The following is a 137,387-nucleotide window of genomic DNA, read 5'->3' on the forward strand; positions in this document are numbered from 1 at the left end:
CAGAGGAAGACAATGCTGGGCACAGCTGTCAGCCGAGGAGGCCGCCGCTTCCCATTCAGACCCCCGCACACGTGTCCGGCCTGCTGGCGGGAGCCCCTCCACCAGCCACGAGGCACGGCGGCTCCAGGGACCCAGGACTGCGGGCCCCAGGGAGAGGGAGCATCCGCAGAGCAGGGGCCCGGGGACCATCCCTGGGGCCCAAGGCTCACTCGGCTTCTCCAACCTAGAATCCCCTCAGGACCCGCTGGGTTGCCCTGAGGGGTGCAGGGGCCAGCCTGTTCCTGGTGACCGTCTCCTGCTCAGCCCCGCGGCTTCCCTGTCCAGCTGAGTCAACGACCAGGGGCGCTGGAGGCACTGGGCAACTGCCCGCCACCCCTGGTGCTGGACGCCTGCCCGGGGCCTCCTGTGCCCCAGCTCCAGGGCAGAGTCCCCTCCTCCAGGATGCAGACCCTGATGGGCAGGGACTCGACGTCCATCTTGGCTTCAATCTCTTGGCCTGGCCCCCCACAGTCCCTCTCCATGTCAGGGCCACTGCTGGGACCCCTGCTGCGTCTCCTCTGACCTGGACCCCAGGGAGGAGACACGTGGTGGAGGATTTGACAGGCACGGCCCCATCTGGGTTCCGCATGGAGGAGGGAGAATGGGAGCGTGAGGGACTGCCCACGGAGGGAGGCCGTGCTGCAGGTGGCAGAGGGTCAGGACATGTCCGGAGCGGCTCTCAGGGCCAGCGGAACGGCTACCAGGTGCTCAGCAGAGCGCTGCGTGGCTGGCCTGGGGTCACGTTCTGGGAGGTTTCCCAGCTGTGTGGACACCCCCAGGTGGTGCAGGTGGGTCACTCCACAGGGCCTGCTGACGCCATCCAAGGACAGGTGACACACACACTGTTTCACAGGCGGAGAGCCCGGCAATGACCAGAGGAAGGGCTGGGTGGGTACCTGAGGTCACCAGCCAGGACACGCCTGTCATCAATGTCGCGTGTCACGTGGGACACGCCGCAGGTGCTGTGCTGGCCCACGACACACAGCATGCAGGTCTGTGACCCAGCCTCCCCACAGACACGCAGCCACGTCCTGTACTGTGACACAGTGGTGGCTGCGTGTGGCCAGGTGACAGGGATCTCCCAGCTCCATGGCCGCAGCACTGCCGCGTGTGCTGAATGACATTCTGGGGCTGGGGCTGCAGGTGCCAAGAGCAGGGCCCCCCCGGGGCGAGGCCGGGGACAGGAGGCAGGAAGACAGGGCTCTCTGCGGCTGGGGGCTGTCCGTGGCGGGAGACAGAATGAGCCACCTGGCCCGTCCACAGGCAAATCGCTTCACAGAGCACGTGGTCGGGACGCTCCTGAAGAGGGGGCCTGGTTGCTGAGGCCTGAGTAATAAGCAGGACCAGCCGGGAGGGATTTGAGGTGGGAGAGTTCTGAAGGAAGGAGCCTGGTGCATTTGAAGGACCAGAGAGCGCCTGGCGGATGGAGGGAAATGAAAGCAGGTGCAGGGTGGAGTCGGAGAGGCCCCGACCTGGAGAGCCCGGAGGCCAGGGAGTGGCAGGTGGGGAAGGAAGACTTGGGCTTCAGAGTAGCACCCTGGATCCACCCTCCACTTCCCACAAGGATAAAACTGAAGCCAGCACCTGGCAGCACCTGGCAGGCCCCAGGCAGCAGGCAGCCCGGGGCCTGTGGTCCTTCAGAGCAGCCAGGGTGGGCGGGCGAAAGAACCAAAGGAGACCCGCACGGTGGCCTCTCCTGTAGTCTCAGCGACTCGGGAGGCTGAGGCAGGAGGATCATGAGCTCAAAGCCAACTGCAGCAACCTTAGCAAGGCCCTAAGCAACTCAGCGAAACCCTGTTTCTAAATAAAAAATAAGAAAGGCTCAGTGGTCATGATAGACCCAACCTTTCTTAAAATTGGGCATCTCGCCATAAAACCATGAAAAGATAATTTCGGCTTTACTATAAATTACTGCAAATTCTGAATCTACTTGGAATGCCTGCCCGTGCCCTGAACTCACCCAGGTCCGTTTTTCCCTGACCAGATAACAACCCTTTCCTAAACCTTAGTGACGCCTCATAAATTCTGGCCTTCCCTGGCCGGACAATGACCCTCTCTGAGTCTCTAAGATCTCCATAAATTCTGATGCCGGGGCCAGCAAAAATGTAAACTTGTGTTATGCTCCTCAGAGTGTTGTTATCTGTAACCCCCCCTTTGTGTAACTTTTTGGGCTATAAAACTGGGCCACAAAGAAGCCTCGGGGCTGTCTTGTTCCCACTGTTTTGGGAGGGAAAGGCAGCCCGGCCGGTCGAAATAATAAGCTTGCTTTAATTTGAATTTAATTGGAGTCAGTGGTCTTTTCTTGCGTCCTGGTCTAACAGTCAAGCACCCCTGAGTTCAATGCCTGGTGCCAGGGGGGGGTGGGGGAGGGAGTTAAGGGTCTTGCACGGATGAGTGAACAAGGAGGAGATCCCAGAAGCAAAATGAAAACTGCATAAAACAAATGCAGATCTGAGAACTAAGACGTACCAGGACTTCAGTAGAAATCCACTGGGTTGAGATCACAGCACATGGGAAGTGACAAGGCATAAAAAGACCAGGATCTTAAAACCAAATCAATAGCAATTACTCAAATTTGAGAACAGAGAGTAAAAACGAACCAGGAGGAGACAAAAATAGTCTTTCCAACATGGGCCCACAACATGGGCAGCTACATCTGCATCCTGACCCTATGAAAAAGAGGACTTGGGCACGGACCTTAGGCTTCATCTAATGATTAACTCAATGTGTACCATGGACCCAAACAGAAAACAGAAAAATGGAAGACTTCTTGGAGAAAACAGAAGAAAATCATGCTCCTGGGCACGATGGGGGCGGGGGGGTTAAACACAGCACCTTGCTCGGGCGGAGATGCCAAACCTGGGGCGTCTGCATTCGTGAGGCTGCGTTGGAAGGCGGCCTGGCGGGTCCTTAAAGCCAGACACAGGCTCAGGACCCCCTCAGCGACTGCCCCCCCAGGGCCAGCCAATCAACCTGAAAACCCAGCCTCTACCGGAGCCTGCGAGCCAGCCCTCACCGCGTCCTGACCCGCAGCTGTCCATCGCAGCAGGCAGCAGGTGACCAGGGAGCTGTGGGGTCAGGAAAAGGCACACTGCCAGGCACAAGAGCCACCGGGAAGGCCCCCACTCCATGGCGCCAGTCGCGGCCCCCCGGGTCGGGCGAACCTGCAGACACTCTCGGACTGCGGTTCACGGGGGCTGGGGCTGGGGTGGGGGTGCAGAGGGAAGCGCAGGGCTCCGTGGGCGCGGCACACACAGGCTCTCCTTGCCGTGCCCCCCAGGACCCGCTGCAGGGCTCAGTGCTCTGAGCGCCTGAATCTGAGTGTCTAACACAAGTCTCGGGGCTCCTTGGAGAGACCTGATCCCCGGATGGGGCAGGAAATGCACAGGATCAGCCCAGTATCTCCCAGTGCAGGGAGATAAGAGAGGGTTCAGGGGACACTGAAGCCAGCTGCCAGGGCTGGCCCAGGTGAACCACAAAATAAAGTGCCTTGAGATTTGATCATCACCCAAGAATAAATACCCACGAGTCCCTACTGGAACAAAAAACTGATTGGATAAACAAAAACATGGACAGAAAACCCCAAATTCAAGATTTCTTGGATGTATCTTGCAACGTGGAGAACACCGACCAGACCACCGTGGTCACCCTGTCAAGGCCAGTGTCCACCGGGAGGAGTCACGGTGACAGCAGGTGCCCTGGGCGGGTGTAATGAGGCGCTTCTCCTCCGCACCCTCCTCCTCTGGCCCAGCCCAGCCCAACCGGGGAACACCCTTGAAACAATCCCGAGTAAGAGCACTCGCAAAGCAGGGGGCAGCAATCCTAAAACTCTCCAAGCCCCAAAGTCAGGGACATCTAGAAACATCCACAGCCGGGAGGACCGAAGAGAGCAGGAGAAGTATGAGGACGTGGGATCCGGGAGGGGCCTGGGACCGAAAGGGACCCAGGAAACCTGCATGAAGCCAGGTCCGGCTCACACGTGGCGGTGTGTTAATGTGCCCGTGTCGCACATGAAGGGAGATGGCGGGACAGGGACAGCGGGTGTCAGGTGATGGAACACGACACTGCCTCAGGGGGGATTCTGTGAACCTCCAACTATCAAAAATGTTAGGACACTATTTTTAACAACAAGCAGAACCCTGCAGGACGATGCCCCAGATTATGGCGAGTCCTTAACCAGAGTCGTGCCGACCCAGCCCGGGGAAGAAGTAAGCGAGGGCTGGCGTTAACGTGGTGGAAACACGCGGAGCCCTGAGACAGGGCTGGGGGACACAGGGGCACACGCCTAGAACACGGAGCCCAGGCCACTGGACAGAGATCCACAAACTCTACAGCCAGGGAGAGCAGTCTTCGAAATCAGGAGCCAAAGAAAGAGCGAGTGGAAGACAGACTTGATCCCCGGGATCCGCATTTTAAAAAGTGCCTCCACTCCTGCAGGTCATCAATTTGATGGAATCGAAAATTACTTCTGTTGGGCCCTAAGTCTTGTCCTCATGGCAAATAAAGTGCTTCTCTCCTCCCCCCCAAAAAAATAAAAAATAAAAATAAATTAAAAAAAAACAAAACAGTGCCACGGGATGTCCTCCGAGGCCCGACCAGCCAGAGGAACGGGACCCTCTCCACTGCGGCCAGGACTGGAAATACCCCTGGTGTCCGCTGGCGGATGAGTGGGTGAGGAACGCGGGGCGCCCGTGAGTTCACACCACATCTGACAGCTGTTCCCACTGCAGGGGAACGAGGCCGTCCGCTGTCCCAACCCTGGGCCACCCTGAGGACACGCTAGGTGGAGTCGGCCAGCAAGACCTACCTCGGAATGGCACTCAGGTGTGGGACGAGAGGGGACAACCTGCAGCAGAGCAGGGGGGCTGGGGGAGCGGGGGTGGGAACCCCCAGGAGGGCTTGGGTCAAAGGACACGGAGTCTCAGTCACAAGATGACCGTCCTGGAGGTTCCTGCCCAGGCTGTTGTGAGCGTGGTATTTCCCCCTTGGCATCGAGGACAGTCTGAATGTCCCCTCCTCAAAGAACAACCCAGGAAGCTCTGTAAGGCTGGGTCCACCAAGGTAGCTGCTGACCACTCACGGGCCTGGGAGCAGCAGTGTCCACCTCAGGTAGATACTGAGAACAGCCATCACGGACAGGGAGAGCAGGAGGCCTGCAGGAAGTAGGTGGTCAGCAAGGTCAAGGGCTTGCAACCTGTTTTAGGAGGGTTGGGAGGTGTCCAGTGGAGAGGAGGGTGGGGATGGACCAGGGAGAAGGCTCCAGTGTGCAGGACACGGGCAGGGAGCAGGGAGAGGCCACGGGAGCCCTAGGTTGGCCCCGGGCTCACTGGGCAGGGACCTGTGGGAGGGCAGCGAGGGCAGGAGCTTCAGGGGACAGCACTGGACCTGGAAGGAGGCCTTGAGCCTGCCCAGGAAGAGCCTGGCCACCACCCACCACCCACTAGGTGCCCGGGACGTCCCCGAGCCAAGGCACAGGGGTCGTGTGTTCTCCTGGCCCAGGGCCCTGGGGTCAGTGGGAGCCAACGGTCGGCTGACCTACTGAGGAGGGGCTGGGCAGGGGCCTGGCAGCTCCAGAGGGAGGTGAAGAGGGCAGGGCTCCCACCAGGCCTTGCTGCAGGACTGGCCCAACGGGCCGCCAGCTGGCCTGCGGGGGGGCCATCCTGTGGAGGAGTAAGGGCTGGTGGGCTCCCCTGCTTCCAGGCCGCACCCAGAGGCCAGAGGAGACCCAGTGGAGGGGAGGAGCTGACCCCACAAGGCACCACAAGATCCAGGCAGCTGCCTGCTCCCGAGGAGGGAGGGGGCGAGTCCCCGAGCCCAGCCCCCTGGGACAGCCTGTGACCCCCACCCCCCTGGCCCCTGCAGAGGAGGGCCTTGGCCTGGAGGTTCCCCAGGGTCTTGCCAGACAGAGGAGGGAGGACGGTGGCCTCCCAGGCTCTGGGGCGAGCATCTGTCCAGAGGGGCAGTGGACGGGGGAGAGTCCACCCCAGGCTCGGGTTCAGTTTCCGACAGGGGCAGCCTGGCCCACAGCTTCCACACTGAGACAGCCTGGGGCCCGGCCACCCTGCCCCCAGGCTCCGTCAGCGCCTTCCCTGAGGCTGGGTCCAAGCGACCACGAGGCCTGCCGCGCACCGGGCCTCCTCTGGTCATTCAGCAGGCCCTGGGCTGGCAGTGGGAGGGGGGTCGCTACTGGGTGTCCCGCGGGGTCAGCAACACCCAGAGGCTTGAGAGAAATGCAGGCCCCCAGGCAGGGTGGCCTGAGCCAGGGTGAACCCCTGGTGCACCAGAGAACACCCTGGGAGGCAGAGGGTGTGCGGAGGGCCTGGCCCAGGGAGGACCAGGGGACCAGGGGGGATGAGTGGGAGGCAGAGGGTGTGCAGAGGGCCTGGCCCAGGGAGGACCAGGGGACCAGGGGGATGAGTGGGAGGCAGAGGGTGTGCAGAGGGCCTGGCCCAGGGAGGACCAGGGGACCAGGGGGATGAGTGGGAGGCAGAGGGTGTGCAGAGGGCCTGGCCCAGAGAAGGCAGCCCATGGGGACCAGGGGGGATGCGCGGGGCAGGCGCAGCTGCGTGTCAGGGGCCTGTGAGCAATGCCGGGGCGGAGGAGAGGACCCGTCTGCCCAGGCAGGGTGTGGGGGTGAGAGGAGCACCGGGGGTGGGTGTCCCCTGGGAGCCCTGCACTGTCCTGACTCCCCCGGGGTCCCGGCAATCCCCTCACCCTTCCAGACCTCGGACTCCCCGCCCGTCCATGGTGGGTTCCCCTGGCCTCGCGGGTTATTAGGAGACTAAAGCTAGTGCATCTGAGGGGACAGCACTTGTCCCCTGTCTAGCTGAGCATTTGTCAAGAGCCTTCTGTGGGTGACCATGGAGCGAGGACCAGGCTCCGGGCCGCGGGGAACACAGTGGACAGCGGCCCCTCCTCCTCCAGCCCTGCTGGGGTCCCAGCCCTGCTCTGGCCCTTCTGTCCTTCCAGATGAGGAGACCGAGCAAGCCAAGGAGGGGCTCACCTGGCCCCCGCCTGTCCAGGGCCCGGCTGCTGCAGGAGGGCTGGGGTCTTGGGGACCCCGCCAGGCCCCACACTTCCCAGGTAGCTCCGAGGACCACGTCCTTGCAGGGCCTGGTTCTCCCTCTCCCAGAACATTCCCAGTGAGGACGGCTCGCCCGGGAACGGGCCAGTTTGAGCCACTGGAAATCTCAGCTGGGATCCTGGCGTCTGGGGAAGGGCCGGCTCTAAAAATAAACCGCTCGCCTCAGCCTGAGAGCCGCCGGCAGGAGCCTGAGAGCCCGGGCTGCGCCGACACTCCTGCAGATGCCTGCGGCCCGGCCGGCCACCGCGCCCCCCTCCCAGGCAGCTGGCCCCTGGGATGGGCTGGTGGCAGGTGGCAGCCAGGAATATTTGACCCCGGCTCTGGGCGGCCCCCATCCCCACAGGCTCACGCACAGAGGAGCTCCAGCCTGGGACGAGCGGCCGGGGGCTGCTCCCCAGCACAGCTCCCCCAGGCCAGCCTCACCCTGCTGCTGGACAGTGACCAGCTCCCCACAGGTAAGGGACTGCTCCCTGGGGGACGAGGCCGGCTGTGGCCTGGGGGTGGGGAAGGGGCTCCCGGGAGGCAGGAGCAACTTTCTGTGGTGGCTTGCGTCCTCCCTGGACCCTGAGGGTCCCGGTTCAGGCCTCAGCTGCTCTGGAAGGGGGTCCCGGCGCCACTTACTGCCTCTCTCCGTGCCCCCGTCGGTGGGGACAGCTTGCCCTTTCTGTCTCTCCATAACCTCAGCTACCACCCAGATGTCAGCGTCCGGCGGCTCCCTGTGTGCCGGCCCGTTAGGGGTCTGAGGAGCCAGGTGGAAAGTCTCAGAGGAGGCGTCCGGGTGTGAGAGGAGCCTGGGGCCTTGGGCACGAGAAGGTGTCCCCTCCCTGCTCTGGGGACGCGGAGGGGAAAGGAGAGACACCCAGAGCAGTCCTGCCTGCTGGTGGTGGGCAGGGCCGTCCCAGGGACAGGCTGAGGGGGGTGGACTCGGCCCCCCGTGGGTCTCCAGGTCCCGAATCAGACGCCGAGGTTTATAAAGGGGCTGGTTTCTACTGGGGTGGCTTGGGCCCGCGGAGCCGAGCTGGCACGAGGGAACTTGGAGCTGGGCCCACCTGGCCCCTCGTGCTCACGGGGGCCAGCAAGTGTGGCTTTCTGCCTCGGGGCTTTCTGTGCCGGGTGCCTGGGCTCACCCTCACCTGAGGGTCAAGCCATCAGAGATGAGAGCTGGTGGACCAAGGAGTGTCCCCTCATCAGAGGGTCAGGTGCTGTGGGCCGGAGGGGTTTGATCAGCCTTGCCCGGCTCCCGGGAGAGGAGTCACGAGGGACGTGGGACAAGGAGTCACGAGGGGCGTGGGGCTGAGCTGGCACGAGGCTCCGCCAGCTCCTGCAGTGGGGCTGGCCAGGTCAGAGCCAGGTCAGAGCAGAAGGTGAGAAGGGCTACTGGGGAGTTTGGCCCAGAGGTGTGGCTCCAACGGGGAGCACAGACCCAGGAGGAAAGCACTCCCAGTGGCCAGTGGAAGGATCCTGGGCAGCCACATGGGGCCTGGGACTGCCAAGGCCCCTGAGCAGGGCCACACCTGACCCCTGCTGTCCACTCCAAGTCACATCCCACCCCAGGGCTGGTTCCCTCTCCCTGCTCCCTCCCCCATGTGTCCTTAGAACCCCCCAAGTGTCCTAAGCAACACCCAGTATTTCTCCCACCTTTGCATGTGACCTGAGGTCGGCATGGAATTCCAGCTGGGCACGCTCCCGCAGCCAGCACCCAGACCTGAGCACAGCTCTCAGGCCTCTGCACTTTGGTCTTCTGTCTATAAAATGGGGTGAGCTCCCTCCCTCGCCACTGGCTGCCAGCACAGGGTGGCGTCTGGGGCAGGGGACACTGTCCATCAAGGTCTGGTCTTCTCCTGATCACACTGGGAGTCTCCAGGTCCATTACCTCCCAGCCTGGAGCCTGGTGCCCGGAGGCCCACAGCAATGCTGCTGGACACACACGCGGGGTCACACAACCTGCGGCGATCCTTACAAGGGCACCACGAGCCCATCCGCGTCAGATGGTGGGGACAATGCCCATGGAAGCAGCCTCTGCTCCCGGCTGAAGCCAAGGCAGACAGATTTGGGTCCACAGCCCTGGGGTCACCTCTCACAATGGGGACAGCCTGCTGAGGGCAGAGCCAGGTGGCCATAGCCATCGGTCACTGGGTGCTGGCTTCACCTGGGGACGCCTGCTCGGCTCTGGCTGGTTTGGTTCCCACTCGGTGTGGCCGTGGTGTGGACACCGCCTCATCCCTGGGTGCCTTGGACGTGTGCTCCCGAGAGGCCCCCCAGACCCTCAGAGCCCCCAGTCCGGCACAGCGGCTGCAGCCACCAGGAAAGCGGAGGGAGAGGGAGGTGGTGGCTGCTTCCCCACCCCGTGGAGAGGCCACGGGACCCAGAGGCCTGGAAACCGAGGCGTGTGCCTGAAATAGCAGTAGATTTATCAAGCGCTGCTCAGAGCCGGGCTCGGCGCTCGAGGCTGTGCACATCCCACCAGTCTGCAAACACTCGACCTTGAGCAAAAGCACCAATACCCTAGTGCCAACGAGTGGCCACCATGGAGTCCCCGGCCTGTCCCCAAATCCCTGCTGCGTGTGCAGCCCCTGCAGAGGTGGCTGGATTCCCAGGGCCGCAGAGGCCCCTCTGGAGGGTGCTGGGTCCCGCCAGCTCGCTGGCCCAGCTGTGGGGCTGAGGGTGAGTCTGCCCCAGGAAAGCCCTGTCGGGGGTCACCGTTCAGCCAGGTCACCAGGCCCATGCCCGTTGAGGAGGAGGGGGCCTCCTCGTGGCCCTGCGTGGCCCTGCCCTGGCCAGCTCCTGCTCTAACTGCCGCATGATGAGCGTGTCCTAAGCTCCGCGGCTCACAGCAGCCGATGTGTGTGTTTCCTGCTCCTCCTTGGGTTTGGCGGGGGGTTGGCTGAGCCCAGCTGCTCTGACCGCCCTGGGCTCCAGGCTGTGGACAGGTGTGGGGCCTGCAGATACAGCAGGAGAGAAAAGGCCATGTCCTGTGAGCTGGGGGTCTGTCTGCTCACGTCCCTTGGCTATTGTCACCTGACCCCACAGCCTGCAGGGCGCAGTCCCAGGCCCACAGGCGGAGCCCACTGCCTGGGGGGAGGGGCGCTGCAGTCCCAGGGTGGACTCTGATTTAGTCACCTGCCCGTCCCCCTGCAGGCCAGGTGAGGACAGCCCTGGGCCAGCTTCCCCTGGGGGCGGGGGAGGGGAGTAGAGGTCTCTTCAGCAAGGAGCCACCCCTGGGGTCACAGATGGGTGTCAGGGAAACAGTCAGGTGGAGCCCAGAGTCCCTGCCGGCCTCCCAGCGTAGAGGTCCAAGAAGAGGAAGGAGAGTGGGAGCCCGGCGAGGGGGCAGCAGCGTCTTCTCCAGGAGGAGCTGCTGAGCATGCGGCAGAGGAGCGGGCAGGGGCACGAAGGGCACTGCCCAGGCTCAGGCCGCAGGCAGAAGGTCTGTGCCCCAGGTAGCTGGCTGCCCTGCTGCCACCTGCTAAGCCCCTGCCGTCCCTCTCTGGGCCTGGACAAGGCGGTGGGTGGCTTGGGACCCTGTCGGGCGGCTCCCTCAGGCTCCAACGCACTCGCCTGGCACTAGCTCCAAATGAAGTGGTTCGGGAGCCTCTGATCTCATTAGTGAGTCACAGCGTCCTGCTCTTCAATAATTCATAGCTGGAGCCTCTGGCCACAGCAGCTCTGGAGAATTACCCAGCCGGCAGCCGGCAGAGAGGCCGCCACTCGAAAGGTCACTCACAAATACTCCCCTTCTTGTCCATTCGCAAAGCGAGGAATCTGCGGCCCTGCGCCCTGGGCGAGGAAGTGTTTAAATACCAGCTGCCGCAAACCCCGCAGGGGACCGGTTGGCTTTTCCTGGTTAAATGTTCCCGTCTCCAGAGAACTCGACACCGGGCAGAGCGCACACCACAGGGAAGGGACCCGCGTGCAGATGGGCGCCTGCGTCCTGCAGCTGGGCCCCGGGTGCCCGCTTCAGCCTCGGCCTATGCACCTGTGAAACAGGTGGATGAGGCCTGCCTGGGCCATGCGGAGGGAGAGGACGGGTCGGCCAGTGTCAGGACAGGCGCTGGGGTCCCGAGCCAGGAGGAGACAGCAAGGGAGGGCCCCGGGCCCAGAGAGGGGAGGGAGCAAGGAGAGGGAGGGTGGCCCCCACAGGCCACACACACATGGTCTAGAGAGACCCGGTGACCTCAGGGGTCCCCCTGCAGGCTGTGCACACAGAAGGCCCAGCACACTTGGCCAGGAGGTCCCCGGGGACACGTGGGAGCTGCTGTGGTGGCCGCCCAGGGTGCCAGGCCCCAGCTGCCCCTGCTGCAGTCACTCAGAGGTCCAGGCCCCCCAACATCATCTCTGGCTCAGAAAGGAAGCCGGCTGGGCAGGAGCCATCTTAGCGATTGTCTTGCCACCCCGGGGTGAGGGGCCTGGCCTCTTCCTGCCGCTGTCCCTGCCTCTGCAGAGGGGCCACACTAAGCTCCACTCTGCCCACAAGGAGCCGGGCCTGGAACCAGGTGGCCTGCAAGTAGACGCCTGCCCTGCCTCCCGTCAGTCAGAGGTCCCCGCGGTCACGCGCCCCTGTGTGCCTCAGTTCCCCAGTCCTGACTTGGGGTGACGGCAGCACCTGTCACTGGGTCACTGCGAAGACAGCAGGTTCTCGGAGCAGCGCTGGGCGGGGCTCGGGGGGCCTCAGCGGAGTCCCAGCCCTGGGCACTGGCTCCCCACTTCACGGCAGCCCAGGGGAGGCCCGACCTGGGCCTGTGCTCAGAATGACTCAGACAAAGCCCTTACCTTGGGCCTCGAGGAGTGGACTCCGGGCCTCGTGGGCCTCGAGCTTCCTTTGGCAGTTTGAAGTGACCCCTCTCCTGCGGGCTGTTCTGGGGGAGGGGGAGGACCTCTGGAACTCCTGCTGGGGGCTGGGCAGACCCTGGCCGAGCCCGTCTCTTCCAGGAGAACCACCTGACCCAGGGGCCATCAGACCTGCCACCAAACCCCGGCCCCCAGCTGGAGAAGAGCAGGGGCCGGGGCTGCCTTCCCAACTCCCGTTCCCTGAGCTCGGCCCTGGCCCGCCACACCAGGGACATGGGACACATGACAGGTGCCACCAGCCAGGGGCTGGACGGGTCTCCTGGGGAACTCCCTGGGTCCTCCCTGGGCGTCTCCCTGGAGCGTCCCAGCACCCCCCGCCGCCTGTCCTCCCTCCTCACCTTCCTGCCCGCAGCCTGGGTGGCGGGGACGGAAGCTGGCGTCTCCTGACAGTTGAGAAGTGTTGGCTGTTTTCTCTTAAACTCCCGTGAGTGGAGTGTCTCCTCTTCCTCTCTCCACAATGTGCACGAGAGCCCTTCCCCGCTGCCCGGCGGCAGAGGCCCGCTCCTGCGTCGCCTCCTCTGATCCCCTCCACTGGTGGCAGGAAGGACCTCTTGACCCCACACGCCTGGTGTCCCCGAGGCTCGGGGCTCGGCCGCTGCCCTCCCTGTGTTGCCTCCAGAGGCCTCGGGGCTCGGCCTGGGGGCCCAGCAGCAGGACCTGGCCCTCATTCTCGAGAGGACCCTGAGGTTCAGGGAGCCAGGGCCACGCACCCAGCCACCTGTGATGGTGGCAATGCTGGGCCTGGACGTCTACTGGCCTGGCCACCAACCCGGCCCTTGTCTGTGACCACACAGGCAGGACTCAGGGCCACAGCTGGACTCCCCGGGGCCGTGACCGTGCAGGGCCCGCCCCCCACTGGCCCTCGGGTCCTTGAAGAGTGGGACTCCGGGCTTATGGCCTTCCGTCCCTGGCAGCGCCAGCTGTCCCTGCTCCCCACAGACCAGCAGGGGCTCTAGTTGACCAGAGTCCAGGCCTGTGGTGAGCAGATGACCAGTGGGGCCCTGGACACAGGGGTCCCTTCTCCAGCTGTGGCAGCCCTGGCAGGCCACTTCCTCCTGGGCTGCTGCGTGTGGCCATCCCCTCTCTGCATGAGGCCTGAGGGAGGAAGGGCCTTGCTGGCCACTCGGCTGGTGGCTGAGGACCCCCACACGGGCTCTGCCCCGAGTGCCCGAGGAGCAGCCTCTCGTGGGCACTGGGCCCCTGTGTGACCAGGGCTGGGTGAGCCTGTGTGGTGGCCTGGACGGGTGGACAGACCCTCGGAGCCCAGGACTCTCCAGGGGTCGGTATCAGAGGCTTCCCGCAGCCAGGCAGGCCCAGGTGTGGACACTGCTGGCCAGGTCACTTGGTCCTCAGACCAGGTCTGCCCCACTCTGAGGTCTTCGCATTTGCTGTTCCCTGTGCCGAGACCCCTTCCCTCCTGCCCCTAAGTGTCCCTTCAGCATCTCTGTCCCTCCCTCTCCCTCTCCCCCCAGCCTCGTCCTGTGCCTTGGAGAAGAGCAGCGCTGGGCTCCTTCCCCGTCCTGTGGTAAAGTCAGCGGGAGGACATGACCACAGTGGCCCCACTTGTCACTGGCCTGGCCTCCTGGACCCAACCTCTTGTGAGAGGAGACGGGACGCGGGGGGAGGGGCTGTGGTCCTTGTGGTTCCGCGACGTCGTGTTTAGGCAGGGCCTGCTGGACTAGCCACCGCACCCTCAGGGCCCAGCTCCCGTCCCCTCCCGGGGAGGAGCACAGGCGTCAGGGACTCCTTCCCGCCCCCACAGCCCGCGGTGGGCACGCAGAACTCCAGAGCCGAGCTCCGCTCCAGCCTCTGATCTCTCCAAGATCAGTCACCGCAGGCCGCGGGCTCCTCGCCAGCTCCACGCCGCCCGCCAATTAGCTTCCCCGGCGTGCGGAGGCGGCTTCGCCAGCCAGGAGGACTGGAGGACAATTAGGGTCCTCGTGCCTCCCGCTGCCTCCCGCCACCGCTGCTCCTGGGAGCGGAGCACGGAGCATGGAGCCACCTCAGTGGGGTCCCTCTGCAGCTTCCCGACTCTCCATGTTGCGAGGTCACCACCCCGAAGCAAGGATCCCAGGGCCGGGCTGAGGCCAGCGGAGCTGAGGCACCAAGGAGGGGCCCGTCCAGCGGGATGCAGAGGGCAGGGGCTGCAGGACAGCGCTGGGCAACCAGGGGGCCCAGGAAGGACCAGGCTCCAGGGCCTCGAGGGCCCTTCTGTAAGCAGCTCCGCACGCCCACGCCAAGAGGTGATGGGGTGGGCAGCAGGCGAGAGGGAGAGGCCGGGAACAGGCTCAGGGGACAGCTGCCAAACTGGGCAGGTGGGGCAGCCGACCCGGCCAGCTGTCCCGGAGGCTGGTGGCCCCTGCTCGCTGTATGAGCTGGGCAGTCCCTGGGCCTCCCGGAAGACAGGCCTCGTAGTTCTCTCTGATGAGAGTCCACGGGTCGTCGGGTTCAGCAAGGTGCTTTGCAAACTGAAATTCTGGGCTGTGTCCTAGGTAGTTGCTAGAAGCCATAGAATAGCCAATAGGTGCCGCCCGCCTGGCACTGGGGGAAGATGAGCTGCGTTGGTCCGGTGGCCCCCAGGCTGTCCCAGAAGATGCAGCCCAGGGGCTGCGAGGGCGCTGTGGATGTGCACAGCCTGGCTGTGTGACTTGTGTGGGCTACTTCACCTCTCTGTGCCCAGAACTGGCACATCTGTCACACCGTGAGGTGATCGCCCTGGAGCACAGCTGTGCAGACCGTCACCTCACCGTCCACGGGGGCCAATAAATGTGCGGAGCGGCCGTGACCCGGCGGTGGCACCTATGACTCCACCCCCTGAGGTTGGCCTCCCCTTTGCTGCCTGAGTCTCTATTGTGAGGTTGAAGACTCCAGTGCGCGCCCACACGGTGCCACCCGCGGTCCCTGCACCCGAGGTCCCTGCCCAGCTGCCTAGTCTCCCATGCCCCGCCCCATGCAGCCCTAACCCACTTCTGGCCCTTTCCTGTCCCCGTGGCCCACCTCGGCCCTCCCAGGGCCCCCACCTGGGCTCAGTCACACTCACCACCTCCTTGGGCAGCCCCAGCTGGGGACGTCATGAGACCCGCCTTCTGCACCCGGAAACCGGAGCTGTGGGGAGGGGGCTTCCCAAGACCATGGGTATAGGGGTGGGGGGCCGGGGTGGGGGGCCGGGAGCCAAGCCAACCTGGACCCTGCCAGCATCACAAGCCTGGGGCGGGCCAGTCCCAGGCCGGCCGTCGCTGGGTGAGCTGACCACCTGCCGTCTGGGAGCTGGGGTGCTGGGGCGGGCCTGCCGGCTGCTCTCCACCTGTCCCTGCCTGTCACCCCCTAGGTGACCAGGACCCGTCACGCAGCATCCCTTCTGGGCACTTTAGAAGCTGGCCCACTGCCCCCTCCCCTAGACGGTCAGGTCTAGCCGTCTTTCCCGGCGTTCAGAGCGCCGAGCGCTGCCCACAGGAGACTGTCCTCCCCGGGTTCCCTGTGCGGTGTGCACCTCTCGGCTGGGCCTGGGCTCTGTCTCCCGTGCCTTCCTGCTGACCTCTGACTGCCCTCCAGGCACCGGACAGGAGGGGTTGGCCTCGAGACCCCGCACCTGGCTGGACTCCTAGGTCAAGGCCTCTGCCCTCTGTCCGCAGGCTGCTGGCTCCCCTGGGGCAGGGCCTGGGTCTCATTCACTGTGGTTCCTACGGCCAGCACAGGGCCTGGCCAGAGGAGGTGGACGTCCAGGAGTAGAGGACACTGCCAGAAAGAACCATCTCATAAGGAAGGCTGGGGAGCAAGGAAGGGCCTAGCTCTGGGGGTGACGTCCAGGCCGAGACCTTGTGACACTGGCCAGGGCCGTTGGGGGACCAGCGTTCCAGGGAGAGGGGACAGCAGGAGCCAGATGGGTGGGAGGACCTGAGACTGAAGTGAGACCCTGAGGCCCTGGACGGCAGGGTGTGGCCCAGGGTGAGGTGTCAGAGCGCCCCCAGGGCCCCCAAGTGCTGGGTCTCCTGGCATCTCTGTGAAGCACCCCCCTTTCAGGGGGGCGGGGGGACTGTGGAGCCTCAGGAACCCAACTGGGTCTCAGTGGAGGAGCTGCTTAGGAGGCGCCAGGTGGTACCTAAAGAGACTGTTTCAGTTCTTCCCGGGCTCCACCTCCCGACCGCCCTGCTTCTGCCCACCTCCTGGTCGCAGCCCTGAGCCCTGGCACTGCCAGCCAGCCGCTGACTCCACCCCCTGAGGTTGGCGGCTCCTTCTGGAGGGGTGACGCCCAGCGGGGGCCTCAGCTCCTCCCCGCCCCCCAGGACGCCCCACTGGCCCTGGAGTTTAACACGCATGCAAATCTGTGAGCAGGGGACACCAGGCGCCCTGGCTCTCCCACCCATGGCTGCGCTCCCCTTGCCCTTGACCTTGAGCTCTCCTTGTAACTCCAGATACTACGCGGGCACCTCTGTCCTGCGCCTCTGCGCCATCTGGGGCTCGGCTCTGAGATTCCAGGCTGGGCTCCCCCACACCCCCTACTCCCCCACCCCCTTACTGGCCCTAACTGACTCCATGATTTCTAACAGGCCACGGCCACTCTCCCGGCCCAGCCGTCCAGCCTCTGCCCCTCTGCTGTGTCTTCCCCCAGGCCAACAGCCCTCCTGGACAGCTCTGAACAGGCCTGCTGGCCCCCTGAGCACCGTCGGCCTGGGCCTGGGTGTCCACCCGCACCACCTCCCTCCCCAAGCCCCACCTGGCCCTGTGTCCTCCCGGCCTCTTTCAATCCCTCAGGCCAGCCGCTGCCCCACCCCCACCAGGTGCAGGCCCTTCCCTGGTCAGGAGGGTCGGCTGCTTCACCTGGAGCTTCAAAGTCACCGTCCGCAGCCGGGCCCGCCCTGTGGTTCTGACACCACCCTCCCAGACGCAGTCCTGCTTTCTCTCCCCGTTCCTGCCCGCAGCTCTGACCACAGTGCCCGGGCAGGGCCTGGCCCTCGGGGGGTGGGCTGCAGCCCCTGTCCATCCACCTCTTCTCCTGGCCCCTGACTACAGGAGCGCTGTGAGCGTGCAGCCTGGGCTCAGGTGTGTGTGTAGCCAGGGCTCAGGTGTGCGTTCACCTGGGCTCAGGTGTGCACACAGCTAGGCTCAGGTGGTCACGCAGGCTGGGCCCAGATGTGCATGTAACCTGGGCTCAGGTGTGCGTTCACCTGGACCGAGGTGCACACGTAGCCCGGGCTCAGGTGGGCACTCGGCTGGGCTGGGTTGGGCATGCACCTGGGCCCAGTGTTTGGCTGGGGCAGGGCACACCCGCGCCTCCCCTTGTCTGGAGCGGCCCTGTTTGGCCCTCATGCTGTGGACCGTCCACTGGTGCAGAACCTCCTCCCCTGAGCTTGGCTGCCCCAGGCCTTGGGAGCGTGGACTCTCCTGAGTCTCGTCCCTTGTCCCCGCCGTCCTTGCCCCTCCGAGAGCTCTCAGGGTCAGCAGGCGTGGGGCCTCCCTCACCGCCCGCTCCCCGGGCCTTGACCTGGGCACATGCCGCTTGCTCAGCTAGGGTTCCTCAGGTCATTATTTTCTATCCACGGCCGCCCTTCCGCATGGCCTCTGCGCTCTCCAGCCGGCCACTCCCCGATGGCGGCATCTGTCCTGGCTCCCGGACCCTTGGCCCACCTCTGACCGCAGGGCGTTCTGCTCTGCGCCCCAGGGTCCCCCGTCTCCACAGTATCACTCCATCTTGCAGTGCCTCTGTGGTCACTCACTGTCCCTCCACCCGCGTCGTTAACCCCGCATCTTCCGCATCTTACTGTCCACTACTCGCTCCGCTTCCTGGGCTCTCGCCTGTCGCCAGCCCCTGGAGGACCCACCAGAGTCCAGAGAGGAAGCCAGTGACATGGTGCATGGAGAGGGCAGGGCCAGCACCTGAGACTCCTGCACGGCCAGACCTGGGGCTGGACGTCCCCTACTGGGGCAGAGGTGTCCGAGGGACATGCCTGCCACTTCCTCCTGCCCCCTTTTCTGGCCTTTCCTTCCTTCCCGCACCCACTCTCACCTACCCTGCTCCCCTGAGAACAATCAGTGCCCAGAGGAAGGAGAAGTAGGCCAAAGGTCACCAAAACTCAGCTTGACAGCTGACTCCCAATGTGCTGTGTGACCTTCAGGAAGCCACACAACCTCTCTGAGCCATAGCTCCTACTCACCTAAAAATGTAAATAATTTTCCTGCCACCAGGAGCTGTGGTGTGGGTCGTGAGGTGACCCTGTGACTGGGAGGCAGCTGCAGGGAGGGCTGAGCAGGGCTGCGCTGGAATTCCTGCATCCTTCATCCATATGGAGGTCCGTCCCCAGAGAGAGGGCGCCTGGCCTCCCCTCTGGCCTCTCCCATTGGCTGGGGCTCCGAGGTCAGGCCCTCAGCACTCAGATGTGAGGGTTGATTTGATTAAGGTCCTTGCCGCCCGCCTCTGCGGCGAGGGAGGGCGCTGGAGGGAGGCGCAGGCCTGGGGGAGGCGGCATTAACGGAGATCATGGAGCTCCTGGCCGCTAATCCCCGAGGGAGGGATCGGCTGCTTAATTCCACCTTAATGCTCCGCCTCAACCCAGAGCCTTTCCCAAGACGACGTGGGCAGAGCAGCCGGACACGGCCGTGTCCACAGGGCGGCCTGGCCCTGGGGGCTGCAGCAGCAGAGGGAGGGGCGCGGCTGGACTCCCTGCCCTCTGGCCTCCCTCTCCCTTCCCCTGGGCTGGGCAGGCTCCTCAGGCCAACACCCGTCCCCCTCGCTGCCCCCTCCTCGGCTCACCGTCCAGGACTGAGACCCCAACGCCCCGGGTCCTGTCTGGGCTGCTCCTGCCCAGCCTCCCGCCAGCCCCTGCGGGTTCCAGCCCTGGCCGGCCCTTGCCACCTGCACCCGAGCACCCAGTGGCACCTCAGGGAGCTGCTCGTCATGGTCACAGGCCTCCATGCTGGGGCGCCACCCACCCGCAGGCTGCTCCGGTGGAGGAAGCCCTGTCCACTGGAAGTCCCCAGCTCAGGGCAGCCAAGGCCCACGCGGTCACCCCACCCCGTCCTCCTGCACAGCTGGGCTCCCACTCCAGGGACGTCCAGGGCCAGCGGGCACCAGGACAGCCCGATCCCTGCAGCAGGCCCCTGGGGGTGCACGAGAGGAGGCTGAGGCTGTGGGGGGGGCGGAGGCGTGCAAACCCAACGCCAGAACTACCTCGCCCAGCTCTGCCCACAGGCCAGCCTGAGGCCAGGACCCGCCACGGTCAACCCTGGAAACCAGGGCCTCGGGGCGCCTCTCCCTCCAGGCCCTGCACACCAGCTGGAGGGGCTGCGGGGGTCAGGGCCGGGAAGGGCCTGGGCAGGGAGCCTTCAGGGCTGGACTGAGACAGCTCCCCATCCTGGCTCCCCAGCTCGGGGCGACCCGGGAACCTCCAGCTGCCCCTGGTCACCTAGGAGAGCCCAGTGTGGCTCTCACCTGCTCCTGTCCCCAGGGCTGTGTGGCCGCTGGCCACTCTCAGATCCGGGTGCTCAAGTTGGCGGCTGAAGCCGTCAGAGGCCAGGGTTCGAGGTGACAGGGGAGGGGACTCCTGGAGGAGGAGGAATTGAAAGGCTCTCCAAGCCCAGGAGGCATGTGGACGGGCAAGAGGGCCGGCCGGGCAGAGGGCAGGCGGAGGGGCAGGTGAGGCCCCAGGGAGCCGAGGCCGGGCAGAGATTCCCAGCCGGGCCCTGGCCGGGGGCCAGCAAGGGCTCAAGGACGTGCCCACGGCTGGGCTGGAGCGTGTGGACCACCCCTGAGCAGTAGCCCTCAGGACAGCCCTCCTGCTGGGCGCTGTGTCGGACGCCGGGGGCCAGACACGGTTCTGCCCTGGCCAGCGCCTGCGGCTGAGGCAGGAAGTCAGTGTCGCGGGCAGCCTCGCGGGCCCAGGCCGCCATGGAGAAGCTCCGGGGAGCTGGGGCCTCCCCGAAAGGCGCCCTGGACAGGCCCGATGCTCAGCCAGACGGGGACGGGGAAGCCCCCTGCCAGGGCCCCAGGCATGACCAGGACGGGCCAGGGTGGGCCGGGGGAAGCCGGGGGAGGCCAAGAGTGGCCTCAGGGGTGGCACTTCTGCCCCCACCCTGCCATCGTCACAGCCTTTGGTGGCAGCCTGCAGGCGAGACACTAGGCTCAGGGGCCAGGGACCTGCTGGGAGGGAGGGACAGAGCTGGCTTCCTGCCCCAGGTTCCCCCAGGTTCCCCCTGGTTCCCCCACCAGGGCTGGGGTCAGGCCCAGAGCCCTCGGGGAGCCGGCAGAAGACTGACCACGTTGGGATGGACCTTGAAAGTCACCGACCCCAGGGGCGAGGGGTGTGGATGAGCCAGGAGAGGCCAGATCAATGTGGGGCAGAAAGTTCCAGAAGGGGCTTCCGTGAAGGCACGAGAGCTGCTGGGATGGCCATGGCCCTGGGCTGGCAGGGCCCCGCTGGCCTCACTGCAGAGGCCGCCCCACCGGAGCCGCCGTGGAGCCTGACAAGGAGCCGATTGTGTCCTGAGCTTTGATTTAAACCCTTAATGGATTTTCTCCACTCCATCAGGAGGCCCCGGGGCCAGGATGATAATGCAGATCCCAGCCCGATGCGGCTGAGCCGGGCGACGCCGGGGGAGCTCGGGAGCCTGAGGCCTGTCCATCCCGGGCCCCCCAGCGGGTGACAGTCATCCCGGCCGCTGTCCCACGTGCCCCACCGCCAGGCCCTGCAGATGTGAGCACCTGGCCACTGTCGCCCCGGGCGGGGAGAAAGCCCAGCTCCGGTGCCCGGTTCCCGCCCGAGGCCTGTGCCCTGGCCAGGGCGTGCCCCATCCTCCAGGGCCCTGTGGTCAGCCGCTCTGCACAGCCTCCCCCCGGGCCTCTCCCAGCCCTGGCCCTTCCACACCAGTCCCCAGCCCCCCAGGAGGGCCGGGGGTGACATGCTGAGGCCCCAGCGGCACTCCCCGCCCCAGGGCCCTGTCTCGTCCTGGTCCTGGCCCCCGTTCCTCGGCTGCTCCTCCCTGATGGTAACACGCAGTGACAATAGCAGCTGACACATCTGTGGTCTCTGCAGGTGCCCAGCACAGCGTCCAGCGACCCCCACAGGTGAACCCCCGGAGTCCTCTCGGCCCTTCTGCACGGAACACACCGTTTGCTGCCGTTTTCCTGCTGAGGTCACTGAGGCCCAGAGAGGCTGAGGCCTTGCCCAGGGCTGCACAGCTCCCAGGGGGAGCACCAGGGGGAAGCATGGGGCCCTTCTGGCCCTGAGGGGGGACTTCTGATGGAGGAGAGCAGCGGCTCCTGCTGCCAGCATCTGGGGACAGCAGCTCCAGATGTGCGGCCCCTCTGCAGAGCCAGGCCCCTCCCCCTTCCCTGCTGTGGCCACTTCTCCAGGATGAAGGGCCCAGGGGCCCCGCAGCCCTCTGCCCCACACCCCCTGCATCCTGTGGCCCTTGGTTCCCCAAGGATTTCCAGTGTCCACAGGGTCCTTGCCCTGCTCCCCTGGGGTCCACAGCAAATGGGGCTGGGAGGCGGTCCCCACCCTGGGCCCCACCCCACTCTGGGCCCCGTCCACACCCTGGGCCCCACCCCACCCTGGTGGTGCACGCTCTGTCCACACGCAGTGCCCGCAGCATGGCTTCTGGGGCTCAGGGCTGGCACCCCCTTGGGGTTCGATGGCCAGCGCTTCAGGGTGCTGTGCCTTCTCTGCCTCCCACAGCTGGCCCCCGCCCCTTCCCTCCCAGACCACCCCAGAAACCGTGAGCCGCGGAGCCCGAGTCACCTGGGCTGTGTGTGGCGCAGCATGGGATGCCGGGAGGGCCGCAGCTGGGCTGCACAGCTGGGCGCGTCCTGCTTTGGGAGGGTGCAGACCTGGTGCCTGGCCTGTCCCCTGTGCATTCCTGGGTCTCTTCTCCGGTCTGGGATGGTCTGCCGTTGGGCGCGCAGGTCATGGGGTTGGCTCTTTGGGTGAGTGGCTCATCTCTGACCTTCAGTTGACCTACTTGTAAAACAGGGGGTAACGCACCCCGTCAGGGCTGCCGAGGACTCGGTATTTACCCAGTGTTTGGTTGGTGCCTGCAAAGAGCAGGTGCCTTACCACCCGCTCTGCACCTAGCCACACCTGCTGCTCTCCGAGCCCCTGTCCTCCATGAGGCTGCTGTGTCTCCCGCCCTCACACCCACCTGCCTCCCACTCCAGGAGTGTTGTGCCTGACCAGGGAGAAAGTCTTTCCAACTTGCAGTCCTGGGGATGGAAACCAGGGCCTCCTGTGTGCAGGGCAAGTGCTTTACCACTAAGCCACAAAGGCCCCTGCCCCTTTTTAAATTCTCTTTTGAGACAAGGACTCACTAAGTTGCACAGACGGGCCTCGAACTTGTGATCCTCATGCTCCTCGTTTTCCTGCTTCTGCTGTTGGCTGAGACCTTCCGTGAACAGGTGCGGTGGTGTGGGTGTCCCTGGCTGGCTCCTGAGCTGGGGGGAGCGACTCCAGTCTTTTGTTGTGATTATATCTGCTGGAGGCTCATAAAAATCTTTTATCATGTTACGAAATCTCCTCTATTCCTAGTCTGCTAAGCGTCTTTAGAATCCTGCCTGTGTTGAATATCATTAAATGCTATTATTAAATCGACTGAGATCTGCATATGATTAGTTATTATAGACTAATGGGGTGAATTACATTAATTGTCAGGGCCTCATCGATCCTGCCTTCCGAGAGCAAATCCAGCTTAATGAAGACGAATTGTTCTTTGCATACATCGCTCCGTTCTGTTGGCTAGTATTTTATTTAGGATTTCTGTATTTCAGTTTCGGTCTCTAATTGGTCTTCAATCTCCCTTTTATATTTACTGCTACATTGAAAATGGCTCGGAAGCCTGCTGGCTTAAGGCACGCTAATCTCATCTCGAGTGGCTCTGGGTCAGGGATCCAGGCTGGGCAGGGTGGGCCAGCCCTGAGCTCCCGGCGGCCTCGGCTGGGAGACCTCGTGTCTGCAGCTCGAGTCACGGGAGGCCATTGGGTTATGGGGCTGGCGGTCGCTGCTGACAGTGGACTAGGGCCCTGGAGGGCTCTCAGGTGACACCCACAGGGAGCCCCCCATGCAGCTTCGGCTTCTGCACCCAGGGGGAAGGAGAGCAGGGGAGAGGAGGAGGGCCAGGGGCACTCCCCGCACCCTTTAACCCTTCTGAGGTCTAGCACGCAGCTCACACGCCATCTCGTGCAAGCCCTGTGCTGGTTCCGGAGGTCATCGGACTCCTCCTGGCCTCCAGCCAGGGAGAAGAGGGTCAGTCCTCCCTGAGATGAGCATGTGGACGGGGCAGCTGTGTCTGGGAACCAACCTGGAAATGCAGTCTGTCCTCTTCTCTTGCAGGTCCTCATCAGCTCTATGTATGAGGCTGCGTCCTGCCTCTAAAACAAATAGGAAAGTACTCCCACTGGCCCACTCTGTGCATAAACCGTCTGCACCGTCTCATTGCTTCCCTAGTGTTTGGCAGAGTCCATCCCCGAGGCCACCAGGGCCCTGAGAGCTTGTGGAAGGTTCTGGATTATACATCAAATGCTTTGTTAGATAGAGGACTAGTCTAGCTTGTTGTCTTCTAGGTCGGTTTCCCCTGCTCCACCCTGGCCACCTGTCCTCTGCTCATCCAACTAAATCTGATTTTGTGGACATGAGAATACCCACTCTCCTCCCCAACACGGTGAGGTCTGCAGACACGTCTCTTTTCCATTCTTGCTATGGCTTCCTATCTTCTCCACCAATCACACGAGGTATTTATCAATTCTTTTGCATTTGAAAAAACAACCACAATATCATATACACTTTTCTGATTTTTTTTTACTATTCTATATTTCTTTTCCAATTTTATTCTTTTTAGATCTTTCTACTTTAGGGGGTTCACTCTGTTGTTTCGGGGATACAGGGGGTTGGCCTCTTGAGATAGATGCTGAGGTGACTTCTTTTCCCACCTAAAACACGGGCTTTTAGGCTATTTTTTAAAGAGCTGTCTTCGCTGCCTCCTGCAGATTTTGATGATTTATTTTTATTATTGCTCAGTCCAAAATATTTTCTGATTTCCAATGTGACATCTGGTCCAACTCACTCGTTATTTAGTTCATAAATTTAGAAACAGTGAGAATGTTCTGATCGCCTTGTAGTTACTGGTTTCTAGTTTAATTCCACTGAGGTCAAAGAAGATATGATTTTCATTACTGAAAATTTGTCAAGATTTGCTTTAGGGTCTACGTATAATCTATGACGGTGTTCTGTTTCATAAGAATACAGATGCACTTGTTATTTTATAACGTTCTGTATACACCTGCTAGGTTAGGGGGTTTGGGTTTGTTTGGGTTTTTTGGTATCAGGGATTGAACCCAGGGACACTTAACCACTGAGCCACATTGACAGCCCTTTTTATATTTTATTTAGAGACAGGCTCTCACTGAGTTGCTTAGGGCCTCACTAAGTTGCCGAGGCTGGTCTCAAACTTGCAATCCTCCTGCCTCAGCCTCCCGAGCCCCTTGGATCAGGGGCGTGCACCACACTGGGGTTAGGTTTCTTAACCATGTCTGCTCTCCCCTGACCACCTGTCCTCTGCTCATTCAATGGTCGCTAAGTCAGAGAAGCATTTATCTCCCAGGATGATTGCTGCTGTCTCTTTTGAGTTCTGTTTTTTGCTTTATTTGAGATGTTGCTGCTGGTTCCCTCTGAATTTAGAGTGGGTTTGCCTTCTTGCTAATGGAAAATCGGTCATGACAAAGAGTCCCTCTATAACTCTCTTTACGATTCTGCCTTAAAGTCCCCTGGGCCTGGGGGGATGCAGCGAAGCCTCCTCTCTCTTGGTGGACTTTGTGATTTTCATCTCTCAAGTGGGTTCGGGTCAGATGTCTCCCTAAGCCCCGTGCAGCTGGGGTTTAAAAGCCAATTAAGCTTGAGCAAGGTGCTTTCTGGCTTCCAATACGAGTGTTGCTTTTCTGTTTGTCCCTCCTGGTCTGTGACTATTTTTAGAACGTTAGACATTTCTTACTTTACCGTTTCTGCGTCTGCCGGCTCGTTGGCTCCACAACCCTTTATTTCCTGTTAGTGGTTGCCCTGGAGATTACAGCCTGCGGTTCCCACTGTTTGAATGGACACTTTCACCACTTCATAGAAAATGCCGACATCAGTGGAGCCTCAGTCTCTATGCCCTGGAGCGTCCTTTGTCCCAGGCTGCTCTTTGTCCCCTTTGTCCCCTCCTCTGGCTCTGCATCCCCCACGCTGACCAGTCTTGGAAGTCCCTTCCACCTGCGCCATTTCTTCTACAGCAGGATCTTCTACAAGTTCCACGAGCAGTGAATTACCCGGCCTCCCTCCCCCCCCTTTTTTTGTCTGAAAATATTTGTGTTTCCTTTGATTTTGGAGGATTTTTTCATAAGGTACATGATTCTAGGTGGAGATTATTTTACTTTCTGGTTTTATTTTCAAAGTTTTTAATTGACAAATCCTTGTGCGTCTTGGGGGGTCTACTGGGACGCGTTGCTATGCGTGGTCAGAGGGGAATGGTCAAGTGGGCCAGCGGCCACCCTGAGCTGCCGCTCGGCAGGTGTCTGGGTCCTGGGCAGGTCCTTCTCTGGCTGGGTGAGCCTCTCTCTGTCTTTGGTTTGGGGCAGTCTCCCGGACGCACCTGTGTGCCGTCGGAGCTCCTCATGTTCTTGGATCTCGACCTGGTGCCTTCATCAAATCTGAAAAATTCTTGGAGAGTCTTTTCAGATGTTGCTTCTGCCTGATGCCATGCTCTTCCCCGTTCGGGGCTGTTTTTGGCCATCTTTTCCGGAACATTCCTTTTCTCCTCCCTGCTGCTCTGACCCTCTGCTCCCTGGCTGACAGTCCGCTGACCCTCCACCTGCTGAGGTCAGTCCCTTTGTGTTTCAGATCCCATTTCCTACCTGCCCCTGTGTCTGCACAGTGCAGCGTCCTCCGTTCTGCAGAGTAGCCGCGGCTCCAGGGTGGACCTTCTTTGGCCTCCCCCTCGGGCTCCTGCTCTCTGTGCCCGATGATTCTTAAATGAGGTGAAGGTTGAATCAAAGCTCACGGAGCCTCTTTAGGGCACCACCGTCCTCCCGAGGACTCTAACCCGGGGGCGTTCACTTAGGAGGGACAGCGTGGCCCGCCCAGGCCTGGACGGGGTCTCAGCTCCAAGGGAGGGGCCCAGCTCGGAGACATCCAGGTCACGGGAATCCGTGGAGCTCTGGGCTGTCCTGGGCACCTGGGACCCACTGGGCTACACCCTGGCTGACTGGAGTGGTGAGGCTGAGTGTCCCCAGGCCCCAGCCCATCTGTCCCTGGGCAGCTGGCAGGTCCAGACCCAGCTTTAACTGGGCCACTGACGGAGCCCCAGGCCCCCCCTGAGCAGGCCCACCGGCCGGCCCGTCCTCACAGCCCCACCCCCTGGCTCAGGGGGACGGTGGGTGCAGAGGGGGACACTGGCGGCCTGTGTTCCCGCGGCCTGGAGAGTGGACCCTGCTTCGTCCTGTTACGGGGGGAGGCAGCCAGAGGCCCCCCACGCCCCAGTTCCTGCGGTCAGGTGAGGAGGGTTCAGACACGCCCAGAGCAAGAGGCAGGAGCTGACGGGGGGCAGGAAAAGGGACAGAGGGGTCCTCTCAGAGAGGGGAGGGACAAGGTGCGCCTCCTGCACCCCAGTTTATTGGGGATCCCAGAGAAGGTTCCCGAGAGTCCCACCCAGGCCCACCTCTTGGCTTCTGACTGACAGCAGGTGACATCCGACCCTGAGGTCCCCACTGCCATGGCCACTCTGGATCCCCTGGCCCCTGCCCACTGGTCACAGGTTTTGTGGTCGGGAGGGACCCTCCTTACCTGCCTGGTCCCAGAAGTCTCCCCCTCGGCGTCACTCGGGGTCCTCGACCCAGGGCTCCCGCTGCCCGCGTTTCCCTGTGGATGACCAGTAGTTTGCCGAGGACCGTGACGTCCCCGTCCACTTAGGCCAGCAGGGCTGCAGGGAATTGCTCTTGGGGGTCAGCACAGTGGCCCGTTGACTGAGTCATTCCCTTGACCTTGGTCCCGTCTTCGCCTGCCTGTCCCCAGCCCTCCTAAAGCTCCAGAAGATTCTCCCCACGTCGAGCCCCACGTCGAGCCCCTAACGGCTCCCCCCACCCAGGCCCTGCTCCTGTCCACCCCCCAGAACCCTGTCACACACCGTGGCCCTGGGTCTCCCCTCCCGGCCAGGCGTGAGCCTCTTGGGACAGCCTGACCTACCTGTCCCCAGGCCCCCAGACCCTAACCCTGGTCGTGGGGCCAGCTCAGAGCTGCCACCCCCCAGAGGTGACGGAGGAGGGGACAGAGGTGGGAGGCCGCAAGGAGAAGGGAGGCTCGCCCTCGGGGACGGCCTGGTCCCAGCCAGCAGCTCTGGGGGCCAACCCCCCCCACTAGCCTCCTCTTCCCGCTGTGGCGCTGTCGGGTCCCCTCACTTCTCTGAGGCCCGTCCTCCCCCTAAGATGGGCGATGACCTGCCCCCTGAGGGCTGCTGTGGGATCCCAGTAGGTCACATCGAGTGACCTGGTGGCCCTGAAGCAGCAAACCCCATGTCTGGGCTCCTGTCACAGGATTCGAGGTCTCCCCCGGGTCAGGAGCCGGGCGGGAGCTGGAGTCCTTTCCAGGTGGCCGTGACGCCGGCCACCAGCCACCTCCCCCTGCTGGAGGACAGAGTCCAGGCGAGGGCTGGGCTGGCCCCCAGGGCTCCGGGCAGCGTCCTTCCCGCCGGCGGCCCTGTGGGATGGGCAGCTGTGTCACCAGTCCCCCCACCGCCCCCCCGCCTGCGTCTCTGTGCCTCCCATGACCTCGTATCCGGACCCCGTCCCTGGATTCAAGGCCGATCCTAATCCTCGTCTTAAGGAATGACGTCTGCCAAGACTCCATTTCAAAATGAGGCCACGTTGGACTTTCAGGGTGGACGTGGACTTGGGGGAGGACATCGACGCCCTGCGGGAGCTCAGGCGGTGTCTGCGGTGGGATGGAGGAGGCGCCGCGCGTCAGACCCTCCGGGGGAGGCCATGCCCTCCTCACAGGGTCCTTCACGGGGCGCCCAGCCCGTGGCTCATCCCTGGGAACCAAGCTGTGTCCCAGACCCGCTCTTCCCCGAGGCCACCCTGTGAGCCCTGCGGTGCCGCTGCCCTCACCGGGGTGTCTGCAGCCAGTTCCCAGCCAGAGCCACCGGAGACGGACTCCCAGCGTTCCAGGCTCCGACGGGCCGTGACGCAGCCTCGGCATCTGGTCTGGGTGTTGGAGGAGAAGTGCCCAAGGGCTTCCATGACCCACAGCCTGCCAGGAGGACAGGAATGGCCAGCGGGAGGCTGGGGGACCTGGGGACAGCACTCCACACAGACCTCTCAAGGGCCTGTCCCTCGAGCCTCCCGGTGTGGTCCATAGACCCACAGAGTTTGCTCTGGGCTGGACCAGCCCTCCCTCTCGGGGACCCAGCCACTCTGAGAATCCTCCACTGCCTCAGAGGCACCCTGAGGGCTGGCCTCAGGGCCTTTGCACAAGCTGCCTGCAGCCCACCCTCAGCTGGTTGGTTCCAGCTTCTGGGTTCAGCCTGAATGTCCTTGCTCAGCCTGGGCCCCGGGGCCCCATGTTCTGGTTTCCAGTCACATTGTTCACGGTGACATCTGCCCTTCCCCTGAGGGACCGAAGACTCCTGGGAGAGCTGGCTCCTCTCCATGCCCTCTGCCCAGTGCAGCACCTGCTGCAGAGCCCAGGCCCTGGACATCTGGTGAGCCCTGGCCAGGGGTCCCTGGTGGCGGCGGCTTGATCTGTGACGGCAGACAAATGACATTTTTTGAGCGTCATTTTCTCCTATTGGCAAAATGGGGCGATGGACCCTGGCCTGTCCACCCACCTGACCAGATGGTCCTGCGGCTCAAGATCATCTATGGGGGCTCACCTAGGTGCTCCTCTAGGGAGTGGACCCGGGGGCAGAGTCCCTGTCCTCCTGGAGGCCCCATCTGTGGGCGATAGACAGCCGACAGCAGGGACGGCGAGTGCAGGGAGAGTGGGCGCCCCGGACTGCTGCCCCGGGCGGCGGGGGGAGGCTGCCCAGAAAGACCCAGAAACACGTGGCCCAGCTGCAGCCCCATCTCCAGGCCCCTCCAAGGAGCGGGGGACTTAATCAGGCGGGAAGCTGTTGCCAGCTGTGTCCACGGTGGCACCACACCAGTCCCCTGCCCGCGCAGATGAGCCTGGAGGACAGGGACGCGCCCCTCCCAGGAGGGCACCCGTCCAGCGGCTGATTATCTCTCTGCACTCAGCCAGGGGCCTATCGAGGTCAGGCGCTGGGCGGCCCTCTGCCGCGGGCTCGGCGGAGCAGACTCCGGCCCCTCTCCTGCTGCTGACTGGGGTCCTGGCACCAGCTCCCCGGGAGAAGTGGACAGAAGAGCAGGTAGGGCCAGTGGCACCCCATGGGGTGTGTGGCACTGGGAAGGCGCTGGGCGGGGGTCAGAGGCGCTGGCCTGGCAGGAGTCCTGACCCTGCCACACACCAGCCGCCCGTCTCGTCCCCCCCAGCCTGGCCGGGTGGCCTGGGAGTCAAATGAGGCTGAACCTCCACCTTTGGTGTGGACGCCCACCCTCCCCACCCCTCGGAAATCTGGCTTCGGGGGTGGTGGGCTCCGTGCTGAGCGGTCTGGCCCGCGTAGGGACCTCCTCAGGACTTCCAGAAAAAGACAAAAAGTGGGTTGCAGGGTCTGCTGAGCGTCAGACTCGCTGCGTGGTTTATCAGAGGTCAACTGAAATGTCTGTGTCAACCTGTCACTGCGCAGCAGCAGGGAGACCAAACTGGGTCAAATCGGGGGCCGTACTGGTCCCTGCTGGACCCCCGCCTCCTGTCAGGACTGGCTTATTCCTCTGGAGCAGGTCCTGGCTCTCGGTCGGGTTTGGCTGCGGGCAGCCCTCACCAAACACATTTACCGGAGACGCCACGTCCCTGATGGTCCTCCTGTTCAATGCTGGGCTGTAACAGTTAGCTTGTGCTATGTAACAAAGAAGCCCAGATCTTGGGGGCGTCGAGTCACGATGGTGTCTTTAGCTGGCCATTCTGGGGCTGCCTGGGACGTCCAGGGTCTGGCTGAGCGTGGCCCCTGTGTGCAGGGCTTTCTCACGCCCCGTGGCTAGCTGGCAGGTTGGCTGGTGGTGGCACGACCTAGGATGGCCTTGCTCGTGTGTCTGCTGAGAGGAACACTTGGTGTCCCTCTCCAACTGGCTGGCTGGGGCTCATTTACTTGGTGGCCTCCGTGTCCCACATGCAGTCTGAGTGCGAACCCAGGTACTCAGGGCTTTCTCAGCCCCTGCTGGCCTCACACTGAGCAGGTCACATGGCTGAGCTCCGTCAGCGTGGGAGGGAAAGGTCCAGACCAGGGGAAGAGGAAGGGGAAGACGATGGGGCCGTTTTTAGTCTGTGATTATCTTAGTCTGTTTTCTGTTGCTATAATAGAATCCCCGAGACGGGGTAATTTGTGCAGGAAAAAGGTTTACTTGGACGCCTGGCTCTGGAGGCTGGAAGCCCGTCCAAGACAGGGCAGCTGTGTCTGCTGAGCGCCTTGTGCTGCTTCCACTGGCGGCAGAAGGCGGAGCCAGAGCCGAGGGAGAGAAGCTCAGCGTGGGGGCGGCCTCGCCAGAGCCACCCGATCCCACAGGCACTCATCCAGTCTGCGGGAGGGAAGCCCCACTCACCAGGAGGGACGGCCCTCCACCAGGCACCACCACCCACACCAGACCCGGCCCCAGCGAGACTCGGCCACACGGGGACAGGCCTCAGCTCCGGGGCTGCCTGGGACGCCTGGGTCAGGCTGGGCGAGGTGGAGACCTGTGCGCAGAGAGGAGGGCGTGGTGCTCTGTCGAGGACACGGTGGCAGGGAGGGGAAGCAGGTGAGGTGCCGTCAGGGACAGCGTGGTGACACAGGGACACGGGCTAGCACCAGCCATGGTGCCATTAAGAGCCAGTTCCACTGGGTGTGGGTGCCCCGTGCTGGGTGACAGGTGGCCGTCACCGTGGGTGGTGCAGGTGCCGAGGGTGAAGGAGAACAAGGAGGAGGGCCGGGGACGACTCCAGAGGCCTTGGGAGTCGCTGATGTGACCCCTGGGCCCTGGAAACGTGGACACTGAGTCCCGGGGGCCCCCGGGGTACAGGTGGCAGGCTCTGCCCCAGCCCAGGGCCGCCCCCTTCTCTGACCCAGGTGGGATGGTCGTCCTCGGGTGTGCCCTGTCTGCAGGGGCGTCCATGCGCCGTCCTCCCTCCTGGGGGGATTAAATGAGATGGCCACTGCTGACCTGCTGCCTGTCTCCTCCACCTCCCGCCCCGTGGACAGCCTTCTCGGGGAGCGTCCCGGGTGGGCAGTGGGCTGCTCCTTAAAGGGCTCCCTCACGGGGCCTTGGGTGGGACTCCCACTGTCAGAGACGGGTGCCCCAGACCCCAGGTCCCTCCATCTGCAGGTGGGGAGCCCCAAGATCAGCACCCATGACTCCAGCATCCGTCAGGGCCACAGGGGTGCGTCCCGGCCATGCCCGGGCTCCCACCTGCCCCTCCCACCCCAGCTCTGTGGTGCTGGGTGACCTCAGGGAGCCCTATAACCTCTCTGGGCCTGGGTGGCTGCCTCTGGCATGTGGACGTGATGATGGCCTCAGAGAGGCCTGTGAGGATGAGGGGCTCCCGTGAGGCTCCTGGGGAAAGCCGTGCGGCCCTGCGGGGGCCAGGAGGCTCCATCCCCTCCCCTGCTCTCCGCGGTGCCCCAGCCCCCTCCTCCAGCGCAGGTGAGCCCCGGGTCACAGGGTCTCAGAGCCGACGCCGACGGGCATGGCCCCACAGACCCTGTCACTCCCCTGGGTCCCCTGGGAGCTGGGACCTCGGCGGCTGCTCCCTGGGAGGCAGCAGGAGCCTCTGAAGCACAGAGTGGCCCCTGCGGAGCCCGAGAGGGTGCTGGCCCCGCGCCTCTCCCCGGGCCGTTTCCCCGCTGTGCCGCAGGGTGGGCCGGCATGGCCTTCTTCACACCTGGCACAGGACACTCAGGGACAGGAATCAGACACGACCCTGCCCACCCACGCACCGTCCCCAGGGCCAATGGGTGATGGGACCCTCCGCAGGGGCTCTGGAGGCCAGGGCCAGGGCTGGGGTCGGGTGGGGCCCAGGCTCCCTTCCTGCAGAGCTGTGACCCTCAGGCCCACGCGCCCAGGGGACTGTGGGGACGCTGGCCTCCGGGCCCGCAGGGGAGGCTGCTGCCACTGGCTGCCAGCCCGAAGGCTCCAGGCGGCTGCTCCAACGTCCAGCTGAGACCTGCCCCAGGCCGCCCGGCTGCGGGCGGAGTTTGGGGTGCCCCAGGGCAGCCCCTCCAGCGCCGAGGACGAGCCGAGGGTCTGGGGGCCTGTGAGTGAGTGGGTGTGAGTGTGTGTGAGCGGGTGTGCATGGCTGTGCTTGCACACGGGAGTGCCCACGTGCGAGTGTGCATGGCTGCTGTGCCCTGGGCACGTCCTGCACTAGGGAGCCACGGCCGGCTTCCCTGTGAGTCTTTGGTGTCCTCGTCCCAGGAACAGCTTCTGAGGACCAAGGAGCCCTTTCCAGCTTGGGCTGCCCCGGCTGGAGGGGCAAGGCCTGGCCAGGGGTCTGCGGCCTGGGTGGCCCTGGCCGGGCCTGTGCTGGGAGCCTGCCGGAAGCCCATCTGCTCGGCGTCCGCTGGAGGAGGGTCCTGCTCTTCCGTCCCATCTTCCCCTGTCTGTCCCAAGGCCCCCGCCTGGCCCTGGGGACAGCCCCACACCTTCCTGAGGGCTGGATGGGCGCTTCCTGCTCCCACACCCAGAGCCTGTGGCTTTGGTCTGCTCAGGGGCTGTCGGAAGACGCCAGGGCCACCGCGGGCAGGGGCCAGGGGCCACCGGAGGCAGGGGCCAGGGGTCACCAGAGGCAGGGGCCAGGGGCCACCGGAGGCAGGGGCCAGGGGCCACCGGAGGCAGGGGCCAGGGGTCACCGGAGGCAGGGGCCAGGGCTTACACAGTGGACATTTCTTTGCAGCCTGGGGCTGAGGTCTGCCCTGAGGTGCGGCTGCTCACACCTGGCTCACGCTCCTGCCATGTCCTCACAGCGGGTGACAGACCTGCTTCTTCTTCTAGGACACTAGTCCCCTAAGGAGGGCCCGACCCCTTGAGCTCACCACCTCTCAAAGCCCCACCTCCTAGTGCCCGCCCACCGTGGTCAGGACGTCCAGACCCTCCGCTGGTCAGTGCTGTCCACCCCTCGGTGAACACCTCCTGGTGGCACCAGGGCCCGCCCCCAACCTCCCCGGCACCCCCTCCCCCACCCCCTCCCCCATCCCCCCACCAACCCCCTCCCGCCCTGGCGTGTGCCCCCAGGCTTCCTCCAGGCTCCGCTGGACAACTCAGAGTCCAGGCGAGTCTCACCTTAACCTTCAGACGCTCTGAACCCAGAGCCTCGCCTCCCCCCGTCCAGTGAGGCGTGGCCCAGGGCCAGGGACTGGTCAGTTCCCCTGGCCTCCTCCCTCACGCCCTCCCCAGACCCCCCGGGGCCTGGGCTGGGGCCCGATGCGGCTGTGAGCATCTCTGAGACCCCTCTGTGGGCCCTGGTGGGCAGCGCCTCCCTCTGCCCTAGTTTCTGGGTCTGACTTGACTGTGTGAATGAGGCCCTTACCCTGTCCCAGGCCAGACCTAGGGCAGGAGCCCAGGAGGTCCCCGGGACCCTGTCAAGGTTGGGGTTCGCTGCCCCACCGGAGGCCCCCGCACAGAACTGTGGCTCTGACGGGCAGCATCCAGGGAGGCCCAGCAGGGCCCTGCACCTCTGGCCTGGCTGGAGGGACGCCAAGGCCAACCATCACAGTGGCCAGGCCTTCGCTGGCCACCCAGGTGCCTCCACCTGCCTGGACCCCAGAGGAGGAGGCGTGTGAGAGCCAGTCCCCCTGGCCAGCGCTGGCCTCTCGGGCTGGCCTTGCTGCCCAACTCAGCCCCGGCTTGCTCAGCATACCACGCTGTGCCCAGCCCCACGTCCAGCATGCTGCCTGGAGACCTCCCTCCACCAAGGCCTGGAGGGAGAAACGGGCCCAGGCAGGGACAGACATAACCCGGCCCAGGCAGCGGGGGCCAGCCAGAGCCCGGGAACCCCAGGACGGGACCTCCAGGGGCCAGTGCCTCCCCAGGGACGGCTCCTGTGACCGGTCCCCCACACCTCTGCCTCCCTCCCTGTGCTGACCAGGAGGGGGTCAGGGGTGGCCCATTCCTCCTCCAGGGCTGGGGTCCCTCCTCAGGAGGTGGGCGCCCTGATCCTCATGTGGGTGTGGCCCAGGCTGTTCCCCCGGCCTCCCTGTCCTCAGCCAGGGCTCCGGGCTCCTCCCACGCTGCGCCCCTCTGGTGACCAGGACCGCTCGCCTCTCGGCCAGCCCAGAGCGGGCAGCTGGCTCCAGCCCTGGCTCAAGCGGCGCCTGACGGACGGGATTCCCGGGAGTCCCTGGAGGTGCTGGGTGCCGTCCAGCGGCTGTGGCCAGCGGGAGGAGAGGCTCCCGTCCCGCAGGGAACCCTCTCGCCCTCCGGCAGCGTCCCATGTCCAGCTGGGCCCAGCCCTTCTGGGAGGCTGGGACTGTCCCAGCAGAGAGACACTGGGCGGTCAGCATGACCTCACGTCCTGGACGGGAGCCTGGACGCGGCTCGGAGCACTTTCCCGCGAATGTGCAGCCTGCTGAGCGGGAGCTGCTGGCCAGCTGCTGGGGACGGGGACGGGGACGGGGACGGGGGCGGAGGGAGACGAGACCTCCCATCTGACCTGGCGCAGACGGCCACCACGGTGTCCCTGCCCCACAGCCAGGTCTCCTCGGTTACCCCTCAGCAGCTCTCCAACCACAGGGCCCAGGGCCTGGTGGGAGGGGAGCCCGTCCACCGTGAGGAGCTGGGCTGGGGACAGTGGCCTGCTGGATCCCGGGGTGGGGTGGCCCACTGGGTCAGGGCGCTTGCCCCGGGTACTTGCCTTCCTCGGGCTCTGGGCCCCTCTGGCCCTTGGTCTCTGGATCTGTAAAATGGCCCTGAGCAGCGTCTGCCGTGAGTGGCCGGCGAGTGGCCCGAGATAGGACGCGTCCAGGGCTGGGGAGGGGCTGGCACAGATGCCACGCGGAGCCTGGGGCAGGGTGCTGGGATGGGGACGTGGGGACACAGGACCTGGAGAAGCTGGCCCGGGGACCTGACCCGTGGTCGTCCTTCAGCGCAGGACAAGGGACGTCGTACTGGGCGCCACTGGGGTCGGGAAACAGAGGTTTCGTCCCCTCTGTGTGCCGAGTGTGGGGGACGTGGCGCAGGGCTTGAGGGACCCCACTTGCCCTGCGCCTTGACTGCGTCTGCCCTGCCCTCCCCGCAGTGACCCCAGCTCCCGGCTAAGTGGCTGCCTGACCCGGCCGTCCCCCAGCCTGTGTGGGAAGCAGGGATGACAAGGTCCACTTTCCCAGGACGATAAGAGAAACGAGCGAGTTAATGGCTCCAAGTCACTTTTCAGGGCCAGCATCCTGCCACAGCCACCCCACACCGGTCCCCTCCGCGCCCGCCTGGGGGCAGGGTTCAGGTCACCGGGTATGGCTGCCTGGGACGGGTTGCAGGGACCCACTCGGTGCACTTACAGGGTCCTCAACGGCTCTGCGCCAGGACAAAGCCACCAGGAGCCTCGCCTGCCCAGGTCTTTCTTGGGGTGGCCGATGCCAGCTGGTGGTGATGAAGCCCACTTCGCTCCCCAGGTGACGGCAGGAAGTGATGACCTCTGAGAAAAATGTGTGGGCACCTCTGGGTGGAGGCCGGTTTTTACAAATGTCCAGTGCGATGTTGGTCCTTAATGCACACCCCGAGCCTGCCACCCACATTCCCTGGTGTCCCAGAAATCTTAGTCCTGACTAGGATTAGAGAAAGCTATACACGACCGTGCCACCTCCTGGCTCCCTGTATCAGTCTGTTTTCTGCTACTACAATGAACTACCTGAGGCAGGCTAACCTGGTAAAGACAGGAGGTTTATTCAGCTCAGAATTGCGGAGATTGAAAGTCCAGAGAAGATGGTGTGGCTCAGGCAGGAACCCATGGCAAAGACAGAGGGGGGTCCCCACAAAACCCAGGAAGCCCGAGAGGCGGGCACCAGCCTCCTTCTTACAACAAGTCACAAGAACTCAGGGGTCCCAAAGCCCCCTGACCCCTTCAAGGTCTTGCCCCATGACCTGAGGACCTCCCACTGGGCCCCACCTCTCAGAGACCCCAGTGTCCCCAGACTGCCACCCTGGGGACCAAGCTCCCTGCCGGTGGCCCTTTGGGGACACAGTCAAGCCACAGCAGTCCTCTCCCAGAGTGGCAGAGGGTGGGTCAGTGTCAGCCCCCAGCTGGCCCCGAGCCGCTGGCCAGGCCTGTGCCCCGTCTCCTTCCTTGGTGCCTGTTCACAGGGGCCCTGCCCGACGGCCAGGGAGGCCCGCGGTGGCCAGAGCGGCCGCCTCCCCGGGGAGGACCACGTCCTGGGGGTGAGCGGCGGCTCTCAGCGCCTGAGACACGTCCCCATTTGTCCCCGCTCAGTGCTCAAAGGACAGGCAGGAGGCCGAGTGGCCGAGCAGGGCGGCCAGGAATGGTGGACGCGGGGGGCTCTGGATGGTGCCCGCACTGCAGGGCTTCCTCCCGCTGGACGGCGGGGGCAGGGCCCAGGTGTCCCTCTGGCCCCTTTTCCTAGCTCTGGGAGCACAGCCCGGTCCTGCCCAGCCCCTCCCCGTGTCCTCACCTTGGCTGACTTGGAGAGCGGGGCCAGGGTCACTGAAGGCCATCAGCGGGACAACCGTGAGCCTCTCCTCGAGGATGGGCCTCTGCAGCTGGGAACTCCTGTTCCTTGTTTTTTGGGTGAGGAAGCTCAGAGAAGGCAAGGGGCACCCCAGGGTCACACAGCAGGAGTGTGCAGGAGCTGACGTGAGAATCCCCTGCTGCACCAGCAAGCCTCTGGCCCTGCTGTGCCGCCTTAGGCTAGACCAGCTGTCCTCTGAGCTAGACCAGGTGTCCTCTGAGCTAGACCAGGTGTCCTCCTGGCCCCTGAAGCCCTCGGGGTCGGATCAGCAGGGCCCTAATGTGCTGCACGTGGCGGGCTTTCGACAAGCTCTGTCGGGGACAGGCGGCTCTGAGCGGACACGGAGGTGGCATCGTCAAGACACAGATGATGAACTTGCAGAGACTGAAGGTCACCCTGATGGCAAGTGGCTGGGCCAGGGTCACCCTCGCCGTCCTCCAGGGACCTCGGGGGCAGCAGAGCTGGCGCGGCCATCTGGGCTGGCGCTGTCCGGCTCCTGCTCCCTCCCGCCAGCCGCGGGCACAGGGCAGCGGTACTTACAGGGCGCAGGGCGCGGGCGGCAGGACGCTCAGCTTCTCAGGCTGTTCTTAGGTCCTCGGGGGCCAGGCAAGGAGGAGCAAGGTCACCTGCTTGTCCCAGAGAGGGAAGTAACGGCCTCAGCCGTGCCCACAGGACCTGGCTGCAGTCCGAGGGCCAGCAAGGGGTCGGGGTGAGAGGACGGTGCTGTCCCCAAGGCCCTGTGGCCTGTCCTGTTGGCTGTCATTTAGACAGATACGCGACATTTGGTCACTGTCCTCTGGTAGGTGTCAAGGTCCTGGGGCAGGCCCTGGTGGAGCCCTGTCCCTGGTGCGCCCTGGCTCCTGGCGGCTGCCTGGCGCAGGGTGGGACCCACGTAAACCTGTGGAATAAACCGTTCATCCGCGAAGAGCTCCTGTACCTGGGGGTCGCACTGCCCGGCGGGAAGGTGGGCACAGCAGGACACACACAAACACCCCGCAGGCCTCCTGAGCCTGTGGGGTGGCCCCGGGCGAGGACCCGTCCCTCGGAGCCTCGTTACAGGAGTGAGGCTGGCCGGGCGGGGGAGGGGCGGCCCTGACATGACCTCGGGGGCTTTGGTGGCAGCTCTGGGAAGGCCTCAGGGGGGCGGGTGCTGGGCAGGGGGGCGGGCTAGCTCTGGGAGCTGGGGAGGAGCTGCCAGGAGGGACCCCGAGGACGTGGCCTGACGTGGCCTCCGGATGTGTGACACCGAGAGACCAGAGTTGGTGTCCCTGGGCTGTGCAGCCAGAGAAGGACTCAGGCCGGGAGGGGACAGGTGACGACTGTGGGCACCAGGTGGTGGGCATGTGAGGGGTCAGGGGAGTGAAGGGGGTTGGGGACGAAACCCAGCAAGAGGCGGTGGAGACTCAGGGGGCCGAGGCCACCAGGGGCCAGCCCTGCTTCCCAAGGGGGTGTCTGATGGGTAGGGAGGCCCTTCCCGCGGGGGGGACAGAGAAGCAGGTGACCAGGCTCCTCCCGCCCTCCGTGCCCACCACCTGCCCCTTCCTCTCCCCTCCCGTCTGCCTGGCCACCCGTCTGCCTGGCCACCTGCCCACAGACCCAGTCCCCACCGCCCAGCCCAGTTCCCAGCACAAAACGGGCTGATCAAGGTGTAAGACGCCGGGACAGCGTCCAGCAGCTCGGTGGGCGCTGGCTCTCCGTGTCCATGCCGTGTCCATGCCAGTGGGCTCCACACCTGGGGGCGCAGCCAAGTGCAGCTGGTGACATTTGGAGTAAAAGCTTGAGTGTGCGGGACACTCGGCGTGTTTGGTCACCATTCCTTAAACCACAGGGAGCTGCCCTCATAGGAGCCGAGGCGGGCACTTCAGGAGGCCCAGAGGCCCGGGGCCGAGGGCTCCACAGAGGCTGCGCCCTTCATGCCAGGGCCTGAGCACCGTGGCTCCGTGGCGGACTCTCCTGGTCACGGGCTGTGGGAGGACCTGGCGCCTCCAGGCACAGCAGCCACAGCGATGGTCATGCTACCTGAGCCCTGCACTGACCACTCACCCGTAACCCGTCCAGCCACAGCCACAGCCGCTCCAGTGTCTACCGCCCCCTCCTGAGCCCTCCACCCACGGCTCCTGGCCGCTGTCCATGCCCCCTGCCCGCCCCTCCCCCTGCCCGCCCACAGCACCTCCGGACGCCCGGCCTCCCGTCACCTCCACATGTGCGCAGGGTGTGGCCGCGAGGCCCAGCCACGGGAGCCACGGCCTGTCAACACGGGCCTCTGCTCCAACAGCCAGAGGGCAGGGGAGGGACAGGCCATCAGAGGGGGGCGGCAGGCCGGCTTGGGGGGCAGCTTTGTCCCCACTGCAGTTCTCTGCCCACAGGAACCAGGCTGCGGGGCTGTCCCCACACCTCCGCTCTGCCAGATGCTCTGCTCCTCTGCAAAGCCACCTTGCCATCGTCCCCAGGGACAGGGCCGTGTGGCTGGGGCAGTGGGCTGTGACTGGTTCTGGGACCCTGATGTACAGTGCTCCAGGCTGAAGCCTCCGGCCCACCTATGGGCGCAGGGGAGGCCGGCAGAGCAGGAGGCCGGCAGAGAGGAGGCCGGCAGAGGGGAGGCCGGCAGGCGACGGCCCTCCTCACTGCTGCAGTGACCCTCCTGGCTGGACCAGGCGACTTCGCACATCATTATCTGCCGTGGGAAGAGCGGCCGCACTTGGGGTACGGGGAGAATTAATTAAAGCTGGGGACGCTCTCCAGGCCAGGCAAGTGACAAATGTGCTGGTTAATCACGCATCGGGGCCAGCTGCTGACGTGGCCAGGCTGCACTGCGCCTGGAGAGCCTGCAGGGGCGGCCAGTGGTCCCTGACCCCAGGGTGGCCGGCCCAGGACCACCCGGGCAGCTCCACACACGGTGCAGCTCTGGGCTGGGCCGCGTGGGGGGAAACTGGGGTGACCTGGCCAAGCTGGGAACAGCCTGGTCCCCTGGCCGTGAAGGCCAGGGCCGAGTGGGCAGGATTCTAGAGGAGCAGAGAGCCGGTGGGCGCTCAGGCTGCTCCCAGAAGAGGACAGGATGGAGCTGGGTGGCCAAGGACAGCAGGCCAGAGCTGCAGAGCCGTCCAGGCCTTGGGCACACGGCGCTGGGGCGCGGGCCTGTGAGCGGCCTCTTCAGAGCAGCCGCGAGGGTGAGCTGCCCCCAGGGCAGGAGGTGGACCAGGGGCCCTGAAGGCAGAGGGAGCCCAGCAGGGCCTTGGGCAGGAGGGTGACACGGTCAGACGGGGGTTCGCTCAGCCCTGGGTCCCACTGAGGATGGCCCAGAGGGCCAGGGGTGCAGTCCAGGCGGGAGACGGCCAGGTGTGGGGCAGGGGCACCCGTGGGGAAGGTCCTGGCACGCAGCACCCCGGGGAGGGGTTCACGACACCCAGGCAGGGGTGGGGGCCCGTCCGACCCCCCTGCTCCCTCTTCTGGCCCCAGAGCCCAGGGAGGCCCCAGTGGCCACCAGTGAGGGTCCCCCCCTGCCTGCCTTCCCAGGTGCTGCCCCAGGTCCCCACACTGGTTGGGGTCCCCACTTTGGAGAGAGGTTGGGGTCCCCAATTTACTGACACGGGAGCCAATGCGGGCCCCACGAGCTGCTCCCAGCAGCGTTTTCTGACAAGTGGGTGTGCTGGGGACCACGGTCCCATCACGGTCAAGGCGTGTCCAGCGCCCGGGACAGCCACTGCCATTAGACGTGGGCTCCACAGGGACACTGCGCCACCACGAGGCCAGTCCAGGCCACTGTGAGGGAGTGGGGACTCCAACCTTCGAACGTCACTGCCAGTGCACCCCAGGGGCCTGGCAAGCCACAGTGCTGCCCGCGCAGGGCTGGGCTCACGCTGGACAGCGACAGCAGGCCGCATCCGGTGCTCAGCCACGGGAGCTGCCCCGGAGCAGCCCTGAGACGGGCGCAGTCTCACCCAGCCTGAGTCCCGCTGACACCCTCTCCTGTGCCTGACCGAGGGTCTCCAGGTCTTCCTGGTGTGGCCCTTGGAGCCACGGGCTGCAGCGCGAGCCCCCCTGGCCTGGGCGTGACGAGAGGGCCTGGAGCCCCGCAGGTCCACCGTGATGTCTGCCTGCAACGTGGCTGCCCAGCACAGCCCTCTCAGCACCTCTCCACGCAGGCCCTGTCCCTAGGCAGCAGGTGATCAGTCATCCCAGGGCCCTGAAAGGAGGGACCCGGCCTCTTTCTGACATGAGGGGATCGAGGCTCGGGCGGGAGGCAGAGCCAGGAGTCTGGCTGCTGTACCTGTCACTTAAAGGGGGACAGGAAGTTGGCAAGGTGGCCTTGCCGTGCTGGGGGACACTGGGCGAGTCCTGCCCTTTCTGTCCCTGTTTCCTGGCCTGCAGCAGGGGCCACGTGGGTCTTGGAAAGTCACCGGCGGGTCCAGGTTCTGGGCTGCAACTCAGCAGGGGGCCCAGGCCATCCCAGGTGCTCTGGGGCAGGGGTCTGGAGAGACCGGGGCACACGGTGACTCTGCCTACTGACTCTGCCCAGGTCCACTCGCACCCAGGGAGGAAGCTAAGGCATGCAATCTCCAGCTGCCCGCTGTGTGGCCTTGGCAAGCCGCTTCACCACTCTGATCCTCCCTGTCCTTAGCTGAAATGGTACAAAAATAATGCCTGGCTCATGGCCGGCTGTGGGCAGGTCCCTGAGCCTGGAAACCAGACTCCTCTCCTCTGCCCTCTGCCAAGGGAAGCGGGGCGTGGCTGGCCCTGGTCATCCAGGAGAGCCCAGACGGGGTGTGCGGCTGTCCTAGGCCACAGGCACGCTCTGCCTCAGCCCTCTGACCCTGGCCACGCCCGTCGGGCTCTGGGCAGCTGCCAGAGGGTCTCACTCACCACAGAGGTGCCCGGTGGCCTGGCGGCAGCTGGCACACACCACACAGGCAGGGGCCATCCGGCCAGGGCTGCGGCTCCGCCCTCTGCCCAGTCTGGCCGTCCTCCCCATGGGAGCCCCCCAGGATGGACTTCCACAGGCTGAGCCTCCGCCAGGGGGTCTCCTGTCCCTGGGCTTCGGGAAACACAGGGTTTTGCCATAGCAGAGGCCGCTCCGCGAGGCCAAGCCCATCAGTCCACACCAGCAGGAAAGGACGCCCAGCAAGACCCAAGAGGCCGCCTGGGCCTCAGGGACCGGAGCTGCTGGCCCCTGGACAACCCGCGGCCGCCAACCAGCTGGAGCTCGGGGCCGAGCCCCAGATCACACAGCGTCCCGCCGAGGGGCGGAGCAAGAGCGGGCACAGAGAGGGGGAAACTGAGGCCGGGGGCAGAGCCAGGCGGCCTTGCTCCAGGCTGAAGTCGGGCCAGGTGGGGGGACAGACCCAGGTCAATCCCAGCTCGACCTCTGACCCCGGGCCGATTTGGTTATGAGTAAAGGAGAATGCGTAGCAGTGACTTCTGGGGTGACTGAGGACTCCGGAGGCCGTCTGGGTGGCACCACAGGGCACAAGGCACCCCCTGAGCAGAAGCCCTAACAAGCGTTTATTGAGCCAATACTCTGTGCCCGGCCGGGAGAGAAGAGAAAAGGCGCATTCGTGCCCCAGACCAACCTAAGCAGAAAAGGCGGAGCGCACCCTTGGGGCAGTTAGTGACCTGCCTCGGGTCAGCGCTTCGATCCTGATCTGGGCTGCAGTCCCTATCTTAGTCTCCTGAGAGGCTTCTGAGGAGACGCTGTGGTGGCCATGGGAGAAGTCTGGGCAGAGATGCCCCAGTCCAGCCTCTCAGGAGCTGTGTGGCCTTTGGCCCATTACACAACCTCTCTGGGCCCCCTTGCTGCAGCTGGGAGAGGAAGGCGTGGCCTTGCCTCCACTCGGGGCATTTCTGTGAGGCGTCATGGTCCTGGGGGCACTTGGTAATGCAGAGGCTCCTACAGGAGCGGGTGACCACCATCGCTGTTGTCATGGCTGTTCCCCGAGGCCTGTCCAGGAAGAGCCGGGCTCTGTGGGGATGGCCTGATGCCCGCACTTGGCTCAAGCATCAATTTGCATCAACTAATTCTCCTCTCTGCTCAGGGTCTGAGGCCCCTCATGTAAGAGGTCAGCCGTGACCGGCCGTGACCGGCTGTGACCGTGAGAGCCGCCAGCCCGGGAACACGGCTTAGACAGGAGGGCGGGCGGGGCTGAGAGGATCCTGCCGTCCACCCTCAAGCTGGGGGCTCCCGAGGTGCGGGTGGACACTCACGTCCAGCAGGACGGGTGCTCCCTGCCCACTGCGCTTGACAGATGAGGTGGCAAGGCTGTGTGGCAAGTCGCCAGGGGACACTGCCCATGTCACCAGCTGCTCCGCGGCTGGGGTGGCCTGGAAGCCAGGCTGCCACCTCAGGTGTCACCTCTCTCCACAGTTCCTCATGGTGACATAAGGACAGGATGTGACACCCTTGGGCTCTCTGTGACTTAGCTCAGGTCACCAGGAGCAGAGCCTGGTGTCACCGTGTGCATGTGAGGAAACGGAGTCTGGGGAGGCCAAGCCAGGGTCCAGTCCTGGGGTCTCCCGGTGGCTGTCCCCTGCAGCCCCCGCACCCTGCGGTGCTGGTGGCGGCACCTGGGGGCCAGGGGCCAGCAGGCCAGCGGGCAGCCTGGGGTCGGGCTCGTCTCCGGGGCTCTGCTGCCCGCTCCTCCTGGCTGCTGGGGCTGGCCCCTTCTTCCCTGCAGTGGTGGCCTGGCGGGACCCCAGGCTCCATCCTGTGGGCGTCGGTGAGCAGAGGGTGGCCAGATCAGCACTGTGCTGGCCGGAATGTTGTCCCTGCTGCAGCCAGAAGGCCAGGGGACGCAGCAGCCCCGCCACTTGGGTCTCCCCGGCTGGCGGCAGGGTGCTATCAGGTGGGCCCCTTCCTGGGGTCTGGGGAAGAAACTGTCCCCCAGTTCACTCTGGTGTGGACAGAATCCAGGTCTGACGGGGACCGTGTCAGACGGCAGCCCCCTCTTGACCTGCCCCAGACACCTGGAGTCCGGCCCCTCTCACCGGGGTCTCTTGGGGCTGCTACCCACCCCCCCACCCCCGACACACACACACTCTGCTTTTAAAGAGCTCTTGTGAGGTGGCCCGTGCGCCCAGTCACCTCCTGGTCCCAAGGTCAGCTGCTCAGTGCCCTTGACTAACCCACAGGCTCCCTTTCACCCTGCAGCAGCGTCTCAAGGTAGCACTGGGCAAGGCTGGCGGGGCTCAAGGCAGCCCTGCCTGGGCATCTGCCAGGGCCAGAGGAGGGAACTTGGGCGACACACGTGGCCAGGAGGGAGCCCGGCTCTGGAGCAGGAAGGAGGGGCCTGAGGCTGAGTGGCACCTCGTGCAGAGAGCTGTCTCTGGCTCCGCCTCTGTGTGCATCTGGCCCGGGGAGGCCCCTGGACCCATGCCCAGCTCCCTGCACCTGCATGCCCAGGTCTCTGGGACAGTTGCCATCTGCACAGGGAGCCCTGTCTGCACCTGAGGACCACCCACATCCTGCAGATGAGCTCGGAGGGCAGGGGCTCAGGCTCAGCATCTGTCACTACAGCCGTCCTGACCCTGGCCACCCTACCTCCAGACACCGGGGCGGGGGTGGGGGGCGAAGTTCCTCCACCATTTGGGAGAAGGGCAGCTGGCCCCACTGCAGACAAAGGCACAAGAATGGAGGGGCCAAGCAGGCCCGTCCTTGGCTTCCATCTCCTCCGGGGCCTCCTTCCTCCCTCCAGCCAGGTCCTTCCTCGGCCTTGGGTCAGTCAGGAACCGGCTGCACCCCTCCCCCACTCCGTCCAAGGTCCAGGGCGAGCCGGCAGCGTCCCCTGACCCTGAGCAGGGGGCAGGCCTCACTCCACTCCAGCAGAGCCCTGGGGTCCCTGCCTTAGGTCCTGAATTCGGGTCAGGGGCCTGGAGGTGACATCCCAAGACCATGAACAGGAGGGAAGGCCTGGAGGCCTGGGAGGTGGGTGGCCGCTGCCCCAGAGGGAGCGCAGGTGGGGAGGCGCGTCCCCTGCCCCCCAACCCGGTCATAGCCCCCAAGCCCCGCCCCCGGAGGCGGGGCTTGGCGACCGAGGTGGAACGCCTGGGGCCCAACTTGTAATTAAATGGCAGCGATTTTGACGTGGCAGGTGATCTTCTCGGGAAGCCTGGCTTTAAATTTAGCTTCCTCCCCAGCCAGCCCTTTGAAAAGGCTGCGCTCCTGGGAGACGGCATGAGTCATCGGCCGCCCGCCGCCCGGTGAGCAGCGGAGTCTGCGGGGGAGCGGGCCTCCGAAGGCAGGGGAATAGTAAATAAGGCCGGGCGGCCGGCGGCAGGTGCTCAGAAGTGGGGCAGGGGACTGTGGGGGAAAGCCAGCCGGGTGGCTGTGCCACTCCCTCCGGCCTCCAGGCCCAGCCCCCTGGACCCAGCACCGCCCTGCTGAAGGGTATGTGCGCGCCCTGGGCCGTGCGCCCTACTCCCGTGCGCCCCAGTCCCGCGGGTGCAGGGGGAGCTGGGAAGTGCTCCCCCAGCCCACAGAGAGCCTGGAGTCCCTGGGTGCCGTCTTATATGGCAAGAAGGGAAAATGCCCTTTGTCATAGGAACTGGGTTGAGGACGCAGAGGTGGGAGCTCAGCTGGGGTCCCTGGGTGGCCCAGGTGGTCACATGGACCCTCCTGAGGGAGGCAGAGGACTTGGACCCCAGGAAGCCCACAAAGAGGAGCAGAGGGCATGTGGAGACGCAGGCCTGGAAGACTACAGTGATGCCGCCACCAGCCAAGGACACTGGGGCCACCCACAGGAGCTGGAGGGCCAGGGGGGGCCTCCCTAGACTCCCCGAGGAGCTGGCCCTGCAGAGAACTGGGCCGGGGGACTGGCGGTGGCCTCCTGCCTCCAGAACCGTGAGGGGTAAACTCCCGTCTGTTTAGGCTCCAAGTTCACCTGGTCACCTGGTCACGTTCACCCAGCCCTGGGGCACCAGTGTACAGAGGCTGGGAAAAGGGAACCCAGCCCACGGTCACCTGCCCACAGTCACCTGGTGAGTGGCCAGGGGAAGATTCACACCCAAACTCACCAGGTCCAAAGTCCCTGGCCTCCAGGAAGAGCAGGAGCCCCTGGGGGGGCTGGGACCGTGCGAGCTGCAGCGTCCCCCCCCCCATTAGGGCCAGTCACAAATCTGCGGCCTGATGTGGTGACACCCTACTGGGGAGAAGCAAGGTGGGGCCCAGGGGCACCGTGGAAGGAGGGACATGGGGTGTGAGGAGGCCACAGGGCCACCTCTGGGTGATGCACAGGAGGCCACCACAGGTAGGGAGGGATGTGCGTGTCCCCTGTAGAAGGGGCAGGCAGAGGCCACCCTTCCTGCTGTCACCAGCGGCCTCGGCACCTCCCCTCCGTGGCTCAGGCCATGGGGGCCCACTGGGTGACACAGCTTTAGGGGTCCCCTGAATGCACCGCACACACAGCTCTCTCACAGAGAGACACACGACCACCACACGCATGGAGAACACACACACACACACACACACACACACATATGCCTGGGCGCCCCCCCCCACCGGCCCCGCATGCCAGCGCCTCCATCACACCCCCACAGCTCACCCTGGCGAGGCTCACCACACACACTCCATACACACAATCGTGCACAAACAACCACGCACACTGTCCACAGCCCACTACCTCCGGCCCCTCCCCTCCCTTTCACTGTCCCCTGGGGCCCTGACGTGCCAACATCCCAGGCTCTACCTGCAGGGAGGGAGGGGACTGGCCCTCTTAGCACAGCCTGAGAATTGAGTTCCGGGATCTGGCTGCACCTCCCAGCCCCAATCCTGCTCCCCTGGGACCCCCACCTGCTTCTTCACCTCTCTGGTCCTTGTCCTAGGCAGATGGTCACGGTCCCCTCTGGGGATGGCCTGCCAGGGGCTGGGTGAAGTCTTCTTCGCCCGTTCTGTCTCAATCCTTGGACTTGGGGGACAGAGCTCTGCTCTGTGCTGTGCCAGGCCGTGAGAGACTCTGCTCCAACCCTGTGCCCTGGCTGCCGCCTCCCTGCCCTCCCGGTGGCCCTAACCTCACTAGCTGGGGTGTCTCTGGTGCCCTCTGGCCATTGGTCAGGACCCTCGCCTGGTCCTTGAGCTAAGTTCAGCAGCTCAGACCATGTCCCCTGCAGGGGGGAGGGCACAGATGCCTGTGTGACAGATGGGGAGACCCAGGCACCCCACTGCTGCAGGCTTGGAGGATGTGCCCTGGCACCACTCTGCCCGCCAGCTGGGTACCCTGGCACACAGCCAAGCCTCCCTGAGCCCCGTTATCCCTGAAAGGAGCACTGAATGCAGCTCGAGAAGTGCCAGACGGACCCCCAGCTGCTCCGGATCAGCACTGGGGTCTGCCTGCACTTGCTGAAACTGGTTCACACAAAACTAGGGGGCAGCCCTTCCAGGCGCGCCCTTCCCCAGTGCTGCTGAGGGCACCTGGGAGCCAGGGAAAGTGAAGGGCCGGAGCTCAGAGGTCAGGCATACCCAGGCGGGAGTCCAATTCTACCCCCTGCCAGCTGTGTGGCTCAGAGTAGGAGCCTAACTTCTCTGAGCTCAGGTTGCCTTGTCTAAGAAGTGGGAAGGACACCACCCAGTGCTGTAGTTCGGAATAAATACAATATCCTGTATGAAGGGATGAGCTTCTCCGGAGGTTTGACCCCTGTCCATGAAAACAGAATCAGACCCAGCTATGCGGGCAACTCGTGCAGTCAACACTAGGTAGGACTCTCCAAGGCCTGCCCTCCAGATGCTTAAACTTATTCTCTTTCCAAAAATGGTTAGGCCATTCCCCCTGCAGAAGGATGGGGCAGCTAGGTCCTCCCCACAAGTCCTTTGTGACCAGAGGCCACAGGGAGGTGGGGAGGTCGAGGGGCACTGGCTTGAGGCCAGACAGTGAAGCACTGCCTTTTCCTGCTGGTGACAGATGAAATGGGGGTCAGACAAGAAGTGGGGGCATGCTGGGGTGGAGTCAGGACAGGACCCCAGTCTGGCCCAGGAGGGTCAGGACAGCCTGGACGAGGGTGTTATTTGATGTGGAGAGTTCTTGGCCTGTGCCAGCTAACCCTGGCATTGACCATCTGGCTCAGGGTCTGGCTGGTGGACAAACCAGCAGGGAGGTGATGGGGAGGGGCCTTCCTGGAGCAGAGGGCAAGAGGGCAGCGCGCGGGGGTCTGTCCACCTGGCAAAGGGGCAGAGGTGGAGGGTCCGGCAGAGGTGGAGGGGGGAGCAGCTGGGAAGGAAGCAGGTGAGTGTGTGGGGACGGGAGGGCCAGAGTCAGAGGCGGCTGGGAGAAGACAGGGAAGACGGGAGGAAGAAGGGAGGAAGGGGAAGGCGGAAAAGAGGGAGGAGGAACAAAGGAGCGAGGAAGGAGCCAAGGAAGGACGGGGAGGAACAAAGACGGAGTAAGAGGCAGGGAGGGAGGGAAAGTGAGAGGACGAGCCGCGGAAGGAAGGGGACAGTCGCAAAAGAAACATTAGGAGAAAAACCAGGGTGGCGAGGGGAAGAGCGGGGGGCGCCGCGAGGGAAGGGAGGACCGCGAGCAGCGGCGAGGGCGACGGCCGGCGGCGGCGAGGGCGCGGCGGCGCGAGGGCAGCCGGCAGCGCTCGGCGAGGGGGCAGCAGAGGGCGCGGAGCGCGCGGCGCGGTGGGAGCGCAGCGGGCAGCAGCGGCGGCGGCGGGCGCGGGCCGGCGGCATGAGCGCGGCGGCGGCGGCGGCGGGCGCGGCGCGGGGCTCGGGGCTGCCGGGCGGCGGGGCGGCGCGGGCCGCGGAGTAGGCGCGTGGGGCGGGCGCGCGGGGATGCGGCGAGCGGCCGGACCCCCAGCCCGAGCCCCGGCTCCCGCCCGAGCCCCGGTGCCGCGCTGCGCCGGGCGCGCCTAGAAGCGGGCGCCGTGCCTTCAGCGACCCGGAGCCGCGGAGCCCGGAGTCCCCGCGGCCCCCGGAGCCGGGACAACTGTTGCGGCGGCGGCAGCGGCGGCGGCAGCGGCGGCGGCGGGGGCGGGGGCACGGCCGGGCGTGGGCAGCCCCCGCGCCCCAGCAGGCGGCTCCCGCGGGCGCCGGCTCCGGCTGCGGAGCCAGGAGCGAGCCGGCGACGAGCACGAGGTGAGCGGGGGCGGCGCGGGGGAGGGGGCGCCGGGCGGGGGTCGCGACGGGGGGCGGGGCGGCGGGGGCGGGTCCGCGCGGGGGGCGGGGTCTGCGGCCGGGGCGGGGAGCCGGGTGCGCGAGCCGCGCGGGCCAGGGCGGGCGCTCCGGGCGAGGCGCGTCAGGTGCACTGGGTCCAGGGCTCTGGAGAGGGGCCGGGGACCACCAGCCGGAGTAGAGCAGGAGCCTGCGGGGCAGCCGGTGCCCAGGCGTTGGGGTCCGCTCCGGGGCTGGCCAAGGTGGGGATCGCTGAACCCGCGCGAGAGAGGAAGGGGCCTAGGTTGGAGGAACAGTCCGGGACGCACGGTGCAGGGACGCGGCAGCCGGGACCGGAATCCGCGTCCGAGGTGGGGACCAGCGTCCAAGGACCGAGTCCGGGAGCGCAGCCAGCCGAGCCCGGTGCGCGCCGGGCAGGGACCAGGCAGGTTCACGCTGCGGACCTGGCAGGTTCCAGGAGTCCCGGCTGGGCGGCGTGGGGGACGGGAAAAGCCCCCCAAGTGCGTGCCCCTCAGTCCCAGTCCGCCGCGTGGTCCCTGCGGAGCCACCGCCGCTTCCTGGTGCCGAATCAATATTGATCCCGCGCTCGGGGCTGGGTGGCCCGGCAGCCGCCTCGGAAGCTCATTAGCTCCAGCGGTTGCTATAGAAACGAGACCCCAAGCGTCTTCAGGTTATATTTATTCTAATTATTATTATCATTATTAGTATTAGTATTTGTTACTCAGCCGGAGAAAAAAGAAGGGAGGAGAAAAACCCAGGGCACCCAGCTGCCTCCAACTGTTTGCCTTGGGAGAGAGCGAAGCAGCTCGTGGGCCAGGCCGCTCCCTTCCCGGTGGCCCCAGGCATCCAGGCTGCCCCCCAACCAGGGGTCAGTGGGTGGGAAGGGGTTATGTAACCCGTGGGGAGAGCTGTGTGTGCCTGTGTGTCTTCCCTACCTCTCTGGGCCTTGTGGTCCGTGGGCTGAGTGACAGCTCCTGTCCAGACGAGGTTGGGAAGAGCCAAAAGTGACGGCAGGATGGCAGGAGTGCCCCTGCCCTGGCCCTGGCAGTGCTGGCCTTGTGACCTTGAACCAGGGTCTCGACTGCTCTGAGCCTCGGTTTCCTCATCTGAAAGAGAGCTTGATCCGGGCCATGCCCTCGGCCAAAGGTTGCTATGAGGTCACAGCAGGAAGTTCCCAGCCAGCCCTCATGGCTGTGTGACCCCGACACCCCGCCTCCTCTGGACCTGTTCCTGGCCCCAGGCATGGGCTCAGAGGCCTTCAGTCCCCGAGGGCTTGTGACTTGACTGTGGAGGCTGAACTGTCAGCCGTTCAGACCCAGACTGACGGCCAGGTCCTCCTCTGTCACCTGGTTCCGACTGTCTCCAGCGCCCAGGAATGGGAGGGTCCAGGGGCCTTTGGGAAGGGCAGTCTCTGGGTAGGTCACGGGGGTAGCTGGAAATGTCACTCCGAACCTGGATCTGAACAACTCTAAATGGGTGTCAACCCAGGACCATCCCCTGCCTGTGGGACTTGCCCAGAATGGGGACCTGTCCCTGTCCCTCCTCCTCCCAGCATCGCGCCTCCCCAGAGAGGCTCCTCTCCTGGCTGGAGGGGGTGTCGAGCAAGAGGTGAACAGAAAGTCCTGCTGCCCGGCCGCTCTGGCCCCGTGGGGCTGCAGCTGAGAGCATCGGGCAGGGGCTTTGGCCAGTGTCTTTGATGTCACTGTCTCCCTGGTTCGGGCTCTGTCCCAGGCATGTGAGAGGCCCTGCACTGACAGGGCAGGTGAGGGAGGTGATTCGGGGGCGCGAGTGTGTATGAGTGTCCCTCTCCTGGGCCACCCAGCCTGGAGCTCACTGGGGCAGCTGGACTGAGCTGGAGGTGGAGGGGCTGGGGCTGCTCCAACCTTTGTGGGTGGCCCTGGGAGGGAGAGCCGCCTGGAGCCCCGTCCTTCCCCGCCCCTGCCTCGCTGCCTGCTTCAGCAGGGCCCTGGGCCTGCCCGGGGCGGGACGTTCTTGAGGAAGTGGGTGAGGAAGGGCGGGTGGCATGCCTGGGGCCGGCCACGTGGCATGGGGCACCCTTGGGGGCACCTTTCCTGTGGAGGGTGGGTGGAACCGGCAGGAGGGGCAGCTTCAGCCAGGGGACAGGAGGGGTGCGGCCTAGAGCTCCGTGCACAGTGATACGCAGAGGCCATGCCCTCCTGGCCCTGCAGGCCCGAGAGCCAGGGGAGGGCGCGCAGCTGGGGCAGCCTGGAGCAGGGACCCCCAGGCTGGGTGAGGGGTGGCTGGAGAGCAGGTGGGCAGGGAGGGGCCAGGGGCTGGCAGCGGCAGAGGGCATCTGGTCCCCGCTCTCTAGGGAGTCCTCAATCCTCAGCCACCCCCCCCACCCCTTGGAGCACATCATCGGGGAGGGGAGAGGGCTGCCCAGGCTTGGGCTTCCAGGGGCGGGGCCGGGGACCCCAGGTCTGGCTGCTCAGCCATCCTGGCCACAGAGGACTTTGTTTATACGGCACAGCTGCGCCCCGCTGCCATGGGCTGCCCTGGGCAGGGAAGCCCAAAGGCCACCCAGCCAAGGGCTGTGGGGAGTAGAGGCAGAGACCCCGCGCCTCACCTGACCCCCGCGCCACTGATTGTGTTGCACAGAGAAGCCGAAGCCGGGAAGCTGGCTCAGGAGGTGGGTGTGAACACCAGGCAGGATCTCATGGCCCCACCGCCACCGTATTGCTGGGAGCCAGGGCCGGCACCCATGGTAAGGTGGAGGCTCTGCGGACACTCACCACTAGTCATAGTCCTGTTTGTCTTCCTCTGAACTGACCCAGAGTCTTACCCTTAGAGGAAAGATTTCACCTCCTTGCTTAGAGAGGCACTGTCTCTGTTAATTCAGCCTCTGTGGCTTTCATTTCTGTCCAGTTGATTCACACAACAGATTTACACTGGTCTTAGAATGGACTCTGTGGCTCTCCCCAGCTGTTCTCTGTGGAAGTAACTGAAACTGATCTATCACCAATTCCTAAAACAGTGGGGCTCCTTTTCTGACCATCCTCTGTAGGGCGCGGTCCTGGACACCTGCAGCCTGAGGGTGAGGAGAGGCGCGTGCTCCTGGGGAGAGGGGGGTGTCCCAGCTCTGTAGGTGCTGCTGACCCTGCCTGGGGCCTGGCAGGAGGGCCGCTCTTCCTGCCTCCCTCCCCCGCCCTCCTTCCTGCAGCAGGGACCCCTGGGAGGCCGAGGGGACCCCGTGACTGCCTGTCGGCCCCCGGGCAGCTTCCTGCCTAGATGCAGCCAGAGGAGGGCACCCGGGGCACCCGCTGGAGGACGTGTGAAGGGACCCTGCTCCTCGGCAGCTCTGGAGGCCCCTCCCAGCCCTGCGCCACCCCCACCTGCTGTGAGGAGCCCCTCCCTCCTTTGCTCTGGGTCCTGGCCAGGTTGGGAGTGTGCGGGGACCTTCCTGGGTCCCTCACTGGGAGCCCTTCACCACAGCCCAGGGCCAGTAACTTGGGGACATGGGGCCCCGGAAAGTACCAGGAAAGCACGGCAGGGTCGGGGTCCTCAGCCTGGGAGCCCTGCCCCCTGGCCAGTCTGGGGGCAGGACAGAGGGAGACAGGACACAGCCTCCCGGGCCTTCTGCGGCCTCTGGGAGGCGGCCTGCAGCTCCTGCTCAGTTCCACGTGCAGATGGGGACACCGAGGCCCAGAGCAGGCTGGGGATGCGTCAAGGTCACACAGCAAACTGGGCGCCCTTGAGGGCAGAGGACGCCCCACCAGACAGGGTGGGTGCTGTCCAGGGGCCTCAGGCCTGGGGTTGGAGGGGCAGACACTCCTGGTGGCCGGGGAAAGCAGCCGGCGCTCAGCCCAGAGCCCCCAGGGCTCCCTCCCTCAAGTCCTGCACGTGCCGCCGGTTCCGGGGCTGGTGAAAGGAGCACCTAGCGGGGCGGGCGCCCATCTGTCGCCGGTGCTCCCCCAGCAGATGCACGCACGCGCCCCGGAGAAATCAAGAAATAATGCATGAGTTTCCCAAATCACACCGTTTAACCCGGAATTAAGCTCTGCACGCTCCTAGCAGAGCCCTGGGAGGGAAAGAATTTTTCTCTGCTCACACTTCCCTGGAAAACGAGAGAAACCCCGATCTTCCAAACCCAGCTCCATCGTCGGATCATCCCCCCCGGGCGCAGTGCCCCGGCAGCCTGGGGACGGCCGCGGAGTCGGTCTCCTGCGCCAGGTTCTGCGGCTGCCTGGCCGCGGGCGGGCGCCCCGGGTTTGCTTTCCCTTTGGGCTCCTTCCCCGGCGGAGGACCTGGTGTATAGACCACAGGAAACGTGGGCAGCTTCTCTTCCTGGCCTGTTCCCCGCACCTGTCGCCTGGGGTCGGGGCCAGGCCCAGGGGACAGGAGGGACCATTTGGATGGAACAGTCTGGCAGTGGAGAGGGGCAGGGGGACCCAGGAGAGGGGCGGGCGGGCTTCCTGGAGGAGGTGGCTCCAGCTGGGGCCTGGCGGGGTGGGTAGGGCGCGGTCTCCCAGGAGCAGCTGCAGGAAGGGTGCGTCTAGCAGGGGCGTGGCCTCCAGGGCGCTTCAGATTTCAGGTGGTGGCTCCCGGTGGCTTCTCAGGCTCTCCTTAGCTGGCCACCTGGGTCAGGCTGCCCGATTCCCTGAGGAGAGCCGAGCGGGACAGCAGGGAGGGGCCGGAGTCAGCCGGGGTGGGGGCGGAGGCCTCTGGCCCAGGAGCCCCCAAGTGGGGGCCTTCCGCGGAAGAGAGACCAGAGCCCTGGACTCCGACTCCAGCGTCCAGGGAGCCCCCCTCGCCCCCCAGCCTCACTCCTCAGCTGCCGTAGGCCTGGGCTCTGGGACGTGGGTCCTGCTGATGCCCAGCCCGGGCTGGGCACCGAGCCTGCCCTCTGCAGCCACAGAGGGGTGGCCAGGGCTCTCTGCACCTCAGGGGCTGCGTCCTCAGGAGCCCCCAGGCCTGGCCTCAGCCCCACCGAGACCAGGGCCTCCGACGGCCGCGTCTGTGCTGTTGAGGGTTCGGGCTTCTGGAAGCGTTGGGGACGGTGGGACGTGCCATCCCTGTGTCGCTGCCGGTGTCTGCCCCGGGGAGGAGAGGCCTTCGGGGAATGAGCCGAGCCACTGAGCTGGGCCCACCGCCAGGGCAACCGCCGAGGGAGGCCGGGGCTCATCTCCCACGGGGTGCGGGGCTCCGCCTGCACAAGTCCCCCCTCCGCCTGCCCCTTACTCTGGGACTTGGGCAAACTGTGTGACCCTGGAGCCTCCGTGTTCTCACCTGGGAAATGGGTGACCCAGGTGGTTCCCCAAGCCTCAGTGAGCTCAGCACCTGCCAGCCGCCCAGGGTCACTGCAGACGTCACCGTGGATACCACTGCGTCAGTGACCTTCCACTGGGGCAGCTGGGCAGGAGCCACGCCACCCCGGGCCCCTGGGATAGGGACCTCCAGGGCAGGGACAGGATGCAGCCGGCAGTGAGGTTGCCCGCCCAGCGCCATGGCAACTGCGGGGCGGGAGGGGAGGCCAGCCCAGGCCTGGGCGCCAGTCCAGCTCCTCTGCTGATGAGCAGCCTCGGCTTCAGTGCTGCCCTTTTCAAAACCCCGCGGATAAGAGCGTCATAATAGTTGGCACCGGTGGTCGTGGGGATTGGAGGTGGGAACTGAGAGGTTTCAGGTACCCAGATCAGTGACAGTGGGAACCCTCCAGTTACCCCCTGGCTCTGGAGGGAGAGAGCTTGAATCCTGTTCTGCACTCCAACTAGCTGTGTGACGTTGGGCTGGTTACGTGCCCTCTCTGAGCCTCGGTTTCCTGGTCTACAGATGGGCACAGTCTCCACCTCAGGGTTCTTACAAGAATTAGGTGAGTCGATCCAAGGAGCCTGCTTGGTGTGAGTTTTGGACATAGCCAGGGATAGTAAATCTTCCTGTCCTTGTTGTTATCGAGCCTCTGTGTCTAGTAATGGAAACAGGAGGAGGAGGTTGGAGCTCCTCTCTACTGAAGGGTGGAGGCCTGTGTTGCTGAGGGCTCGGCGGCCAGCGCCCTGCCCAGGTCAGCTGTGCCCAGGGGAGGGAGGGAGGGAGGGCCGGCAGGAGCCAGGGAGCCTCAGCTCGGGCGAAGCCTGAGGCCTGCGCAGAAGCTGCCCCGTGGGGCGGGGCTGAGGGCCACCCTGTGCTGTGCACAAGTGACCTCATCCCTAGCAGTTCAGTCCTGGGCAGAGCCGGGTCCAGCCCAGGGCTTCCTGTCCTTCCACCCAGAGGTCCCTGTGCTGAAGGAAACCCGTCCTGTCCCCCACCCCAGGAGGACATGCCTGCCCTGGGAGCCGTCAAGCCTTTGGATGTCACTTGGGAGGTGTGAAGGAGAACTGGGACCCGGAGGAAGGGCCCGGCCGTCCCTCCTGGGCAGTAGGGAGCACGGGCAGCTTCAGAGCGGGGAGTTGGGTGGCGGGGCCGAGTGGGTGGCAGGCCTCCTGAGGGGTCCAGCCACAGGGCCAGGGCAGGGTGTGAACCAGGCCACTGCAGCCACAGAACAGCCCCAGGGACCGGGCTGCTCCAGAAGTGGCCCTGCAGGTGTCCCAGACAGTGTCCAGGCCTGGCTGGCCTGGGGCATGCAGAGTGCCCCGGGAGGACTCTGCCGCTCCTTCCTCTGGTCCCCTGGGTGGGATCAGGGAGAGCAGCCCCGGGAAGGGCTGGCCTGGCCCCGCCGGGGGGCCTGTAGTCAGAGCTGCTGGCCTCCTCGGGTCCTCCTTGGGGCCTCCCGGGGCCTCCTCTGGCCTCCTCTGGCCTCCTCTGGTCCTCCTCGGGGCCTCCCCGGGCCTCCTCTGGCCTCCTCTGGTCCTCCTCGGGGCCTCCCCGGGCCTCCCCGGGCCTCCTCTGGCCTCCTCTGGCCTCCTCTGGTCCTCCTCTGGCCCAGAGTTCCCGGGAGGTGGATTCTGAAGACTGAACTTTGTTTCCCGCCACCTGTGGCTTCCCGCACGGGGGACAGGTGTCAGGCGGGAGTGGGAGCCATCTGCCCAGCGCATGTGGAGAGTGTGTTCCCTCCCAGATCACACTGGGCTTGCCGGTGGGCTGCCTGTCTCTGGGGACGCGTGGACAGTCACCTGTCCTGTCCTGAGGCCTGATTCCTGCTAAGAGGAGCCAGGTGTGGGGTACGATGCAGGAGGAAAGGGAAGGGGCGTCCACAGAGAGGCGTGGTGGCCCTGAGCACGGGTGGAGGGCTGCCAGCGGAGCCCCGGGGGATGGTTCTGGAAACTTCCAGCACCTCAGCATGGCCGTCCTGGCCTCTGTGGGAAGCTGAGCAGGAACCCAGCTGCGGAGGGCCCACCCCTGAGCGCTCAGGCCACCCCAGGTGACACTTATGTGGCTGGAATGCCACCCCCGCCCCACCTGTGCCCAGGCAGACGTGGCCAGTCACCCACCTGGCAGGACCCAGGTGCCACCCGCCCACACCAGAGGTGACAGCTGACTGCCGTCCTGGCTTCTGTGTGACTCAGAGCCCTCCTGGTGGGGGACAGGGAGAAGGCAGGCCATCCCAGGCCCCGGTGTGGCCCTGCTCCCCACGGTGCCCAGCTGGTTCCGTCCTTCCCTCCCAGGGACAGCACCGTCCCAGTGGGTCCCTGGGCGGGAGCACCACCCTCCCACCGAGGGCACCCCTGGACCTCCAGCTGGACCCTGGCACCAGGAGGCCAGCGGGCGAGGGCCTGGCAGAGTCCGCTCCGACTGGCGAGAGATCAGGAGACTTCGCTCCCGAGACTCAAACAACTGGACAATCTGTTCCGGATCGATTTAGCAGCACAGAGTGAAAAGAATCAGAAAAGACAGTGTGAAAGCTATTTTCTCCCGGCTCAGTGGGGAGGAGGCTGAGCCGGCCTCGATTTGCAGAAGTCCAAGGCTGACCCAGGCCCGTCACCTCCTCCTGCCCCTCCTCCCCTCTGGCCCGCCCCTGCCCGCGGCCGCCTCCCCCGCAGCCTGGTTGGGCAGCCAGGGGGTCTCAGCGGGGCACTGCCCAGGTGCCAGCCTCGGGAGCCCACGTGGACCTCGGGCAGATCTCAGTCATGTCAGGGCCTCTGTGTGGCCATGGACGCTGGGCAGAGAACCTCCTTCCTGCCCCCGGTCAGTGAGGCCCCGCTGCACCCCGGGCCCAGAACAGGCTGGCACCGTGGGTCCCTGAGAGTTTCCCGACTCAGGCTGGGGGGGAGGAGGACGGGGAGGGAGGACGCAGGACAGGACCCCGAGGCCTAACTGGGGTGACCTGTTGGTGGGGAGGTGGGGTCAGAGCCCATCTGCCATCTGCGTCCACGCCTGGCCTCCGGGTGCGCCGCCTCCTCCTCTGGCCGAGTGCTGATTGCGAAGTCCAGCAACACCGTGTGGTGGACCTGCCCCCAGGGGGACAGGCCCCCGGGCTGCAGGGAGCAGGGGTCTGCAGGTGTTCGTCCCTGGGGGGCGGGAGCAGCAGAGTCCCCAGAGGGCCTGTTCCCGACCCTGGGAGGGAGAGGAAGCCCAGCAGCGGGGAAGGGCTGGGTTTCACAGTGGCCTCTTCCCCCGGCCCCCACCTCCGCCCCACAACACTGAGGCCAAGAATCTGAGCCTGAAAGAACCTTGACTATGAAGTCAGACCCGCTTAGAACCAAATCCCAGGAGCTCAGCTGCTGTGTGACCTTGAGCAGGCGACTGAGCCTCTCTGAGGCCTAGTTTTCTCGTCTGCAAACCCAGGGCGGGAGCCCCCCTTTTACTTTTGAAAACTACAGGAGACGGGGCTGGACGGAGCAGGTACTCGGGAGTCTTCCTCCCGGCCCACCTGGTGAGGGGCAGCCACCTACAGATCTCGTCTGGGTTCTGCCTCCAGGGCGGCAGTCCCCACAGGTCCCCACAGCCGACAGAGGAGGTGGAAGCCACAGCACCAGGGCCTTCGGAGCCAGGGTATCTGAGCACCTGTCCCGAGGCACCCTGAGATGCGTGGATGGCCGGGTGGCCGCCTGGTGTCCTGGGGGGAGCCAGAGCCTGGTTGTCCTCCCAGATCTGCCACAGACGAGCTGCGGGACCCCCTGGCTCGATCCTCCTGCCACCCATGTGTGGCCAGATGGCACCCCACTACGGGAGAGGAGGTCACAGAGGCCCAGTCACCTGTCCAGGGCCAGGTGCACCTGTGCTTCCTGGCCACCCGCTGCCCGTCCAGGCCCGCTGCCGCCTCCCCCCAGGGGCCCGCCCCCGCCGTCCCAGTTCTCACTGGGATTTCTGCCGACAAAGCTCTTTCAAGAGCCCTGTTTGATGTTACCTCTCAGTTCCCGGAAAATTTGGAGCCACTGTCCCCCAGAGCGGCGTGCTAATTAGACCTCCGAATGCGTCTGCCCAGATGTCAACGCGGGCTACAGAACTCAGCAGTTTTTCTCCCATTTCTAAGCAACATTTGTTGTTTCTGCCAAGCAGGAAGCCCCCGTGGTGTGGGCAGGGGCGTCTCAGGTGCCAGGCCGAGCCCCTGGAGCCCCGGGCGCTGCCCCGTGCTCCTGGCAGGCCTTGGGCTGTGCTCCCTGGAGCCTGGGGAGGGGAGACACAGGGCCCCGGGCTCAGCGCACCCGGGGACATGGTGTGAGCACAGCTGGACCAGCTCTCCAGTTCCAGGGGGATGGGGAAGGGATTCAAAGTTACACGGAGGGACCAGTGGACCCGTGGTCCGGCTGCAGAGGAGGGTCACCCCCCGGGCAGCCGGGCTGGAGAGGAGCCCCAGCCCCAGGAAGACAGAGGAACACCCCAGGGCTCCGGCCTTGGCCTCCGTGTGGCTGCACCAGTTAGGCCTGACGGCAGGCCGGCCCCCGCCTGCCCCCACGGCCTGGTGACCCTCTCTCCAGGCACACTAAGAGGCCACTAAGGGCCATCTCCACAGACCCCAACAGGGGCCCCTGTGCACCTGCAGGGGCACGTGGGCCTAAGCTGGTGTCTGGTTTGGGGCGTGGGTGAGAAGGGCTCACCCTCTCCCGTGACGTCCCCGCGCCCCACACACTCATCTCCCAGGGTGACCCGCGGGGGAGGGGCCAGCCGACCACGATGGCCAGGGGCTGGTGTCATGGCTGAGGAGCTCAAGTTGGGGCTGTCGGGCCTGGGTGCCGCGGGCCCCGGGAGAGGTGTCCAGAGGAGGCCGTCCCTTCACGTCCGCGCAGTGGGCAGCAGTGGGCAGCGAGGGCTCGGGTGCTCGGGAGGGGGGACGGGAGCCTCTTCCTGCCACCTCTGGAGGTGCCCGTCTACCTCTCTGTCCAGCCAGGGCCTGAATGGGACCCACAAGGGTGAGCGCAGCTGACCAGACCCCGGTCATCAGTGGGCAGCAGCCCTTTTGAGAGGAGCGGCTGGTCCCCGCCTGCCTTGTGGTGGCCTCAGCAGCTTTGGTGCCAGTGACGCAGAGTGTGGGCGGGAGCTCGTCAACACCAGAAGTGGCCCCGGGCACCGGCTGCCACAGACCCGTGAGGGGTGGCCGGCCCCCAGGCCCGGGAGGGGCTCAGAGCACCGCTGGGGGCCTGGCGCTCTGCGCCACCCTGTGGTCTCCCTGGGCTCACGGCGGCCCCATTTGCATGATTTTGGAGTTGATTGGCCTGAAGGCAACTCCCCTTAATCACCGCTGACAAGTCTCTGGTTGGAGCAGCAGCTGCTGCCAATTAGCCGGTTGGTGACTTGGTTTGTTATAGCCGCTCCGCAGCGTCCCCTCCCTGGCTCCCGCCGCTCCCTTCACTACCCGCCACCCACGAACCTGCTGCGTGGTGCCCGGCAGGTGCTGCTGCCCACTTCTCCAACCTGCAGGCCAGCGCCCTGGACCCCCGGGCAGGGCAGATTGAGCTGTGGGTGCAGTGGCTCCCGGGGCGAGGGTCTGAGGCCGTCCTGGGAGGCGGGGCCTGGCCGAGGGTCTCTCCAACCAGGGCTGCCCGTTTGTGTGAATGAGTTCTATTAGATGGCGGCACCGCGGGAAGGTTGTCTGTGGCCACTTCTGGCCTACAATGGCAGGGTGACAGAGGCCTGGTGGCCCGGGACAGGGACTTCTACTGTCTGGCCACGTGTGGCAGGTTCCCTCCTCTGACCTACCAGTGGCTCTTGAATTTGAGCGGGCATCAAAGTCCCCGGAAAGCAGGAGAGATGAAGACCCCCAGCCCCCACACTCCGAGCCAGCAGAGGTGCCTGGGGTCCTGCCCTGGTCACTCGCCCTCCGAGGAGCTCTGTGTCCACGGGGCTGTGCTGGTGTGTGCGCCAGTGTCCGTCACTGTCACAAAACATCGGAGCTAACTGGCCCAAGAAGCGGGAGGGTCGCTGTGCTCACTTTGGGGGTTTCGGTCACGAGTCCCTGCTGCCTCAGGCCTGGCGAGGTGGCACATGGTGGTGGGGTGTGTGGTGGAGGGACACCCGAGGAGGAGGAAGAGAAGGGCTAGGTCCCAGTGGACCCCATGGTGGGAGACTTCCGATTAGTTCCACTCTTAGTGTTTCTACCACGTCCCAGCAGCGCCCAGCCGGCCCCCGTCCTTCAACACGTGCGCCTTTGGGGACATTCCTGATCTCATTCTAGCGTCTGGCCACCACCCCCAAGACAGATGGGGAACCTGAGGCTCCGTCTGGTCCAAGGCCGTGCTGGCGAGCTCTGGCCCTGGCTGGTGCCCATCCGACCTCGTCCAGGAGCGCAGCTGCCCAGCCGGTACCCGCTGGGGTCTCTTCCGAGTCTGGATTCCTCGCGGGGCCTGCTGTCGCCTCCTGGGGTGCAGCAGTGTGGCCGATGGGAGGGGGGCCTGTCTCTCGCGGCCTCTGTAGGCAGGTCGGTGATCCACATCTGTGTAGAGGTCACCCACGGTCACCTCTTGAGGACTGGATAGAGCCCATCCCCAGGTCTCTGAGTCACCCGAGGCCAGGTGACCACGCAGGGTTTAATGCAGGCAGCAACTCGGCATCTGCAGGGCCTCCCCAGCCTCTGCCCCGAGACCTGGGAGGTGTAGGCCCGTGGGGGTGGGACCAGGTGAGAGACGACCTGGGGATCCTGCGTTACCTGAGTCCTCCAGGTCAGATCCCCCTGAATTGCCAGGACATTTTATCATCTGGTGGCCCTCGCTTAGAAATGAGGGCCAGAGAGTTTGTGACCAGAACCCCCCCCCCCCCCGGGCAGTGTCCCCGGGACTTACCAGGAGGCTGGGAATCCAGCAGGGTCCGTCCTTCCTGGATGGGAAAATCCCAGTCCTGGGCGCAGGCAACGCGGCCTTCTGGGGAACGTGGGAACCCCCTCTGGCCTCTTCCAGACTCTGGATTATGTGCAAACTTTGTTTGATACTGGGATGGAACCCGGGGCACTCAACGGCTGAGCCGCCCCCAGCCCTTCTTTGTTTTATTTAGAGACGGGGCCTCCCTGAGTTGCTTAGGGCCTTGGTAAGTTGCTGAGGCTGGCTGTGAACTGGAGATCCTCCTGCCTCAGCCTCCCGAGCGGCTGGATGGCGGTCGCCGCCCGCCCCAGCCTGCACACACTCTTTAAGCCTTGGTGCCAGGTTCACCTGCTGCCCTCCAGGCCCGGGATGGGGTCCGTCCCTCTTCCTGGGCCTTGGTACTGTCCGCTGGTCCAGGCAATGCCCTCTTTGTTTGCTTGTTGTCAATGACAGGTGTCAGGATGGGACACCCTCAACACCCCTTTAGCCTGCAGCAGAGCACCTGCTCCTGGGCGCCCCAGGCCCTTGCTTCTGTGCCCTGTCACAGCTGTGTCCCTAGGGCTGAGGCTGGGCTTCTCTGACAGCTCTGGAGGCCTCGGTTCCTGTGGTGCTGCCCCTGATGGGGTGCGGGCGCCCTCCAGGTCCTCCCCTAGAAACAGGGCTGCTGACGCTCTGGGCAGACCCCTCTGGGCTCTGGGCGCCTTCCTCGAGAGGCGGACTGTCCCCTGCGGATGTCACCAGTGCCTAGTATAGAGGGCTCCTGCAAGGACCCGCCAGCCCCTCCTGACCTCAGGGACTGAGGCCCCAGAGGGGGTTCACAGGCTGAGTAGGAGCAGGTAGGGCTGGGATTGCCCTGTCCAGCCAGAGGCCTCTGTTCACCCCAGCCCTGGACTGTAGCCGGGGTGCAGAAGGCAGCGGGCCCGGAGACAGCTGCGTCAGGACCACAGGACGGTCACTCCAGGGTGCGGCAGCCCTGACCCCAGGCTGCAGCTGGGCCCACCCGGCCCACCCGGGCCCCACCCAGAAGGGCTGGGCTCCCCCCAGACCCACAGTGGCCTGGGCCTGGCGCCCGCTGACCACACAAGGCCCGGCACCTGCTGTCCTTTTGTTGGGGCTTAGGATTGATTGATGGTGACCAAGAGCCAGGAGGGGCCAGTGGCCCCAGGAGGGGAGTGGCCCAGGTCTGTCTGGGGTCTGGCTCCTGCCTCAGAGCCTGGCAGATCAGGACTGTGGACGTTTCCAGGTCTCTCTGGTGCTGGGCACAGGAGTGAGGCCGGGGTCCCTGCCCTGGGCAAGTGCCCAGGCCGAGGGCAGCCAGAAGGGCTGCAAAGCCCCCGCAGACATGCACCTTGTGAGAGGCCACGGTGATGGTGTCTGTCACCAGGGAGGTGGCCTGTGGCGAGGAGCCCTGTGTGGTCCACGCTGGCATGTGACCGCCCGGTCATGACCGTCTCCTCCACTGGCCTCTGTGTGGCCTTGACAAAGTGCCCATGAGCTCCTCTGCCTGGCGCCCTGTGTCCAGGTCCTCTGTGGGGTTGGGGACGGAGCTCAGAGCAGAGCCGGTGTGTCTGGAGAGCTTGGGCTGAGGGGCGAGCTGGACGCGGTGGCCAGCAGTGGGGCTGGGGAGCTCTGGCTCTCCCCCTGGCCCTCCCCTGCTGGCTCCCGGCGGGCCTGGCCTTCTGACCCTCGGTTTGGACACATGCGCTTCCTCGGCTCCCTTCCCACCCTGGGCGGGAGCCGCTTCCTGTTCTCAGCAGGCCAGCCCAGAGCGGCCAGGCAGAGGCCAGGGGACAGACCCCTGGCCCACTCAGGCCCCTGCATGTGTGGGGACCACGCTCCTCCTGAGTCTCCTTCCTGCACACAGTAGGTGCTCATATGGTGCACCTTCTCCACTTGCCCTTCCATGTCCTTTTTCTGGGCTCCCCACCCCTTCCTCACCGGCCCTCTTTCTGGATGGTCCCTGTGGGTTGTGGGGTGACCACCAGCACCCACTGTGCCAGGAGCACCCAAGCCCTGCCCACCTCTGGCACCATCCCTGGTTCCCTTCCTCGACCCCGCATCCATCTCAGCCCACCTCTGGGCCTTTGCACGTGCCAGGCAGTGGTGCGAGCCACCGCAGGCCCAGCCTCTGGTCTGGTGCAGGCCAGCCTACCTGTCCTACCTCAGCTCCCAGCACTGTGCCAACCCAGACCAGGCCAGGCCCTCCCTACGCCCTCAGGAGGCCCCAGGCTGTGGCACAAGGACGTTTGGCTGCTCTGCATCGTAGGAGGGATGGCGGGAGGGAGGATTCCTGAATGGAGAAATGACGCCGCTTCGGTCTCCTCCTGGGTGGGCCCTGCCAACCCCGTCAAAGTGGGGTGCTGCCCGGGCCTGATGGGGGCTGAGACTCGGGGCTTTGGCTCCTCTTCTCCTGGGTGCCTGGCCCCTGGCACCAAGGGAGGCCCCAGGAGAGCGCAGGGCCACCCACCGGCAGCGCTGCCCCTCCCCCGCCTGGCACTTGGAGTGAGTCACTCCTCATGTGATGTTTGTGCTCTCCACCGGGAAGTGCCTGCCGCGGGACTCCAGGCTGCCTTATCTCCTTCGTGCAGCCCAGCAATCCGTGGACATAGGCCCACGGTCGAGTTGCCAAGGGCTACGGCTGTCCCTGCCCACCCCCTGCGTAACCGGGGAGGCCGAGGGGGCCCGGGAGGCCCCAGGAGATCCCAGCAGCCAGGAGCTGCCCTCCCTCCCGGGCTCTGGCGTCCACACCTGCAGAGCAGGGTGACAGCCAGGCCAACACCCCGAGAGCCACAGAGCTCTAATGGGGACACGGTGGCTCAGGGAGAGGGTGTGAAACCGGGGACGGTAGGGACAGGGTTTAGAGCTTGGACCCAGGGCTCAGAAGGCAGGGGCCAGGGAGAGGGCCTTCTGTGGGCATCAGCTGGCCCGTCCTCCTGAGCGGGGCCAGCGGGGGCAGGAGCGGTCTCCAAGCCACCGCCCTGCTCAGCCGCCCACAGCCCCCTGCCGTCTGCGGGGCTCCCCCCACCCCCGCCTGGCCGCCACGTTCCGTCCAGGTGTCCACTCTTGGAGGTGAAGCGAGTGTGTATCCAGCACCTACTGTGCGCCAGGCGTGGTGGGGGATGTGGAGGCACGAAGCCCCCACCTCCGGGAGCTTGTCCCAGCAGGGAAGGAGGCCAAGCTAACGTGGGAGGGGACCTGGAGAACCAGGGCGTGGGGTTCAGACACGGCCGGCGGGGGGCCAGCTCTGCCCTCTAGACACTGGCCTTGGGAGGAGCGGAGTGGGCGACACCAGATACCCACCGTCTGCGGTGCCCCGCCGGCCTCTGCTCCGTTGCGCCCATCTTCTGTCCCCACCAGGGCGGCCATGGTTGCCTGAGCCGGTGAGGAAGCCGAGGCCAGTGCACTCACTCACCTGGTCACCCAGCGGGCAAGTGCTGCCACTCCACAGAGGTTGGGGACTGAGGGCGCTGTCACACAGGGCCACCGCAGCAGACCTGCTCCAAAGTACACCCGCGGCCCTGCAGCTCTGGGCCCATCCCTGCGCCTCTCTGAGCAGTGAAACAGAGACGCTCGTGCCCACGGTCACTCCAGCGGCCCAGCACGTCCACCAAGTGCCCACCTGTGCCCCGCCCCCACTGCTCAGGCAACGGGCAAAAGCAGAGTGGGCTCGGCAGGGCTGGCTCCGTGGTCACGCCAGTGACCCAGGCTGGGGGCCACAGGGCTCGGCTCAGGGTGCTGCGCTAGGCGCGAGGCCCCATCCCGTCCCTCACACCCGACAGCAGGTGGCCAGGTGGCTTTGACCAGTGTCTGTTTCTCAGATGTTGGCCCCAGCCAGCGCTGTGAGGGGACGTGTCCCAGTTCCTCCGGCGGCTGCCTCCTGCCAGCACAGGGGGGTCACAGGGACAAGCTTTGATCTTGCTTCAGGCAGCATCGAGTTGAGCAGTGTTTATTCCTGGACCTCGCATTCCAGGGACGTTTCATAACCTCCTCGCACGTGTCGTCCTGAAAACAGACTGTCACCAGGGGTGTGGGGAGAGGGCGGCCTGGGGGCCGGGGCCTGCTCGTGCCGGCCAGGGCAGTCCACGGTGTGCGAGGCCAAGGGGCCAGTGGGGGAGAGCAGCCGGGTCCCAGTCCCTGCCCGTGTGAGGCTCCTGCACACCCATGGGCACCTGCTGTCCATGCTGAATGCTCGTCCACGTTGACGCCAACATGACTGTCACTGACAGTCCTGCAAGTCTGGCCACTGAGCATCATGTGGCTGGCATGATGACCATCCCCACCCTGCCCAGGCCACAGGTCCCAAGGCTGGGGAGCCTTTCCAGTCCTGTGTGACGTGCCGCTCGGCCCACAGTGGCAGAGCGGCAGGGCCAGCTAGGGAAGGCCCCTGGGAGAGGGCCACTCCCCGCCAGGCCCAGGCTCTGGAGTGCGCCACCAGCTGCTGAGAGCCCAGGTGCCCGGGCAGGACCTTCACCTCCCCTGGCCTCCCGCCCTGCCCTGGGGAGGGGGGCGAGGTGGCTTGGGGCTTCCACAGTGACCAGCCTGTGTCCTTCTCTGTCCCCGGGGCTAGAAAATTCAGGGCCAGGGCCAGTGTGGCTCATGTCTGAAGAGGACCATGCCCCTGGGGCAGTGTCCTGTCCCTGACCCCTGCTCCCATGTGCCCTTCTCAGAGTGGCTCTGGAATGAGGACACAGATCAAGTCGGCCCAGGGGGTGGGGAGGGCCAGCGTTTTGGGAGCCCCCTGCAGGAGCCACGGGGTGCGGAGGAGAGGCCTGGGGTGGGCTCCCCGGTGGAGCCTCAGGCACCGAGCACAGCTGGGAACAGAACGTGCAAAGGCTCAGAGGAGCCACGGGCCTTGGAGGCTGAAGCTGGAGGAGCAGAGAGGGTGAGGCTGTGCTTGGAGGCCTTGGGGTGGGCGAGGCCGGACCTCCTAAGCAGGGTGAGCAGGCAGGCACTTTGGGAAGCCAGCCTGGGACTGCAGAGGTAGAGGCCAGCTGGTAGGACAGGTGGGCTCCATGAGGGCGAGGCTCCGGCACCCCGTCTCAGCTGTCACACAGGCGCCTGTGGATCACGTGCCCCATCAGCCCCTTCCAGCACAGAGGACTCTGGGACTCGGTGGCTCACCCAGGTCACATGGGTTTGGCCTCAGGCAGAGCAGCCCAAGCCCCAGGCCTGGCAGCCCTGGGTGGTCCCCGCCAGAGGAGATGCACTTGGCCAGCCAAGGAGGCAGGGTGGGCTGAGGAGGGGCAGCAGGAGACCCCAAGGCTGCCAGAGCTTCAGGCCAATGGTGTCCCCGTCACCCCCCACCAGGCAGTGGGGCCCTGCCCCAGGGTTCCTCCCCGCGGTCCTGGTGGCCTGGCTGATGTGCCAGGGACCTCCCGTCCCTGAGGGTCTAATTCATCTCCCAGCTCCGCTGCTGTCCACACGCCCTCCCCCGGCTCCCAGCCTTGCCAAATTTGGTGTTTAAAAATAACCCTCCAACCTCAGAACAGCAGTCCCCGGCTGACCCGGGCGGCGGACCACAGAGATGCGGCCGGACTCGTGATTCCAGGTCGAGAGCGCCCAGGGAGCCCGCGAGGCAGAGTGTCCTCCAGCTCTCCAAGGGTGGGCTCGGAGCTGCCATCTCAGGTGGCCCGGGAAGACAGACCTCACTGCGCTTGCTGGGGGCCTGGGGGCCTGGGACGCCTTTGGGGCACTGGGAGGTTGAGTGGTTTTGGAGCCTGCTTGGCCTCCTGCCTGCAGCCAAGGGCTGTGTGAGCTCCAGCACGTCACTCTGCATCTCTGAGCCTCAGTCTCTTCCTTTCTGAGATGATCTGCCTCCTGGGGCTGCGTGGGGTTCGCGGAGGTAACAGTGAGGTACTGGACAGTGTCCAGCTCACCCACCAAACAGCCAGGGGATGGCAGCCTCCAGGGGCAGCCCCCAGGGGCTCTGAGCACCCAGAAGCAGGGCCCAGCAGGCTGGGCAGCAAGTAGATGTGAGGGTCCCGTAGAGCAGACGTCACCTGTGGCAGGTCCTGGGTGGGGGTGCCCGGCTGTGTGACATGTCCTAGTCCCAGTGTTCATGGTCCCCAAACCCAGGTCCTCTGTGGCCCCGCAGAGGGCCCAGGCCATGGCTTTGGTCTTGTGACTGGGCAGGGAATGTGTGGCCCGAGGCAGTGACCGTCTAGGACCAGGCTGGCCCTGGGGGTGTCTGCAGCCACCTTCTGGCTCAGAGGGGACGGGACGTGACTGGCCTCCCCAGGACTCTGCCTGCAGCCCTGGTACTCCAGCCCTCGGGAGCCTGGGCAGTGACCGCTGTCCAGCAGGCGGGTGGTGGCTTTGACGCTCCGACTCAGGCCCGGCATGAGGTGGACAGGGGCCTGTCGGCCTGCAGAGCCGGGGAGCAGTGCCCAGGCTGGATGGCTGCACTCGGATGAGTTAGACGTGGGTGACCTGGCATCAGGCTCTGAGGTGGCTGTGATCTCAGCGCCACAGAAGGAGGCCTGGGGCTGGCTGGGTGCCCTCCAGGCCTGACACTGGGCCGTGCCCTCTGCTCTGGCCAGGGCCTGTGGGGTCATGGGTGGGGCTGGTGAGCACCCTCCACGCACAGCCAGGGGACAAGGACTCTCCTCTTTCATGTCCCTAGAACCCAGTGGGAGCCTGGCTGAGTTGGAGGTGGCAGGTGGCTGCTGAGGGAGGAGGGGCAACTGGAAACCCACAGACAGGCCGGGGGAGGGATGGGCTTCTAGGCAGCAGAGTCAAGGGGGCTTCCTGGAGGAGGTGGCATCTGAGCAGCTTCTGACTGAGCTGCTGCAGAATGGCGCCCCAGGGTGACTGACCCCCCAAAAACAGGCAGTGGACTTTGTAGGGAGTGGCAGCAGCAGGAAGAAGCCCTGCCCTGGTGCAGGTGGACCTGGGTCACTCACCCACTGGCCCAGTAGCTCCTGGACTTGAGCCCCTGATCAGAATGAGGGCAGCCCCACCCTATGGGTCCTGGAGCCTGGGACTTGACTCCGCCCCCAGCCCCAGCTTTCTCCGGTCTGCAGGTGGGGCCCAGGCGGGTGGTCATCTTGGGCCCAGGGCTCCGTTGGCGGCGTATTTCCAGGGTGGATCCTGCGGTTTCCCTGAAAGGAGATCTCTCCTAAGCACTCAGATGCTTTAATCTCCTTCGGCCTCCCAGGAGGCCAGGAAGGCACGGGAGGCAGGGGAGGCCAGGCTCAGAGCAATTAAGCGGCTCTCAGCCTGGGGAGCTGCAGGGCAGGTGGGAGGGGAGGCTCTGCGCTGTGCAGACCTGAGGGGCCCCCTCCCCGTCACCCCATGTCACCACCAGGAGTCTCGATGCCAAGGCTGCCAGCCAGGGGTGTTCTGCGGTCAGGCCCCCCCCCATCCTGGCACACCTCCTGGGGTGGGCACCCCGTGGCTCAGGCCCCTGGTGCCGCTCTGTGGCGGGCCGAGGTCAAGGCTGGGAGCCTGTGTTCCAACCTGTGCTGGTTTCCCACCTCTGGGTGTCAGAGTGGCTCCCCGGTTGCCGGTCCTGCAGGCTGACTGCCCACAGGATGCAGAGCTGCCTCCGCCCCCCTGGTGGCCCTCTGCCCTCCCTGACCGGGCTCCAGGAGCCGAGGGCGGGGTTCTGGGACAGTCTGAGCTGGGCATCGGCTGCCCTTCCCCGCTCCTCTTCCAGAGCCAGTGGTCAGCTGCGTCTCTGCAACTGTTCATCTCAGACTGTCTTCGGGGACACTCAGTGAGGGCCTCCCGAGTGGACCCAGGACTGACCAGAGGGAGTCTTCTCTGTGAGCAACAGGGAGGGGCTGTGCAGTCCTGCCCGCAGGCCAGGGCCCCCACCTGGCAGGGGCAGCCCTGGGGACCCCACTCCCCCAGGGACCCCAGGCGAGTGGGGCCCCCCAGTGCGTGCCCTTTTGTGACCGGCTTGCTTCCCTGAGCACAAGGTCCCCAGGTCCATCTGCCCTGTGACAGGGTCAGAATCCCCTGCTTTCTTAAGGCTGAACTGTGTGTCCCCGCTGTGTCCCATTGTCCCGCCCTCCGGGGAGTCCCGGGAACCTTCCCGCTCAGCTCTAGGAGGAGCTGGTGGCGGGGACCTGCTCCCAGCGCCGGGCGAGCTCCGAGCCTCGTGGCATTTTAAATATTCATTTGTTTGTGTGGCTCGTCGCTGTCCTCGCGGAAGGCACACGGCTCTGCCTGGTGCTGTTTGGCTTCTCTTTAGTCCCCGCCGTGTCCCCAGGGCCTGGGAGCCCCTGCCCGGTGCTCGCCCTCGGACCAGGGGTTAATGGAAGTCCCCGTTAGGGACGCGCGGTCCGCGGGTTATTTCCACCACCTGAGCCGTCGTCCTCCTCTGATTCAGTCTCATTTTGCGGTGAAAAGAAAAGGAGGTGACAGGTGACGGGTGGGAAGGCCGTTCATTCCGGAGAGGAAATTGGATGGCTGGATTCCACCCTCGCCGCCCTGCGCCCGCCGCAGGTCCCCGCCGGCGACAAAGCCGGCCGCCCACACCCAGCCTCCCCCGGGTCTCATTAAACAGGCGGCGGCGCTGCACGGATCGATGCCAGCCAAACGATGACCAGTTGTGGCCCGCGGTCCCGGAACCGGCTCGCCCTGCTCCTGTCCCTGCTGTTCTCCGCAGGTAAACCCTGGAGGCGGGCGGGAGGGGCGTGGTCAGCGGGGCCAGCCGGGCGCCGCCCTGGTGCCCTCCGACCAGCTCACGCCCATGGCGGGCGGTGAGGACCTACTGTGCACAGCACCCTGCTCCCTCGCCCGGGTGCTCCAGGGAGAGTCCGAGGGGCCTTTGCGCACAGCCCTACCCGTCCACCAGCAGCTCAGGTCGCCCGCGGTATAGATAAGGACCCTGAGGCTGGGGCACACTTGCCTGAGCCAATACAGCAGGCTGGGGGCTGGGAACCTGGCCCAGGCAGAGCCCCGGTACTGGGGCCACCCCACGGGTGCCACACCAGCTCCCCACGATGTCCCCTATCAGACTCCCAGTTACAAAGATGGGCATGCACCGCTCCGAGCTGGGGCTGACCAGAGAGGCCTCCCTTGCCCTCAGCAGAAGGGCGGCCCAGCACATCAGCCAGCGCCCGCTCTGAGCAGGGCCAGTGCCGCTCTGCCGGAGGCTTCCTGTCCTTCCTGCTCCTCCTCTGTCCACTGTCTCTGCCTCCGACTCTGTTTCTCTCTGAGCCACTGATGTCCCCTGGTGGTTTCCAGCCCCCACCACGCTGCTGGGCACAGCTTAGAGGGAGGCCAGGAGGGGCTGGGAGTGGGGGTCCCCCGGCAGGGGCTCCCCATGCATGGGCTCCTCTGGTCCTCACTGTCCCCTGGGGCAGAAGAACCTCTGGCCTCCTCCTACAAATGAGGAAAGGACTCTGAGCAGGAAGCAGCTGCCCGTCAACTCCTGCTGTGTGAGGAGGGGAGCAGGGCACTGCCCTGAGCCAGCACAGCCTGCTGCTGGCCCACAGGGGAGCCAACCTGCCTTCCCCAGGGAGGGGAGGGGGCCGAGGGGCCAGGTAGCCCCGGGACGCTCCAGCAGTCCTGGCTCCTAGCCCAGGGCTCCCTCGGCTCAGGGAGCTGCAGGGCTTCCTGGTGGCCGCCAGTGGCCAAAGCTGGTGGCGCTGACTGTCCAGCGGTGCTGACACTGTGAGCTAGGTGCAGGGCAGGACCCTTCTATGTGCTGGGCCAGCCCCCGCCAACCCTGTGTCTACACCCCTGGCTCCTGCCAAGGTGTCCAGGCCCCTCAAGGCCAGCTCCTCCCTGCCGCCCTGCCCACCCCAAGTCCTGTGGCAGCTCTGGGGCCTGTCCCAGAGCCTGGGCCGGTCTTTCTGGCTAGCACATGGCCTCTGGCTAGCTGGTCCCTCCCAGCTGCCCACAAACAGGTGTGAGTAGAGCCACGGCAGGGCTTCCCAATGGACTGGGACCGAGGCAGGATTGATGGCCACGGCCACCCTCAGCTCTGGCCCTGGCCTGTGGCTCCGCCAGGTTGGGGTCCCACCTAGCCCATGGCATCCCTGGTGGGCTTCCTGGACAGACTGAGGGCCGTGCCCCAGAGCTGATCTGGAAGGACTACGAGGGGCCTGAGAATCTGCTTTGGGACAAGTCCCCAGGGGTGCGACAGGCCAGGCCAGGGACCATGCCTTGGGGCCCACTGCCCTGAGCCTCACTTTGCCCTCCCTTCAGTGGAATCCATGATCTCTGTCAGCAGATGCTCCATCTGGGCATGTGCAGTCACCTCTGCGTCCTGGGAGAACGGTTTCCCAAGGTCAAGGGGGTCAAGGGAGCCCAGAGGCCCCTGTGCTCCACCCGAAGAAGAGGGTGCTGTCCTTTAGGGAAGGGGCACAGAATTTGAGTGGGGGCACCCCAGCCAGCCTCTGCACCGGGAGCCTGAGGGGCGCCGCCCACCTGCCAGCCCAGCCCCTCCTGGCCTCCCAGGAGGCACGCCTTCCTGGCCTCCCCGGAGGCACAGCCTGGGGGTGAGTGTGGGTGCAGCCTAGTAACCTCGGCAGACAGCTCCCAGCTCGCTGGCTGGCGGAGGCTTTGCAGAGCCAGTGCCTCGTGGTTGGAGAGGCGCATTCAGCCCGCGAAGCCCCTTTTCAGCGATACAAATTAGATACAGGATCCCTTTTATGAAGATACTAATTAAGCCTGAGGCAGCGGCTCCAGGGCTTCCATTGTTCAGCCTGTACTCCAGTGTGTCACCCGGCCTCCCTCCGGAGCTGGGGGTGGGAGAGCAGAGTGCTGGCTCCCTGCAGTGGGGAGGGAGCCTGGGAGGCCTTGGGCAGGGCAGGGCAGCAGGTGGGCAGGACCGCTGGCTGGAGGGGCTGCTGCTAGAACCCAGTCTCCTCCATGCCCCTCACCCCAGGGGCCAGCCTGTCTGCAGTGGCCCCACCCAGGAACCGGTGGAGTCCAAGCAGGCCTGGGTTCATTCCTGCTCCCCTGCTTCCCAGCGCAGCCGCGTCACTGCAGGCCTCTAAGCCTCAGTTTCCCTGTCTGTAAAGGGGGGTTCCCAAGCCCACCTGCTAGGGTGGCCGCTGGACTAGACGGGATGGGCCTGGGAGGGCAGAGTGGCCGCTCAGTTCCTGTGAGTGCTTCTAGCTGCTGGAGGGGTCCCCGTGAGGGGGCCCTGGCTCTTCCCTGGAGGAGCCCCAAGTCCCTGGCCTCAGAGTCCACAACCAGGGCTTCTGGGAGAAAAGAGCCAGCAGGCTTCCCGGGGGGGAGGGCCAGCAGGACTGGACCGCTGCCCATCCTGCCCCTGGGCACAGTGGCCGGGGTCCCACCAAATCTGGCGACCTGTTTTGCAGTCTCCTCCGCGCATTTCCGGGTCTGCGAGCCGTACACGGACCACAAGGGCCGCTACCACTTTGGCTTCCACTGCCCCCGGCTCTCTGACAACAAAACCTTCATCCTCTGCTGTCACCATAACAACACGGTCTTCAAATACTGCTGCAACGAGTCTGAGTTCCAGGCGGTGATGCAGGCGAACCTCACGGCCAGCTCCGAGGGCTACATGCACAAGTGAGTTCCAGCCAGCCCCAGGGCAGGTGCACCGTGACCCCGGGGAGCGTGACCCCCGGGAGGGGCCCAGGCAGCCCCACGAAGCCTCCGGGGCCTGCCCTCTGAGAAACCCGAGTGCCACGCCCACTCTCAGGCCTGCTAGAGGCTCCCTGGGGTCGTGTGCAGAGTTTCAGGTAGAGCAGGTGCCAGCGCCTGGAGTCCCTGGGCCCAAGTCCCCGCGTTCATTCAGCCTTGTTCAATCATACGGATGGACACCATCGACTCAGAGGTGGACCCTGCAGTCCTCCCCTAAGTGACGAAGACACATTGAGATCAGGCTCCTGAAGGGGGGACCGAGGTATGGGAGCAGAGATGGCAGGGGGGAAGCAGGGGATGGCTAAGTCCAGGCCTGGAAGATCAAAACGGCCTTTTACTGTGGACCTCACTGAGCATCTCCACACGAGAGGGCCGTTTGTGCTTGTCACTGTGAGCTACCTGAACGTGTCCCTTTGCATTTTGGTCTTTTTATTTATTTATAGGAATTCTTTATATATGAGAAGAAAAATTTTCGTGTTGTGCCTTTGATTTGGTGATTTTTTTCTCATACTTAATTTTAATTGTTATGCAATCACATTATTTCCAGTTTTTTTCTTTTACGACTTCTGGGTTTTATATCATAATGAGCAAGGATTTCCCTAATGGGGTTATTAAAAATCCCCCCATGTCATCTCTACTTTTTTTATGTTTTACTTTCTTTTTAAAAAAATCTATCATTTATATCAAAAGACTTATATTGATATAAGTTTTGAGCTAGGAATTCAATTTCATTATTACTGGTGTTGTTTTTTTTTTCCCCAAATGGGGAGGCCACTTGTTCCAACACCATTCACTGAACCGTCCGTCTCCTCTCTGCTGGTGTAAAGTGCAAATATCATGTACCATAATGTGCTAAACTGGAGTGTCAGGCAGATGGTGAGACTCTCCGTGATCCATTGGCTGGTGTCTCAGTGTCTCACTCTACTAACGACGGTGATCTTTAGTATGTTTTCACATCTCGGCTTATTCGCCGGGCTCTTGGTTATATGAACGTTTGAATTAGCTTGTGTAGTTCTGCAAAGAAACAGAAACAAACAAACAAACAAAAAAACCCCACCAACCTAATCATGATTTTGAACTGAGCTCATTTTGAATTCATAGGTGAAGCCAAGAAATGACTTTTCATATGTGGACTGTTTATCTCCAAGGACACAGTACATCTCTATGGGTTCGCATTTTCCCTCATAGCCCTTCACAGTTTTCTTCGTAGAGATGTTGTACAATAAGCTTTGCGTTTACTCCTACTTGTTTCTTTTCATGTTGCTATTATAAATAAGGTGTTTCCTTCTACCCTGTCTTCTGACTGCTCAGATGATAAAGGTGATAAAAGCTAATCATTTCTATTTATGAATTTTGTGAATTTCGTACTCAGCCAGCTTACTAAAATGTCTTATCTTTGTCACACTTTTCCAGTTGATTCTCCTGGGTTTCCCGTTAGGATGATTTTGTCTCCTACTTTCTAACGAGCGTGCCTCCCTTCTTTTTTCTTGTCCAAGTGTGTTGGCGAGTACCTCTAAAACAACGGTGTCGGCTCCTCTTTACGGGTCAGGCATTCTTTCTTACCTTCCTCCTAACTTTCATGAGATGCTTCAGATATTTTCCCAGAAAGCAGGAGGCTGGCTCTCAGGAGACATGGGCTTGAAAGGGGTGGTTGTGGAGCGCTGTGAAGGGATCAGCAGGACCGCTGGGGGCAGTGGGCTGGGAGCTGAGCCTCCATCTCTCCGTCTGTCGCGGGGACTCCCAGGGCTTTGCATCATGCTGTGCTCACTCAGGGGGAAGCTGCGTCCTCCCTTTGGTTGGGCAGGAGATGCCAACTCCCCTCCTCCCCCCAGGCCAGCTCCCCATCCTGCCTTCCTCAAATGCACGGCTTCCCCTGAATATCTTGCCATCTGCTCAGGCCTTAGAATAATTCTGTGTGTGAAGTCGCTGCGCGAGCCCCGTCCGTCACAGCGGGACTGGAACCAGGCCTGCAGTTTGACCCGAGCCTTTTCTAAGAACAGGGGCTAATTCGTGAGGGAGCAGAGCGGCACCAGGACGGGGTCAGGACCCCGAGGGGCTGCGGGGGCCGTGGAAGCCTCTCGGAGGCTTGGCAACAAACCAGACTGTGCAGGGGCTGGCGCCTGGCGCCTGGGATCCTTGTTCCGGAGCCCACAGGTTTCTATAATCTGCACACTTCCCGGGATTGCACGTGGAATACGCCACGGTTCCAACCCCGGGGCCGCTGGCTGCTCGCCAGCAGCTGGACCACAGAGGAAGGCCTTTGTGGAGAGGACGGGACACGTGGGAACTGGAACTTGAACTTGCGCTTTTACTCCTCGACCTTAAGAAGCGCCCAGGGAGCGCCTCGGGCAGGCTCTGCGCCCACACTCCCGCCTGCCTCAGCGGCCACCCGTCCTTAGCCATGTCACACTGGGGGAGATGGGCACAGAGCAGGTGAGCCACCTGCCTGGGGAAGGCGCGTGGTGGAGCCCGGGAGGCCTGGAGTTGCCTGGGAATCCTGGAGCCTCGCGGGTGGAGGCAGACCCACCCCAGCGGGGAGAGGCCCAGACAGGGCTGTGCCGGCCTCCCGGACCTTGGGCAGGTCATTCTTTGTTGCCCTGCATGTCCTGGGCTGTGGGGCAGGCTGGCCTCTCCCACCAGATGCCAGCAGCCCTCCTCCCACCGTCCCGGCCTCGACCCACGGTGCGGGTGGCCCGCGCACCCCTGCTCCTGTGTTCTCCAGCGTCTTCCTGCCCCCTTCCTCCCTGGGGGTGGGAGGCCTGGTGTGGTGAGCCCCCACAGACCTGGACTCCACCCACCCGCACTCTGCGTCCTGGAGGGAGGCCGGGGCGTCCAGTGTGCTGAGAGGCAGGCGGGAGCCCCCGGCCCAGGAGCCTCCACCCGAGATCCCTGCAGGAAGTTCAGGGGTGACTGGGGACCCGGGGTGGCAGGGCCTCCTGGGGTGCGGAGGTGCTGGGACCCTCTCCTGAGGGAACCTGGGGCCAGGAGGGCTCTGAGCTGTCCTTGTGCCTCCAGGACGGTGCACGGGACAAGGGGGCCCTTGAGCACCTGGGGTGACCAGAGGCCCAAGGACAGCTTGGGGCTGTGGCCCCACAAGGGACGACCTGGGGACGGATCAGGGCCTCGGGAGCCCCTGTCCAGCTACCTGGGCTCCAGGACTGTGGGCCAAGCCCAGGTGGGCTGGTGGCAGAGGGGCAGCTGGGGAGTCTCAGGTGGGAGCCAGCATCAGATTGTCACCAGACGGTGGGGACGGGGCCTGCGTGTGCCCCAGGAACAGGCAGAGCCCACCTGGGCTGTGGCCATCCTGCCCTGCAGAGCCCTGGGCACACCTGGTCGCAGGCCCTCTGGGGTGCGCTCTCCCCAGCCTCTAGCAGCCGCTCTGGGAGGAAGAGAGCCCAGTCGGGTGGAGGCTGGTGAGCTCACCTGTCCCAGGTGACAGCTAGAGCCGGGTGGGAGCCCCGTCCTGCTCCTGGCCTTGTCGGGAGAGCCTGGACCTGTCGGGCTCCAGGGCTCGCACCAGGTCTCAGCCAGAGCCCGGAGTCCCAGGGCCCTGGACCTGCACCTGCCAGGGCCTCACCCCGGCCAGCGGTCAGCCCAGAGGGACAGCAGCTGGAACGCGGCCCCCACCGTCCCTGTGGCTGAGTCAGTGGGAAGAGGGTGACCGGGAAGGGGGCACTAGGCCTCCTTTATCTGCGCTTCTCTGGAGGAACAGGGGTTTCTTGGCCCTGGCAGATGCCTCCCATCACCCGCCGCAGCGATGTCACCTTCCGGCCACGCCAGGGGTGCTCAGGCCGTCCTGGGCAGGCAGCTGGACACCCGCCCAGGTCTCGGGCCCCCGACCCTGGGCCTCCACCCAGGGCTCAGGTGGGCAGGCACCAGGGCAGCAGCTGCCCCTCCCCGAGGCAGGGAACAGCTCGGAGGCCTGGGCACTGCTGCTGTGGCATGGGCACAGGGTGCAGGGTGCGGGCACAGGGCGCAGGGCTCTCCCCACCTCCGCGAGACCCACCCGACGGCCTCCTTCCCCATGTCGGGGGCACCCCGATGTCTGGGTCCCAGCCTCCCCCACGCCACCTCGCGTCCCTGGTAACAGGCCTCAAGCTCAGGGTCCAGCCCCAGGGTGGGGTCAGAGGTCACCAGAGTGTCTTGTCCCCCACTCGACCCTGCCAGGCCCTGCTGGGTGTCGAACTTCCGCTCCCCACACGCAGGAAGACTGGAGAGCTTCTAGAACCCTCTTCCTGACCCGAGGGCCCTCCGCCTCCAGGGAAGGGAAGGAGCATCCTGAGGACCTGCCCCGGTTGGGGCCTGACTCGCTGCCGCCGCTGCAGAGAGCTGCCCACGCACGGGAAGGAGGCCCTGCCCGACCCGCTCTCTGGGGCTGAGGCTCAGAGACAGTGAGAAGAGGCCTGGAGCCACACAGCACTAAAGGACACGCAGGGCCGCTCCTCTGTCCCAGGGTCCCGGCTCAGCGAAGGGTGATGAGCACCGAGTCCCGGGGCCTGGGGACAAATGCTGTTTCTGGCTCCTGCTGTGTCCCTGGCTGAGGAAGTGGCCTCCCGGGGACATCCCAGGTGGAGACACCAGGCGCTGGCTCAGGGCTACTGCGGGGCCGTGGCAGCTGCCCTGCTGCATGGACCACCGCCATCCCGCCACCCACCGGCCCGCCCAGCCCTGATGGTGGGCCTGAGTCCTGGACAGGAAGCTGTGAGATCACCTCCCTGGCACCGAGGACTGTGCCCGGCCCAGCTGGTCACATGACCAAGCCTGTTTTCAGAGGGGCATGGGTGCCCCTCTGAGATGCCCCCAGGGAGTGGCGGGGACACTGTGACAGGAACAGCCTGCCTCCCTGGGCTTCCTGGGCCCGAAGCCAGACCCTGCCACGACTGCTGTGTGGCTTTGAGCAAAGCCCTGTGCCTCTCTGGGCCGAGGCCTCTCCAGCCTCCCTCTGGGCCTTCGTTGAAGGAGCCAGCGCTTAGTGGGTTCTCTTTCCAGGCCCTTCCTTGAGGCCCACGGCTTCACCACGGAGCAGGCAGCAGAGTGATCCCTTTCACAGACGAGGGAGCGGCCGCTCAGCTCCCTGAGTTCCACAGGGAGAATCTGCAGAACCAGGGTTTGAACCTGGTATCCTGGCCTCCGCGTCCCCCAGCCAGGCCCAGCAGGACTCTCCTGGACCCTGGAGCGGGGCAGGGCCGGGCGTGCTCGCAGGCTGAGCACAGCTGCTCTGGCCCCAGGAGACGGGGACTCCTCCATGACTCAGTGACCGTGCCCAGCACTCCCAGCTGCCGCTGTCCCTGGCTCTGCGGGCCTCGCGTCTGCCCCGAGCGCAGCCCCTGCTCTTGACCCTGGGCCGCTCCTCACACACGACCAAGACCGGCATCCGGGTGGAGTTAGCTTCCAGCTCACCTACTTTTAATTAGATTTTTAAAATCATACCAGGCCTGACTCCCCCAGCTGGCCGACCTCCAGGGCAGGACAGGGGCAGGAGCTGCTCGGGGACAGGTCTGTGACCTGGTGGCCCAGCCTGCCACCCCCAGGCAGCAGAGGGGACCTGGTGCTGGTGGCACCAGCAGGGAGGGGCCGGGTGGGCAGCGGGTGGACGCCAACACCAGCCACTGGCCACGGAGCGCGATGACGGTGACCCTCGGCCAGGAGCTCTCGGAGGAGGGAGAAGCGGAACAAGCCCTCGGTCTCTGCAGAGGCTGGGCCAGGGCCAGTGGGCACAATGGGCAGAGGCAGGAGACCCCTCGGTGACACTCAACTCCAGCCCTCTGAGCCCCAGGCCTGAGCCCGGGGACGAGCAGCTCCCGCCCCTGGGCCACCTCCGGCAGGCGACTCTGTCTCTCCCGCGTCTTTCCTCGTCGGTCAGCGGGTCGTCCCTCCTGGCACATGGGCACACGGCGCCGTCTAAGGACTCAGAAGCGCAAGGCCCGGGCCTTTCACAGCGGCTAAGGTGGCTGCTCGCGGTCAGCGAGCGCCAGGAGGATGTTGGCATGGAGGCCACTTGGCCACAGCTGGGCACAGAGACCCGCGGGACTCAGCGCTGCCCTCAGGGCCTCCCTGTGTCCAAGGGCGGACAGTTCTGCAGGACAGCGGAGCCCGCAGCGCACTCTGGGAGCATCACAGCAGGCTGCCTGGAGGGGGCGGCCGCTGAGCCGGGCGCACAGGAGGTGGCACAGTGCGGGCAGGCGGGCAGCGAGGCCCAGCCTGGGCAGGAGCCCACGCACCTGCTGCCCTTTGCTCCCGGAACCGGGTGCTGCGCTCCAGGCTGGGTGGTCGGGGCTCAGGCGATGCTCTGTGCGGGGGCTTCCTTCTGCTGGATGCGACTGACCGCGGACAGCTGCCCCCTCCCCGCCCCGCCCCTCGGCCCCGCGGCTGCTGTGGGAACCCTGGGATGCCACTCTGGGCTGCAGGAGAGAGGACGTGGGGGACAGCCAGGCCGCCCCCTGTCTGCGTGGCCACCTGTCTGCCCCACATTCCTGCCCCGATGCTGCTCCGTCCCGCAGGAATTCTGACTAGAGACCTCCGGAAAAATCCAGCGTCCCCTCTGTGGTGGCCATGGTGGGGACCCGGCCACAGCGACTTGCTGCTTCCCCCGCCCCCCAGTGGGCACCAAGCCTGGAGCGTCGGCCCTGGGGGTCCACACACCTGTAGGGACACAGCCGCCTCCCTGTCACCCTGGCACCCAGCGAGTCCTTGGTCCAAGAACTGAGTGGCCAAGTGAGCGGGAGCACTGCTGGCCGGGAGCAGAGGGCGCCTGGCCCTGGCCCTGGCCCAGCCCTGGGAGGCCCAGGGTCCCGGGGAGCAGCCTTCTTCCTGCAGAGGCGCTGAAGCCAGGGCCGCTCCAGGTCTGCAGAGAGCCAGCTCCTGAAAGCTGAGACTGGAGTCTGTGGCCTCTCCTCCAGCCCAGAGACGGGCGGCGGTTCTCTCAGGAAACACAGCAAAGCCGGGCAGGGGAGGAGTGAGAACCAGGGCCCTGGCTACAGCACCATGTGTCCCGCTCAGTGGGGTCTGGGGGGTCCCAGTGCCTAGGGGCCTCGTTTGGGGATTGGGGAGCAACAGCTGGGCCCGACTCTGCTCGTGGGTGTGCGTTAGCCCTCCTCCTTGGCGCTGCTGGCACAGCCACCGAGCAGGTGCCACAGCAGGGAGCAGCTGTGGGTGGCGTTTGAGGGACTGATGATCCGGTTCCTCCAACAGCTGCAGGCCCTTCGAGCACTGCTCATGGCTCCGTGGCACCAGGGCCCAGGACACGGCCGACCCTTGGGGACCAGCCCCCAGCCTCAGGGAGGGGTGGGGGAATGGTGCGGTGACCAGAGGAGGGACGGGCACCTGGAGACTTCCTGGGCTAGCGGCCTCCCAGGGGCTGACGGGAGGAAGGAGAAGGCCTGTGGAGAGCTGAGCAGCAGAAGCGCAGCCTGTGCAAAGGCCCTGTGTGGGCAGCCGGCAGACCGCGCTCCTCAGGGACCGGCGCTGGCCGGGGGGGGGGTGCCTGGGCTGCACCGGGTCACAAGGCCCTCCAGGAGTCCCGTCACCTCTGCCAGAGGAGGGTGCAGGCCTGGTGCGCAGTGGGGGGTGGATGTAGGTGGATGAATAAGGAACAGTGGGGACCCCCACCACACAGCCAGAGTGAAAGGCCCCCAGGAAGGGACAGAAAGGCCGGGGACGGCGGGACGGGGGCACCGTGACTTCAGGCCACCGTGCAGATCCCCGAGCCGAGCCCTGAATGACACGTGGGGGGTGAGGTGTCCCCCCGTGTCCCCAGGCTCCGCAGCTGCCCAGGGGTGAGACAGGAGGTGTGTGCAGGGTGAGGCCGGGGACGGCAATGGCCGCCCAGCCACAGGGAGGCCCGAGGGGGGCGGTGGGGTGGGCGGAGCCTGCGTGGGGGCCTGGGGTCCTCAGGGCAGGCCCAGGACGCGGGAGAAGGCCAAGGGGCGGGGGGCGGGGCCGAGCCTGGTGCCCGCCGGGAGCTCCCGCGCAGCCCTGGCCCGTGCCCCCGGTGCCGGCCGCCTGGGCAGGGCCGGCCGCCTCACGTCCGTCCGTCCGTCTCTCCCCAGCAACTACACGGCCCTGCTGGGGGTGTGGATCTACGGCTTCCTCGTGCTGCTGCTGCTGCTGCTGGACCTGCTCTACTACTCGGCCATGAACTACAATGTCTGCCAGGTCCACCTGGCGCGCTGGGGCCTGCGGGGCCGCTGGATGAAACAGGGCCCCCGGCGCTGGGGGGGCCCTGCCCGCGCCCCCCGCCCAGGGCCGCCGGCCCCGCAGCCCCAGCCTCCCCCGGGCTCCCAGCCGCCGGCCCCCCAGGCTGTGCACACGCTGCGGGAAGATGCCCAGAGCCCACCGCTGATGTCCTTCCAGAGCTCGTCTGCCTGGTGAGTGACCGCGGCCAGTGCTGGCCGACTGAGCACCTTCTCTGGCTCCTCCTGCTGCGCTTGGCTCTCTGGTTGTGGTCCCTGCAGCTCGGGAGGCTGAGGCGGGAGGACCGGGAGCTCAAGGCCAGCCTCAGCCATCTCGTGAGGCCCTGGGCGGCTGAGGGCGACCCCGTCTCTACATAAAACGCAGAACAGGGCTGGGGGGCTCCGTGGTCGGGTGCCCGTGGGCCCCGTCCTGGTACCACAGGTGAGAGGTGGCAGTGCAGCTCGGGAACAAAGCCCACCAGCCGTGGCGCTGGGCGCTGGTGTGGGAGCCGCTGCCGCTGCCCGCGACCTGGGGTTCCTGGCTGCAGAGGCAAAGCAGGAAAGGTGCTGGGTGTCCCTGTCACTGGCCGGTCGGGGGGACAGAGGGGCTTCAGGGCGCGGGAGACTTCCAGCCTGAGGCCAGGAAACAGGGAATCGCTTGGCTCCTGTCCGTGCCTTGAGTCACACGGGGCGGGGGTGACTCGGCAGGCGTCCCGCGGGTCCCTCGGGGGAGAGAGGAAGAGGGGGTGGGAAGGGCCTTGGAGGGTCAGCCCTTCGGGACAGCTGCCCAGCAGAGCCCTGCCCACAGGCCCGTCCACATGAGGCCAGCTCCCGTTCCTGCCTGGTCCCGTGCCGTGGGGCCGGCAGACCTCGGCCTGGCCCTGGGCAGTGCATAGTTGTCCAGGCCCCGGGATCAGGAGCCCACTGCGGGGCTGGCCAGTGCCCAGTCGGGTGCCTGGCTGTGGAGCCCAAGCCAGGGCGGCGGAGCTCAGCCTGGGCACCGGAGCTGGGCACAGCTCCCCCCCACGGCGCCCAGAGCCTCCCGCTGCCCCCCCGCAGCAGCTCCCTCGGGGTGAAGGCCTCGCAGGCAGCCCAGGGCCCAGCGCCACTCCCAGCCCCGTGACCGGGTGGACGCCTGGCCCTTCTTGACCTCCCAATTCTGGGGAAGGGGTCAAGGGTAGAGCCCCAGCCCTCCCCAGGGTCGTCCTGAGGGTTGAGTTAAACACTGGCACATAGTAGGTGTGCAGCTCACCTCTGGGGTGCCTCCCGGGAGGTGCAGCCGAGCTGGTCCATGATCACTGGTCACTCCAGGTAGCCACCGTCCCTAATGAATGACGCAAATAATTAACACGAGGCACCAAGCCGCGGTGCTCAGGGATGGGGCCAGTGCCTCCGTCCCTCCTGGAGGAGGCAGGCGGGGCCCGCTCCGCTCAGTGGACAGCTGACCCCCTGGGTCCTCTGGGCGGGTCTCCTGTGGCGCCAGGTGATGGAGGACAGAGGGCAGGTCCCCACCCCAGGGGAGCAGGGACACAACCGCAGAGCAGGAGGGGGAGCGTCTGCTGGCGACGGGGCGCCCTGCCCGGGGTCTGTGGCCACAGAACCAGGGGGCACCTGGCGCCTCCAGGCCCACAGAGCAGGGCGGTCTGGGGTGAAGCCGCGTTTCCCGCAGCTGGGGCTGGACGTTGGCCAGTGGCCCTCCCCAGCCCCTGGGCACACGTGCGTCAGGACGGCTCCTGCCTCTGGGGTGTGCCAGGGCCAGGTGTGACCGTCGTCGGTGGCATCTGGCGTCAGAGCCGGGCTGCCCGCCCGAGAGGCCTGCAGTGCCCGAGGGGGCACGTCCAGTCTCACCCGAGGAGGCTCCACCCTGCTGGACATGGCGCTGACTGGGCCCTGGCCCCCAGGCAGGACCACCAGCTGCAGCCACAGGGTGGGCACCCTCAGCATCCAGGCCCCAACACTGTCCCCACCCCCCTTCCAGCCTCCACGTCCCCCCAGAGGGCCTCAGCTCCTCGCCTGGCCGCACGGCCCCTGCCCGCCTGCCCTGGCCCTCCCGTTCATTCCCCTCTCAATGCCTGCTCAGCGCCTGGCTTCGAGGCACCCATGAGGTTTCCCTGGTAACTCACCCCAGGAGGGAGCTCAGCGGGGCTTCGACAGATGAGCGAACACGGGCTGTGGGCCCAGAGAGGGTGAGCGGCTTGCTCAGGGACACACAGTAAATCGTGGGCTTGAGCCCAGGTCTCCCAGGGCCACGCCTGGCCCAAGCCCTGTGCCCCGGCTCCTGCCCACTCCCCCAGAGCCTCCTCCCACCTCACGGAAACACCCCCCCTCCAGCCCCAGGTCCCTGCTCTCCATCAGTGCTGGGCCCGTCAGGCCTTCCACATCACCCTGGGGAGCTCCTGTTCACCCTAAAGCCTCCCCGGCACCCGGCACCCAGGAGGGCTGGCTCCAGGGAGGGCTTCCTGGAGGAGGCACCACGGGCGGGGTCCAGGGGCGTCCAGGGCTCTGCAAAGCGGCTCTCACTAGTCACACCACAGGAGTCAGAAACGGCCCTGAGCCACCCAGCCCAAGGACCCTGCCCAGGCCTTGAGTCCCGGTTGGCAGAAGGCCCCAGCAGGATGTTCAGGATTCACTGTCCAGGAGAAGGGACGGGCCATGTCCCCAGGGGCTGGGTCTGTGCCGGGCTTCTCGGCCTTGTGCCAGGAGTAAATGGTGACGCTACGCGGAGGGCCGGGGGGCAGCCGGGAGGGAGGGGCCAGCGCTGGGGTCCCCCACACCAGGGCAGCAGCTGGCACATGGTGGGCACCCAGGAACCAGATGCAGAGTGGGCGAGTGCCTTCTGCCCAGCCTGGCGCGCAGGACAGTGAAGAGTAGCCAGGGCAGCTCTGCGGCTGGACACCCCGAGCTCCGTTTTATGGAGGATAAACTGAGGCCAAGCGGGCGGCTTAGTCACCTGCGGGATCAGCTGCAAGGGGACTGGATTCCCGCCGGGGCTCACTCACCCCTGGGCAGGACCCAAGTGTCCCCAGGGGACGGGAAGTCGGTTCCTAGGCGTTGGCATGTCAGGCCCTCTCTGCTCGGGTCCAGTGGCCACTGAAGCAGCCTGGCACCCCCTGGCCCGGCCATTTGAGGGCCGCCAGCCACCAGTCGGGGGAGGAGGTGCCGGGCCGGCTGCAGGGTGGGCTCTGCTCCTTTGGGGTCTCTCCCTTCCCTGGCCCCACAGGAAAGGTCCTTCCTGGCCCTCAGAGCCTTGGCTGAGGCACCAGCCGATGCCCATCTGTCCACCTACTTCCTTCCTGGGCAAGGCACCTGCCCGAGGACCCCCGGGCATGCAGTTAGCCGTGCCACACCCGGGCTCATTTCACACCAATTTTACTCCTGGCCACCCTCGAACAGAGCGGCCAGCTCCTGCCCCAGGTCCTGGTGCACGGGGACCCTGGCACCCTGTTGAATGTCCCTGGGCCTCAGTGCTCCTGTCTGTAAAACAGGCACTGACAGAGTCACCTGCAGGAGGATCCTGAGCTCAGAGTAGGGCCCAGTGTGCAGCGGCCTGCAGAGGACACGGACCATCCTCATCACGGGGCTCAGAATGACGAGGAGAAGCCCAGCCCCCGAGTCCACCCGTGGCCACAGCCACAGCCACCCAGGGGCCCTGCCCTCCCTGGTCGCTGACCACCGTGCGCCTGCGATTCTGCGCCTCGGTTTTCTCGGCGAGCGTCCGTCCCACCGGCCATTGTCCTGTGGATTCACTTAATCTCTCTAAATATCGCTTCAGCCGCGACGAGGCCCGTGAGCAGCATTAATTGAGCCATTTCCCTGCCGCAGAGCGGGGCTAAGAGGCTCGGTGGAGGTTTGGTTTGACTTCTGTTTTGCTATGACAAGTACCGGTGGCGGGGCTGGGGACAGCAGCCTGGGGGGCGGGAGCCAGCGAGACAGCTTCTCCTGGTCTGTGCCTCTTGAATCGTTTCCTGCCATCAAGTTCCAGCAAGGATGGGGGGGGGGTGGCCGTTTAATGGCCCTGCCCACCCGTGCCCGCCACGTGGAGGTGGCGTGGTGGCAGCTGGTCCCTGCGCCCTCTGGGCCCGCTCCCTGGGACACTGGTGGCTGAGCACCTTCCCTTCCGTGGTTAATTAATTCCGCTCCCTCTCCTGGAGCGTCCCATTTATTTTACGGCGCCCCCAGGACAGTCGCTAATCGCAGTCATTTCCATAAAGCAGCGTTTATTTCCCAAATCCTCGTCCTCGCGCCTGGAGACGCGCCTCCCCGGAACTGTTTACTTAATCCGTTTTTAATTGACTTTAAATCAAGTCGCCTGTTTAGGAAACGCAGACCTGCGCGAGCCGCGTCCCGAGGGCTCGGGGTCCTTCCTACGCAGCCAAGAGCTGACCCTCAGATTCCGGGGGCTTGGGGAGCCGTCGTCAAACGTGGCCGCGATTAAAAGTGATATTATATAAGCGTGTGATTAATTCAGCTCTAATAGACGCCAGGGTGGCCGACACTGGGGACATCGCTTCCTGATTATTCTGCTGGGTTCACGGTCTCGGTGCTCTGGGGACGTGGGCCTCTGTCATGTCTGCAGGGCTGGGTGTCCCTCCCTTCCTGAGCGGCAGCACCGTGGCCGTATCTACCCACGGACACTGGCAGCAGGGGCCTGGGTCGCGGGCCGCTTTGCACCCTGGTTTCCTGGGGCGCGTCGACCCTGAGAGCAGGCTGCGGAGCCTTGGCCAGCCGGCCCCGGCTGCCAGGGTCCCGGGCGGGCACGTGGCTACCCGCACCACCTCACCTGCCCAGCCGTCTGTGGGCCTCACTGTGGGGAGCGAATGTCCCGGTGAACTTGAAAGAGAACCACGGCCTGTTCCTGGGGACACTGTTCTGGGTCCCCCCCTGACTCCTCCCAGCCCCTGGGCCTTCCTGGACAGAGCAGGGGGCGGGAGGCCTCCTTCCCCTCGGTCCCAGGAGCTATCGAGGGCATCTCTTTGCCAGCTCTCTTGCACCGTCCCTTCCGCGTCTCCCACACGGTGCTGGGGGTGGGGGGCACCCAACACGTCGTGGAGGTCACCAGAGAGCCACAGGTGCTGGGAACAGAAAGAAGGACGCAGAGCCCCTGCCCCGGGACCCGGCCCAGGACTCTGCCTGGAAGGATCCGTGCGTGTGGCCAGGGCCGACAGATGGAGGGAGGCTCGGGGACCACGCAGGATGCGTGTCCAGGGTGCACCGAAGGGGCCCTGCGACTGTCCCCTCTGTCCCTGGTTTCCCCAGAACTCCCAGGTCTCTGAGGCCAGCACAGCTCAGTGCAGGGGACCGCAGCTCTGGGCAGTTCAGGCACAAGGACCCTCAGAGACACCGTCCTGGGGTCTCACAGGGACAGGAGCCTTCTGTGGACTCAGCTCCTTCAGTGGCCCCAATTTCCTACTGCCCAAGGCCATCTCTGAGCCTCCGTGTCCCTTTTTATGACCTTGGGGAAGTCCTTGCTTGCCTGTCTTGGGGGACCTCAGGAGAATGGGGACAAGCCCCATCCCTGAGGTCCTGCCCTTGGACAGGCAGGGGACCCTGCCGCCCCCCCTCCGGCTGGCACCTTAATTAAAACGCCCAGGGACTGCGGTGAGCAGGGTGCCCGCAGGTGAGTCGTCAGCAGACCGTGAATGACCAGGGGATCACTGGCCCTCGGGAGCAGAGAGGGCGTCCCCCTGTGTCAGTTTGACAGGAATTCCAGGTCACCGCTCGGGGCTGCGTAAGGTAGAGAACGAGGAATCACCGTAGAGAGGAGCGCGGCCCGGGGAGGGGCGGCTATGACAGTCCCCAAAACCAACTTGGCCCCGGGGCTGGTGATAGGCCCCCGTCCAGATCCGCCTCGGGTAAGGGACACGGGAGCGTCTCCATCAGCGCGGCTCAGGCAGGGCGGTTCCTCCTCCAGGGAGACTCTGGCCCTGGCTGCTAAAATATTTGCTTCCAAGAATAGAGGCTGTTGGCACAGCAGACGTCTCCCAGCCCGGGCCCTCGCTCAGGCAGGGCCAGGAAGCCAGCTCCGCGACCTGAGGGCACCGCCCCTCACCCTGGTCTTCAGGTCCTTTCCAAGGCTCCCTGGAGGGTGCTGGGGGACTCGTCTCCAGGCTGCTTCCAGACCAGGGCTTGGGGGGCGCTGGGTGCTGCAGCCGGGGCTGAGAGGACAAAGCTCGTGGTCTCCTGGTTGTGCAGAGACCTGACACTCCGCCTGCAGGGGCTCCCGAGGAGGGCTCCGAGGATACGGGGAGGACTTGGTGCAGCACCTCTCTAGCAGGACCCCGAGCCCACCCCACTCCCCGTCTGCCTCCACCCCTGGGGAATGGGGCGCCTGCCGGGCACAGCACCACCCCCCTCTCTGTTGGAGGGTACTGGGGGCCTGGTTCCAACCGAGAGAGGGTACCCAGAGTGCTGTTGCATGGTGACTCCGGGACCTTCGTATCCCGGGGGGGCTGGCCTCAGATGTCCAGGATTCAGGACAGAAGCAGCCACCGCTGGGCGCTGGTGGCCACCTGGGCAGAGCCAGGAGAGGCAGCCGCAGGGGTCCCGGGCTTCCCATCTGCCTCCAGCTCTCCTTCCCAACGGCCACCCAGGCCAGGGACCCCGGAGACGCTTCCCTGGGGCCTCGGGGGCAGGGGCTTCCACGGCCTCAGGCCCTTGGGCAGCCTGGCTTCCAGGTCCCCTGTGGGCTGGGCCGTCCTGCTGCCCAGTGCTGCTGCCCAGTGCTGCTGCCTCTGAGCCTCCAGCCCCGTTCTGGACCCGCACTGTCCAGCTGCTCCCACCAACGTGGCCCCGAGTTCCTAGAGCCAGGGCCCTCTCCTCGGGCACCGGAGCAGAGGGACCTCAGGGAGTCTCTGTCCAGCGCCCCCGTCCCAGGAAGGACCCGAGTCCTCCCCCCCCCGACTTCCCCCCAGCACCGACGCTCATCCTAGCTGCTGGGGGCCAACTCCAGGTGTGTCCCAGAAAGTCCCCGTGTGCGCAGAGTGGAGAGCTGTACAGGGCTCGCATCTTCCCCAGCCATCGGTCAATCATGGTGCCTCTCAGCCATGGCACAGGGAGGGGGACATGGGACTCCACTAAGTGATGCTGTCCAGGCTGGTTCAAGGAAAATGTGGAGCAGCAGGGGGTCTGGGGAGAGCCCCAAGCCCATGGGCAGAGCCAACCATGGTGGGTGGAGGCAGGGAGGCTGAGGGAGGCCTGGTGACGAGGCCCTGTTCTGGAGGTGGACAGAGACAGTGGAGGGCCTGGACCTGGGGGCAGGGGAGAGAGCATGCCAAGGACTCCCGGTGTGACTGCAGTGACCAGTGTCACCACTGGCCAGGAAGGACAGCGCTCAGGGCTGAGGTGGTGGGCACAGTGTGGGGGGTGTACAGCACTGACCGTGCTGGGCACAGAGGAGAGGAGCAGGGGCAGCTGTGCATCCCGAGTGGCCAGGACCGGTCACAGGCCAGCAGGGCTGAGAGGTGCCCGGAGGTCAGGTGTGTCCCCAGGAGGCGGGGACACTGGCCCTCCTGGGAGATGGCCTCTCCCTGGCTGTGGTTCCAGGGGAATGAGCAAGTGAGCGGGTGCGTGTGCGCGGGAGGTGGGCGGGGGGGGGTCGTGGGGCCTGGGTGCCTCGGGCTCACTCACGGGCTTGGGTTTGACCTGGTCGCGCCCTGCCCTGCTCGGGTGCCAAGCCACAGGGACAGCGGGGGTGGCCGCCAGCCCCAGGAGCACAGACTGGAGGTGCCAGGGCCGCGCGGCCAGAGCTGAGAGGACAGGACGAGGCGCGGCCAGAGCGGCGGCACCTTCACGCCCAGCTGGGCTCTGGGCCAGGGCAGGGACACACCCAGGTCAGGTCCCATGGCCAGGGCGCTCCCCGCAGGCCCGGCACCCCACCAGTTCGCCCCGCCAGCCCCTCAGAACCAGGGGTACCTCCTCCCCGGGCCTCCCTGCCGCCCACTCTGCCCAGCAGAGCCGGGGGTCTGCCTCGCTGGCCCCGGGGGAACGGGCTGCGTCCTGCAGAGTCCTGGATGGGCCTCCGGGCCCCTCCCTCGGCTGCCTGCCCTGGGCTCGCCGGTCACCTTGGGCCCCCCCCAGCCTCGTTCCCTGTGTGAGATGGCGGAGGCCACTGGCTCTCTGACCCTGCATCTGCTAATGGAGCCCTGACTGGGGACAAGAATGGGCGCAGAATGCTCTGAGCATTTCAGGGCGGGAGGCACAGTCTCTTCCCGGGGAGCGGGGGGGTGGGGTGTGGACAGAGGCTGCCTCCGGAGGAGGCCTCCCGGAGCCATCCGCCCGTGGCATTTAGTGCGGAGTGCAGGCCTCCGGCAGAGCAAGGGCATCAAATATTTACAGACAGCATTAAAAATTAACCTCAGGACGTGGCTGTTCCCAGAAGTCAGGGTGAGGAGACGGAGGAGGCTGCCGGCCGGGCACCAGCAACGGCCACTTCCAGGCCAGCCCAGCTCCTGTGGCCCAGTCCCAGAGCCGGGCAGCCTCCGCCCTGCTCTGCACAGGCCCCTGGCTGTAAGCCCTCGGGGGCTCCCAGTGGCCTGCAGGCAAGGACAGGCCCTCGGCTCAGCATCCCCAGCCTGGCCCTTCCTCTCTGGGTCTCAGATTTGCGGGATGGAAAGGAATGAATCCTGCAGATGGGAGGAGGCCAAGGTGGAAGTGGAGACATTCCAAGAACCAAGGGCAGCAGATGCAAAGGCCCCGGGGCAGAGAGCAGGGCCCTGTGCCTCAGAAGGGAAGTCGAGGTAGCACAAGGGAGGGAGGGAAGGGAGCTGGAGGCCACCAGATAGGCTCCATGTCTGCAGCCTGGGAGGAAGGGGTAGCAGAGGGCAGGAGGTAGGAAGGGGCGCCCCTGGGCCTGACCGGTGGGTTGGTGGGAATGGGCAAGAAGTGGGGCACCCAAGGACTGAGCCAGAGGGCACATGGGGCGGGCTTGGCACTGGGGATCAGCAGAGCGCAGGATCCTGGGTGGGAGGCCCCACGACTGTAGGAGAGAGAGCAGCGCAGGAGGGGCAGGAGGAGCCCCCCAGTGGGAGGCAAAGCAGGAGGGTGGCAGGTCCAGAAGGCTCAAGACAGTGCTCTGGGAGGGGCAGGGGCAGCCGAGGGGCTGCTGACCGCCCTGCTTCTGCCCACTGTCCCCGTGTCCCCACAGCACGGAGCCGGCTCCACGGGCACCTGGGCACCGTCCCAGCCCGCGCCCTCCCCCTCCGCCAGATTCTGCACTTTCTGGGACAGAGTTGGCTTCTGAGGGCAAGAAGGGGAGGCTTCGCGTTAAGTCCTCCCGAGTGCTGTGCGCCCCATAGGACAGCAGGCCACAGCCGCGGCCACAGCCACAGCCCCGGAGACGCACTCTGCGGGAGACCCAGCAGGGGTGGCTGGGGACGGGGGCAGCTGGGGACACTGCACAAGATCTCTCAGGGCAACTGTTCTTCTTGCCTTTTTTTTTTTCTTTTGGTACCAGGGACTGAGCTCAGGGGCACTCGGCCACTGAGCCACACCCCAGCCCTGTTTTGTATTTTATTTAGAGACAGGGTCTCCCTGAGCTGCTTAGCGCCTCACTTGTGCCGAGGCTGACTTTGAACCCGCCATCCTCCTGCCTCAGCCTCCCAGCTGCGGGGATCGCAGGCTGCGCCACCCCGCCCGGTTCTTCTTGCCTTTTTATGGACGTGGAAACTGAGGTTCCGGAAGGTCACGTGACACGCCCAAGTCAAACAGCCAGTGCGCTATCAGGTCCCAAGAGGCCTGTCCACCCAGCACAGTGCCCCACCTCCCTCCCTCTGCCCCTGGCGCTCTAGCCAGCTACATGACCCACCAGCCTGTTGGGCTACAGGCAAAATAAAATTCCCTGGACGGGGCTCTGTACCCCCTTTTGAAATTCCTTCCCCTTTCCCCCAGGGGGTATCAGGGATTGAACCCAGAGGCCCTTGACCACTGAACCACATCTCCAGACCCACCCACCTACCTCCTTTGTATTTTATTCAGAGACAGGGGCTCATTGAGCTACTTAGGGCCTCGCTGAGTTACTGAGGCTGGCTTTGAACTCGCGATCCTCCCGCCTCAGCCTCCCAAGCAGCTGGGACTACCGTCGTGGCCACCAAACAAGGCGCTATTCCATGCACTGTCCTTTGTAACCTCCCCACCGCGCCCCCAGCAGAACAGTCCACTGAGGCTGCGGGAAAAAGGTGACTCCTAGTTAGGTAAGCGCAGAGGCTGAAGAGTGTCAGCTGTGTGCCAAGTTCACAAGGAGCGAAGAGGCCGGGCCACAGTCAGCCTCCACCTATTCCAGGGACAACAGGTATCAGAGCCCCGGTGGGCTCAAACCCAGGCCCAGACATGCCTTGCTGCTCCTGATTGGCTCCCAGGGACCACACCCCCGTCTCTGGGCCATTCACTGTGCCAGGGGGTGGGGCCCAGTAAAGGGCTCCTCCAATCAGGGCTCACCCCTGAGGTGGGTGGAGCCGGGTGGGAGGGGCTCCGGAGCCTGGGCGGCTGGGAAGCCGGCAGCGCCCTGTGGACTTCGGCTTCCCGCCTGGGAAAGGGGCCGTCGCACCTGGTCCCGGCCTGCGGTGCCACTCGGATGAGAGGTGCCCGCGCCCACGACCGTAAACGGGCAGAACTGCGCCGCGGCAACTGGGGCTGCTTTGTGCCTGGGGAGGAGCGCGCACCTGCGCCACAGCAGTGTCCTCCTCCAGAGCTGCCGTCGCCTGCTTCAGAAGGTGCAGAGCAGGGACACCAGGCTGCCTCCCCGAGGCCCTGCACCCCTATCAGCTGGGCGGCTGGAGGTGTTCCGAGATGGCGTCCTGAGGCAGTGTCACCGTGGGCATGGCAGAGGGCACTTGGGCTGTGAAAGGCATTGTTGACCATAGCGGCTTCAAGGGTCATGGCCCCACGGAGTGTCACACTGGCACAACTTGATGAACTTCAGCTACCAAACTTCCCAACACCCAGGCTTCCTGGCACCGTGACACCCCTGACCCCCAGCCCCTGAGTTACTTTGGCCCATTCTTGAGCTTAGCCGAGTGGATCCGGACGGTATGGCCTTAGGGCCTGGCCTGTCACCAGAAGGTCGGTCACCGGTGACCAAAAGGAGGCAGATTGAAAGCTGCTGAACGAGGCTATATTGAGACTGGCTCCGGGCAAGACCCTGCACCCAGGCTCAGCTGGACTTGGACTTTTATCGGGCTTAGGGCAGGGAGGGAGGGCTTGGGACAGGGTCCCTTGTCCTCCTGAGGTTGGCCGGGGATCTTGCTGAGCTCATGTCCTTCCAAGGTTGGTGAGAGACCCCGCTGATTGACAGGTGGTCATCACTGCTTGTCTGTGGGCGCCTGATTGGTTGTTCTTTTGCGCATGCGGGTTGCCTGGTGCTTTGTTCCCTTAGCCACCGCCAACCGACCTGACAGTCACACCACGCTTTGACCTTGTTGACTGCAGTGCGGCCTTCCATTGTGTGGACGCTCCACAGAGTGTGCATCCTGTCCCCTGGCGACTTGCGGGTCCTTTGCTCTCTGGGACCACATGAACAGCTGCTCAGGTTGCCAGCAGACCCCCGAGTGCATGGCTCTTGGGACAGCACAGGTGTGTCCTAACAAGGTGCCACAAACCCAGTGGCCTAAAGCAACACATGGTTAGCTTCCTGCCCTGGGCCAGGGCTTCCTCTGGAGACCCCGGCTGGATCCCTCTGCCCTGCCTTTCTCAGCTCTGGGAGGTGCCAGCCATGCCCCCCTCGGCAGCCGCCCTCTGCCCGGCTGCTGCCACGGCCACCTCTCCTTGACTCTGGCCCTGCCTCCCTCCTGTGGCCCAGCCACATGACCCCAGCAACCCCCATCTGGAGACCCTGAGTGTCACCCCAGCTGCAGAGCCCATTTTGATCTGTAAAGGGACAGGCACAGCTTCTGGGGATTGGGGACAGGGAGAACACTGGGTGTTGTGATGGCGCCTGTGCATGTCCCTAGGGTGACAGGACAGGCCCGGATTCTGCCTCAGGACTTCCTGCCAATCACTTTACAAAGAGGCCCAGGCTGAGTCCCACGGGAGAGCTCCTGCCGCGTCCCCCCCACGCGCTCACTGTGGGCAGCATAGTCTTGGCCTCTTCCATGGGCGCACAGGGGGGCTCTGGGGGCCTCAGGCTCCTCTCTGCCCTTGGGCCACCTCACAGGCAGCACCACCTTCGCAGCCTCCAAGGACAGTCCCACAGGTCGCACCCTTGGGATCGCCGCGCCTCCCGCCAGTTCTCAGCGTCCCAGCACCGGCTGCCTGCTCCCTTTGCAGAACACAGCTGTCCCCACCTGGGAGTCGAATTCCTGGCACATGTGGGGGAGCGCCTGGCCCAATGGCTACTGTCAGGGCTGAGTGCGGGAGCTGCTGTCATCTTGTGTCGGGAGGGACGGTTGTCTGCAGCTCACCTGGCAATCACTCATGCTGGGCGGCATTCCCCTGCCTCAGCGCCCATAGTTGCAGGCTCCCCAGACCCGGAGCTTTCATTATGATTCAAATTGCCAGGTGCTCGGCTTCTCCTCCCAGGGATGCTGCAGACACCAGCCCCCGGCCTGCCAGCTGCGCTGCTCCTCTTCCCGATGCCAGGCTCCGCCTCGCAGGGCTGCCTGCCCGCTGCCCGCTAAGCAGGATGGTCCCCAGCCAGGTGGCCGTGTGGCCCGGTGCTCAGCTGCACAGACTGGATCCTGGCTCTGCCCCTCACTCCAAGTGTGACCCTGGACAAGCTACGCAGCCTCTCTGAGCCCCAGCGTCCCCAAGCTGTGCGGATCATGGTCCCCAGCTCTCAGGGTGGCTGAGGACACTGGGCCAGGCTGTGCCATGGGGACAAGGCTCAGAACAGTGCCCGGCTCAGAAGAAAGGCCCAGCACAGTGGCCCAACTCCCAGCCACTGTGACCCTCCACGTGGCCCTGACCAGGATGCTCCCTCCTCCTGGTGTACTCCTGGCTAACTCTGCTCGGGGTCAGCATCCTGGAGACTGCCCCTGACCTCCTCCCAGGCCAGGACCCTGGGGACCCTCGGGAGCCCAGACCCTGGACACATGCCACTCCTGCTTTGGGGTCCTGGTGTGGCTCCAGCTCAGCTCTCCAGGGCAGGGCGTGACTCGGTTCCAGGACCCCAGCACCCAGCCCAGGCCTGGACGGAGAGGACGTCACAGCAGCCGGTTCTGCAAGCCCAGGGGACCTGTCGGTGGCCAGCGGCTGGTTGACAGTGAGGGGCGTGTGACCAGCAGGGTGTCCGAGAGGACAGGCGGCCCCACAGCAGGGCCGGGGGCGCTCGGGTACAGAAGCCAACAGTCACTCGGGACGCTCCCTGCTCCACGGGTGCTGCACGGCTGGGACAGGTCGCCATGGAAACAGAACCAAAACTGGCCTGGGCCCAGGATTCCCTCTGGAAGGCGGTGTGCTGACCGCGTCCCCAGAGCAGATGGCTAACGCCAGGCCACATCCAGGTGGGCAGCCGCAGCTGTTCCCAGCAGAGGGCCGTCCACAGTGGCACGAGAAGGGGTCCTGCCGGCCTAAAGTCCTATCAGGGGGGTGCCCAAGGCCCCGGGAGGTCAGGCACTTGCCCAGGGTCACCAGCCCGTGAAAGGCAGGACTGGGATCTGAGCAGACCCCGACTTTGAGGCCTGTGGGAGTTGGCCGTGCCCCGGGGCGCTTGGTGAGGGTGTGGGGGAGGTGAAGCGGGGTCGGGTGCCCCGGGCAGCGGGCCGTGGGAGCGGAGGTCCTAATGGAGGTACCTGGGAAGAGGTCCCCAGGTTCCCGCCGAGCGCTAAAACTGCGCCTCGGAGGAAACCTGAGTCCATGAGGTTTTTCTAATGTCGCTGATTTTGAAATATCTCATTTGGTTCAAAACAATATGCATAAAAATGTGGGTAAAAAGCATAGATGATAGGAAAGCAGCCCAGGCCCCCTCGCAGCACGAGAGCCAGGCCAAAGCCACCGAGGCCCGGCTGCCCAGAGCCCCCACCCTCTCCGACTGGCGCTCCGAGGTGCAGAGCGCGTGTCCTCTCGGGCATGACTGACTGCAGCAGCTGGCGCCCTCCAGGGAGGTCCCCGAGGAAGGCTGGGGCCGAGGCCAGCGGCAGGGCGGCCAGGAGGAGGCTCAGAGGAGCGGGGGACGCGGCCTCCCCCAGGAGGAGCCTCTTAGCGGGAGGGAGACGCTCTTGCCGGGCAGGCCAGGAGGCCAGGCTGAGGCCCGTCCCCAGCCCCCAGGGAGGCCAGGCTGAGGCCCGACAGACCTGGCTCCCTGACAGGCCTCTCTCTTCCACCGTCCCTCAGTCCCTGGGGCTCCCTGTCCCTGCCCCTCCCAGGCCAGCGTCACTCTCCAGGGCTGTGGGCACCACCACCCAGGCCTGGGCAGAGAACCCGTCCAGGCCACTTTGTCCCCTTCCCTTTCCCGCCCACGTGCCTGTGAGGCAGAGCTGGGGGTTCTCATGTCGGGCCGAAGCTAGACTCCTGACGCGGAGGCCCACACCAGAGGTCGGCAGAACCCTGACTCATCTCCTCTGTTTTGTCACCTAAGCTTCTTCTGTTCATGCGACCCGTCTCGCCCCCATCCCTCCCTGCCACACACGATGCCATGCGCAGGTCCCCGGAGCAGGACGCCCTGCTGGACCCTGCTGTCCCCGGGCTTCCCTGAGCCTCTCGGGCTGATTCCCGCAGGGTTACCTGATTCCACGTTTCCACCTGAGAACCAGGCCGGGTGGGGGACGGGCCCTGACCTCCTCCTGGCGTCCCCCCCTCCCCCCCCCCCCCGCCCCGCCGCGGGACATCATGCTGTTTTGCGGTGTTGAGAGCCACCGCCGAGTCGCCGAGTCGGAATGGCCCCTTCACTTTGCCAGAAGTCATGGTTGAGCGGCGGCCATGAGGACGCTGCTGGGTTGATGCAACCGTATATAGACCTTTACTGTCCCATAATACGGCGGCTCTGGCTGCCTGGGCCGCCCGCTGCTTTGGGGTTCCCGTTGAGTTCTTGGGGGGTTCCGAGGGTGGGTGCCTGCGCCGCCCGGGTGCAGGGAGTTCCGGTGGGTGTGGTGTGCCCCTGGAGGAGCCGCTGGGTGGTTCGGGAGAGTCCCGGGAGCGTGTGTGGAGTGTGACGTGGGAGTTCGGAGATAAAGTTGGTCCCTGCTGGAGTGGCTCGCGATCTGTGCCCAGCCAGACTGCGGCACCGCGGCCCAGTCCCCAGGCTCGGTGGCTTTTCACACCCCAGATCTACAAGGCTGGGCTGGTCCCACCCTCCTGGTCCAGGGCTCCCGCATCAGTGGCCACCATGGGACATGGCTGTGTCCTGAGCCGCCACACGGGTCACCCCACTCTCCACGCCCACTCCTGCTCCCTCCCTGGCGGGGTCTCGGGGGGTCTCCGCAGCTCCCTGCTGTCACATGGCCGCAGTGACCTCGAGGGCCTGGTTCCAGGGCCCCGCGGACGTGGACATCCCTGGAAGCCCAAGTCCTTGTTGAAAGGGACCCGCGCACGGCCCCGGGTCCTCCTGACCCCCAGCAGCGTCGAGGCTGGATCGTGGTCACGCTGCGCGGCCCGGGTTCGGGGCCCTGGGCACAGCCATGTCCAGCACATCTCCTTTCCAACGCTGGCTGGGCCACCCGGTGCCACACGCTGCCTGTCACCCCGTGTCACGTCTGGGTGGCGGGTCCCCTTCGTCACTTGCGTGCCCACCTTTTGAATCAAGTCCTCCCTGGGGCTGATGTGATGGCTGCTGGGGACAGTGCACCGTCTTGGGAACTGCGTGGTCACTGAGTGACCGACTGCTTTGGGCACAGCTTTAGGTTTTCAGGAAAATGGAGCCGAAAGCGCAGGGTTTCCTGCCCCCCCTCCCCCGCGGTTCCCATGATCACCAGCGTCTCGCATTTCTGTGGCTCCTCGGTGACAAGGTGACAGGGCACGGGTCACACCCCGGCTGGGACCTGAGGGTCTCCTGCCGCAGCGCTCACATCACACAGGACAGGCCAAGTCCAGGCCTGGGGCAGACAGGCTGCCTGCGCTCACGCGTGTGCTGTGTGAGCTAGGGCACCGTGCTGAGCCTCTCTGGGCCTCATTTTCCTCCTCTGTGCAACAGGACTGACCTCGTGAGGCTCTGCTGAGGACTAAATGAGTGATCTCTATGGAGAGCTCAGAGCAGCGTCCAGCACAAAGTGGGTGCTCAGTAAGTGCTTTTGAAAGTGTGAATCTCAGGCTACATTACAGGGTTGGGGGACAGAGGAGGGACATACTTCTCCAGCACCCCCTGCCCCCACTGCGAGTCCTCAAGGCTTGGGTGGCACAGAAAACTCAGCCCCAGAAGCCCTGCCCTGAGGATCCAACTGCACCAAGACCCGAGTGCTGAGAAAGTGAGTCCTGCATGGAGGCCCGGGGGCCATCTAGACAGCAGGCCAGCAGGTGCAAAGGTCCTGTGGCAAGAGCACCGGAGATGCTGGGGACCCCCAAGGTGGCCCGTGTGGCTGCAGAGGTGTGACGAGGGGCGTAACAGGAGACCAGGTCGGAACGCAGCCAGGAGAGGCACCAAGGCCGTTAGAGGATTCTGAGCCAGAGAGACAATAAAGATTTGTTCTGAAGGTTAGGTGGCCGGGATCAAGCTGCCCTACTGTGCTTCCTCCTGCGTTTCTGTGCTGAGGACCAACTGCGGGGAGGTGAGAGCAGTGAGTCTCCGCACAGTCCAGGCAGGGGAGGGCGGTGGCCTGGCCACAGGGGCAGTGGCCAGAGTGGCTCGGTTCTGGTCTGTTTTGAAATAGAGCCGAGGAGATTGGCAAAGGATCGGACCTGGCCGTGAAGGAGGGCGGGGAACAGTGGACAGCGCCCTGGGCCGGGAGACTGGGAGGGTGGGAGGCCGGGAGGCCGGGAGGGTGGGAGGCCAGGAGGCCGGGAGGGGAGGGCAGGAGGCCAGGAGGCCGGGAGGGGAGGGTTCAGGGGAATCGCAGGGGTCCACTGAGGGGACCTCCGGGGGCCATGGGAGAATCAAGATCCAAAGAGATGTCTCAGCGTGTGACAGTGATGCCACGGATCTCCACGGCAAGCCCTGGAAGGGGAGCAGAGGACACGGGTGCCCTGGGCAGGGGACAGAGTGGGTCATGGGCAGCTGCTGGGGCCGTTCGTTCCCTCTGGGTGGGGTGGGACGGGGCGCCATGTGACCAGACCCACAGGCAGCACGGGGCTTTAGATGGGGTGTGGGAGGGGCCAGAGGGGACCCCAGGACCACCAGGTGAGCAGATGGCAGGTAGCCTGGTGCCATCGAGGTCGGGACATCTGTGGGCAGGGCTCGTCCAGGGAGGAAGACGGGGACTTTGACTTGAGGAATACCGAGTTTGAGAGGTCTCTTAAATGTCCAGCTGGTGTCGTCGAGTAGACGATGCGGCTGTGACATGGAGGGTGGGTGGAGTTGGAGGCCACACAGTGTCAACAGATGGCACTCACGGCCATGGGAGGAGGTGCCATCTCAGGATGAGTAGAGATGACCGGGGAAGAGGCTGCTGGGAGGTGGGGCAGGACCAGCAGAGGGACTGGCAGACCAGGCAGGGAGTAGGGGAGGGGCCAGGAGAGAGGCTGAGCCTCCAGGACACGAGATGGACCACTCAAGTCAGTGGTCTGAGAGGACGGGTGGAGTGGACCGAGACCTGACCACTGGCTTTAGCAGCATGGAGGTTGTTGGTGACCTTGACAAGGGCAAATTCTGTGGAGTAGTTGGAGCCTTTTGAAGAGGTTACGGTAGAGTGGGAAGTGGAGCAGGAGAGCGAAGGTACAGACAGTCCTTCCAACATGTGTCTCCCCTCCTAGCCTTCTATCATTGGATTTACCAAGAGTTAACATGATTCATTGTTTGCCAGAGAACCAGCAGCTGGATTTATTAGTTCCCTTTTTTCCTTTTCTGTTTTTAACTCCATTTCAGTTTTAATTTATTTATTGCTCTCTTATATCTATATTGGGTTTATTTTGTCTTCCTTTTCTGGCTTTTTGAAATGGATGATTAATTCATGCATTCTTGTGTATTAATAAAAATCATGTTTTTTTTTAAGGCTATGAATTTTCCTCTGAGCATTGCTTTGGCTGCATCACCAGTTTCTGAAATTTTTTTTTATTCCTAAAAATGGTTTTTGAATTTTTGTTTTGAAAAGTTTAATTGTTATTGTCTAAATATTTTGCAATTTTTATTTATTTATTTATTTTGCTCCCTTTGATTCAACAGTTATTTGAAAGAGTTTACATACTTCTTGATGCTACAGTTTTGGGTGTGTGTGTGTGTGTGTGTGTGTGTGTATGTGTGTGAGTTTGTGGTTAGTATTCTCAAATTCTATTATACGGTAATAGAGAATGTCATTCTGTTTCTACTTTTGAAAATTTAGGCCTGATAGTCCCTTTTTGTGTGTACATTTTCAAAAGCATTTTTATAAATATCACATTGTCTTCTACACCCACCCCCAGACACACACACACACACACACAGTCATTGGCTTCCCATATTCTTACTGGTTTCCGCCCCTTCGTCTGCAGTGGGCTGAGGAGGTGAGTGAAGACACAAGGCTGCAGCACACTCTGCCCTTTCTTCCTCCATCCCCAGCGGTCCTTGCTGTGACTCACAAAGCTCCGTCACTGCGGTCAGCTCTTCCTGGCGACCTTCATCCTGGATCCGCTCACAGAGCCTTCCTGCCTCTCTTTGCTCTTTCTTGCCCACCTTCAGCTTCCCTCATCCTGAAGCCAGAGCCCTGGTTCCCTGGGCTGCATCCGTTTGTTATGTTTCTGCCCGTCCTCCTTTTTAAAATGGGACACGGTTCACATGACATAAGTTTTAGCCTTCAGCCATTTTTAACCACACGGTTCCGTGGCCCTGAGTCCCGACCTCTCTGAGTCGCTCTGTCCCAGGCACCTTGTGTGTCCAGTCTGAGGGTCCTCTCTTGAGCCAGTGTGTGTGGCTCGTTGACGTCCACTGACGGGGCGGACGCGCTGGGTGAAGTGCTTCCTGCTTTGAGGACTCCTGTGGGTGCCCATCTCCCCACGTGTCCTGTTTTCCTGGTTTCACTTTTTGTATATGAGCCTTCTGATAATTTGGAAAGCTGTGTTTTCGAGTCCGTGGCCACCTTCGTTCGTGATCACAACGCGACACCATATACTTAAAACCCGTTTTTCTTAGGCAGGACTCATTTTCTCCCTGTGAGGGAGAAGGTCAGAACCCAGAATTCTCTGCTTCCCTCCCTTTTGCTGGCAGCAGTTTGTTTTAGTTGGTCACTTTCCGTTCACCTTGATGCCTCTGACGTCACCTCGGTTTCTGAGTCACCAGACGATAATTGAATGAGTCGCAGTTGTCGTCGGTATCGCCTCCCCGTCTCACCTCCGTCCGTCCCACGTCAGTTCTTTGCTGTCTTTTTCGTCTCTCTGTAATAACCCCCATTCTGGATTTCTTTCAGACGTGGCCCTAGAGTTAAAGAGACTCTGTGCTAATTGCCAGGGGTTTTCCTCAAGAGTGACCCCATTGCCCCTCGGTCTGCCTGAGTGTCCTCTGTAGGGTATTTAAGCAGGGCCATGGGAATTATAATCTTCAATGTGTTCAACAGGTTTTTTTGTTGATTTCATGATCACGAGATGGTTGATCAGGGCTTTAAACTCTTGGCACATTCACTCATTCAACAAATATGGATTGGGGCTGGGGATGTGGCTCAAGCGGTAGCGCGCTCGCCTGGCATGCGTGCGGCCCGGGTTCGATCCTCAGCACCACATACCAACAAAGATGCTGTGTCTGCTGAAAAAACTGAAAGATAAATATTAAAAAAAAATGTTTAAAAAAATATGGATTAAGTCCCTACTGTGCGCCAGCTAGCCCCTGGCGATATGGCGATAAGCAAAGCCTGCAATCACCGTGGTCCTCTGTAGCCCAGCAGACTTCTGCTACAGGGCGTGGGCTGCCACGTGACCCCCTCATCTGCCAAGGAGAGACTGGTGACTGCGGCTGCTCCTCCGTGGGCAGAGGCAGGATCGTGGCTCCCCACAGGTGGGTGGTCTTCTGCTTCTCGTTGTGTTGCCCGCGACAACTCTCCTGTCAAAGCTGAACGTGTCCCCGCAGGCCGTCTCCACGATCCTGCCCCTGCCCGCTGGTCTCCAGCCATCCAGGCGTTTTGGGGGCCCCTGCGTGTCCTCCCCATGACTTTGTAGGACAGGGGCATGTTCAGTGGAGTGACTCTGAGATACGTAATGGTTTTGTCATCTTGCAAGTGGCATCTGTACGTGTTTCTAATATTTCCAGTTTGTGATGGCGACTGGGACCAGGAAATTTGTCATCCAGCCAGAGCAGTTTTGAGGGCCGCGGGGGAACGGTACTAAAAATCTCATCAGCACAGCCTGTGTTAACTGAGACTGTGCCCAGACAAGACGGCCCTCGGTGGCCTGGCGACTGCGGGGTGGATGACGCTGTTGAGTATTATGTCGACCTGGTGTCTCGCAGATGGGACTCACCCCTTTACATCTGCTCCGTCATTCTGACGGACGTCCTGTTGGTCTGTTAGAGTTTCTAGGTGCTGGTCTTCAGTTCACTGCGATCCTGGTTCTGTTCCAATCCTGAATCTGCATTTTTCTTCTCTTATTGCATGGGCTAGGGCACAAGTGCTATCCAGAGCCACAGGGACAGCACATGTTTTGTCTTGCTCCCAGAATCATAGTCACATGATTCACCAAGTCCAGAGGACACAACCTGGCCTTTTCTGTCCCTGAGACCCCAGACAAATGACCCCAGCAAGTTCCCATGGAAGAGACACTAGGTGATACTTTGTTTCCTTCTGTTTCCTCAGAAAACCTTTTTGCCGTGCCTCAGGATGGGGGAGGTGACACCCGAAGCACCCGGTGCAGCCTCCAAGGACAACTCGGACAGAGACGCCAAGAGGAGCCCAGGCGGAGGCAGCGGCAGAGGAGGAGACGCCGTCGGTGCCCGAAACCCCCCTCCACGGACTTCTAGCATCAGGAGCAAACTCAGGGCTGGGGCCGGGGTGCCGGGGAGGGTCCTGGGCCACCCGTCCGCAAGCAATAGTTCTCCTTTGGGCTGGTGGCTTCCGAGGGTGACTCGTTGTGGACTCGGGTGACCAACACAGGGTGACCCTGGCAGACTTGAGCCAGAAGGGTTCCAGCCGGGGGTCCCACCCGGGGTCCACGCACCGAGGCCTCCCTCACCTCTGCCCCCTCCTGTAGTGGCCCGGGGCCTGTGGTGTCCGAGTATCGGGTGTGAGTGTGAGTGTGTGCGTGTGTGTGATCCAGGGTGTGTGTGTGTTTGTTTGTTGGGTTAGTTCTTACTGCGGTCCCCCTGCAAGTCCTCTGATGGGCACAGGTCACCACGTAGCTGGGGTCCTGCCAGTGTCCTCCTCTAGGGCCCGGGCTTCCTGCTGCAGTCAGCAGCAGGGTCCAGCTGGAGCTGGCCGTGTGTGAGGCCAGCCTCAGTGCCTCAGGGGCCCTGGGGACTGGACAGTGCCAGCAGGTGGTTCTTAGGGACTCGTCCCTACCAGCTGGCCACGTGGAGGCCGCCCACTGCCACACACAGGAGCTGCTGGAGTGGGCAGGCTGCCAGGGCCATGTGGCCAGCAGAAGGTCAGCCCTTGGGCGCAGAGACCCAAAGTGCTCCACAGCCCGGGGCCCGAGCGCCTCCCCCACGGCCGCCCAGGGTCTCAGTGCTCAGCACGTCCAGGTTAAGCGCCTGCCCTGCTGGACCCTGTGCCGGGCAGTGATGAGAGGTGAGTCAGGCCTGGGGTCTGAGAAACTCGTTGATCTTTGCCAGACAGGGTGACGAGGCCAATGGAAAACCAGAGCGGAAGGTTCTAGAAGGTTCTAGAAATCCCTCCACCTGAAGTTGGGACTTCCACGTAAACCTGTAACCTTTGCCCGTAGAGCTCACCCTCACCACCCCCTGCCCTGCTGCTGCCCCGGGCACACAGGGAAGGACAATGGGGGACAGTCCCGTCAGTCCCCAGGGCGGGCTGCAGTGTAGACGTGCTCCCTCCACAGTGTTAGGCCAAACTCTCCCGCCTCTCAGCTCGGTGGCCCTGCTCAATAAACGTGTGTCCCTCCTGCGCCCGCCGCCTCATTTCGTCGGCCCCACTGCGCGCACACCGTCCCACTCAGCAGAGAGCAGCGCCCCCAGGCCCCGAGGCTGGCCATGCCGGGCGAGCAGGCAGGAGGGCGGCCGTGGGGGGGGCCTGCCCAGGAGTCCGTTCGTCCAAGGGACACGGGAGGAGGCTCTGTGGAGCTGGGCAGCTGGGCAGCTGGGCGTCTCAGCCTGGACCTGGTGACAGACCTCGTGGGGGTTCCAGATGACAAAGGGACGCAGGAGCCGAGGCTGGTCCTCCTGGGCAGCGGGCGGCTCCGGCTCCAGCCCAGCCAGACACTCCCCGGGGCCAGCAGGATGGGGTGCGGGTGACCACGCCCTGCCCACACTGGGAGGGCACCTGAGGGCCCCGTGACCGCCCGAAGACCCTCATCCCACCACCCCGGCTGGGCTGAGTCCCCACGCGGGGCCCTGCTGGAGCTCACACCACACGCAGGGACGAGGCGTCCAGAGCGGCAGGCGGAGACGGTTTGGAGGCTCATTTTAATTTTCCAACCTGGCCGACGGGTCCCCACCCAGGAAGAGCCTGTGGGAGCAAATCTGCAGCTCCCAAGCCCCAGGAGGCCGAGCGGCCCTTGGTGGGTGAGAGCTCGTCCTGTCGAAGTGGAGGGACAGCGGCCTCCGCCGGGCACCCCACCCAGGGAGGCCAGGAGAGGAGGGTGGACACACCTGCCCAGTGCCAGGGTCTTCCTGGCCCCCAGGCACCATTGGATGGTCAGGGGCCGAGAGTGGGCGGCCTTCCCTGCAGGAAGCCCACCTGCAGGTCAGGCGCCACCCAGGCCCCGGCCGCCTGCCACCTGGGTGTGTGCAGTGGCACTCGGGTGGACACGCACACCCGGCTGGTGGCCTGAAACTCGAATGCCCACGTCGAGCAGCCAAAAGGACCAGGACCATCCTGGGAAAGCCCAGCTCAGGCGGGCAGTCACCCACCGACTCCACAGACGTCCGCAGTGCGCTGGCCACGTGCCTGGGCCTCTAACCGGTGCCCACCTGGGAACAGTTCAAGGTGGTGGGAGATGTCAAAGACCCACCAGGGCCATCGGGAGGATGGGGCAGAGGCTGAGGGGCCGGTCCTCTCCACACAGCAGGAAACTCCAGGGCACGTGGCTGTGGGAGGGACAGGAAGGTCCTCTCTGTCCTGTGAACGCTGACCTCACGGAGCAGGAGTGGGGTTCCAAGGGCTGAGAGCCCAGAACACCGAAGTCCAGTGGTGTTCCTAGTCACACCAACCCCGTGCCACAAGACCCTGCTGGGCACCGACCACCCCGTGCTTTCCTCTTCCCTGACCGCAGTGCTGCCCGTCGGTTCCAGGACAGCAGAGTCGCGCCGGCTGCACGGAGCTCGACTTTGCTGTGAGGTTTCCAGGTGCCCACTCCTGTGTGGCTGGTCACTCGCCCTCTGTGGGCAGGTCGGAGGACCAGGGCCAGGGCCTCCAACAGACGGAGAGGAATGGGGACCAGTCCCACGAGTCCATCCACCCGCAGACCTCAGGGGTCTCTGGGTCAGGGCAGGTAGAGCGGCCAGTGGGGCCACCTCGGGTCAGGGCAGAACACAGGCCGCAGCAGGCCCAGGCCTCCGGTGGACGGAGCATGCGAGGGCAGGTCAGGGACGATTGCCGTGGATGGCCACGTGGTCAGTGGCCCTGGCTAATCCACATGACCAGCTGGCGCCCTGTGCGGGGACCTCTGCCGAGGTCCGAATGCACAGGCCAAAGTTCACGTCGACACTCCGCCCCAGGTTCACACGGTGACGTCATCTGATGGCAGCTGCTGGTGGGGCCCTGGGAGGCGACAGGAGGACGTGGGGAGGGCAGGCCCTGGGCTGGCATCAGGGACTTCAAAGGAAGAGGAACCCCAGCCGGCCACCTGCTCTGTCACCACAAGTCCCCTGCCAGATGCCGGTGGCACGCTCCCGAGGCCCCAGGCTCCAGAATGGCAGCCCAGCAGACCCCACTCCTTAAGAGTCACCGCTCCGGGGTCTTCACAGGAAACAGGCCCAGCCAGGCCCCGCCTGAGGGTGCAGTTCTGAACCTGACCCAGAAGACGGTTCTGAACCCTCAGCCCTGACCCCAGGCTTGGCACACGAGGCCACCTACGCCTGACTGGGCGCCCCACGGGCTGCGAGCCCTGGGAGCCCCGTGCCTCCCTTAGTGGTGCCCGTGGGTCACTCTGGACCCTCTCTGGCCAGGGCAGGGCCGCTCCCAAGTGCAGGACCAGGTCCTGCCCCCCGACCTCCCTGCCCTCCCCAAGGAACTTGAGTCTGCTCTCCGGGCCCTCGGGCTCCCGCCCCTCAGCAGCCCCCTCCTCCCTGACCCCAGCTTTAGGGCCGGAGCAGGAGGGGGGGGGAGGAGGGCGGGGGGGGGGAGGAGGGCGGGGGGGGGAGGAGGGCGGGGGGGGAGGGCGGGGGGGGCAGGGCGGGGGGGGGAGGGCGGGGGGGGGGCAGGCCGGGGGAGCGCTGGTCTTGCGCGGAGCACTTCCTGGGGCACAGCGAGCTTCCTCCGTGAGCCCAAGGGTCTTCTCATGCCCAGCCCCTGGCAGAGCCCAGACCAGGACACGGCACTCACATGTGCACACTCACACACGCGTGCACACAGGCACACGCACACTCACACACTCACACGGCTCCCCAGCAGAGCCGCCTTCCTCAGTGAACACTGTGCTCCTGAAAGGCCGAGGTCCCTCCCCAGCGGCCCTCATACTGGGGACAGTGTCGATTCTGGCCCCCTGCTGTCAAGAGTGAGGACCTAGTAGGGGGCTTGGCTTTGGGGACCTCAGGCCTGGAGTCCACCTGAGTGACGGAACTTGACCGCGTGGGCAGAGGGCAGGGGGCAGGGAGACATCACGGGATCCGTCTCTGCAGCGCCGGACGCGACCCTGAAAGGGGAACTGGATGAGCTGATGAGCTGAGCTCCTTACAGTAGAAAGTCCCCCGTAAGACCCCGTCACACAACGGCAGCACAACGGCAGACAGGCAGGAGCGGAAGTCACACTGCGGAAACGCACAGCGGAGAGGGGACACTGGCTCAGAACACACAGAACCCCAACTCCACAGAAAGGACCCGAACCACGGGATTCAAAACGGGCCTAGGACCCTCGCAGGCGTCTCAGGGGAGACACGCCGACGGGGACGCAGCCGTCCACCAGCGGCTCCAAGAGACACGGTCCTTAAAAAATACAGAGCAGGTCACACCAGATACAAGGCCAGGACGTCACCCTCGCCCTCTTATCGGGGCAGGGCTGGAAGCGCCGCTAGCCAGTGGGAGCAGGAGGGGCAGGAAAGGCGAGGACCACCCTCTGGGCACAGGGCCACCTGGGAATCCTCTAGATCTGTTCTTTTTCTAGATGGTCTTGGTACCCTGGGCCCCAGGCACGTCTACATGAATTTTAGGATTAACTTGTCGATTTCTGCAAAGAACCAGCGGGGCTTCTGGTAGGGTGGGGATGCTATTGAATCTGCAGACCAACCTGGGGAGGACGTCTTCCCGTCCAGGAACACGGGTGTCCTTCCAGGTACTGGGCCTTGCTTCACGTCTCTCAGCGGTGTCTTTCAGAGCAGATGCCTGACACTTCTTTTGTAAAGACAGACCACAGACAAGCACTTGAAATAATACTTAACATCATGCCCACCGGGCAAGTCCAAATTAAAACCACAGTGTCAGTGCCTACCTAATAGAGCAGCAGAAATTTTAAAATAATGATAATAAATGCTAAGAATATGGAGAAATTGGATTACACATATATTGCTGGTGGGAATGTAAAATGGTCTAGCCACTACAGAAAATGATTTTACATTTTCTTTAGAAACAGAATGTGCAACTACCATTTAACCCAGAAATAACACTCCTAGGCATTTACCACAGACAAATTAAAACTAGTGTCATACAAAAACCTGCATGACTGCTCACAGGAACTTTATTCCAAAGCACTCTAAACTGGAAATAACCCAGATGCCCTTCTACAGGTAAGGGACTAATAAAACTAGGGGGTACATCCACATCAGGGAATAGTATGCAGCAATAAAAAATGAACAATTGGTACATGCAACCATCTGAGGATGTCGCTTAGTGAAAAAGTCAACCCCCAAGATTACACACTGTGATTCATTTATATACCATGCCCGAAACGATGCAATATTACAAACGACTGGCATATTAATGACTGTCAGGGCTGAGGAGGGCTGGAGCAGGAGGAAAGTGGATTTGACTCTGTATTATTCGGGTTCTCTAGAGGAACAGAATCCACAGAAGTATAATTATAAAAGGGATTTGTTAGGTTGGCTCAGGTGACCAGAAGCTGGATAGTCCACCATGGCTGTCCGCAGGTGGAGAGCTGGAAGAACCCAGTAGCTGCACCATGCAAGAGTTTGAAGCCCTAGGATAAGAGGGATCAATGGTACTACCCCAGTCTGAGACCAAAGTCTTCTGGAGAGTCACTGTCACTGTCTGCTTTGGAAGAGTGACAAAGCAAGAATCTGAAATCCTCAGAGGATCACAGCAGCCACCAAGAACCGGCTCAAGAAGAACCCAGCTTGCTTCTGCGCTTCCCGTTCTTCCAGCTTTTATCCCACCCAAGGCATCATCCTATTGGGTGGTGCTGCCCACGCCTGGGGAGGGTCTCCATTCCAGTTGGCTGTCCCACATGCCAATCCTTCCTAGCCACGCCCTCACAGACACACCCCTGATCCTCTTAATCCACACTGTCTCTTAATCCAATCAGGCCCACGATTCAAAGGGAAATGGGTCATTTTTTCAGTAATGAGAAATATTCTGTGTCTTAATTGTAGTGCAGTATAATTTTGCAGGGTGTTTTCACGGGGAAACAGAACAAGGAAATTCCTGTGTTGCTGCTTACAGCTGCATGTGACATTCAATTACCACAAAGGGAAGAGGTGTCACTTTTAAAAGTAGATTAGAAACAGTTGAAGGGAGAATCAATGAACCTGAAGACAGGTCTGAAGAATGTAATTGAAATAAAATCAAACCCCGACTGGTTTGGAATATAAGAAATAGAAATAGCCTCAAGTCCAAGAAGAGATCGTGATCCGAATGCAGAACAGAGAGAGGAAACGGTGGGAAACACCGCAGAGCACCAGGCAGAGGAGAGGCGGACTTGAGGGTGACCCTCGTACCAGGACAGTGGTGAGGGGGACCCGACGTGACCCTGAAGACCTGAAAGGCCTAGAGTTTCCACAACACATGAAAGACAACAAGCCACAGATGCCACAAGTGCCACCAAGCTGAGGCAGAAGCCAAGAGAAAGCAGTAAAGCACCCAGCAAAGGGAAGGGGCTGTGGACGGCCTCCAGGGGAGCACACTGGACGGCCCACCCACTGCCCTCCACATAGCGCACACGGGGAGGATGTGGCGCATCTGTCCTAAACCCTGCAAAGACCTATTCCAAGAGTGAAGGTAAGCGGGGTGGGTGGGCTGATCCCAGTGACTCCGGAGGCCGAGGCAGGAGGATCACAAGTTCAAGGCCAGGCTCAGCAACTCAGTGAGGTCCTTAGCGACTTAGTGAGACCCCGTCTCACAATAGAAAATGAAAAGGGCTGGGGATGTGGCCCCGTGGTGAAGCACCTCTGCGTTCTATCCCTGGTCCTAAAGAAGAAGGAGGTGAAGGAGAAGAATACACATTTTAAGAAGAACTACGAGTCTTTCATAAAAGACCAAACTTGACATTACTGACCATAAGATAGAAATCTACCAAGAATAAAACAGATGCAACAAGAAGATTCCCTCGGGTTTGGAATATAAGAAATATAAATAGCTGAAGTCCAAGAAGAGACCAGAATGGAAATTAGGAAACGTTTGAGCATAAGGAAACCAGGCAGACGTGGCTCCTGTGATGTGGTCCCTAGAGCTAGAGGGGACAGCGGTGACCAGGGACTCCGAGGCCTGGAGAGGGACAGGGCCTGCACCGGGGTGGGCGAGTGTGGGCGCGGACGTGGGTCCTCCCCAGAGTGACACAGTGGAACTGGCTGCGAGCTAATGAGCCAGCCCTGCTTCTCGCAGATTAAAAATAGACGCGGAGCACACGGCACCCGGCGGGCGGGAGAGAACAATGACGAATGCAGACCCAAGCAGAGGAGGTGAGCGGAGGGGAGTGAACACGGCCGGCGGCAGACCCTCCAAAACTCATGAAGATGGAAACAGAGACACAAAGCGCCCGGTCTCCGGCGGCGGCAGAGCGCTCCCGGGTCCGTGTGAGGCTTGTCCTCGGTGCCACATGAAAATAAAAAGCAAAGGTGCTGAGTCCAGCTACAACGAAAAGCCGACTTTAAAAAGTGTCCAGTGTCAGAAGTTAAAAGAAGAGCGTCTCCACCTCCAGCCAACAAGAGAGACCAGGCTCCGGGCTCCCACCTTAGAACCCAGGTCCCAGTCCACAGTGTGCCGAGGGGACACAGGAGGGGACCAGTCATGAGCGAGGAGCCCTCCTGTATGGGATCAGAGACCTCATGAGAGTAGGCGTGAGCCAGCCGGGCCCCTGTCCCTCCCTCTCCTCTGTCACCTGGGGACTCAGCCCTTGTCCTTTGCCCACCTAAACTAACAGCAGACTTTAAAAAGTTCCCTACGTGAACATGGTCACCCTGGAGGACGCGGCACCTCGCGCCACCCTGGAGGCAGAGACAGCCCCCACTGGCCACCGGCCACTGAGCCGGCTGCACCTTGACCTTGGGCCGAAGCCTCGGGACTGGGAGGAGCGGATCCCTGGGGCCTGTGAACTCCGCAGCCCGAGGCGGCGGTCAGCGCAGCCTGAACAGGACTGTGGGGCGCGGGGGGGGGCGGGGGGGGGGACGGGACACTGTATCTAAAACGTGGAAATTGAAAAACGAGATAATTTCCTTAAAACCACAAATTGTCAAAACTGATCCTGGGAAAAGAGGATTTCGAAGATTCTTATGAAAATGAAATAAGTTAAATTTGTAACCAAGTATTTCCCACGAAGACAATCCCGAGCCTTCCAGTCCAGGCGAACACGGAGGGAGAGACGCCGCCACCCGACACGGGCCGTTGGGCAAGGCAGAGGGACACCGAGGAGAGGAAGGGTATTCAAGGGCCTCACTTAGGAGCCCGACTGGACGTCGCTCCCTCCGCTAGAAGCCAGCCGGCCACACCACCTTCACCTGTGCTGGGTCGCACAGGTGAACCCCGGACCGCAGCATCGCCAAGACCCGGAGCCACGCTGCAGGACTGAAAGGCAGAACTGAGCTGTCACCTCCCGGTCTACGCCTGTGTAGGTAGGAACCCAAAATAGTCAGATGCAAATGAAGCCCAGTGGCTAAGAAAAAAACCTGTGTGTGTGTGTGTGTCCTCAAGGAAAAGGGAGGCAAAGGCTTGGGTGCAAACAGGCGAATGTGTATGGCAAAATAAAAAGTGTGGGTGCACGGAGGGCCTGCAGAACTTTCTGGAAACAAATCACAAGCTTATTAAGTTTTCAAGGAAATTGTGTTGCAGAGTCCTACCGTGGGTTGGTGAGAAGCCTATTCCGTGCATCGTGGGGAGCAACACCCACTGGCACATCACCAAGCACCCTCCGTGGTCACCACAGGGGGAGACGGTACAAGGGAAGCCGCTCCTCAGCGCTAGCTGGAAGTCCTGCAGCACATCTGCCCACATGCCATCTGTTAGAACGAATCAGGTGGCCCCACCTAACTCTCAGGAAGAAGGAGACACAGCCTCCCCCCACGCCCCGCTGGTCACCATTCCCACGTCTGCTCCACACTCTCCCCTTGAGAGTCGGCCTGACTCCCAGCAGCAGAGTCCTGGGGTCTCAGAGCCTCTGCAAGTCCCCATCGGGGCTGCCCCTGCCTCCTCTGGGTTTGGAGAGTCCTCAAGGACCAGGGACAGACGGTCTGCCTCCGTCCATGCAGTCTTCAGGAGGAGCCTCGGAGCCAGGAGAACCTTTCTGGGCTCCGGGTTGGGAGGTCACTGGTGGATCTACCCTGGGAGGAGTCCTGGGTCACTGGGCTGCCTGCTCCTGGCTGTCCCCCCATCCTCCCCTGCCACCTCCCTCATGGACACGGCCGTGACCCTCCACGCTGGCCCCAGGGGAAGGGGGACGGAGGCTGTGAGAGGTGCAGAGTCAGAGCCCCACTTCAGCCCACGCTCTGGCTCCTTTGCATTCGCCTTCCAGGGCTCAGGGAGTCTCAGGGCCGGGGCTGGCCTTGGGTGCTCAGTGGCTTCCCGAGGCTGCCAGGTGCTCTGGGGTCCGTGGCTACAGATCCGCGCAGAGGTCCCCTGACACAGGGGGCTGGGTTCAGGCCTCGGTGGCCACCGTCTCTGCACCCCGCCAGCCGCTGAGTCCGCGCCCTGTGGTTCAGCTCCTTGATACAGCAGCAGCGCGGTGAGGGCGCCTTGGCGAGGCCCCGGTGGGAACCGGGGTCAGCTGGGTGCGGTGGCGCGTGCCTGCAGGCCCAGCCCCGGGGAGGCTGAGGCGGGAAGCTCCCTTGAACCCTGGAGTTGTTCATGCAAAGATGATAGAATTGGGCCATGTTCCAAGCAAGGTCCCCTCCACAAGGTGACTCGGGGACCGGCTGCTTCCGTGTTGTGTTCCCGTCTCAACACGGAGCCCCTGTGGGGAGGAGCCTCGGTGACCCGCCCCTCCAGCCAAGCCCACGCCCGCAGCCATCCCCATCGTCCACGCGGTGCCTGGGCACACTGATGGTTAAGGCCCTCGGAACCCAATCACTCCACCTCAAAACTCGCTCACATTGTCCCCTGCAGGAGCTTTTGGGGACCTCAGACCTAAATCATATCTAAATCAGCTTAGCCCAGAAAGGGGGCACATAGCACCTTCCCCAAACACCCCCAATTCAAACACACTAGAAAACAGTATGCTCAGGTCAATAGACGGTTACATAGGAATAGACCGGAATAGAGAGGCGAGTGTGGATATATGTGGGGATCGTATTTTAATACAGTGGGACATATAAATGATGATAACAGTTATTATTATTATCACTGTTGTTGTTGTTATTATTATTCTGGTACCAGGAATTGGACCTAGGAGTGCTTGGCCACTGAGCCACATCCCCAGCCTTTATTCTATTTTATTTTATTTTGAGTCAGGTCTCACTAAGTTCCTTAGGCCTCGCTAGCTGAGGCTGACCTTGAACTCGGATCCTGCTGCTTCACACTCCTGAGCCACTGGCATTACAGGTGTGCGCCACCAACCCAGCTACCGTGGGAAATCACTAATCAACGCACGTTTTTTTAAACCAGACTACAACATTTTTTTAAAAAAGATTTTTCTTAAGTTTTAGGTGGACACAATGTCTTTATTCTACGTTCGCGTGGTGCTGGGGATGGAACCCAGTGCCTCGTGCGTGCCAGGAGAGCGCTCTACCTCCGAGCCCCGGCCCGGCCCCCAGACTACACATTTCAACAGATGGCAAGGGCATATCTGCCTGCCCACCCAGGAGAAAACAAAACTGGCCCCTGTTTTTGCCAAATAGAAGTAATAAGCTTAAAGTATTAAACAATAGAAATCCCGACGAGAAAGGCTAAAGCATCCAGACCTGTGGACACAGGGAAATGTCCCCAGCCCAGGCCTGACACGCTGGAGCCTGGAGGAAATGACAACCCTCGGGCTCTACGAGAACTGATGTCGGTGACACAGAGGACACGAGGAATAGTTCCCGAGAGATGGGAACGCAGGGCCACGTGCAGGGCTTGCATGTTACTATGTGGAGTCACAGGAGGGCAGACAGGGGACAAGCAACCCAGCAGGTGGCAAAGAGGACACAGAGGAGCAGCTCACAGGCCCAAGCCGAAGGCAATGACCTTGTGAGAGGGCAGCAGACCCCCAAGCAGGTGGGGAGGGAGCAAGTGGAAGTGACCGAGCCACCGAGCACCTGTCAGGATGGCCAGAGCGGCTCTGTGGGGCCCCTGTCAGCTGCCACGACCCCGCTGCATGCAACCTGAAAATATCCATTAAAACTAGAGGTCCACGTCCCCTTGGGCCAGCGTGGTGGGACCCCGTGTTGGGAGGGGAGCAAAGTTATAATAATATGTGAGTGGAAGCCACGGGCAGGGGCCAGGCGCCAGGGCGAGTCAGTAGGTAACACACAATTTTCTCCCAAGAAAATAGGGGTGTGTGAGTGTGTGTGTGTGTGTGTGAGTGTGTGTGAGTGTGTGAGTGTGAGTGTGTGTATGAGTGTGAGTGTGTGTGTGAGTGTGTGAGTGTGTGTGAGTGTATGTGTGTGAGTGTGTGTGAATGTGTGAATGTGTGTGTGTGTGAGTGTGAGTGTGAGCGTGTGTGTGAGTGTGTGTGAGTGTGAGTGTGAGTGTGTGAGTGTGAGTGTGTGTTTACTTTTACTGTAACATTTATTAAGGAGTAACTGGCAGTGACTTTATAAATAATAAGACGCAATGCTCTTTGCGGTGACACTCGCGTGGGCCGTCCACTCTCACAAGCGGCTTTGCTTGCTTTTTGCCGAGTCTCAGACCCACAGCCAACCTGCGGCTGTGGCCGTGCGCTAATGTGGAACGCAGGTTCCACCAGGAAATCCACCGACATTTTAGTTTTTGTTGCTAAAATAAAAGTGAAACAAGGAGACGTCGGACACCACTCTTGCTCCCGGCTCAGGAGCGACTCCTTCTGAGTGGGCGAGTTTTCAAATCCTGGTGGGACATTCTGGTGCATCCTCAGTGCCGGTCTCAACGCAGTCGAGGTCTACCAGCGCTCACATTTCCCCCAGCCTCCTCAGGTCCAGAGAATCAGCAGAGCAGCAGGTAGAGGCCTGGCGTGCAGCATTTGCCACGTCCCCTGGCGAGGGCGCTTCACCGTGGCCAACCACAACTACCTGTGCGCCCGCCCCGCGCAGCCTGGGAGGAGACGCATCAGGCACCAGAGCCCAACTCTGCAGTGACGGCCCACCTCCAGCACGATAACACTCAGCGAGGCCAACCCACCATTCTCAATATTCATCACCTTTGTTTTTAATATCATGCATTTAATTGGAAGTTCATATGATTAATCTTCTCACTGCCTGTATTTAACAACTGACTCAAAAAATTACTGAAAGATTAACCATCGACTCACGAGCTGTGCGCTGGCTGCAGCAGGCCCCAGGGAGAGTCAGCGGAATTTCATGCGACTATTTAAAGGAATGAATTGGACTCTGCAGGGATTTAGAGGGATTTTCACAAAGAATTGCCAAATGAGAGATGCAAAATGCTGACGGTCTGCGGATCACGTTTTCTTGACACGGTGGCAGCCCCCAGCGACACCTCTGTGTGTGTCTATGGACTTTAACACACGGTCCTGCAGGGTTCAGGAGAACAGATCAGCTTGGTGGGGGCCACAGGGTGAGCTGAGTGGGAAGGAGAAGAGGGAGCCAAGGAAAACAGGAAAACAGAACCAGAGAGTCTGCCAGGGAGACGAATTGTGCATATGTTAACACATTTGGGCATTTATGTGTGATGTATGTATTTGTTCATGTCATTAAAATGCATTGTAAGCCAAGTTCTCAGTTGGACAGTTGTGTAGGTTGTCGATTGCTGTGTAACACACCACCTAAGACTCAGACAGCTGCTTTGGTGTGAATGCACCCCAGCGTTCACAGGTCGGAAGCTCGGTCCCAGCTTGACACGGAGGGGGTGGAGCCTAGAGGGAGGTGTTTAGGTCACGAGGACAGCACCCTCAGGCACAGATTAAGGCTCCTGGGAGTGAGTTTGCTGTCTGCCCTTGGCTTCCCACCATGTGCTGATGTAGAAAGAAGGCTCTGCCAGATGCTGGTCTGGATATTGGACCTCTAGTCCCCAGAACGGTGAAAAATGAATCTCCATTCATGATAGATTACAGAGTGTGGCGTATTCTGTGGTGGCATAGAGTGCTCTGCTACACCAGCACCAAACAGACGACGGACACAGTTAGTAACACTTACCATGACCATTCTGTGGGGTGAGTGGCTGGTTTTGATGTTTCACGTGGCTTTGCCTGGACGCTGGGATGACTGGGGGTTTGACAGTCCTCCCTCCGAGAGCCCGGCTCCCCTGGGGCTGCCAGGGGGGACTCCACATCGCTGCTTGAGCTTCCTCGCACCATGAAGCCATCCATCCATCCTTCCATCTGTCCTTCTATCCATCCATCCATCCACCCACCCACTGTCTACACATCCATCCGTCCACACTCCAGACACTAGCTGTCCCCCATCCTGTGTCTATTCCAAGAGGCAAAGGCTGGAGCTGGGTCATTTGGCCACATTCTGTTGGTCAGAACCAGCACAGGTCCAGCTTGGATTCAAGGGGAGGGAAATAGCCTTTGGCTTTTGACGAGGAACAGCAAGAGCGTATTGTGACATTGCACTCGGGGCAACATTGTGGCCCAACCTGGCCCCAACACACAGACTCAGGCTCCTTGAGACCCAGAGCTGGGGGGACATCAGTGAGCCTCGAGTGCACCTGTGGGAAGGCCCAGAGGGGAGCGTGAAATGCCCAAACCCTCAGTCACAGGGACCAGGCCCAGACAGTCGGCCTATAACTCACTTCTCCTATAACGCTTGGTCAGCCAAAGCAGTCTGCCTGCCCTTGCCCACACCCCACCTACTCCCTGCCGTCTGTCCATCCACGTCCATCCATCTGTCCAGCCACCCACCCACACATCCACCCACCCATCAAACACCCATCCTTCCATCCTTCCATCTGTCCATCCATCCATCCACCCACCCGTCCACCCACCGTCTACACATCCACCTACCCGTCCACCCACCGTCCACACATCCACCCGTCCACACTCCAGACACTGGCTGTCCTACATCCCATGTCCATTGCCTGGTCCCCCTCATCCCTTGCCTTCAATCTTTACTTCTTCTAGGGTGAGGTCCCAACCAAACCTTCAGGGACACCCCCAGGAGGCCAACCTGTGACCCTGCCCAGGCTGACTGAGCTGTCTGTGGGAAATCGTGTCACAGCCTCAAAGGCTCGATAGACAGGAGTGGGGACCGTCCCCCAGGCAGGGGGGGGCTCACAGCCCACCGAGCCCTTCTGCTCTGCAGCTGATCAACCATTTCCGTGTAGGGTTTCCACCCAGTCAGGGATGTCCAGGCCACAGTAAGGGTGGGTGTGATACACTGTAGCCAGGGCCAGTTCCCCAGCAGGCACCCCTCACACTGACCGCAGGGGTGGACGAGCCCCATCCCCTGCAGCAGGGGCCCATGCTGAGGCTCCGGGAGATTCGCAACCTGCAAGAAGCCTGAAGGCGTCACCTCTCGGTGGCTCCCACGCCCATGGTAACTAGAAGTGCCAAAACTTACCACACGCCACCTGGGCACGGTGCTCTTAACACGCATGCATTCAGTCAACAGTATTTATTGAGCACCCAATATATACCCCTGAAGGAGCTTGCAGCCTAACAGGAGGAGACGCGACAGCAGTACACCTCAGTATACCTCGTGTGTAACTGGACACAGCGGGACGTCGGAAGGCCCTGGGCACTCGGAGAAGACGGGAGAGGGGGCGAGGAGTTGCGTATCCAGTAAGGTGCTAATGAGGGGTCACAAAGTTTAAAGGGAAGGTGTGAGCCAGTGAGTGTGGGAGGAGGGCACCGAGGCAGAGGCTAGTGCAAGGTCCTGGGGCAGGAGTGGGCCTCGCGGGTGGGAGGAATAGAGGAAAGGTCAGCGGCTCAGCAGGGTGGGAGGGCGGGGGCAGCAGGAGGTGATTCTAGAGAAGAACAGGGAGCCGTCTGATGGCCTGGGGCTCTGTAGATCCCTGAAATGATTTGGCCTCGATTTCAGGTGCAGAGCGGGAGCCTCACCAGGTTTAGAGGACAGCAGAGGGGCCTTCCAGCTGCTGTGGGGACAGGCTGCAGGGCACCAGGCGGGGAGCAAGGGGTGGGCAGAGCGGTCAGCTCCAGGGTGGGTTGGGGGTGGGCAGTGTGATTTCCCGACAGGCTGGGTGTGGGGTGAGAAGAAGAGGCGCCCGGGGAACGCGCCCCTCGGCCTGAGCAGCTGGACAGTCGCGGCTGCCCCACAGGACGAGAGGCCGGAGGCGAGGGGGAGGCCGCTGTGACGTGTGGCGGAGACTTGGACACTAGGTGGCCGTCCCAGAGGTGGTTGAAAAGGTGCTGAGGGTGAGGCCTGAGGTCCAGGCTGAGGCCTGCCATGGGCAACCTCTGCACCTCGGTGGCATTTAAAGCCAAGGGTCAGGACAAGATCAGGCGAGGGCCGTGAGTCCTAGGAGACACCCTGGGAACGGAGCTGGGGCTGTCCAGCCTGCTCACGGTCAAGGAGACAGAGGAGCGGCAGGAGGGTGGGGAAGGCCCAGGCGACAGGCAGCGGGAAAACCAGGACGTGCAGGGGCCTGGCAGTCGGGGAGGAGAGGACGGCAAGGAACGGAGGGACCCAAGAGCGGTGGCGGATCCTGATGGCAGGCCGGTGCTGGGTGGGGACCTGCTGGCCCTTGGCGTGCAGTGTCCGGGCATCTGTGTGCTGAGAAGCGGCTGCTTTGCTCTCGCAAGGAGATGGCCATCCAGAGGGGACGCAGGGCAGGGGAGACAGACATGGGCACGAGACCCTAGTGAGGTGGTCAGCACAGCTGGACGCGGGCACAGACCCTCCGGTGGATGGCGAGGAGTCACCAGCCCGGGTCCTGTCCAGACGCCGCTGGCCACGAGAGGAGCACATGGGCAGCCCAGGCCCAGGTGAAGCCCCTGCCTGTGGGGTGTCCTGCGGCTGCTGGCACCTGCCTCCGCCCCCACGGCGCACCCCAGAGCAGGGCTGCTCTTGCAGACGGCCGTCGGCTGAGCGCCTGCTTTTAAAAGAACCCCGGCGGCGGCCAGGGCCAGGCCGCCAGCCTTCGTTAATCGACTCAGAAAATAACCGAGCGCCTGGCAAATACTCAAGCGGTCCCCAGCGCGGGAGGCGGCAAGACGTGACACGCACACGGAATCCGCCGCAGGAGCCCGAGAGGAGGGACAGACGGGCTCCGGTTGGAAGTGTCTATTTGTGGCTCCCCGGTCTAATTTCTGAATATGATGATGAATAAATATTGGTCTTTCCTCCTGCAGCCGCTCCATGTGGGTGGCGCAGACAAATGGATGCGGCCCCCTCCCGTTCTCCAGATCTGTAGCCACGGGGCCCAGGGAGGGGCCAGGGTCACCTGGAGATGGCAGGACAGGGTGGGCTGGACGGTCAGAGTCCCTGGGAAGGGTCTGTGGTTGCCCTGAGCTTCTGCCTGCCCTTGTCCCTCGATGTCCACTGTGAGTGCCCCCAGAGGCCTCTTAAATACCCGCAGTGACAGGACTCGCTGCTGCCAGGCCCTCCCATTGCTGGATGGTTCCAAACGGCGGGAAGTGCTGTCCCTGACCAGCTCCTGACCTGAGCTCCTGCACTGTGCCGGGGGTCGGCTGCACACGGGGCCGTGGCAGGGACCCGGGGGCCTCGCCCCGTGGAGAGAAGGCAGGGGGTGGGGACCAGGAGCCAGGACAGCTGTGTACTGGTGACAAGAGGAGCCGTGCCCACGGAGGTCACGAGCAGCTGAGTCACTGCTCACACTGGGCAGGTGCATCGAGGAGGCTCGGGGGGGCCAGGGAGACCCTCGGAGAAGGGGCAGAGTGGGATGCAGGGCTGGCTGTCCCACCTGTGGCCCCCAAGGTCCCCGGCTCACCAGGCTTGCTTCTCTGGGCACCAGCTCTTCCTGCACCCAGGCCAGACAGTTCCCGGCCCCACCCCGGCCCAGCCTGCCCCCGGCCCCTTGCACCTCCCTGTGCTGCCCCGAGGCAGCCCGTGGAGACCAGCAGAAGTGAACTCCTGGGCTTCCCTGGCCTCTGCCGAGGCTGCCCTGGGCTGCAGTGTCCCCAACTTCCAGGAGCTGGGAACTGTGGGCACCCACTCGGGATGACCCGAGCCTTCCATCCTGAAGCGAGAGGCTTCGACTGGTCACCACGTTTTACAGTGACCTGGACATTGTCCTGGTTCAGGAACTTGAGCGCGTGTCTTCAGATGTAGGCGAGCCACCCTGGGGCTGAGCCACGTCACCTGTTCTGCTGTCATCCCACCCCTGGCCCTGTTGGGGATAGAGTTATCCATGGAAACCCCCTTGTGTGTCCCCTTCTCTTACTGTGCCCGGGGGTGTGGCCTTCCTAGATGTCACTCGACCTGCTGACAGTGGACATCAGGAAGCTAGACTCAGCCCCCGAAACCTGACCCCTGGCCTCGTTTGAACAGCTTCTCCCCAATAAAAGGGGTCAGCAGTGCTCGCTCTCCCCCTCTCGCTCTCCCCCTCTCGCTCTCTCTCGCTCTCTCTCTTCCCACGGACCCCCAAGGTCAGAGCAGCCGTCACAGGACCCAAAGAAGAAGGCACTTCTCTGTCTCCGTGGGGTGACTTTGTGCAGCCCGTTCCCCTGGAGTGGCCCTGAGTGTTGTAGTCGTAAGGAACGTGACATGAATGTGACCTGATTGGGCTACAGGGTCTTCGCAAATGTGACCAAGATGAGGTCCACCCTAAATCCCATGACCACAGGCCTCTTAAGAGAAAGGAGAGGGACAGTACCTCAGTCACTGGCAGCTTCAGCTGGACCAGCCCTGTAAGGCATCCACCTGGGTGTGTGGTCATGCCACCTAGCCCACAGCACTTCAGCAGGAAGGCAAGCCTCCAGGTGACCATCCTCAGCCACCTTGGGCCAGAAAAGAGCTTTAATCTTGCCTGGTGCGGTGGTACACACCTGTAATCCCTGCAGCTTAGGAGGCTGAGGCAGGAGGATCACAAGTTGGAGGCCAGCCTCAGTAGTTTAGGGAACCTTGATTCAATAAAAAGGGGTGGGCATGTAGCTCAGTGACAAAGTGTCCCTGGGCTCAAACCTCAGCACCAAAAAAGAAAGTTGATACTTTAAATCACTCATTTCAGCGATTCAAGGTGGCATGGAGAAAGCTAAGGAATGACTCAAGTTACCACAATATTCGGAACACAAAGAAAACACTTTCTTCCAATTTCCCAAAAGCAAAATAACAAATGCCCACTGATGAGAAATCATCCGCTTTACTCGCTCCCTGCTTCCCGGTGTTTCACTTTGCAGATCCACACAGTCTCATCTGGGCTGCATTTAAAAACCGGACATTTTCTTGCAGCTGGGAACGAGTTTCAAGGTACCACGCAGTCACGGGACTGTGCTTCCACTGCCAATTAAACCCATGAAAGGGTTCGCTCCAAAATCAAGACTCTTCTTTGTGTAAGATGTTGATCAAAATGTACCAGCAGAAAGATGTGCGCGTCTTAGAATAGAACAAAACCGCCTGAGGAGGAACGGCGACCCGAGGCCGGGAGGAGGGGACCCGCGTGTGGGGACGGGCTGCTGAGCGTGGCAGAGGCTGGGGACGGAGGCTGGGGACCGAGGCGTCCCAGGAGGCTGGCGGTCTGCCTGACCTGCAGGGATCCAGCCTGGCCTTTCTGACAGCCTGTGGCACCAGAGACTGCGAAGAAAACGTCACTTTCCTCCTGTCCCTCCGTGATGTCGCATCCCGGGGCTGTGCTGGCTCCGTTTGTTTTTGCTGTTTCAAGTCACAGTGGCCAGGACCCTCTGCAGCAGATTTTTGTTTTGTTTTTTAAGTCAGTAAAACGAGTTGGTTTTGGGGGGAGGGGAAGGCTCCAGGCGCACAGACGTGGAGGAGGCCAGAGGGGACAGCAGAGCCAGAGAACAAGTGACGCAGCCAGCAGCCCCTGTGCCCCGGCTGGCCAGGGACCCCAAGCCCTAGCAGAGGCCTGGAGCCGAGCTGGGGGCCTCCGGAGGAGCCCTGCCTGCCCCACGTTGCTCCCAGGGTGGCCTCCAGAACTGAGAGGTCCCCTTCTGTTGTGCAAAGCCACCGGATCCCTGGTGATGGGTCACAGAAAGTCACCCAAAGATGGACACTGCTCAGGAGGCCGGGTGTGGCCGAGTGGTAGAGCGCTTGCCCAGCATGGGTGAGGCCTGGTTCCGACGCCCAGCCCCACAAGACCAACAGCCAACACAAGCCTGCCCCAGACCAGGGCTCTGTGCGTGGCTAGGAAGGGCGGGGGTCCTGCTCAGGGCCCAGCTCAGGGTCCAGCCCAAGGAAGTGGGCAGGAGGTCAGAGCAGGGAGCCTGGGATGGAGTTAACCCCAGCGCCGGTGGCCTGGGGTTCTGGAGTGGCCACAGGGGCTGCACGTTGGACCTGCCTCACCCAGGAGAGGTGAGAGGTGGGTTGGCCCCAGGAATTTGCCCAACACGTCGGACATGCTGGGTGTCCACTGGGTCTCCCCAGGCAGGGCCTGGGAATGCAGGCGGGCATCACTGACGGGCAGCTTCTCAGTGCCCAGCCCAGTGCTAACAGCCTGCCAGGCCCTGACCTCACGCATCTCCCAGGGAGGGGAGCAGGTTCAGCACAGTTTATATGAGAACAGCGAGGATCACGGTGGCAGTGGTGTTGGTGACACTGGTGTTGGTGACATGGTGATGGTGATGGTGGTGGTGGTGGTAATGGTGATGGTGGTGATGGTGATGGTGGTGATGGTGGTGATGGTGGTGGTGATGGTGGTGATGGTGGTGGTGGTGGTGGTGATAGTGGTGGGGATGGTGGTGATGGTGGTGGTGGTGGTGGTGATGGTGGAGATGTTGGTGGTGATGGTGGAGATGGTGGTGGTGGTGGTGGTGATAGTGGTGGGGATGGTGGTGGTGATGGTGGAGATGTTGGTGGTGATGGTGGTGGTGGTGATGATGGTGATGGTGATGGTGATAGTGGTGGGGATGGTGGCGTTGATGGTGGTGGTGATGATGGTGATGGTGGTGATGGTGGTAATGGTGGTGGTGATGATGGTGATGGTGGTGATGGTGGTAATGGTGGTGGTGATGATGGTGATGGTGGTGATGGTGGTAATGGTGGTGGTAATGGTGGTGATGGTGATGGTGGTGATGATGGTGATGGTGATGGTGATGGTGGTGATGGTGGTGATGATGGTGGTGGTGGTGATGGTGGTGGTAATGGTGGTGATGGTGATGGTGATGGTGGTGGTGGTGGTGATGGTGATGGTGATGATGGTGATGGTGATGGTGATGGTGGTGATGGTGGTGATGATGGTGATGGTGTTAGTGATGATGGTGATGGTGGTGATGGTGATGGTGATGGTGGTGGTGATGGTGATGGTGATGGTGGTGGTGATGGTGATGGTGGTGATGGTGGTGATGGTGGTAATGGTGGTGATGATGGTGGTGGTGGTGATGGTGGTGGTAATGGTGGTGATGGTGATGGTGGTGGTGGTGGTGATGGTGATGGTGATGATGGTGATGGTGATGGTGATGGTGGTGATGATGGTGATGGTGTTAGTGATGATGGTGATGGTGGTGATGGTGATGGTGATGGTGGTGGTGATGGTGACGGTGATGATGGTGATGGTGGTGGTAATGGTGGTGATGGTGGTGGTGGTGGTGATGGTAGCAATGATATCAGAGCATTTTATTGAATCTTATGCCAGAAACACTCCCAGCTCTGTAGATGGACTTTCCTTTTTAACTTTCAACCCTATGAAGAATGGATTCTTACGACTTCCGCTTGACAGACTCGGTACTGAGACTCGGGAGGTAAGTACTTGTGCAGGGCCCAGCACCAGGGAGGCTGCTCCGTCCCAGGACTGAGTCCAGCACTGCTCTCTAACCACCGCGCCACCCTCCACCCTGGGCTTCGACTCCCCTAAAACACGACCTCTGACCTCTTTCTTTGTCCCCAGCGCTGAGCCCTGGGCCTGCACACGTAGGTGAGGGAGATGCAGAAGGGCCTCGGCAGCCAGGGCAGGACGGCGAGGGAGGGGGTGGGGGCGGGGCCAGAACCAAGCAGCGGGCGAGGGTCTTCAGATGCGGCCGGCCGTCCTCCTGGGTGATGAACGTGCTCGTGGGCACAAGCGGGGACCTGAGTAGACACGTCCCTACGCGTGCCCCTAAGTGGGGGATCCAACAGAAAATCTAGACAGATGGTGGACAGAGGGGCACCAATGGACACTAGAGAGGAGATGAGGAAAGGGGGGCCTTCCGGAGACCGTGAGACGGACAGGCAAACCCACCGGCTCCCGGCCCCTCCCCTCAGGGGAGCCGCTCTGGGTGGCTTTTGCCGTGAACCTGCTGCTGCCCTCTCGGTGGCCTGCCCTCCGACTCCTTGCTGAACAGAGACAAGGAGCCCAGCACCCCTGGTGGCACGTAGGTGCGGGGGAAGGTCTGCCGGGTGGTCCGTGCTCCACAGTTGGGACGAAGGCAGAGCCTCCTGGGGGTCTCCGCGCCCCCCTTCCAGGAATCAGGGCCCCTCAACACGTGGACGACAGCGTGGGCTTCCCGGCCGCACATGTCCAGCTGGCCAGATGGTGATCTTCTGTCGTCTGCCTTCCGGCCAGCCGGCCCCTCCAGATCTGCTGCCATCTCAGCCCAGGCCCCATGACGAGGGGCCCCGAGTCCCCTGGGCCACCTGCGCCCGGGGCCAAGAGTGAGGGGGCCTGCAGCCCCCGCCCCCCGCTCCCAGCCTCACCAGGGAAGAAGGCCCAGGGGGCAGGACGGCGGGGTGGCCTTGGCCCGCTGCCAGGAGGGGGACAGGCGCACCTTCTCCAGAGGAGCTGCCGCTCACCAGCCGACTCGGCAGAAGAAAGGAAAATGCTCAGCGCCATCTGTCCCCAGAGCGGGGCTGCGGGCTGGGCTGCCGGCAGCTCGCGGCCAGCCCCACTTTCAGAACCGCCAGCTGCCCCTGGGCTATTTTGGGAAGCGCCTGAGCTCGCGGGCACCGGCCTTCGAGGCATTTCCCGACACTCAGCTGTTGGCACACCAGCCGGGCTGCCAGCTCCTCTGGCCCTGGACGCCTTCCAGCGCAGCCCACTGGAACCACACTGCTCCCGACTCCCCGAGATTTCCAACTGGAGCTGGGCTTCCCGGGCAGTGGGGAGAGCGAGGCGCGTGGACGGGCTTCCTCCCCCTCCTCGAGCTCCTTGGCGGAGCTGCCTCATCTCCCCCCAGGACTGGACCCCCCAGGTGTCCATCTTCCCCTGGCCACCCTCTCCCCACTCCTTCTGTGAATAAGTCCCGGGTGGGTGACGTGGGGGCCCCTTGGGCGCAGATGACAACATCAGGCAACAGGGGGTTTTCGAGGCAACTAAAAGCAGTTTGGAAAGTTTGGGGCCGAGACAGTGACAGCACAGTGGCAGGAAGGCCCCAAGCCAGCAGCAGAGGCTGGGCCTGGAGGCCAGGAGCTAGGAGCCAGGAGGTTTAGAGCAGAGTGGCCGCGAGGTGAGGTCCCCAAGACAGAAGTGCTGTGGCCCCTGGAGCCGCCCTGGAGTCAGCGGGGACAAGGCAGAGGGACCAGCAGCCTGCACTTCCAGGGGCGGGGGGAGGGCGCAGAGCTGCAGAGGTGACTGGGACAGCAAGGACGGGATCAGGTGCCAGGTAGGGAGGAGTGGGGACAGGATCCTGGGGGCAGGGTGACCAGAGGCAGGGGCAGAGCCGCGAGGGGAGGGCCAAGGGGAGCTCAGAGCTGAATGTGAGGGTTGGGGGGCCCGAGGGGAGCTGAGCTCTGGGCAATGGGGGCTTCAGAAGCAGAACGGGGGCTTCCTGGGCTGGGCGGGAGGGAGGGAGGGGGAGGTGGTTCCTCGTGGAGACCAGCTTCAGTGTTGTAGGACGGAAAGCCTGGTGGGGACAGCGCTGGGGACTGCCGCAGGATGATAGGAAGGCGCTTAGTACTGATGAACCAGACAGCAGAGTGGCGTTTGGTGTTGTGTGTATTTTATCATTTTAAAAAAATGGAAGATGAAGAAACATGGGGCTGGAGAGGGGCTGAGATGGGGCTAAGATGGGGCTGGGGATGGGGCTGGGGATGGGGCTGGGGATGGGGCTGGAGATGGGGTGGAGATGGGGCTGGAGACGGGGCTGGGGACGGGGTGGAGATGGGGCTGGGGACGGGGCTGGAGATGGGGTGGAGACGGGGTGGAGAGGGGCTGAGATGGGGCTAAGATGGGGCTGGGGACGGGGCTGGAGATGGGGCTGGAGATGGGGCTGGGGACGGGGTAGAGATGGGGCTGGGGACGGGGAGTGAGCAGCAGGATGAGAGACAGGATTGTAGGCGCAGAGGACGTGAGGAAAGGCAGGTGGCCTGGGAAGGGCCACATACATGCTCCAGGAAGGCAGAGGAAAGGAGCCTAGAGGAAGTCAGGGGAGAAAGTGAGGAGAAGCAAGGGGTCCCGTCCATGGGGCCTGGCGGGGGGCAGCTGGGTGAGCCTGGCCCTGGCGACACCAGGGCTGTCTTCCAGCCAAGATGGAACAGCAGGGCTGGACCCACCTCCCCACTCAGAGTCAGAATGTCCCTAAGCGGGGGTCTCAGGTGCTGGACAATAGGCAGAGCAGGAGAGCCACCCCCAAGAGGTGAAGGAATGAGCTGCCCCGTCCCCTTCTCCCCGTCTCTGCCTGGGAGAAGCCCAGCTGCTGCACGGAGCCGAGCAGCCCAGAGTCGAGGTGAACCGGAGTGTGGGAGCCAAGGAACTTTGTCCAAGGGGCAGAGATTTAGAGACCAGGCTCTGGAGAGAGAAGCCCACGGACCGGCAGAAGTTCCCCTGAGTCTTTGGCCAGGTGCTGGTCTGCACTTGGAAAACTTTCCCAGCATGTGGTACTCACAGGAAAGGAGTAAAATGATCCCCGAGCTCAGGCAGTGCTTACGTGTGATTCCACCACCAGAGGGAAGAGACCTTCTAGCACATGGGACTCAGAAGAGGTGCAGGTAAGTATTGCCTCTGGGACCAAAGAAGTCCTAGACTCAGGTCTGTTCTGCATTCACCCTGACGCAGCGTAAAGGCCAGCCTCAAGAGGATCCGACTGATTCCAGACGACCTAACTGCACCCAGAACACACGGAGAGAAATGTTTAAAAAGAAATCCAGGGCTCGACGTGTAAACTTTCCCAATGTCCAGCATCCAGCTAAAAATCACCAGACCCGCAAAGCATTAGGGAAAGATGAATTGTGGCCAGGAGAAGAATCAATCAAGAGAAAGAAATCCAGAAACAGCACAGATGACAGAATTAGTAGATGAGGATTTTAACCGTGATTATAAATAGACCTCACATGTGCTCAGAGGTAGACGGACTCATGAGACGGATGAGGAGTGGAAGGTGTTTTAAGGACCCCAATCTTATTTCTCAAGAGGACAAAACACAATTTCTGAAATGAAAAATATAATGGATGGAATTAAATCAGAATACGTGCCAAAAAAAGAAAAAAAGAAAAGAAAAAGAAAGAAAGAGAAGAAAACCAAAAACCAAAAAAATAAAAAATAAAAAAAAGGAAACACATCAATAGAGACCACCCAAAATGAAACCCAGAGAGAGAAAAGACGGGAAGTAAAAAGAAGACAGGCCTGGGGTGTGGTGGGGAGCGTGCCTAGCAAGTGTGAGGCTCCAGGGTTGATCCCCAGCACCACAAAGAGGAGGAGGAGGAGGAGGACGAGGAGGAGGAGGAGCAGAAGGAGGCAGCATTCATGATTTGTGGGACAGTATCAAGCTAACAAATCTGTACTTGGGGCCCAAGGAGGAGAAGATAGAGACAGGAGAAGTAGTGGCCAGTCTCTTCTCAAATTTTAGGAAAAACCATAGACTCACTGACTCCAGGGCAAACCCAGAACATCAGGAACACAAACAACCTCGCCCCAGGCACACGACCACACTGCTGAAAACCAGCCACAGAAAGAAAACCACAAAAGCAGCCAGAGAGAAAAGACAAAGAGGAGCGTGACGGCCACCTTCCTCCTGAAAACTCTGCAAGTCGGACGACACAGGAGCAGCGTCCACATTGTCAAGGTGTCAAAAGAAAAAAGTGCCCACCTAGAATTGGGTACCCAGAGAAATTGTCTTTCACAACTGAATCTCCTTCTGCAGGAACCAGAGCTCAGGAACGGCAGCCGCACCACAGGAAGTGGCAAAGGGAGGTGGGGCCCCTAAATTCCTATGAGACACTGTGGGGTGGGGTCCAGGTCACAAGTGCCCCACCCTCATAAGGGATTAACATAAGGGATTTACCCTCTGGATCACCCTCCCAGAGGGTAAAGGGGCTTGAGGCTGCGAGTCCCCTGTCTTTCTCGTACCCGGGTACTTTTCCCTTCTGCCTTTCACCATGTCATGAAGCAACAAAAAGCCCCCTTGCCAGACGGAATCCCCTTCACCTTGGGCTTCCCAGACTCCAGACCGTAAGAAATAGGTCTCTCCTCTTTACCAATCACCCAGTCCCGGGTCTTCTTTAACAGTGACAGAAAATGAACTAAGGCAGAAATCCTCAGGAGGAGGACGATTTTATCAGATGCAGAGAAAAACAAAAGGCCACAGTCAGGGTAACGATGTGGGTAAATGCCAGGCTTCCTTCTCAGTCTTTAAAAATCTCTTTTAAAGACATTGACTTTTTACAGCAAAAATAATATATTATGAAATAGATAACGTATCCACACGGCAGTGTTGTGCTCAGCAAGAGGAGGCGATGCGTTTATTGATCAAAGAAACTTTGCATATAAAACTAGCAGATTTGTGCAAAGGAAAAGAAACCATCCACAAAAGCCTACACCCTCTCTGGTGCATTTATATTTAAATTCTAGAAAAGGTAAATCGATGGGGACAGAAGGCAGATTGGCAGTTCCCAGGGCCAGGACTCGGGGAAGGGGCTGGCTCGAGGGCTCCTGTGGGTGGTGGGACCATTCCCTGCCTCCATCTTCCTGGGGTTTCGAGACTGTACGCTCTCGTGGAGACTCATCAGACTGGGTGCCTCCATTGGGAGATTTTACCAACTGTGGGTCCCTTAGCGAAGCAACAAAGACTCGATTTTCATGTGTGTGTGTGTGTGTGTGTGTGTGGTGCTGGGGATGGAACCCAGGGCTCGGCACGGGCCAGGCCAGCACTCCTCCCTTTGCACCGTGTTCTGAGGCCGGGTCTCACTGCATGGCCACGGCTGGCCTTCAACTTGGGATCCTTCTGCCTCAGCCTCCTCCCAAGGAGCTGGGATTACAGGCGTACATCATCATGCCTGGCTGAAAAAATCGATTTTTAATCATTATCTTAAAAATTTGCTGTCCAGCAGGGCAAGGTGAAGACCTGGAGCGGCCACGTGGAGCCAGCCTGCTGGACATGAGGCCTGGACCCCAGGACGGGGCGTGGATTTGGGGCATTCACCCATGAAGCCTGGTGTGGACAGGGTGAGAGGCATCAGGGGTTCCAGGAGGGGAGCGTCTCACTGGAGGGGACCCAGCCTGGCTCCACAGAGGGGGACACTCCTGGAGTGGGAGGGGGACATGTTCCGGAGGCAGCAGGATGTGGAAAAGTGAAGCGGGGTCATCGGACGGGGCTGTGAGCCCCCGGGCCCCCTCCCCATCCCAGCTCCCACGTCACCTCCTGCAGGACGTCCTCCTGAGCCCCCAGCTGATGGGTGGGGGGCCTGGCCCAGCCAGCCCCCGCTCCACAGCCCTCCCAGAGCAAGGCCGTTCATCTGTGTTCTGGAAGCTTCTCTCTCCACGGGGGCTGGGCCCGGCAGAGCAGCGTGGGGAGGAGCCAGCTGCTCCCGCCCGAGGGCAGCTCCAGGCCTCTCCAGCCGGTCCTGGAGGGGACAGCTGTGCCCAGCTCTCCTCTGAGTTTTTCACCCTTTGAGGAGGATGCTCCCTGGGGACAGACTGGAGATGACCCCAACCCTCTATCAACCATGGAAATGTCTGCGGCATGACTTTGGGGCAAAGCCACACCGTGGCTGTTGGGGTGTCGGGGCCTAGATTCTTGGGCATGCTCCAAGGCAGCTTCCGGAGCAACAGGCTCCTTGTCTTTGGAGTCACAACTCCTGCCTCGGGGGGGTGTCCTGGGCTGTCACCCTGAGTGGGGCAGACGGGCAGCAGAATGTGCAGAGCCTAGGACCTCGGCTGTCAGTCCTGACCCCTGAGAGCCGAGAGCCTGGGAGAAATGGGCACTGCTGGGCTCCTGCCGCCCAGGACCCCCAGGCTCTGAAGCCCCAGGACACTGTAGTTAGAGTCCCTGAGCCAGGCCGGGGTTGGCCTCAAGGGACCCCACCTGGTGGCTCAGGCCGTTCAAGTGGCGCAGACAGCAGTGGGGTGGCTCAGGCAGGAACTTGCTGGGCTAAGGGGGTCCCTCGGTCGGACCCTCCAGCAGAGTCCAGATGGCGGGTTGTCAAGAACCGCGCTGGGGCCATGTGACGGCTAGTGCAGGGTGCCACAGGGGGTGGCCTTGAGCTTGTGCTTGCTGAACAGGCTGTAGAGCACCCGCAGAGTGCTCTTGGGGTCCTTGTTCACAATGTCTGCAGGCCAGAGGGGCAGGCAGCTGGTCAGCCCAGGGGGCAGGGTGACCCCGACCCGGGCTCCTAGGGGCCCAGTCGTCAGCACTGAGGCTGCAGAAACCAGGAGGCCTGAGTGCCAGGTCCCATCCTGTGACATGGGTCCTCCTCCTGCCCAGGCCTCCCTGCTCCCCACGTGTCCCTCCAACACAGCACCCTCGAGATCTGGCTTCTCCAGGACAGCCTGTCCCCAGGGACGGAGGCCCCTGCCCACCTGGGACCCCCTCCACCAGGATGGACAGAAGCGGTGGCCACAGAGCCCTCCTGGGAAACCCTGCAGGAGTCCCTCACCCAGCATGTGCTTGTCCCCGTCCTGTGTCCCCTCTGGGGCTGCTCCCTAAGGTTGGACCCTGGGGAGGGGACACAGCGTGCTCACCTTCAGGGCTGATGGGGTGGCTGAGCAGGCCCGCGTCCCTCAGCAGCTCCAGGGCCAGGGTGACATTGTGCACCTAGGACAAGAAGGCCCCTCAGATGTCAGCAAATGAGGTGGCCTGGGGCCCAGCTGCGAGGAGAAGCTCATCTGCGGTGGGTTTCAGCTGCTGAGTCTCAGGCAAACTTGCTCACAGCCGTCGGTCAGCCAAAACCAAGAGGCTGGAAACCCTGGCCATCTCCCGGCAGCTGCCGTGTCACCAGCGGGACACCAACCGCTGTTCACCCACGAGGCCTGGGTCCGAGCCAGCCTCCTGCAGAAGCTCTGAGAGAGGGCCTGCCTGCTCCCTGCTGCCCCCACGCCCGTGGCTGCTCCCTTTGCTCCCTTCTGGGGCCGTGGTCAGCGGAGTTGCCTGGTCTGGGTGCAGGGGACCTTGCTTCCCTGGGGCGGGGGCGGGGACAGGGCTGGAAATCTAACCATAGAATCTAAGAAAAATCATCCCAAACCAATAAAGTGGAGTGACAGAGGCCAGACCCAGGACGACACACGGCGAGGTCATGATGTTAGCAGAAACGAGGACCAGCTTCCCGTGGTCACTCCTCCCAGACCCGGGGAGAAGGCCTGGGGACAAGACGTGCTGGGCAGCCTCCTACTGGCCTATGGGCTGCAGGCCGGCCAGGTCCAGCCCTCTGGCCACACCTGGGCCCTCAGAGACACGAGGCTCTGCTCAGACCAGCAAGGGACGGTGATTCCCTGGGCAGAATCCATGTCCCAAACCTGGGGGCTGCCCACCAGGAGCAGGGCAGGGCGGCCAGGAGAGCTCAGGCCAGCTCTGGGAGCCACAGCAGGACTGAGGGCCCTGGTGCGAGTGAGAGGGAGCCCCCACAGCAAGGGACCCTCCATGGGGTGGGTCCCCTCCACCCACCAACGCCCATGCTGGCAGCCAGGCCAGCCCCTCCCCCAACCTGCCCCTCCCCCTCACCTGCCTCTCCCCCTCACCTGTACCTCCCCCCTCACCTGCCCACCCCTCACCTGTACCTCCTCTCACCTGCCCACCCCTCACCTGCCCCTCCTCCCTCACCTGCCCACCCCTCACCACCTCCTCCTCCCTCACCTGCCCCTCCCCCTCACCTGCCTCTCCCCCTCACCTGTACCTCCTCTCACCTGCCCACCCCTCACCTGCCCCTCCCCCAACCTGCCTCTCCCCCTCACCTGTACCTCCTCCCTCACCAGCCCCTCCTCCCTCACCACCTCCTCCTCCCTCACCTGCCCCTCCTTCCTCCCCTGCCCCTCCTCCCTCAGTCTGGTTCTGAGGCTGGGGGTCTGGCCAGGTGGCTGCACACGGGAGGCCAGGAGGCTGGACATGGCCCTCCTGGGTAACTGGGGTTTGGGGCCTGCAACACCCTGGCACAGGGCACCTGCCGTCCCCAGAAGCCTCAGCCCCCAGGAGCAGGACAGGAGCCAGTGCTGTCCAGAGTCCCTTCCCGAGGGCTCCTCAGCTGCAGGTGTCCCGCCCTCTCCCCCTCAGCTGTCCCCTCCTTGTCCACTCTTCAATGTCCTGTCTTCCAGACGTGGGATCGGCAACCCCCTGGGCCCTCTGAGTCCCTGTCCCCTTTGCCTGCGGTGGGGCTCCCTGGTCCCCAGGAAAGACCCGGAGCAGCAGCTTGGGCTCTGGAGACGGCAGCCCCGATGGCAGCGCAGCCTCCGTCCCCAAGGGCTGGGTGCCTTGGCCGGGCCACTGCCCCTCCCCGACCCCGGTTTCCTCCCCTGGGGCAGAGGTGGGAATCGTTCCTAGCCAGAGTCCACCATGGACAGGGTGCCCACCGCAGCGAGCCCACCGCGGAGCCTGCGTGGGACACACCTCAGATGGCCTCTTCTTGGCCTGCGCAGAGGAAAGCATGGCCCCTGGCCACCGGGAAGGATGGCGGAGCTTCGGCGCCCACGGGGCCCACAGCTGCCGGCTGCGGAGCACAGGCCCTGGGCTGCCCCCCAACCTGGACTAAGGACTAAGGCAGAGTCCCTCCCGGGCCACCTGGGCCCCGCACACAGCCCTCCCGGGGAACGTCCCCCTCCTGTCACCGCAGCCTGGGCTGCAGCAAGCCGGCCCGGATGAGCTTCCTGCGCCCTGGATCCCGCCTCTCCCGCCCGTCACACCACGCTGACGCCCCTTCAGGCCCTCGCTGCTGCCGGCGCCACCAACCCCACACTCCACGGTGGCCCTGGGACCGTGATCCTGGTGGGCACCCTGGGTGTGGACTGCGTGGGTCCTTGAGGGCCGGGGCCGTGTTGGGCTGTGTCCTTCCACCAGCGCAGGGCCCCGGGGCAGGAGGGGCCGAGTGGGGCCGAGAGGAGAGGCTGCGTGGGTGGGCAGGAGTGGACGGAAGCACAGGGTCGGGGGCTGGGGGTAGGTGAATGGACAGGTGGCAAGACGGGCAGACAGGGGTGGTGGGTGGTGGGTGGACAGAGGGGTAGGTGGGCTGATGGGTGGTGGATGAAACGATGGTGGGAGAGTGGGTGAGTGGACAGGTGGGTGGGTGGGTGAGTGGACAGGTGAGTGGGTGGGTGAGTGGACAGGTGGATGGATGGGTGGGTGGGTGAGTGGACAGTGGGTGGGTGGGTAGATGGGTGGGTGGGTGAGTGGACGGGTGGGTGGCTAGATGGGTGGGGAGTGAGTGGACAGTGGGTGGGTGGCTAGATGGGTGGGTGGGTGAGTGGACAGGTGGGTGGGTGGGTAGATGGATGGTGGGTGGGTGAGTGGACAGTGAGTGGGTGTGTAGATGGGTGGGGGGTGAGTGAGTGGTCAGTGGGTGGCTGTGTAGATGGGTGGGGGGTGGGTGAGTGGACAGGTGGGTGGGTGTGTAGATGGGTGGGGGGTGAGTGAGTGGACAGTGGGTGAGTGGGTAGATGGGTGGGGGGTGAGTGAGTGGTCAGTGGGTGGGTGGGTAGATGGGTGGGGGGTGGGTGAGGTGACAGGTGGGTGGGTGTGTAGATCGGTGGGGGGTGAGTGAGTGGACAGTGGGTGGGTGGGTAGATGGGTGGTGGGTGAGTGGACAGGTGGGTGGGTGGGTAGATGGGTGGTGGGTGGGTGAGTGGACAGGTGGGTGGGTGGGTAGATGGGTGGGTGGGTAGATGAGTGTGGGGTGAGTAGACAGTGGGTGGGTGGGTAGATGGATGGTAGGTGGGTAAGTGGACAGGTGGGTGGGTGGGTAGATGGGTGGGGGCTGAGTGGACAGGTGGGTGGGTGGGTAGATGGGTGAGGGGTGGGTGAGTGGACAGTGAGTGGGTAGGTAGATGGGTGGGGGGTGGCCAGGCTGACCTATGGACAACATTCCCCTTCGCCCTTTGCTTCCCCTGGAGGTGGACAGACACAGGCTGGCGGGCCAGTGCAGCAGACCTGTGCACCCAGAGGCTGACCCTGAAGAACCTCTGGAGGCTCACCATCTCTGCAGGAGAGCTCGGGGTGAGGTAGAACTCCTTCAGGTGTAGGAAGAAGCCTTCCAGTTGTCCAATCAGCAGGAGCAGGATGACTCCGTCTGCAAACTATAAAGGGAAGAGCCGGAGGCCTGTGTGGGACACATGATGTCAGAGGGAAGCCCCTCTGCCTTTTATAGGCTGTGTGGCCCTAAGGAATTTGCCCAACCTCTCTGAGCCTCAAGATCTTCTTGAGAGATGGGGAAGACATTCCCAACTGCGCAGGGTTAAAGCTGGATAAAATCGTTCTGGGCTACTTGGTACCTAGTACCTGCTCAATAAAAGGAGCAACTTTTAAATTGGCATGGAATAGCCTCAGGTCAGTTTTTAAATGACAGATTCGTGAACTTCAGAATCACCAGGGAAGACAGTTGGGGGTAGAATTATTCCAGCAGGAAAGTCAGGAAGGGCACACCGCCCGCTTGCTGACTGCCACAGTGTACCCCTGTCCATTCCGTCTGCGTGTTCAGAGATAAAGCTGTCCTTGCCGCCACCAGCTTGTCATATGCTAATACAACCCACAAATCTCTTCAAAGACACAGAAGGCGAGATCAGATACTGGAGGAAAAACCTCCGCTCTGTCCGTGATGGAATTTCCTCCCACCAGGTCAGTTCTGATGTCCTTAGCTGGGCCTGAATCTTCCCTATGACTGCTCCTGGCTGTGCAGGGGGAATGCCAGGACTTGGCACCCACTGTATGCAGCAGTCTCTCGAGGCCACCTGTACAGGCCGTAACTCTCCAAACACCACTGTTTTACCAAGGGAGAAATAGGGATGGAACAGGTAAAGTATAAACCTAAGAGATGATCCTGCTCATACCCATAGAGATGTGATAAAACCTCACAGGACTCGTTTATCCACAGTGCACCAGGAAACCTGCTAAGCACATGTGGCGTCTATGAGGTCAGTGTCCTGCACCTTTATAAGAAGAGGAGCCTCAGGATCAGAGCGGTCCAGTAACTAACTCAAGGTCACACAGCTAACGTGGAGGTGTCATCGGGTCCCAGCTGAGAGGTCCCGGGGGCTTGCAAGTTAATGCTGAGGGCACTGACTCGGGTGGGCACATGGCGGGTGTCCTGGGCTGGGGCCCCACCCCTCCCTGGCTAATGTCCCCCAGAGTGCACCTGTGACACCAGTGCTCTGGCTACGGTCCTCACAGGGGTGGTGCACCAAAGACCAGACCTCTCTCCACCTGCCCCTGTCACCAGCAGAACCCAGGTGGCCCGAGCCCACACACCGGGGCCCGTTGCCACTGGGGTCCAGCAGGCTCCAAGGCCACCCTGAAGGCCCGGGGCTGGGGACCCGCTTTTCTGCTCTCTGTCCCCTGTGCTCCAGTGAGCTCAGGGCCTGTGGAGCCCGCCGACCCTGGCCTTCCCTGCTCGGGGCTCCGGGTGCCCACCTGGGAACTGAGGCTCTGCACGGCCAGGCCCAGGCTCTGCAGCGAGTGGTTGACGAAGCTCACGATGGCCTGCGAGGAACAGCAAGGGCCACACCCGGGTTGGCCACCTTCCTGCTGGGTGACAGAAAGCCCCCAGCGCCTGGCACCCGGCAGGAACGGAGCCCAGGCCTGCGTCCCCTCTCCGCCCCGAGATTCTGCAGGTGGTGGGCCTCGGTGGCTCCTACCTCCTCCACAGCGCGCACCTTCTCTGGAGGCAGCTTAAGGAGTTCATCAAGGACGTCCTCTGCAGACAGACCACAGACAGCTCGTCACCACGCGGCCATCTTCCAAGAAGCCGTGAATGTTTTCCCAGAAACCAGCCCAGACCGAGCGGCAGAGAGATCTTAGAGTTCTTAAATGCCAGACCGGGGTCTGGGCCACGGCTCCCCGGCTGTTGTCCCCGGAGAGCGGCCCCACCCCTGTGTCTCAGTTTCCCTGTCTGTGGCCTGTGGCTGGCTGCTGAGGCCTACGAGGGGGGTCGATGCAGAAGGGGTGGCAGAAGGTAAAGGGGGTGGCAGGTGTGCACCTGGCCTGGGGACAGGTGCAGGCACAGTGACTGCAACCTGACTGCAACCTGACTGCAACCTGGACCCTGCTCCTGTGTCCCACCCCACAGGTCCCCAAGCAGCCATGGGTGCTGGCACCAGGCACACGAGTCTCCTCCCTGGCAGAGCGAGGCTGTCACCTCCTCCCGAGCGTCTGCGCCTGTGGGGAGACCAGCGCCCTCGGCGGGCCCTGGCTCCAGGTCAGGTGTCCCCTGTCCTCAGACTCGTGTCCTTTGTGCTTGGTGGGTCGTGAGTGGTGGATATGTGGGTGGGTGGGTGCCCTTGGGGATGGGTGAGGGGTGGGTGGGTGGATGGAAGGAGGATAACGATGGGTGGGTGGGTGGGCAGTGACCCAGAGCAACCAACCAAGGGGTGGAGGAGCGAAGGGGGTCCAAGGACCCTCGGTGACCTGTCACAAGGCACAGCCACATGCCGAGCCCTCCCTGCTGAGCGCTTGGAAGCTCATGGCTGCCCTCGGCCTTCACCACTAACTGGACCCTCGTGTGCGGGGAGGAGCTGATTCCCAACAGATGGGAAAGGGCTGCTGTGGGGACCTACTCACCCGGAGGCTGGTCCTCGCCTGGGCTGGGGGGGAATCGTTGCAGGAAAAAAAGCAAAAAAAAAAAAAAAGTTAAAAAGAAAGTCCCAAGACCTGCCCTCTCCCTGTTGGGGGAACTGGGACGGAAGGCCCAGGCCATTTTCCCCTGGCAGCCGGTGGGCGGGGCAGCGGACAGCCAAGGGCAAAACAGGCCAGTGCCCTGCCGCGGGCTTCCGCACCTGGAAACGCTGAGATTTTATTGTTTCGGGGTTCCATTCTGTCATGGGGACACACAGTCACAGAGCAAGGAGCAGAGGGCGAGGCCCCCACGTGTGGGGGTGGGGAGGGAGCACCCCCAGGCCCAGCCCCCAGAGCTAAGGAGGCCCAGCGGGACCCTCTTTTGTGTCTGGCTTCTCTCTCTCCCTTCTGTGGGTTCGGCTTTTCTCTGATCCTGTTGCATTTCCACCCCACCCTGGCCCCAAGAAGGGAGAGTGTCTGTGTCCAGGGCAGGCCAAAGCCCTCTGGCCACATCAAGCCCTGCCACAAGGGTGGGACCGGCAGCCAGGACCCACGGCGGCCAGGAGGGACAGATGCCCAGCTGCTGTTCAAGATTCCAGCTCAGCCAGAGCCTGCCAGCAGCGACGGCAGAGCCCAGGAGCCAGGGCCCCGGCCAGGCCTCCCGAGATCTCAGAGCTGGAGGGAAAGCTCATCTGCGGTGGGTTTCAGCTGCTGAGTCTCAGGCAAACTTGCTCACAGCCGTCGGTCAGCCAAAACCAAGAGGCTGGAAACCCTGGCCATCTCCCGGCAGCTGCCGTGTCACCAGCGGGACACCAACCGCTGCTCACCCACGCCGCCTGGGTCCCAGCCAGCCTCCTGCAGAAGCTCTGAGAGAGGGCCTGCCTGCTCCCTGCTGCCCCCACACCCGTGGCTGCTCCCTTTGCTCCCTTCTGGGGGCCGTGGTCAGCGGAGTTGCCTGGTCTGGGTGCAGGGGACCTTGCTTCCCTGGGGCGGGGGCGAGGACAGGGCTGGAAATCTAACCATAGAATCTAAGAAAAATCATCCCAAACCAATAAAGTGGAGTGACAGAGGCCAGACCCAGGACGACACACGGCGAGGTCATGATGTTAGCAGAAACGAGGACCGGCTTCCCGCGGTCACTCCTCCCAGACCCGGGGAGAAGGCCTGGGGACAAGACGTGCTGGGCAGCCTCCTACTGGCCTATGGGCTGCAGGCCGGCCAGGTCCAGCCCTCTGGCCACACCTGGGCCCTCAGAGACACGAGGCTCTGCTCAGACCAGCAAGGGACGGTGATTCCCTGGGCAGAATCCATGTCCCAAACCTGGGGGCTGCCCACCAGGAGCAGGGCAGGGCGGTCAGGAGAGCTCAGGCCAGCTCTGGGAGCCACAGCAGGACTGAGGGCCCTGGTGCGAGTGAGAGGGAGCCCCCCCAGCAAGGGACCCTCCATGGGGTGGGTCCCCTCCACCCACCAACGCCCATGCTGGCAGCCAGGCCAGCCCCTCCCCCAACCTGCCCCTCCCCCTCACCTGCCTCTCCCCCTCACCTGTACCTCCCCCCTCACTACCTCCTCCTCCCTAACCTGCTCCTCCTCCCTCACCAGCCCCTCCTCCCTCACCAGCCCCTCCTCTCTCATCTGCCCCTCCCCCCTCACCTGTCCCTCCCCCCTCACCTGCCCCCTCCCCCTCACCTGCCCCTCCCCCCTCACCTGCCCCTCCCCCTCACCTGCCCCTCCCCCCCACCTGTCCCTCCCCCCTCACCTGCCCCTCCCCCCTCACCTGCCCCTCCCTCCTCACCACCCCCTCCCCTTTCACCTGCCCCTCCCCCCTCACCAGCTCCTCCCCCCTCACCTGCCCCTCCCCCCACCTGCCCCTCCCCCCTCACCTGCCCCTCCCCCTCACCTGCCCCTCCCCCCTCACCTGTCCCTCCTCCCTCACCTGCCCCTTCCCCCTCACCTGCCCCTCC

At 63.3% G+C, this 137,387-nt stretch overlaps 2 protein-coding genes across 6 annotated transcripts in view; one reads left to right on the forward strand and one right to left on the reverse strand.

The window, feature by feature from the left end:
- Nucleotides 1–7,497: 7,497 nt before the first annotated feature.
- Nucleotides 7,498–102,695, forward strand: Shisal1 (shisa like 1). 5 transcript variants are annotated; one of them, XM_077798996.1, is made up of 5 exons: nt 7,498–7,578; nt 69,471–69,572; nt 72,241–72,454; nt 80,578–80,895; nt 101,469–102,695. In XM_077798996.1, coding segments are annotated over exons 2-5 (600 nt in total). In that variant the 5' UTR covers nt 7,498–7,578; nt 69,471–69,505; the 3' UTR covers nt 101,470–102,695. The 5 variants fall into 5 exon arrangements, with proteins under 5 accessions (XP_077655122.1, XP_077655121.1, XP_077655123.1 ...); XM_077798995.1 differs by lacking the exon at nt 7,498–7,578 and adding an exon at nt 48,736–48,800; XM_077798997.1 differs by lacking the exon at nt 7,498–7,578 and adding an exon at nt 48,995–49,078.
- A 24,581-nt stretch (nt 102,696–127,276) lies between these two features.
- The window catches only part of Parvg (parvin gamma), an 18,216-nt gene continuing 8,105 nt past the window's right edge, over nt 127,277–137,387 (reverse strand). The window contains exons 8-13 of the mRNA XM_077798878.1: nt 135,433–135,455; nt 134,511–134,569; nt 134,287–134,355; nt 132,855–132,956; nt 129,423–129,495; nt 127,277–129,010 (exon numbers count right to left, since the gene is read on the reverse strand). Of these exons, the coding sequence (XP_077655004.1) occupies nt 128,913–129,010; nt 129,423–129,495; nt 132,855–132,956; nt 134,287–134,355; nt 134,511–134,569; nt 135,433–135,455 (424 nt within the window). The 3' untranslated portion in view covers nt 127,277–128,912. The remainder of the gene's footprint in view (nt 129,011–129,422; nt 129,496–132,854; nt 132,957–134,286; nt 134,356–134,510; nt 134,570–135,432; nt 135,456–137,387) is intronic.

This window comes from Urocitellus parryii, chromosome 5 (assembly GCF_045843805.1).
Source record: "Urocitellus parryii isolate mUroPar1 chromosome 5, mUroPar1.hap1, whole genome shotgun sequence".
Taxonomy (NCBI): domain Eukaryota; kingdom Metazoa; phylum Chordata; class Mammalia; order Rodentia; family Sciuridae; genus Urocitellus; species Urocitellus parryii.

Excerpts from the sequence above, each read along its gene's own strand:
- Shisal1 (XM_077798996.1), top strand. The coding sequence starts at position 69,506 with ATGACCAGTTGTGGCCCGCGGTCCCGGAACCGGCTCGCCCTGCTCCTG. Across the intron at positions 69,573-72,240 it reads GTCCCTGCTGTTCTCCGCAG|TCTCCTCCGCGCATTTCCGG; the intron begins GTAAACCCTGGA and ends CCTGTTTTGCAG. Across the intron at positions 72,455-80,577 it reads TCCGAGGGCTACATGCACAA|CAACTACACGGCCCTGCTGG; the intron begins GTGAGTTCCAGC and ends GTCTCTCCCCAG.